Genomic DNA, 144,179 nt, shown 5'->3' on the forward strand with positions numbered 1-144,179 from the left:
AAAAGCAAAGCAAAACAAGAGTTTCCAAAGTTAACTAGCCCCCGGCAGCCCTTAAAGACTGGCAGAGCATTGTTTAGCTCAACTGCTGAATACTAATAAATGGCAGAACTTTTTGTAGCTGAAGCATTTAGCATCCAGGCAAATAATATGCATATTTTGAGCTTTTCATCCACATGCAGAGACTTCCAGTAATACAAGGGCTTTAGTACTTGCAACCCCCCTTCCTTCATTTTAATGCACGTTGCTTTTCCTCATAGGAAAACAGCAGTATGAAACAGACTAGAAGAGTGTGCTTGGAGTAGGGATGGTGGAGAAATTTGAATCAGTTCACATTCAAAGAAAGTTATCTAATTCGCACAGTAGATGAATCGAAACACAACTTATCCTTCAAAATTTGCACTTCTCCAATTTGCAGCCAAGAAATGTGTGCGAAAATATTGGGGTCAAATATACATAAAAATGAGAAGAGAAATTTGCACTTAAGCACTGATGAATTTTTATTGGGGCTTTAAAAAAAATTATCAGACTGATGTAAAAATGTGAAGAATTCAGTAAATGGGAAACTGAGAGTGGAGAGCCTAACAGATCCTTAAGAATGTAAGAAGAACCTGCTGAATCAGGCCAATGGCTCATCTAGTCCATGATCCTATTTTCACTGTGGCCACTCAGATGCAGGATCCAAGCACAAGAGGAATCTCTCCTCCTGTGGTTTCCAGCAACTGAAATTCAGAAGCACGCTGCTGCCTCCAGTTGTAGAGGCAGTACATAGCCATCATGGCTAGTGGAGATCCATACATCCCTAGCTGATATGTTGCTGGCATCTGTCTGTCTTGGGAGACAATGGAGGAGTGCGCCTTTGAAGATGAAGTCAAACTGCTGGAGAGTTACAGTGTCTGCTGTAGCTGTAGAGACCAATGCGAAGAGACATGCTTTGTCACAGCTGGGGCAGATGAAGGCATTCGGTTGGGCTGCTGCAGATGCACCATGACGTTTCTTCTCTCTGCCCTCCTCCCAGTGGTCATTCCTCCTCTGGATTGTCTTTCTCCAGGCCCTTCAGTCATCTGCAAGGGATTCCCACATCCTTCATGCCAGCCTTCATGTCTCGTTCGCAGACATCTTTGTTAAGCAGAGTTGATAGCTACAGCATGGTTGGTAGCCCAATCAAAATATCACAAAATAATCTGAAAGCTCTGGAACACTTCATCAGGCAAGATGAGGTTGACTGGATGGAAAATGAAACCCTAGTGTCTGCATTGGTTTACAGTCTAAAGGTGGAATGGGGGAGGCAATAGTAGACCTTCAAATGAGACTCTTTTTTGGTTACACCAAAACCTGATGTACACAAGAAGCATAACAACACTGGATTCAAAATCTCTGGAAACACAAGAACTCGTAACTCAGGTCTGTCTCCATTCTTTGGTAAAACACACAAGTTCTGTGGCAGAGCAGAAAGATAAGATATCTTTATTGTCATTGTCCCCTTGCGGGAACAACGAAAATTACTCGGTTGCTACATCCACTCAGATAAAGCATTCCGCATAATCCAAAATTACAAAACCTAATTAAAAACAGTAAATATAATACAAATAACAAGTAAAATAAAATGACTTCAAAGTCCAGGCTTTCCATTTAAGGCCCAAATCGCTCTAGAGAAGAAACTGTTCCTGAGACGGCTCATTCTTGCCTGCATTGTTCTATATCTCCGTCCTAATGGCAGGAGCTGAAAGAAATGGTGACCAGGGTGCGTTGGATCTCTTGATATGTCTAGTGCTTTTCTATGGCACCTGGTGGTATAGATTTGTTCTAAGGTGGAGAGTGAGCAGCCAATAATGCTCTCTGCTGTTTTAATAATTCTACACAGCCCTGCTCTGTCCTGAGAAGCTTCCGTACCCAGGGCCGTCTTAAACGTCCCTGCCGCTGTGGTGCGCCGGATCTCTCCGGCGCCCTCCCGCCCCGTTTCCCAGCGCGGTGGGCGCAGCGGCAGGCGGGCAGGCACAGCGCGATCTCTCTGGCGCCCTCCTGCCCCGTTTCCCAGCGCAGCTGCGCGGCGGACCGGCAGATTGGCCGGCCAGCGGGCGGGCGCAGCTCGCGGCGCCTTTCTGGCGGGCCGGCGCCATGGTGCCCTGCGCCACTGGGGGTCTACCTAGAGCCGGGCCTGTCCATACCACACACATAAACCGTACGCGAGCACGCTCTGTATGGCACAGTGATAGAAGACAAGCAGTAGCTTTTGTGGAAGATGGTTTTTCCTTAAAATTCTCAAAAAATACAGTCTCTGCTGCGCCTTCTTCACAAGCCCCCTTGTATTAACACTCCAGGACAGATCCTCCTGTAACTCAATGCCTAGAAATCTAAACATTGTTACCCTCTCCAAATAAATTCCGTCAATCAAAAGTGGCTGGACCTCGTTCTTCTGTCTCCTAAAGTCCACCACAAGCTCCTTTGTTTTCTTTGTATTTATGAGCAAGTTATTAACTCTGCACCACTCTGTCAGAAAATGGGGATCTCTGATGTCGTCATGGATGAATGAAGGTTACACCATTGTCAGGTCTATAATGAATATTATGAGCAGGATTTAGACAAAACTAAAGCAATGCTAAGTTCCATTGATTTCACTAAGAGAGTTTAAAGCATGTGCTTAAATCAATGGGACAGAAAAGTGCCTAGGTTTGACTATGTTGTGCAGATTGTAGAAAAAGTGGAGAGAGGGGTTTGGGGTTTTTACAAGCATGCCGGAAAGAAAGACAGAGAAATAAGGGATGGGTGGGGGAGCAATGTTGCTAGGCAGATAACAGGTAGGTAGCCGTGTTGGTCTGGATCGAAGTAAAATAAAAAAATTCCTTCAGTAGCACCTTAAAGACCAACTAAGTTTTTATTTTGGTATGAGCTTTCGTGTGCATGCACACTTCTTCAGATACAGTGAAATGGAAGTTTCCAGGCACTTATGTAGAGAAGGGGTGCGGAGGGGTGGGGAGGGGGAGGGGGGATCACTCAGAAGGGTGGTGGAAATGGGATCACTCACCCTTCTGAGTGATCCCCCCTCCCCCTCCCCACCCCTCCCCACCCCTTCTCTACATAAGTGCCTGGAAACTTCCATTTCACTGTATCTGAAGAAGTGTGCATGCACACGAAAGCTCATACCAAAATAAAAACTTAGTTGGTCTTTAAGGTGCTACTGAAGGAAATTTTTTTATTTTGCTAGGCAGATAAGTTGAGGAAGGGGCATAACCCAGGGAAAGAGCAGGTGAGTTGGATGCAAAAGGTTCCTGGCATCTCCAGTTAAAGGAACTTCGTGCATCCAGGAAAGCATGTGCATCATTCTCTTCTCTAGAGCAGTTCCTCACTTGAAGAAAACAGAGGAACATCATGTGAGAATCATATGCCCCTTATTTCAAGAAATGGTTCCTAATGTACTTTCTCCATTTATTATTAGTCCTGTACTTAGATTTTATCTTGCTTCGATACTTTAACCATTCTCCATCAGTTAATGAGAAAAGAAACTGCATTCAAAATGATCAAAGGTGGCGTGAATATTTTGGCAAAATTCCCATCGATTCAGCTCAGGTGCACTTACTTTTTTTTTGAGGGTGCTGAGGATTGTTTGTGACTGTCCTTTCTTTCAAAAGAGGGCAAGGAAAATGATACAGGGTGTGTGGAGAGGTGTTATGCCCACAGCATGGGGAAAGCGGGTGGGGAGATCTCGAGGTCATCCAATAGCTAATGGGAGATTCAGGGCAGACAAAATTAAATGCTACTTCACATCACACATAAACTATGGGTTTCACTATTGCAAGATGGCCATGGCTGTCAAGTTAGATGGTTTCAAAAGGGTGTTGGACAAATTGATGGAGAACAATGCTATCAGTTGCTACTTGCCATGGAAGACCACCCCCTTCCCTACATATTCCCTTGGGTGCTAAGATCAGCAGAAGGTGTCATTTTGGTAGTTCCTTCACCCTCAGAGGCTCAGGGGGCTGCCTGCCTGGGAGAGGAAATTCTCTGTGGCAGGCCCTAAGTAGCGGAGCACACTCCCCACAGAAAGTCCACCTGGCACCTTCCTTATGTCTTCAGTGTTCTCCAGAAGATTTCTATCTCTTTACCCACTTGACTGCTTCTTGGGAGAAAAGCAATGACAAACCTAGATAGCATCTTAAAAAGCAGATACATCACCTTGCTGACAAAGGTCCGTATAGTTAAAGCTATGGTTTTCCCAGTAGTGATGTATGGAAGTGAGAGCTGGACCATAAAGAAGGCTGATTGCCAAAGAATTGATGCTTTTGAATTATGGTGCTGGAGGAGACTCTTGGAAGTCCCATGGACTGCAAGAAGATCAAGCCTATCCATTCTGAAGGAAATCAGCCCTGAGTGCGCACTAGAAGGACAGATCGTGAAGCTGAGGCTCCAATACTTTGGCCACCTCATGAGAAGAGAAGATTCCCTGGAAAAGACCCTGATGTTGGGAAAGATGGAGGGCACAAGGAGAAGGGGACGACAGAGAATGAGATAGTTGGACAGTGTTCTCGAAGCTATGAACATGAGTTTGACCAAACTGCGGGAGGCAGTGGAAGACTGGAATGCCTGGCGTGCTCTGGTCCATGGGGTCACAAAGAATCGGACACGACTAAACGACTAAACAACAACAACCCACATGACACTTGAGGTGTATATTTTTAGGACCCACCTTGTTGTTGTTGAAGGACCCACCTTATTTTTGTGATTGTGGCTTGTTTTAAATTGTATTTTTAAATACTGAGTTCTAACGTTGCAACCCTCCATGGGACCTTTGGGAGAAGGGCAGGTAATTAATGGTGGTGGTGGTGGTGATGTTACCTCCAGAACATCCAGTGTGTCTCTGAATATGTCCCCGGGGAGCAACAACAGGAGAGGGCTTTCATGATCAGGTCCTGCTTGTGTGCTTCCCATAGGCATCTAGTTGCAGTGGCGGAGCTTCATACTCCAGCACTGGGGGTGGAGAGCAGGCGGGTGCGGAGCTGGCATGCGTCCCGGGGTGGAGCGCGCTGCCCGCATGGGCGTGGTGCATGTTCTGGGGGCATGGTGCGCTGTGCACACAGGCCTGACGGGCATTCTGGGGGCTTGGTGCGCTGCCTGCAGGGGCGTGGCGCACGTTCTGGGGGCGGGGACAGCCGGAATGGCACCCTACTGGGATCGCACTGCCTGGGGCAGCACACTCCCATCGCCCCCCTCTTCCTATGCCCCTGTCTGATTGGTCACTGCAGGGAACAGAATGCTAGACTCAATAGAACTTAGGTCTGAGTCAGCAGGACTGCTTTTATGTTTTTCTTATTATTATTAATTATTGAATTTATATACTGCCCAATACCTGCAGGTCTCAGGGTGGTTTACATGTTCTTAGCTGGTCCCCGCCCCCATGCAATATTTTAACATGTGCAACTCATGCAGTCAAATGGAGAGTGGTCCACCTGAGGTGAGCTTTGGTTTGCCTATGGCATTTGCATTCCAATAGAATTTTTTTTAAAAGACAATACAACAACGACAATCATATTATTCTTTGCAGGTTCCGGTTTTCATATCTGATAATGCACAGCCTTGACTATATGCCAATGAAATAGTTTCATTGTGTCACCATTGCCTGGTTTCAATGCTGGAAGAAAGCGAGGCAAACAATGAACACTGGGTTCCTTTCTTGCGTCATTTTTCAGAGTGGGTCCTTCAACTCTGCAGTATGTTGGGGATATTTCCCCACCCCACCCCACCCCTCTCTCTCCTGCACAATAGCAACCATTGATATCCATTTTTTATTTGCTAGCAGTTCCAAGATGCTTCCTGTTGACTCCCATTCTGCCTCCTAAGGGAAAGAAATAGTTGTATGTCATGACACACCTTAAATTGTAAGAAAGCAGTTTATGTTCACAACAAGTGGCTTTCTAGGGGAGTTTGAGTCAAGAGAGTGATCTGCTAATTTGCTTTGCTTTAAATATACAGAGAAGCTGTTTTAAATTCATTGGCAAATGAACAGAAAGGAATTTCTATAGCCTGCCTGCTCCCTGTTTCCTTTATGCCTTTTTTGTTTGCAGGGGTCTTTCTGCCAGTGTGTTTGTGTGTGTGTAGATAGAAAAACATGCCAACTGGTTTTACAACTGTTATATTAAAAAAAAAACCTCCCCCTCCTCCTTTTCTAAAGGGCCTCCTGGTGGTCCCGATAACCCAGAGGAAGGAAGAAAAAAAGAAAATTATCGTGACCATAGCTTATGCTGTTTGGGGATGTGGGGAATCCGGATACCATGGAAATAGCAATTGTGCTCAGTGTAGTTTTACATGATTCACATATAAATGAAGAGCATTTCAAATGGGAGGAACTTAATGAGCCACAGAAAATAGTGTGCATGTTGAAATCAGCTTAACTTTGATTAAAGGTGACATATTGCCACAAATGATAGTGATAAAAACAAGGAGGGATATTAGGAAGTGAAAGGCATGGTCCTGGGTGAGGGGAATAACTACTCAGCCCCCTGGTGTGGGGCAAAACCTTTGTGTATCTGCTTGTTTTTCTGTTGGCCAAACCAACATATTGTTACATGTCATCCTAATCTCCGAGTTGGGAGAGATTCCAGGGGTTCCAGGTTTGGCTTCTTTGGAATGAAGGTCAGCGGAGAATGGGGCATGTCTTTAGGATGTGTGGTTTTGTTTACACATACAGTTGTACCTCGGAAGTCGAACGGAATCCATTCCGGAAGTCCATTTGACTTCCAAAATGTTCGGAAACCAAAGTGCGGCTTCTGATTGGCTGCAGGTAGCTCCCGCAGCCAATTGGAAGCCCTGTTAGAAGTTCGGCTTCCAAAAATAGTTTGCAAACCAGAACACTCACTTCCAGGTTTGCGGCGTTTGGGAGCCAAAACGTTCGAGAACTAAGCTGTTCAAAAACCAAAGTACGACTGTATATACAAGCTGAGTATAAGATGTGGGAGCTCACAGCATTTAACACCCTGAAAACATTGCTTCTCCATTAGTTGCAGCTTTGGATCTAGCACAGAACAAGCACGTCTCTAGCTTTCACACACTTCTCTGGCTATAGTTCTCCTACCTAACAGCTAGGTGGGGTGGCGGAAAGGCCCACCCACTTGCTCTATGGCACAGAGCAACTTCTTTGGCTATGCTAATCCTGGTGCTTAACAAATTATGGTGTTCGTCCAAGCCATTTCCTAGCCAACCTTGCTCTTATGCATTATACCCCCCCCCAAACAGGTACAGGATCCCAATAATTGGAAGGGACTCAGGGGATCATCTGGAGTAACCCTCCTGCCGCAACTTGAGCATCATGCGTTCATGGCTCCCCTCCACTTCTTTGTGCGTTAAGAAGTTCCAAGATAATACTATCCATTACTCTTGACCGTAGGGCAGCCACCCGAAAATGGCATCTTCCTGAAAAGTTCTCTGTTCTCTTGATCATCACATTTCCTCACCTTGATCCAAGTGCTGGAGAAGAACTGTAGCTCAATGACAGTGCGGGAAGTCTCAAGGTCAATCCCCAGCAAATAGGGGGATTGTCTGGAGCCCTGGAGAGGTGCACTCCATGCATAAACTGCTGGCTAGGGTAGATAATACTGAACCAGGCGGACTGATCATCTGACTTTTAGAAAACAGCTTCCTAAATCTTACCTTGTCTCCCATTGCCATTCAATATAATGGGCTGGAGAAAAAAATCAAATGCAATGAAGAAGGAATAAATACTATGGGTTCTGAGAGGAAAGAAGGCCTCAGCATATTGCTGTGTGATGTGTCATCCCAACCTGGTGGGGAACTCCCTGGGAGGACAGAGTATCGGAGAACTGTTGTGCTTTGCAGTTTCTGTTTACTTACAAATATGCAAGTGCAGCATTGGGGGGAAGTGGCTGCATAAATACCTAGACTTTTGAAATGCCTCCGTTTCCTCAAGGATAGACTCTATGCCTCTATCACACACGCACATAGCTGCCAAGTTTTCCCTTTTCTCGCGAGGAAGCCTATTCAGCATAAGGGAAAATCCCTTTAAAAAAGGGATAACTTGGCAGCTATGCACACGCACCCTGCAAGCACAACTGTATTTTCCAGCTGCAAAAGCCATCCCTCTTTCTCCTTCACTCATCACATTCAAATAACTATAAGGGTGGTACTCAACTCACTGAAAGTAATCGTCTCACTGAAAGTCATCGGCCGAATTCTGTCATGTTCATCCATTTCAGTGGGTCTACTCCTGAGTAAAACCTAGCTGAATAGCGCCCAAAGTTTTGTGCTTCAGCTTTCATCTTAGCATCTAATTAGCTGCTAGCCACTAGCCATCAATATTCATGTGAGCAAGCACCATAGCTGCCAAGTTTTCCCTTTTCTCGCGAGGAAGCCTATTCAGCATAAGGGAAAATCCCTTTAAAAAAGGGATAACTTGGCAGCTATGGCAAGCACCTTCTAGCCATCAGTGGCTACTCAGGGTACATATTTGGAGGAAATGGTCATTTGCTATCTTTGCATGATGTAAGCATGTGAAGATTTCAAACTTTTAAAGTGTTCAGGTTGTAGTCCTAGCGCCACTTTACCTGGGTGTAAGTCCCACTGAATTCAATAGGGCTTAGTTCTGAGTAAGATTGCAGAAAGATGTCTAATTCCGCTCCCCCACCCAACGGCATAGCATTCCTCATCAATTTGATGAGGAATATGACCCACAATGAAAGCAAAACCTAGAAAATCCTGGAAGATTATTCAATATCTGTATTTATGCCAAACATATTTCAAAATGTATGCTAAAAAGCAAAACATTACATTGCTTCAGATAACTATGTGCATTAAGGCTGAATGCTAATTTTAGGTCTTCAGAACTCTGCTGCGCTTAAAGATTTGAATCTAGTTATCTTAGTAATGCTGCGCCAAAAAAAAAAAAACACCCCGCATTTTTCTTCTTCTATCAAACCATTATCCATCAATGAATGAAAAAAGAAAGAAATTAAATTCTAAAATTTGCAAAGGGAAAAGAAAAATTGGATAACTTCTCTTGGGTGGTGTGTGGTGTTGTTGGTGTTGTTGTTTTTGTTGCACTGGCCTTACTCTTGAGGGGGCAGAGGGGTGTTTGTGAGTGCCCTCATTTTCATTCTAGAAATCATCTCTCTATATCTTTGATGGTCCCACTTAATGAAAAACCCTGTCACTTCCTCAGCTAAAGTTACCTGTAGAGGTTGGAAGGTGCAGAAGTTGCTTGCCACGTACCCAACAACTGTCCATTAGTAAAGTCTTCTTTGCTTTTAAAGAAATCACAGTGGTAACCTTTTTTGTTTTTAAAATGAAGGACTTCACTTTAAAAAAAAAAGTTTCCCTGGCTTCCCATCCCTCAGTTAAAGCTTAGGGAACGATATCATGAGACATAACCTACTGGATAGCTCGGCTGGTAAGAGCATGGTGTTGATAATGCCAAGGTTGCAGGTTCAATCCCCATTATATATACAGTGGTACCTCGGGTTACAAACTCCGCTAGCACAGAAGTAGTTGCTCCGGGTTGTGAACTTTGCCCCAGAATGAGAATGGAAATGGTGCACCAGCGGCAGTGGGAGACCCCATTAGTGACAGCGTGCCTCGGGTTAAGAATGGTTTGGGGTTAAGAACGGACCTCTGGAATGAATTAAGGTCATAAACTGAGGTACCACTATATATTAAGGTTACCAGATTTTTTCAAAGAACCTGGGGACACTTTTTAAAAAAAGAAAAATATATATTTTTTAAAAAGTTAAGAAGATATATCTTCTTTTCTGTGGTCTCCTCTGTCTTCCTCTCAGCCCCAGCCTGCTCCCTTGAGCTCTATCCGCCATGGAGTGGCTCGGGTGGGGCCTGGGCTCGGCCATGTGTCCTTGCAATCCCAGTGCTCTCCTACCTCTCCTCAGTGGCAGCACCGGCAGCAGTGCGGCAAGGTCGGGGCTCCCCTCTTTTTTCTCCTTCCTCTTTCTCTCTCTTCCTTCTCCTCTCTTCCTTTTCCCTATGTCGGCTCCGGAGTTTTCCTGGCCTCAGAGCACCTCTGGGCAGTCAGCCAGGTGGCCAGGCGCTCTCTCTCCCGGCTTGATTTGGGTCATGGGGTTCCCCCAGCTGACGCACCGGGTGTTCCCGGTTCCTCCTCAGCAGTGACGGCGGCTGTCTCAGCAGCCTGGAGCCTTTTGGCTCTGGCTGGCTTCAGAAGCTGCTCGCTGCCATGGTGCCCGCCATTTTGCCTCACGGGAAGTCCCTATATGATAATGTTTTGTGCCGTTGAACCAATCACGCAACATCCATTCCCTACTAATAAATCTACAACACTTTAAATATAAATCTGGGGACATTAAATGAAATCTGGGGACATTCCGGGGGTGCATTTTGTCCAGATACAGATTTGTAAATCCGGGGACTGTCCCCATTGATTCCAGCCCATGAGCTTCCTGGAACCGGCCCACAGCCATTCCGTGGATCGGCGTAGGGATTCCATGCCTATTTTTCGTGGCACCATATTTTTTTCTCGCCGCGGGGACTGACTTTCAGGTCGGAAGAGCGCCGGAAATAGTGTGTGTGCATGCACATGGGCACTCCTGACCTGGACGCGCACGCTCCGGCCCACCAAGAGGTCTGCCAGGGAGTAGACTGGCCCGGCCTCAAAAAAACACTGCCGACCCCTGGACTAGATGATCCTCAAGGTCATTTCCAATGCTATGATTCTAACTCCTCCAGGGAGTTATTTTATCTTAACCTATTTTCTTCCATTTATAGTCAACTTTTTTCCCATCATGGGATCCAATGTAGTGTAGTGGTTAGTTAGAGTGTTGGACTAGGGCTAAGACCTGGGAGACCAATGTTCAAATCCCCATTCTTCCCTGAAGCTCACTGGGTGACTTTGGACCAGTCACTGTCTTTTAGCTGAACCTACCTCACAGGGTTGCTGCGGGGATCAAACGGAGAGGTGGGAAAACAATGCTTGCTGCCACCTTGAGCTCCTTGGAGGAAATCTGATAAATAAAGACCTGCAACTCCCAAGCAGTTTCCCATCTGAGCACCGACCAGACCCAGGGCTGCTTATATCCCTATATCTTCAAATCATACTTCCAACCAGCTGCGGAGGCCGCAGAGAGCTGGTGATGTGCTTAATGGAAAATCACACACACACACACACACACACACACACACACAACCCTTGGCCATCTCATACCGCTAATGAAAGCTGAACCCTGCACCCACCCTTTTTTAAAATAAAAATAAAATCTAAATCACCCTGCAAATGAGGCAGAAAAACAAAGGCCACTTTCTGAGGGGAAGAAAGCTTCTAAAAAATTGAAGGGCAAAGCACAGAGTAGCGCTACTTCTTAATGTGTGGGTAGATGAACTAAGGTCTTCCGAAATCTTTCTACCGGATATAGAGCGAACCTATCTAGCTATCTTCTTAAGTTTAGCGAAGTTTAATTAACACTCCGCTGAGAGTTGAACTTTGATACGATTTAGCAATTGAGGCTCATTTTAGGCTCATTTTAATTAGCTGGCAAGAAGCGGCTTGTTCCACAAAGTGCATAGGTTTGCAGCCAATGATAGTTTTAGATAGTTAAGATTTACTTGCTACTCTATCCTGAGGGCGCGGGCTGGATTACAGCTAAGTGAAAATTAGCGCTGAGCTAAAATGACTCACTCTGCATCATATTCATGATCGCAAGCTGGAAGGATCCTTCAGTTCTCAGCAGTTTAGCATGTTCATTTTTAAAATGTTAGGTGCTACTCAGCACCCTTTTATTGCTCTGCCTGCTGCCACTTCTTGGTGCCCTTTTCTATGCCCTCACTGCCCCTGGGCCTTGCTTGCCTTCCCTGCCAATAATGTCACGATTCTATGTGGTGACATCATGGGTAGCCATAAGTAGAATATCGTGGGTTGTTACAACCTATAAAACAGCAATGAAGGGAAAGAAGAAAGTGACGAGAAAATGTGGTTAGAATGTGTTGGACCGTAACAACAATGTTAGTGTATGGCAAAGTGATTTATATTTATATATATATAATAGTCCAGCTGCATCACATAAACTAATTTTGAAGCAACACTGGAATTTGGAAAATGATTTGATCCCGGAATGTCCCTAGTTCCCCCGCCAGTGCCGCCAGTGCCAAGCTTGGGGAAGAGGATGAGCCAACGCTTGTCCCAAGTGACTACAATGGCAGCTGCAGAGGCTGCGAGGGAGCCTCCACCCTTGGGGGGCAGGGGGAGGAGGAGAGGCTGCCAATGCCAAGGCCCAGGGTGGGGATCAGCAACACCCAGCCCCACATGACACACTGGCTCTAAGGGGCAGGCAAGGCCACCCTGGGTGGGAAGAAAGGGGGAGCAGGGCACAAGGAGTCTTGTTTTTTTATTTTTTAAAAAATGCTTTGTGCATCCACATATAATTTTGCTCCCTTTCTAAAATTTATTTATTGGTGTGGGCTTTTCTTTTTGTCTATCTACCAAAGAATAAAATTGGGATTAAGGAGTTTTCTCAGGGCAGTGGAGGGTATGTGTGCTGGGTTCCATTGGTGTAGCTGTAGTGACACTCAACTTTCTTCTGATAGGAAATTCTCTAGGGGGGCGTGGACACACACACAAAAATGGGGGGTTGAGGAGGGCCAGTTGTGGGGCAGAGTGAGAAATACTCCTATTTTCATCAGAGGAATGTTGTAGAATATGGCAGTGCTGCTTAACAATCCATGTATGAACTCTCACCAGCTCTTCCTAGTAGGAAAATAAAAACAGATTGTTTCAAGTAAATATTGTATTCTAATGGAATGAAAAGTTGAGAATACATAGAATCATAGAGTTGGAAGATACCACAAGGGCCAAGCAGGAAACACCATCAAAGCGTTCTTGACATATGCCTGTCAAGTCTCTGCTTAAAGACCTCCACCACACTCCTTGGTAGCAAATTCCACTGCCGAACAGCTCTTACTGTCAGGAAGTTCTTCCTAATGTTTAGGTGGAATCTTCTTTCTTGTAGTTTGAATCCATTGCTCCGTGTCCGCTTCTCTGGAGCAGCAGAAAACAACCTTTCTCCCTCCTCTATATGACATCCTTTTATATATTTGAACATGGCTATCATGATAGGTGATAGGCTAGACAGAATAGTATCATTGGATTCCATCAAACTATAAACCTACCACTTTCTCAATACCTTTTATTTCTTTAAAAAAAAAACCTCTCTCAAGCTTGCCTGATACTACTGTATTTTGGAAATGTTCTGTAAACTTCTCCAAAACGTAGGACTCAGTCAGTCCACAGTATATATCAAAGAGGTTCATGACAGCTACACATAAAACCACACAATAAAAACCATGTAAGAAAGTCAAAATTGGAAACCAGATATTATGGAAAGATGCATTCTAAATTACCTGACAGAATAGACAATTTTTCAGAAGGGGTTTAAAAGTTGAAACAGAAGGCACCTGCCGAATTTCTGTGTTCTGGTTTTTTTTGAGGGTAATATGAAGATTGCAGTCTCCTTTTCCAAGCATCCCAATAGGCACCAAATCAATGAGGTGCTATCTTGCATGAACATCTAAGGGTTAGCAGCTGCCTCATTGTTCAGCTGAGGTTCATTCTTCCTATTTCAGGAGCAGAGTAGAAGAACAACATTTCTCAGTTATCCTTTCCCAGTCCCTATAAATACCACATGTAACACCCTTTTCCACTCACATGATAAAAATAATTTTCTCTGTTCATTTGCAAGTCCTATGCCCCCTCCCCCTGATCTCACAGGCAATTTGCCGTCCTTCCATTTATTATGTGATTATTAAAACCAACACTCAAACCGGCAAATATTTTGGGGAAGTGCAATTTCTTTAGAGAGGCAAGTTAGCTGTAAAATGCATTGTGACAATTCTGTGAAACTAATTACTTTTGTAACTTTTGCTTCTGTTCCTAACATTTTGCCCCTTCCATCAACACAAAACTAGTTTATTGAATCACTCCAACAGTGAACTACGCTAAAACTGGTATTAGCTTCTCTTTTGAATTAAAAAGGTTAGGGCAATATCAAGCAATTGGAACAGACAATGAAACATTGCAATGTATCTTTAATTTCAAGGTGCTCCTCTTCAAGGTTTCTTCCTTCCAACCAGCCATGCCCTCCTCCAGATACTTACTCTTAAATGGAAGCCCAGTATGGGCACTCCACTCCAAGCTTTTTTTTTCTGTTTCAACCTGGATCCGTTACATGCGACACTGTGGCTGTTCTGCTGCAATTCGTCTTCCACCCAAAACTATGCTATTCATCACGTTGCCCACTGGTTTGAAATTTTGTAACCTACATGATTAAGTGCATAAGCGACCTTGTCGTTGCATTTCTCCACTCCATTCATTTCAGTGCAAAGAAAACACAGTGCCAATGGACAAAGGTAATCAGTTACATACTGTTTGCAGACAGAAAGCAACAGCAACCAATCACATTCACTGGATTGATTTCCATTCCAGGCATGGGACAACTAAGCAAACAACAAACCTGAAATGCAATGCCATAGTTTGGAATTCACTGTGTATGTATTTGTGAATTTGACGTTGACCTGATATGAGAAATGTATTGCACATCTATCACACATTTACTGCTGCTGTATGTTGGCAGTCAAATGCTGATGGTTGCAAGTGAGATTTGATGACGTCTTGAGCCCTAGACCTGGACTTGAGTGTTAATAGTGCAGCAAATTCAGCAAAACAGGAGCAAGGAGCTTGGTTATGCTGTAAAGACCCACCTTGATGTCAAGGCTGGAGCCAGGAGCTGGTCAGCAATAACCCACATGTCAGTGAAGTGAACTCTTTATTCCAAGAAACAAAAGAGCTCAGGCTTAGTGAGCACAACAACTCTTCCCAGTAGGCTTTGCCACAAAATCTTCCTCCTCACCAGGACTATGTTTCTCCACCCCTGACCTAGGATGCTGGGCTTGGGGGTGGAACTCAACAGCTGAAACAACCGTAATTCAAGCAATTTTTCTTCATTTGAAAAGATGACAATACTTACTTCCATGATCAGCATTGCAGCATTGCTTATTTTTATTATGAGTACATTTTAAAACAACAGTTGCCCATTCAGTGGAATCAGCTTGCATTGAAGTGATCTGTGTGCTTGTGGTCAGGGATAGGATGATGGGGACAAGCCATGAATGCAGTCAGAAAAAAGGTATTCAATAGAGGGCCACTGAGGATGCTCCTCACCTGGGGCACTCTTTGGTCTAGGGCCAGCACTGAGGGCACCTGTACACCTGGATGCTGTTTTCTCTAGTTCAAGATCCCTGAGGTCAGTAGAAAGCACTGCTCTGTTCACATTAGAGAAAGTGGTAAATCATATATAGTCCATGGTCTTTCACAAAGTTAGGAAGTTCCTGGCTTACATTCAGAGACTGGTTCAGGCCTGAGAACAAATCAACTGTCCTGTTTTCCTTATTTCACCTCTAGCTGGAAGAACTATTGTAGATCCAGTTTGGGCCTTCCTGGCAGCAGAGGTTTTTTCAGCACAGGGTCTGCAATGTCATTAAGAAAGTTATATTCAAGCAGAAATTCATTGATGTACAAATGACTAAAACAATAACCACACAAATCATCTGATTTCCGCTGACACCCTCAAGGCAACACTGTTCAGTTTTGCCGATTCAGTTACTGCACTCATGGTATAATCTCGGCTGAGACTCTTCTGAAATCACTGATAAAAGCTGAGATCCAGGCAAAAAGCTCTTCTGAGTCTCGATCTTCTGCTTCCCCAAATTTCATCTGCAAGATAATAACAATAATAATGACTAGCTGTTTAATGTTATTCGCATACAGTACGAGCCATTGTAAAGATTATTGTGGATTGGAAAGATCAGGCAAGAGTGACGAGTTGAAATATAGCCTGCTTGCTCTATGTGAATGTAGGATTTGTCACAATGAAAGCCCAGGAAGCAAAATGGCACTTAAACTGTGTTGGAAGGTTCTGTTACAGAAAGGCCAAACCCAGGTGGTTTCCAAGCATGATTTATTGCTGTAAGCATCTTGAATACCAATGGTGTAAGGATGGCAACTGATGGCAGGAAGGTCAAGAAAAGCAGATCCGCCATACTGCAGAAATGCTATGCCACCCTCTTATGTTCTCTGCGGCATTTCCCACATGTCTCTTAAAGTGAGAATCAGGCCTCTTTGTGATCAAAATATGCAGGGCCCAACCCACTTAAGCATGGAGAACTGCCTCTACATTTCTAAGATGCCATGCACTAATTCATTATTGATATGCACTGTTGCATGCCACCCCAATATCCAAGCAAGTGTGAGATTCCAGGGGTCCCAAGCATTCACCCAGGGTTGGTGTTTCCTTTTGGAAATGAGGCAAAGTGGTGACTGTGGTGTCTATATGATATGATTTATTTACACATATATACAACCTGAGCCTATGTGGTGAAATTTTTCATAGCAGAACAGTTAGGGCCTGAGGCACCAGCTTGTGAGGATGATTGTGGGAGGATGTGTGCATGATGTCACAAAGCTGTACATGTGAGCATCGCACCTCCTTCCCAAGCTGGGCAGAAGCTTCCGAGGCTTTGGGAACGAGGCGCCAGGGAAACATTTAGGGCACTGACCTAGTCTTCCTGGTTCACTGACCACACACCATTGTATAGGTCATTTTGGTGACTGTTTCACAATGATGGAACACCCTTCTCCTGAGAGGCACCCTAATTTGAGCCCAGGCATCATTTGAAAGAATACTAGATTTTAAAAATTATTTCCACCACTATTTGGGATTAAGTGTTAAATACAGTAATGGGCAGTTAGCTTATTTCACTTGCACAACAAAAATTAAAAGCAAGGATTTATTCTTGAATTACACCTGTAATATATAATCTTTGAAACAAAATAAAAAAATTCCTTCCAGTAACACCTTAGAGACCAACTAAGTTTGTCATAGGTATGAGCTTTCGTGTGCATGCACACTTCTTCAGATACACTGAAACAGAAGTCACCAGACCCTTATATATAGTGAGAGGGTGGGGAGGGGTATTACTCAGAAGGGTGGTGAGAATGGGTGATTGGCTGATAGGAGTGGTAAACCTGTTGATGACTGTTAACGACTGTTAACAACTGCAATTTCTGTTTCAGTGTATCTGAAGAAGTGTGCATGCACACAAAAGCTCATACCTATGACAAACTTAGTTGGTCTCTAAGGTGCTAATGGAAGGATTTTTTTTTGATTTTTTTTTACTGCATCAGACCAACATGGTTACCTACCTGTATATAATCTTTGAGAAATTCTAAATCACATCAAATTCCTTTTCAATTATTATTCCAGTAATTCAGAAAGGGGGTACTATTATTGAATACATAAGCACACCTGTACCCTCAATGCATTCCCTAATTAAAATTAGGATAGTTAACTTGTCAAGTTCATCTGTTTCTCATAGTTTGCTCAACCAATCCACTGCCCTAAGTGAGAAAATCACATTAACATTTTTAAGCTATTTGGATAAATAACAATTTGGCCAGAGTTAACAAGATAGCCATTAAATCCATATTTGGAATTTGCCCAGTTCTTGGATGCAGCATAAGGAAAAACTATCTCTGTCTGTAGTTGGTTACATCTACATCATTTTATATGTCTTAATCTGCAATTTCTGCCCCAAGCATTTAGGATAAGAAAAGGGAGGTGGAAAGAAATATTGCCATTTTTTCCTGGTGGAGATTCTGTGCTTCTCACAATTGCACTGTACAAGTGGGATGATGAGAATTGAGGTACAACTCTTTGGGGTCCAGAACAGCCTTTCTCAACCTAGTGCTCTCCAGATGTTTTGAACTACAATTCTCATACGCCCCAGTTGGCATTATCATCCAAACCAGCTGAAGGGTGCCAGTTTGGTGAAGGCTTGTCCAGAGTCTATCTCAAGATAAAATGATAGAACCTATGGGCAGCTCAAAGGAGGGCAACAAATATTTATTCATTTAGCCAATGTACATGCCATTTGTTCAAAGGAATTTTTCCTAAAAATGGTGACCATTAAAAGAAGTTACGGTACATAAAACAATATAATTATATAATTCCAAACATCCAAACTGTTCCATACAGTCAAATAACTACTAATGCAAAAGATGGTGAGGGACCTGGAGTCCAATCCCTATAAGGAAAGGTTGGATATATTTTGCCTGGAGAAAAAATGATGGAGAAGCATTGCAAAAGCATTTTTCAGATATACGGGCTGTGGTGGCATGCCCATGCTAGAATCAGAGAAACTGGAAGTCAGGGTGGAAGGATCTGTCACTTTTGGTTCTCCCAGTTCCTTAATTTTTTCTGATCTTAAATTCAGTTCTCCACATTCTGCAGCAAAAAAATCCTTAGGAAAATCCATCAGTGTTTTAGTGCAAATTTCTCCTAATAAACACATCTTTATATGAAGTTTTAACTAATGTACACATATATTTTTTTCAAACAATTTGGCCTAATATAATGTATTTCTTTGTTATGTTCTCACCAATCTATTTATTTCTTGTATTTATATACACCATTGCCCTTAATATTTGCATTTTTTTTTAAAAAAAAAACATTGCTTGGCGAACTGCATAACAAAATTCAGATGAGTGCAAATTTTGAAAGGTTCACATTTGTTTGTTTGTTTTTGGAAAGTGAGAATTTGATAGATTCTGCTTCAGATGAAATCAAATTTCTCCTCCATACTGAGTTGGAACCTCACTACTGATCCCTGATCAAAAAAACATACAGCATTGCTTAAAAAGCAAACCCACACTGTGGGATTTGTTCCTACTTCTAAGCAAAGTAGGGACTGAGAAGTTGCATTATGGCTCATCATCAATTGCACAGAATGGTTTCAGCAAAATCTCCTTATCCCTGTACTGATGGTCAATTGATTATTCATTTGCTCTGTTTCTCTTTATTTTGGCATATCAATAAAACACATAATCTGACAACAGGCTCTTACAGGGACCCAAAGCAAAGAGTCACAAATCATTCCAAATCTAATTCACTCACCAATCAACTAAACTTCCTCTATCAGTGACTAATCAATAGCTCTCACAATGAGCTCCTAATTGCACCTCTGGGGTGATGATAACACAGCCCACGAAAGGCTTGCCAATAATTAAGCAGTAGTGAAGAAAAGATACTATTTCTACAGCTAACGACCAAACATATAGAAAGTGTTGATCTCCAGCAGGGTGAATTGAATACAATCCTACGCAAATCAAATGTTAATCCCATCATATCTCCTTATGATGAAGCACACACACATACCCCAAAATTGGGGAGTAACAAGTGCAGCAACCAATAGATTTATCTACACTGTTGATAATGCAGCTGCTACCAATAGCTGAGAGGTACTCTTAGGAGTATTTACAGGCTTGGAAACTCTGTTTGCTATAGATGTTCAGTGGAAAGAGTAGCACATCCAACCAATGCATGTGTTTGTTTGTTTGTTTGTTTGGCTGCTTGTTTTATAAACAGTTCCCTTATGAGCATACTATCAATAATAATCAATAATCAATAATTTTGTTATTTATGCCCCGCCCTTCTGGCTGTGTTTCCCCAGCCACTCAGAATAAAATGTTCGAATCCAAGAAGCAAAATAAACCAAAAAAATCTGAGCATTTAAAAATTGAAGGGAGGCGGAGAAAAATTGTGCAAGACAATTTAGAGAGAAATCTCAACAAGATTTTGTTTAGAATGCTAGTTGCTTAAAAGGTGAATTTAAAAAAATAAATAAATAAGTAGTCATTAGTCACCAAAATGACCACCAGGTAATTCTGTTCTGGGAAGGCTGTTCCGTAGCCAGAAGAGTACAACCTCTAAGTCTGTAGTTGCACAGTTTAATTCAAAAGCTATAGTAATGATATGGCTTGAAGCGTCTGAACAGCTGCTGTGTCAATGTTCTGCAACAGATTTTTAAGCACCCATTTGAAATGGGTGGAAAATCACAGCCTGCAGGTACAATCCAACAAAGATTAGTCACAACTTATAGTGCAGACTTAGGCACACCTACCCAGAAGTAAACCTCTGTGAGACTCAAGGGAAATACAATCCACTAGTGATGCAAAGGGGTTGGATCAGCCTGACTGATACTTCCTGAACCAATAAACAAACTGAAACACATCTACCATTTGAAATTCACAGTTCTCCGAATTTTGTGAAGGTCTCCATGATTTGAGTGAAAACAATGTGATAATTCAGGAACATTGCTTGCAAATATGCACATACTAAGAGAAATGCACGTATAAAGCAAATAATTTGTGTGTGAGAGAATTTTTTAAAATAAACTGATGCACAAATGAAAGAGAGAGAAACTGAAAACAACAGATCCATCCATCCTTGCATTCTGCTGACTTTCATAGCATTTGCTGCCTATCGAGCATGCGCTGGATTGCAACCTTAAGGTGCAGAGCAGAAAGAGCTTGCTGGGTGAGGCAGAGACCCTGCACTAGCTTCCTGGCAGGTGAATTATTGATACTTACTATGAGGAGGATGGGTGAGGCATCAGGGAGTCTGGCGTGGTGCAAATGCACCAGCCGCACCAATCCAACACTCCTGCCAGGGCACTGTCCTGATGTCCACACCACGGTCCCCTTTTCCTCTCAGTAAACAACAGTGACCCACCCTCCAGAAAGCTAGCAAAACAGCTCCACTCCCTCTAGGAAGCCACTTCTGGTGCAGAGCTTATTCAATGTTATTTGCAGATGAGAATGTGTATGTAGAGAGGTGATTGCTTCTCAGTTTTACATAAAACATTACAGAAAGGGATGGTGAGGCCCCTCAAGCATTTGGGAGCATCATCTGAACAGGAGCAGAAGATTAAAGCAATGCTGGACCCAGAAAAATGCAATTAGTGAGGTTTTGCTGAAAATAACCTTTTCATAAGAATATGTCAAGGTCTTTTTCAGTGTCTCTCTTGTCTTTTATTTTAAAAAGTGTAGCTACACAGTGGCATAGCAAATTAGATTTGAGAGTTATCATTTGTGATCCAAGGCTGCATCCTCAGGACATGTGATGTGGGGAAAAGGCATGGAGATACATGGACTGTAGAAAAAGCTTTACTGTAAGCAGTTGCCTTTCACATCACCAGAGAACCCACACAGGGGAGGAAACATTTAAATGCATGCAGTGTGGAAAGAGCTTCAGTGTAAGCAGTCAACTTACTTTACATCGAAGAACCCATGCAGCGGGAAAACCATATAAATGCATAGAGTTTCAGGAGAGCTTTAGTGGGAGCGGAAACCTTACCCAACATTAAAAACCACAGATGGGAGAATTCACCTAAACACGAGGAATTGCTGTGGTCCAAGAGGTGGCTTTGGGTCATAGTCCCAGGAGGTAACCACCTCTCAGGAAAACTCTTGCCCCATTGGGCTCCCCAGAGCAAAACATTTTGAACCAGGATAGTCTTGTCTTGGCAGGACTCCCAGGGAAGGAGGAGGAGTTTGCAGGTACTAGGGAGAGACTGGGGGAGGGGGAAATGAGATCCACCTACTCTCCCACCTTTCATAACCTTTGTTCCCATACTGAGAAAAGCAATCCCAACCAGACAAGTCTCTGAAGGACATGGAGCATAGCCTCTGATGGGGACATTTTCCAGTCTGAGGGCCACAGGGCCTTATGGGAAGGTTTCCAGGGGCCACATGACAGTGGTGGGCAGAGCCAGAGGCAAAAGTGGGCAGGGCAACAAATGTGAATCTTACAGTAGGCTAGTTATTACAAATACTCTCACAGCCCTCTCTGTCCTCCATCCAAACAAGCAAGACACATCATTGGAGCTCAAGGAGATGTTCAGGCAACAGCACTCAAGGATAACTCCTACCTAGAGAGGCCTAGAAAGCTATGTTTGATCTCCAAGCCCAAAGGATAAATGATGGTCTTTCCAATAGCCATAGTCCAAGCCATTTAGGGCTTTATATGTAACCACCAACACCTTGACTTGTTCTTGGGAACTTTGGCTCACAGTCTAAACAGTCAAGCACCATGGAGGTTATCAAGGGCCTGGTGAAATCTATCCATCTCAGGCTGGCTCAGATGTGTACAGCAGAAAGTAAGAACCATGAACATCCATGATGGGTGTGATCTGAGGTGGGGATCACTGGAACCTAGTCTTGGAACCGCTTCTCAACAACATCAGAGTTCATCCTTGGGCTGCATGGAGCGGTAATAAAGAAGAGAGCATATGTTGAGCACCTTTTCTTCTTACTGAATAACTTAGCATCCACCCTGCAAACTCGTCATCCAGACTTCCTCCACTGACAAACAGAGCAGAACGGAGCTTTGCTGCAGCAGCTCTCACATTGCTAAAGGCAACATCCAAAGTGGCCTAACCCAGCAGTCATTGCCACTGTGAGAACATGAACTTGAAACACAAAGTAGGTACAGCATGTTCAGTCAAGATGTGCAGAGAGAGTGCAATGCGCTGAGATTTACCGCAGCTGGAAAATTATGGAAAATTGTCGGGCATCCTTCTTCTTGCATACTACTTTGCATTAGCCATGCATTCATCATATTTTTTTTTTTAATTGGAGTCATCACCCGTGAAAGGAAATTCAAAGATAACAAGTGTTGATGCAAAGAGTCACTTCATTCAGGAAATGCATTAGGAATCTCCATACAATAAAGATTTTGTTTTTGTCACTTAGTGTTATTTCCTAGAAGTCCCTGTTACTTTAATTGAGATTTATTTATTTATTTAAACACCAAGGCACTTTAAGGTAAACTGTGCAAGTTGATTAAATGAACAGCAGCAATCTGATTTAAAACTTAGCTGGTCCATTCCTAAGCATAGTTACTGGAACAGAAGAAACGCCTCCTATATGCAATGAGATTTACTCCCATGTAATACATGTATGCAGGACTGCTGCCTTTAATAATCACCTAATCCAATGCACGTTTACTCAGAAGTGCACTGTGCTCAAGAGCTCGCTCCCTAGAATGGGTGTTTGAGAATGCAACCTAAACACTGTACTAGGAATCGTATTTGTCAAAGGTGATATTCCCCTGCATTTCTAGAGGTCACTGTTGATAAGAAAACAGCTTATTTTACACTTATATTTTAAAACAAAACGTACCAGTAGGTTGTGATAGGCCTTTTTCATTTCTTGACAGCTTCTATATAACTGAGAAAGGTCGCCTTCATATGCCTGAATCAAATCCTGAAACATAAAGCACAATCCGGAATGAGTGTCGCTTACACACATCAATAAAAAAAAGATCACAAACATTGGGTTGGAGGGAGTCAAACTTGAAGGTTCAGATTCCACACACACACACACACATGCAGGCATCCTCCACTCATTTAACTTCTCCATCATAGTGGTGGGGTGAGAGGAAGGCTTAAGCAAGGAGTGGAGAACCTCAGGCCATCCTGCAGACCTTCCCTGTCAGGATTCTTCTCAGGCCATGCCTTTCTCCAAGCCACACCCCTCACCAGGTGTGCTCTGCAGCCTCCTTCAATGCTTTCGCCTGGCTTGAAGGTGCCCATGAGCTGGGAGAATGCTTCTTGCTTGCCTGAATGGAGAAATTTGACTGTGGCCTCCGTGTGGAAGGAATGTAGCCTACCATAAAAGATGCAGCTTTCCATTTTTGCCACTGGCCCCAGCTCCTGGAAGGTTGCCCACAAGGGAATGTAGTCTTCACACTGTAAAGGGTCCCCCGCTCAGGTTTAAACAAACTATCCATCACACAGCACCATGTTGAGAGCAGAAGTTCAAATATCTCTTCACTATGAAAGGGCACAACCCCACTATGTTATCTGCTAACATTCCTAACCAGAGGTCCAGCTCTGAGGACCTTCTGGCTGTTCCCTCACTGAAAAAAGTGAAGTTACAGGGAACCAGGCGGAGGGCCTTCTCGGTAGTGACGCCCGCCCTGCATAGCTGCCAAGTTATCCCTTTTTTAAAGGGATTTCCCCTTATGCTGAATAGGCTTCCTCGCGAGAAAAGGGAAAACTTGGCAGCTATGCCGCCCTGTGGAACGCCCTCCCATCAAGGAAATAAACAACTACCTAACTTTTAGAAGTCATCTGAAGGCAGCCCTCTTTAGGGATGTTTCTAATGTTTGATATTTTATTATGTTTTTAATATTCTGTTGGGAGCCACCCAGAGTGGCTGGGGAAACCCAGCCAGATGGGCAGGGTATAAATAATTTATTATTATTATTATTATTATTATTATTATTATTATTATTATTATCATCATCATCATCATCATCACAACAACCACATATGCTTGGAAGTAAGTTCTATTCTATTCAATGAGGCTTGCTCCCAGGTAAGTGGTTCTAGGATTGCAGCCATAGTATTTTATTTTTTAAAAAAACAACAACATTGTTATGCTGCGTATCTTCTCTGTATTCATTTGATGATGATGATGATGATATTTATTTTAGCAAATTGACACATGCTAGCCAGCTGCTTATCTCACCATGGTATAAGTGTGGACTGGGCTGTAAATAGATAATAAATTCAATTCCAGTAATAACCCTCTGAGAAGCTATTCCTGAAGGTCAGAGAACCCTCTGGTGTGGCATTCAAAAAGATGCATACAGCTACAACTGGAGGAGAAATTGGCAACACACAACCACATAGACATGAGTCTGTGGCATATGCTGAGGATTATTGATCAACACTGACAATTGGCTTGGCTATACCAAATTATGGGGACCCAGGTGGCTCTGTGGGTTAAACCACTGAGCCTAGGGCTTGCTGATCAGAAGGTCGGTGGTTCGAATCCCTGTGACGGGGTGAGCTCCCGTTGCTTGGTCCCAGCTCCTGCCAACCTAGCAGTTCGAAAGCACGTCAAAATGCAAGTAGATAAATAGGAACCGCTACAGCGGGAAGGTAAACGGCGTTTCCGTGTGCTGCTCTGGTTTGCCAGAAGCGGCTTTGTCATGCTGGCCACATGACCTGGAAGCTATACGCCGGCTCCCTCGGCCAATAATGCGAGATGAGCGCGCAACCCCAGAGTCGGTCACGACTGGACCTAATGGTCAGGGGTCCCTTTACCTTTATACCAAATTACATGACAGGTCATCTTCAGATCCTGGACAAAGAAGGAAAATGCTCCACTGCAGTGATGTCTTGGATGGTGGGCTTAGAGGGACATAAACTTTGAGCAATAGCAGTAACATGCTCTCCTGGAGCAGTAGGGTAATTGACAGCATCTCCTTGCTCTGGTGAGACTTTCAAGCTTTCCTCTTATGTGTGAAAATTTGAACCTAGTCATAGGATGAGGAAAATAGCCAAACAGAGATTGGATACTTATTTCCTTCTCTTTAACGTTGTTGCTACTTCATGCTAGGAGTTGTAGCCATGCAACTTTCTAGAATCTACAACATGTAACATGAATGGCGTCAAACTGACATGGATTGTGACCAGTCAGATGACCCCTCTGTGCAGAGCGTCCCAGGCAGGGACAAAATCCAAGAGGTTTACAGTACTGATTGCATGGTGGGCCACCAAATATCACTAGTGGGCATCCCGGAGTCTGTGGTCTAGATCTTGCTTGGTTTTTTCATTATTATTATTTTGTGACTTGCAGACAAATTTCTGTGAACGAGGAGTGGGGCATCCTTTGCATTCCCCCCATGGGAAATTTTCTGGGGGACACAGACCATGGAGGATACAAAGCCAGAGGCAAAAATGGACAGCTCTGTGGATGTGGCCCATACCTACATATAGCAGGACACATTTCAGCCATGCAAATCTGTCCATGCCTCTTTATCCTCCATCTAAGCAAGCAAAATGCATTATCTCAGTTCAGTTATTCATTCATTCCAGAAAGCAAATGTACTGTACTTGGAGAGAGGGTGGGTGGTCCAGGAAGAGTCGCAAGGGGCTGTAGGGCCACATTCAAAATTTCCCCATCCTTGTCATAAACCCTTCTTTCCCTACATCCAAAAACCCCCTTCACATCTGAGCTCTGAAATTCTACACAGTATATACCCATTTAAACATACTCCTGACCACAGTTACCTTCAGCTCTTTGTAGAACTGTGACTCCATAGCTCCTGCCTTGGTAACCTTGGGTTTTATTAGTCTTCTGCACTCAGCAATGCTGTCTAATTCTTTCCGTAAAACTAATCACAAAATAGAGAGGAAGAAAATGAGGCGTTTTGCCTATCACACTGCCCTGACTTTATTCATTCTGTTTGTTTCAGGAGCTGATACTTCTCATGCACTCACCAACAAACAAACAAATAAGAGAAGAATCATCAGCACATGTATCCTGTTCACAATGGAGTCTGGTCCCTGTATGCAGCAAAGCTCATTCATACTGCCAAATCGCAAATATGAAATGATAGCTTAATGCAGGCATCCCCAAACTGCAGCTCTCCAGATGTTTTGGCCTACAACTCCCATGATCCCTAGCTAACAGGACCAGTGGCCGGGGAAGATGGGAATTGTAGTCCAAAACATCTGGAGGGCCGAAGTTTGGGGATGCCTGGCTTAATGCGAACCTTTAAGCGTGTCTTTTAAGCATGTGGTGCTTCTCCCTGCAATATCCTATTCAACACTTGAAGACAGTAGGCATCAAAATGGGAAGAGGGCTGTCCGTAGTGGGCTTCTCATAACATGCATAGTATACCTTCTGTACAACACAATAAAGTAGGCTACTGGCTTTTCGCAAAATCATTGCTTTTTCTTCTTGATCTTTTCCACCCCACCCCAGTTTGAAGTTCTCTGACAGTTTTATGCCTTTGGTTACTTGCAAGCATCTGATCAATATATCACTGCAATCAGTCAACTGGAGTCTTCCCATCAATCCTAATGGTTTTTCAATTTGGTTTGAAATTCTCTTTCATAGCTCTCCCAACTTCTATCTTGCATTTGGCCAGCAGATTTGGTCCCTTTTCAGCTGGGATTGGATATAAGCACTGGGACCAAATACATATTCAAAAATATGAAACACAGAAATCCTTGCACTTCCAAAAATACTTTTTGAAAAGTCAAAGTCCAAAGAAGCTGGAATTAAGAAGGAATTAGTAAGGAAAATCTGGATATGGATGAGGATCATTAAACTAACATTCAGAGACATCCAAACAAGGCAGCTGGAATGTGTGAATGGATTCCAATAAAACAGTATATTACAAAGGAATTGGATATATTGCTGCTACAATAATTGATTATATGATGTTATATGTTATAGGAAATTTATAGTTAAGGTAAAAGCACTGTAACTGTATATTTGATTCTATGCTTTTAAAATTAGTAGAAAAGAGGATTAAGTAGCTAAAATTATATGAATCTGACAGGATGCATTTTTGGAAATGGTAAATTATTTTGTTGGTTGGTTAATTAACTTCTCTTTCTTGAATTCTTTCTGACTGTTCCATCTTCAAAGGTTTGGGGGCTCTGAAACCTAAACTAAAGTTGCTAGTGGATCTTTCCGAGAGTGGAATTTTGAGGACAATCATGAAGTTACATAGGAAAGTGCCTTATGCCAGCTGGTCAGACAGTTTCTCCACCTGTAGAAGAACTATCTACTCTGACGGGCAAAGTATTTTGGCAGCAGTACCCTGGAGATTTGAACCTGGGATATTATGCATGCAAATCAGGTGCTCCAATTACTGAGCAATGGAAAATAAAGACCATGCTTCCTTCAGCTTCCACTATAGGCCTCCTGCAGGGATTGGCACTACTTGGGTGCCTTCTTCAGAATGAGACCAGAGAGATTTTTGGTAAGGACATAAGAGCCCTCTGTTGGAGACACCATCTGGTCCAGCATCCTGTTTTCAACAGCAACCAACAAGATGTCTCAGGAACTTTCCTTGCATCCTTGGCCAACACTAGCATCTCTTCCTTACATGCCTAGCAGAGAGCACTGGAGCCAGGATGGGAACACATTACCTGTTAGTCCAGGGGACAGGAGAGATCTGGGATGATTTGCTGCATATTTCCATTATCTCAATGCCTAACTCAAAGTTTTGATTTAAATTACTTCCCGAGTCTTTGTTTCGCAACCACACTAAGTTTCTTCTGCCTCCCTCCCATACCTCTTCTAAAGGTCAATGGAGCACTGGTTTAAGGCAAAATGAAATTGACTTCTCTATGCGCAATTTGGAAACTTCATGGCCATTACTTAGATATTTCTCCTCAAATTCCCTTGCAGCGACATGAGAGGTAAAAGTATTGCCATGGCAACTACCCCCCTCAGTAGTTTGAATGTGTTTTTATATTATTATTAAAGAAATTAAAAAAACCAAAAAGCTCTTCTCTTTGAGACCTACAAGCTCAACACGACAGGACCCAGTTCCAGGTGACTTCACAATGTGTAAAAATGCTTTCGGTGAATTCTGAAACCATATTTACATACCTTCAACTTCAGCACTGAGACCTTTGATGGAAGCTGTGGCAAAGCAGAAAAGAAGTCAGATGGTGAACCCAGATAAGTACCACACATACCTAATAGGGAAACGGGTGTTTTGAGAAAAGCAATATTTGCAAGAAAGGAGGGAAGGGAAACAGTCCTCTTACCAGCAGAAACAGCTTTAAATTCTGTCAACTCCTGAGAAAATGTAGCCAAATCAGGCTCATGTAAGAAGATCTGTTCCACAAGGGCATGGAGCAAGGTGAAATTCCTCTCCTTCCCTCGTAGCAATGATAACTACAAACAGAAGACAGCAATGTAATTGACAGGCATGCCTAGATTTGGGGTGTATTATTTTCAAAAAGGGAGGCAGTGGGGAAATGTTATAGCTCCAAGGAAAATTTAATAAGAGCAGAAAAAGTGGGGTTAAGGTTTCTTTAAGCTTCTATTCAACCTATCAGGATTCAAAGAGGTCTTTCTGCAAAGGGCTTGTACAACACCTTTATCACAGCATCCTCATGAAGGATGTTGTGAATATCGTGGTACCTCAGGTTACAAAATGTCAAGTTACAAACACTTCAGTTTACAGACTCCGCTAATCTGGAAGTAGTACCTCGGGCTAAGAACTTTGTCCCAGGATCAGAAAAAAAATCATGTGCTGGCGGCGCGGCGGCAGCAAGAGGCCCCGTTAGCTAAAGTGGTACCTCAGGTTAAGAGTGGTTTCAGGATAAGAATGGACCTCCAGGACGAATTAAGTTCATAACCAGAGGTACCACTGTATACCAGCTTGGCTGCAGGATTTGCCAGAAGGAGGTGTACAAGGCGCCATCCAACCGCCTTAGGGACTCCAATCTGGATTTGTGTGTAGGGTTTACTTCTTAGCCTTTTCTTCTCCTGAAGATGTTCCACAAGGCAGCAGAGGTTTAGGATCAGATTTTCCTTCTCCTAGATGGGCTTCCTTCCCAGGTTGGCAAACCCCACCTGTCCCTTGCTTCCCTCTACAGCAGGCATGTCAAACATGCGGCCCTCCAGATGTTTTGGACTACAATTCCCATCTTCCCCAACCACTGGTCCTGCTAGCTAGGGATCATGGGAGTTGTAGGCCAAAACATCTGGAGGGCCGCATGTTTGACATGCCTGCTCTACAGCATGTGCGGAAACCACCATCTTGGGCATTGGTCTTGTCCGCTCAATCTGCCAGAGCCAGTCTTCAGATACAAGGGAAGTCCCTAATTCATAGACGGTTTGAGATCCAATGGCTACCCTTACCTGTTTTCATTGGCCAGCTGAAGCCATTCCCAGGGTATGGCCACTGTTGCGTGCTGAGAGCTGAGTGCAGGATGGGGACCAAAGGTGGGTAAACTAACCCAGAAGGAGCACAATGTGTCCCCCACCAGAGGTGTCCCCCACCACTACCCAACACCTCTAATGTATAGCTCTGTTTTCCCTGGGAAGACATCAGTGAGGCCGAGAGAGGAGTCTTGTCATCTGGGCAGCCCAGGACCTCCATACACCCTGCCCAGGCTTGTGTCCTGGGGAGGTCACTTTGGTGCTGCTAATGCAGTGGTTTGACTTTACCCCTGGAGATGCACTCCATTGTCTCTTGAGACAGACAGGTGTCAACAATGCCACTTAGGAACTAAAGCTGAGAAATACTACCATAGCTAAGAACCAGCCTGGCTATTGCAATGTTCTTCAGAGACCCTTCAGTGTTTTCTCTTGCCTTCAGAAGAGAGGTAGGTGGTGATCTCAGATAGGGCCTTCTCCATTGTGACACCCATGTCTGATATACCTTTCCCAGGGAAGCTTGCCATGAGCAGTATTCTACTAACTCACTCCATCAGCTCAAGACTTTCCACTTTCATAATGGGACTCCCCCTGTCTCCTCACCCAACTTGTGTCCTCCCCAAACCCACTCCAGGAGGTTAGGGAAACCCTTAAATCAAATTTAGGGGGCACAGGAGGAGGGGGGAACATTGCATTGTGAAATGCTTCCACTGACAGAAGCACTACATTGGATTCTATGTCTGGTGTTGACGTTTATGTATTTTTGGTGCCAAATGAAGACCTTTTTATTTGACGTATAAATTTTTGATTTTGGGTTGTGTTTTAACATTGCCTCTGTTTTAAAGTTTATTTTACACTACTCTGCTATTTTGGGCTTTTTTAAGGATGTTCTTATCACTGTTGAGCTGCTCTGAGAAACCTTTTTAAAGGTTGAAGAAAGCCCTCTCCCAGGCTGCCACACACACCAAGCTTCTGAGGGCAGAGGAACTACCAAGAGAGGGTCCTCTCTGCTGAGTAAATATTACTCCTGGGAATAATTCTTCTGAAGGTTTTATATTTTAAATAGATACAATAAACTACACATTTTTCACCTTTTGGTATTTGTCCCTTTCCTCCATTTTTCGGAGGGATGGGGGCTTATACACTAGATACACAGAAGCCCCCTCCAGAAATTATTCCTCCACACCAGTTGGCAACATGGCACCCTCCCAAAATTGAATAACTTCAGCTCTCTGAACCCAACCTTTGGCCATGAGCAGGGTGAAGCTGATGAAAGCTGGAGAACAACAATCTCTGGAGGGCATCAAGTTGACTACTGATGCTCCACAGGTTCTCTGATCTTCCGTAGAAAATGTGAATGTATTAAGGCGTTGTCAGCAGGGATGGAGGTATTGAGGGTGCTACTCTCTCACACATCACATGCTTTAAATCAGGCATCCCCAAACTGCGGCCCTCCAGATGTTTTGGCCTACAACTCCCATGATCCCTAGCTAACAGGACCAGTGGTCGGGGAAGATGGGAATTGTAGTCCAAAACGTCTGGAGGGCCGAAGTTTGGGGATACCCAATACAGAGAGGGAAAATGTCTGAAGGGAGCTTGACTGGCAAGAATAGCTGTAGACCCATGTACAAAAAGGAAAGCAGGTAACGTGGTCCTGGGAGTAACACACTGGCCGATTTTAACATTGAAAACATGATATATATTTTTCCTAGACAGTGACAAAAGGTTTCACACTCCAGTGTAAAACAGTAAGAATAGTTCGTGTAAAACAATGCTTTAAGTCTCCATAGTGGGATCGAGAAAGATGTCGTCTGGCACAGTAAGGTTTTGTAGATATTTTTCATAATGATAAATGTGGTAGTTCAGCAGAAATATAAAAAAAGGCAAACATCCAAATTGGGGCTCTGAATTGTCGCTTGCATCATAAATCATTCACTCAATATACTGAAATCCCTGGGAAGTGCCATGGTGGGGGAAATAACTTCCACTTCTATTTAGAGATGTGGCAGAATTTGATAATATGCTTTAAGGTTCAAGGCTGCCTAGAGAATATGCAGTCAGTAATAGGAGCAGCCAAACACAGAGTTTGAGGCAAAGGAAACTGCTCTTATTGTCAACATTTTCAAAGGCAAATCATCAGTCCTGCAAATGGATCACAGATAACACAACCAAAATGTCACTTTGACATAGGCATATCCTATAGAATCTTAATTCTGGCCTAGAAACTGTTGTTCATTCATCTCTGTTTCGGACAAAATTTTGGTATTTGCAGATGTCCACACATCTTAAATTATATTCCTGCAATGTGGATACTACCAGATGGAAGCCGCCATTCTGGGCAGCTTCCAATATTCCATATTTACTCAAATCTAATACTCACCTTTTTTGGCCAAATTACATTGCAAAAATCAGGGTGTGCATTTGATTTGATGGCACGTTTACATTCACAAGCAAAGACTTTTTTTGGTTTCAAGGTTCTGAAAACTGAGGTGCACATTAGATTCAATGGTGCATTAGACTCAAGTAAATATGGTAAAGGTAAAGGTAAGAGGACCCCTGACCATTAGGTCCAGTCGTGACCGACTCTGGTGTTGCGGCGCTCATCTCGCGTTATTGGCCGAGGGAGCCGGCGTACAGCTTCCAGGTCATGTGGCCAGCATGACTAAGCCACTCCTGGTGAACCAGAGCAGCACACAGAAATGCCGTTTACCTTCCCGCCAGAGTGGTACCTATTTATCTACTTGCACTTTGACATGCTTTAGAACTGCTAGGTTGGCAGGAGCTGGGACTGAGCAACAGGAGCTCACCCCGTCGCGGAGATTCGAAATGTCGACCTTCTGATCGGCAAGCCTGGGCTCAGTGGTTTAACCCACAGCGCCACCCGCATCTAATGATATATGATATATATAGTCATATATATAGTCTAATGCCTAATGATATATATAAACATCATTAGGCATTAAACATTAAAAAAACTTCTCTATACAGGGCTGCCTTCAGATGTCTCCTAAAGGTTGTATAGTTTTCTCTTTGGCTCAGGGGTCACATAATTCCATACCCTCCAACATTTCTCCCATGAAAATAGGAACGTCCTAAGGAAAAGCAGGATATTCCAGGATCAAATCAGAAACAGAGACAACTGTAGATCTGGGACTGTCCCTGGAAAATAGGGACACTTGGAGGGTCTGGACCAGGCATCCCCAAACTGCGGCCCTCCAGATGTTTTGGCCTACAACTCCCATGATCCCTAGCTAACAGGACCAGTGGTCAGTGGTGATGGGAATTGTAGTCTAAAACATCTGGAGGGCCAAAGTTTGGGGGTGCCTGGTCTGGACTTTGCCAGAGTAGTTTGCACTGAGTCTCAGCATTTCTTTGAAGGGGTTGGAGCGTCTAGAAAACATTCATCTGAAGGGAATGACATTGCTGTATTATTTATCTGCACTCAGGAAAAAGAGAGAGATTTAAACACTTTTTTAAAGGAAAATTGTACTCTCCTACAATCCAAGCCTTTCCCCAGCAAAACCACTTACTTTAGCCAGAGAAGACAGCTGAAAGCCTTTGGCCTTCTCTCTCCCAGCATTTTCATTTAAGTAGTTCCCAATGGCTAAGATATATTCCAGCACAGCAACAAATCTTGGGTTGTCCTGCAGCTGTTTGCATGCCCTGATCTTCTGGTTTATGAGCTGGAACACAAGGAGGCATCGTTTGATTAAATTGTCAAGGGTGACTAAATGGGGCTCTACATTGTTTTTGGTCGGTCAGGAATTAATCTAGACCTCGGGAATCTCAAGCCATAAAAGGGGCCTCTGTAGGGATCTGCCATGAAGACTTCATAGTCAAGATTGCTACATTCTCACACACTGTAATGGCAGGGATCTTTGGCATTCGCTTGTGGGCACATTGTGCAACATTGTCATTGATGCAATAATAGTGGATTAGTGGTAGATTTATACTGGGCCGCTTTATTAGTTGTTCCTACAATGGTTCCCCAATATTAATACAGTATGTGTATTGCTATGTGGAGAGGCACTTTTGTGCTATCACACAGGAGCGAGGAAACTGGTGGGCCAAGATTGCCCCGCAGGCCTCCCCATTTGCCCTGCTTTTCTGTAAGTCCTGTGGGCACCATGTTGGCTACACTTGACTTGGAAATTAATTACATACAATAGCAGCTTCAGAAAGGGCAATTTGGAGCAGAAAAGGTGGGTCACTGGGCTCTTTGGGCTGCTTCTGTGTTCCTAATCTTCCCTTCCCCTTCCCTCCTCTGTAGGGTAACAGAGACAGATTGAGGGATCTGTGAAGAAAAAGTCTGCTTTTTGGACCTCACAGGCAGAATAAGAGCTGTGAAAGGGCAACTCTGAGCAGAAAACCAACAGACAAAGCTGCTCTTGCTTAGAAATAGCAGCCTTTGATGGCCCTTGACACGTTATTGGCAGGTAATGTGCCAGTCATTCCATGCTTTGTGTTCTCAAAGAGATACACTGTTAGTTTCAAAAAATCAGCAGGAATATTCAATACAGGCAGTAGCTTGTCTTATCTGCCACTTGTGTGCATAATCATATGTCCCCCTGCACCCAGACCACAGGTGTCTCCCTATGGAGGGTTTGTGCAAATCACTGCTTCTGCAACTACACAGGATGCAAAAACAGGATGCAAAAGGTTACTCTCTCTTGCTCTCCCAGTGCATTCTTGTCAATAATCCCAACTCATTCTTATGTTGACCCCAGTGTGCTCTTTCAAAAGTGATTTACATAATGAAAAAAGGATGTGCAATTTTAACTTGTTCAGATCTTGTTGGGGGTTGGGTATTCTTTTCTCTTTATTTCTTTTGTCTCTCCCAATATGGATGTATATTTTTCACCCTTCCTTATATTGAGCTCATTAATTAAAAAAGGATTGCCTCCCTAGAGCTGCTATTAGCCATAGAGGGAGAAACATGTGGACTTTAAAAATTAATTTTTCATATTTTCCCATCCACAAGTAATAGCAGCTCCAATTAAATAAGGGGGTGGATGTAATCTGGACCAGGGCTACGGTGTGGGGGGAAGTTTCTCTCTCCTCATGCTGTGACCCCAATCAAAACCGGTGCCCCATACCTGCTTTTCCAAAAATAGAATGGCATTGGGAGCACCCAACAGAGAGCTGTTATTTTCAACCAGTATCTGAGAGCAATTGGCTCTAGTTCAGGTTCAAGGCTCCAGAGAGGTTTTAGCATTGATGCTTAGTTGCAATTGACACAATGCAGGGGGTTCTTTGAACCAGGCTTCGGGGTTCAAGTTAAGTTCGGCTCCCTCCCTGCAGCCTCTTCAAACTGGATGATTGGCAGTCTTTTCGAGACTGTTGACACCTTGAGCCCCAAACCAGATTTTCATTATTATGTAAAACAAAACAGTCAATGTTGGATGTATTGCTTGGGCACCTAGACTGTGTTTCCATAGGTAAACAAGAATGACAAATATCTCAAAAATTAAATCTCAAACAATATCTACAAGGTATCAGCTGTGCTGATTGGCACGGACTGTGCCATCGTTCATGAAGTATTACCTTCTGGAGGTGCTATTTCCGCTAATGAACTCTCTCAGGTTTTGACTTGCCCAAGGCTATTTTAGATACCCCAGCAGGTAGCGCATATTGTATTTCAAAATCTAGACGATCTCAAATTTACTTTCATGCTAGTTATGACTCTCTTGGCTATCAAATCCAGGAGCAACACATAGATCATCAAAACCTTTCCCCACATTTCTTTTGAATAATGCAGTGAAATGACAACTTATACATCAGGCTGCCCGCATTATTACAATATGAATGTCAACGACATGATGGGTGAGTTGCTTTTTCCAAGGAAAATCTCCGCTCACACACATACGTAGATAGACACGCCGGCTTTGAAAATTGACATGGAGGGCACCTGGTGCTTTATAGTGCATCCCTAAGCATGTTGACTCAGGAGTAAGGATGGCGCCGGGGGGGGGGGATTCAGTTCAGTTCACATTTAAAGGTGAACCTACCTAATTCTCACTTCCTGGAACAAAACGCAAACCAAAATCCAGCCATCCCTCAAAAATTGTGCTTCTCCAAAGCTTGCAATGGAGTTCTCCAGCCAAGTAACATATACTAAAGAACGTATTGAAATGCTTCTGTTTATTTTATATTTGCCTGTTTATGTTTGGCTATAACATGCATTTGGTTCCCTTAATGATAACTTTGATTTAGCACACCCAAACTGATGTGCTAATGTGGACTTACAACTGGGGGGGGGGGGACAAAAAAAAAGAGAAAACAAGTTTGACAGATTCATCCCAGTCCACTGAGTACAAAGGGGCTTTATCCACTGTAAGTATGGATAGGATTACAGCAAGCTCAATGTTTAAATTTATTTAAGGCACATACACAAACAAATATAATATGCTTACCCACAGAAATCGAGGTATGATACTTACTGGCCCCAGTTCAGCCATGGATTCTGGTAGTTCACGTATGAAATGCAAGAGGTCAAGTTTCTTGCATAAATTAGGTATTTTACACATCTGCACAAAGGAAAAGAGACTCAGAAAAGATTCCTGTTGTCCTACATAAGAAAATTTAAAGCTGTCTTGTGGAATCTGTTCTAGGAGTTCCCACAACCCTCTGGAGCAGCTTTGAAGAGGGTTTGGGGTATGCGTGGAGGAAGGAGATGAAGGGAAGTTCCACTGAGCAAACATAAATCCTTGCTCCTGTGGAATGTTTTCATTTGATGCCACCTCGACAATTCATGAGAAAATTGTGCTCAGAAATGATTAAAATGGAAAGGGAGAGGCACTGGCAGAGGAAGGGGGTGCGGTGGGTGCAGCCCACCCCAGGTGTCATCCCTGAGGGGGTGACATCACCCCCCCGCCCCCCTGGGAAAACTCGCCTTGCCCCCATGGGCGGCTAGCCCCACCCCTGGTCACACAGCATGTGCGCCACTCCAGGTGCCGGAGCAGCTAGCTCCGCCTCTGGGGAGAGGGAAATTGGTGGAATTCCCATGCATGAGCTACAGGGTTGTTGTTGAATTTCTCTCATTTTCAAGGCACCCATTTACAAGGTAGTGAAGCAGCATTTGTGAGTGCTCTTTCATTCAGTCTTCAGTTTAATTCTCCAGTGGTCTGCACTCTGCATCCTTCTGAAAACCCCTGGTGACTGCTCAATGGCCAGCTTACTCAGAGTAAGATGACAGAGCTTTTCCCATAGAGAGCCAAGAGACTGCAAAGTGCTGGAGAAATGGAAAGGGGAAATGCGAATGCCCACTCTACCCACAGACACCATGCAACAATAACGAAAGCTCAATTCCACAGCCACAAAATGTTTTTAACAATTCTAAAGTGTCCTGAGAATGAGGCAGCCTCTTTTGCAGTGGAAGAAAACCTTTGAGAAATTTGGGGACAGGTTTTGGCATAGCACCAGCAAAGTTGTTGGAGGCTGAACCTGGGACCAGACACATCCCTAGGTAAAAGCTCCCACCTTGGGGCATATCAGCTACAGACATGCACCTTCAACAATGCATTGACCTTAAGTCACACAACTGCGGTTGATGAAATATTTTAGAAATGCTTTGCGCGGTCAGGCGGAGTCCCCCAAAGCCCCAGGCAGCCCCCGAGCGGAATGATGACACAAGACCATGTTCTATGGGATTAAAATTGGCCACAACTTTATTAAGAATTCAGATGTAGGGAGACTTTGGCTCAGGCATTGGGCATATATCCTTCCCAGCCCCCAGCCAGGGATCTGGGAAATTTCAGGGTTATCCAGCATGTGTGGGGGTTGGGCTAGCTCTGGAGAACATATGTTCAAGCAGATAGCCTCCCCCCCTCGATTGCAGCCGCTGGAGAGGGAGGGCAATGACAGCCTATTGCGTATGGTCAATGTTATCGTCGCAGCAATGGGGGTGGGGGGTCACCACCCCACGCCCCCCTATTTTTGTAGATGACTAAAGGATTCCGCCCAAGGCCTGCATCCGCCAAAGTTGTGACGAATTGCTACGGGAAAGGTGAAACCTGCCAATGCAGGGGAAATTCCTTTCTGGCCCTTCAACAGCAGCCTTGTCGTAGCAGCGCCTGCGTGCGTGTACGCCTGTGGAAGAAAATAACCTGTAATGCAATCATTAATTTTTTGGGAGTGGAGGGTGGGAAAGCTCTGGAGCCATCGACTGCTTCCCAGGAATGACTCTGCTTCAGCCGTGTTCAAGGTAAAGTTACCTCCTCCTACCTGGCCAATCCCCCCGGCAACGCCTCCCCAAGCTGGATTGGACAGGTAACTGCGTGGGCGGAGACCACCAGTATCCAGCCCAGGAGGGCAGCGCCGGCCTCCGAACTTCCAGGGCTGCCCCAGGGATCCCAGGGGGCTGCGTGCGACCGCGCAAAATGTGCCTCCCCTTTTATGTGGGGAATGGTCATTTTTAACGTTTCAGTTTGAACTTAATTCTAATAATCTAACACTGTCATTTGCACAGTCTTCTGTGTTAAGGAGACAGATCAGGATGTTTGAATAAATAAAGCAACCCAACTGTTGCAAAGGATTTCTTTAATCCAAGAAAGTTCGATGGTTTGCATTTTCCGAAGTTTTAAACTCAGCATAAAATCAACAGAGAGCAAGAAGCAGACAATATGGCATGTACAAAACCACGACTTAAACCGGAGATATACTTCTTACTTCTAGCATAAATTGATCCACCAGATGCAGTTCTGAAGGAGACCCTTTGAACGACATGTACATTTCCATATCTTTTGCGGTGGGCTGGTATCTATGGGAAATCAATACAAATTAGCATTCCTGGTTCCAAGACATCCATGTCAAATACGGGCTTTTTGTAGACAATGGTAACAATTTCAACAGAATACTTAAAAACATGAGTTCATTTGTGTGCTAAACCAGAGTAAATTGATAACAACACAAACAACTTAACAGGGTATACGGTATGTAACTATATAATTTTTTAAAAAATGAGATTCAACATATATAAAAATATATGGTTCTATAGACCAACTTATGTTGAATTGCATTTTTTTTTTAAAAAAAGTTACATACAGCGTGTTACGTCATTTGTGTTGTTATCAGTTTTATATTTATGTGACAAAGGGTTTGGTAGTGTTTTAAACCAGAGTAAACAACAATGAACGTTTGCCCATTTTAATTAATTGGGGGAAAATATAGCATTTTTGTATCGGCTTGTTTCAAATCCATTAACCACTGCCATCTTGAATAATTAACTACATTCCATATGCCTATTTTTCCTCTTCTGCCCAGCCCACATTCATACTGGGAAAACAACAACAGCTAGAACTAAAATCCTGTTTCATTGGGCCTTCCCACAGGTGGAACAAATTCTAGCAGTGTCCATTTGTTTGTTTGATGTAATACATTTCTATGCTGCCTCATATTCAAATTGCCTGCACTGTTTACAAAACTTAAAAGCCACAATACCCACTGTAATGCAATACAAACATAAACGTGGCAGATAAAAGCACAGTTAAATGTCAGAGTTTAAAACACTGTCTTGCTGAATAAATAGTCCTTTGCTTGGCATTGAGAAGACAGAGAGTTGGCACCAATCAAACCTCCCTATTTATTTAGACCAAGCAACACAAACTTGTTCTGACATGCAGAGGGTTCTTTCAGCAGTCTCTGCATTCTCCCTTCCCCTTGTGACTGCTAGAGTAGGTACCAGCATGGTGCTCTTGAGATGCTGCTGTTTTTCAACTCCCATCATCCCTGACCTCTGGCTATGCTGGCAGGAGTTGTGGTCTAGCATCACCCAGAAGGCACCACTGTAAATCCACATGCCCCTTTCACCTGCCTCGGATAGTCTGCAAAGCAGCGCCATGGAATCTTCCAAGTCCCAAGCACACAAAGCAAGTGGAGAGAGGTGAACCACATTACAGGGAAGGGCCATAGCTGAGTGCTAGAGCAGCTGCTTCGCATACAGAAACCCCAGGTTCAATCCCCAGCATCTCCAGGTAGAAATGCCCTCTACCCGGAACCCTGGAGAGCTGTTGCCAATCAGTGTGGGCAATTCTGAGTTAGATGGACCCAATGGTCTAACTCAGGAGAAGACGTCTTCCTATGTTCCTAAGGCATTGTGGAAAGTTATTTCAAGCTGTCTCTGGATGGGTTGGGGAAAATAATGCAAAAGGGTGGCCCATAATCATGTCAAGCATGGGATTAATTTATTTTAAATCCAAGCCATTTGGCTCAACTGGATTGAATTGTTTTGTTGCTCACTTTGCTTAAAGCTCAGCATTACAAGCAGCAAGGTGGCTTACGGTTCCTCCAGAGAACAATGAGTAATAGAGCATATGTATTTTTTAAAGTTACATCCCTAATTTCCAATGCAAGGAGCTAGGAACATCAGGTGCTTCAGTAAACACATCCTTTCGCTTCTCCTTTCATTTGCCCAAAATGATGCTGTTTTCAAAAAGTAATATCTATCATAAATAAAGAATTCTATCCAAAAGGTTACCTTCTTAGTGCTGTAATCTGCTCAATGCTAAGTCCACCACTGTCTTCATGTATAATGTATAATTTTTCTTTCAGCTGGCTTGGCTTTATGCGGAAACTTTTAAGAAAAATGTCTGGAGGGGGAGAATGGTTCTTTGATTACTTGTAGATAAATGCACAGGGGAGCAGGGAGGGAAGAAACAGAGAAAGAACACTGGGACATTCATACTGTTGTTCAGCCCACAGAATTAGCTTGTGCTTGTGCCCACTAAAAGCTAAGATGAGTCAGTGCTCTAATACCTTGTACAAATAGTATCCTAGCGTTCTAGTACGAATGGCATCGATGTATCCATATGGATGTATTTGATTGAAGTGCAGTCAATCCATTAGTCAGAAGAATAAATCAAGAGAGTGTATCCTGATGGCACTCAAAACCTTACTTTGAAAATTATTTTAGTTAAGAATACAAAAATTGTGCTGCTGATTCCGGTATTGAGTTTACAGAGCCCACTGTTCTGTTCTCCAGAGTGACCACTCAACTCCCCCTGGGAGCTCACAAACAAGGTGAAAAGGTGACAATTGCTCTCACTGTCATGTGATCAAAGCATCAAGTAAACAGGGGTGCACTACCTCTGAATGAAAAGTGAAACCCTTATTGAACTACCCACACCTGAATTTGTCCCGTTTTCCCCTAAAGCCATCTATAAGAATTTAACCCAAGCATGTTTTGAGTCGTAGGTTTGCCAATAAAGAAGGTGTACATCTATAGGGCTATCTTTGACTTTCCTTCCGATAGTAGTCAGAAGAAGCTGGTATAGAGCACTTGATTGTAGTGTTTTGGCAATCAGTGATCATTACCTTTCTATTTACTTTGCTCACTGTTCAAGAAAACCACCAAATGTTTAAAAATTCAAGTATTAGAATCATACCAGATCATCTTTCTACAAAGGGAAGCCCCACATACTTCTGTCATGAGAACCACTGCTTCTCTCATTACAGATCAGGGGTGAAGAACTGGATCTGGTCAGCAGGCAAGATCAGTATCTCACCCACCCTCTGTGGGCCAAATCTGACAGTGGTGGGGATCTTTCAAAGGGCTTCAGAAGCCCTTTGCATAACTATCCAGAAACCTGGCAATCAGCTGTTCCATGGGTCTTCCAAAGTCCAATGCAGCTGACTTAGCAAACTGCATGGATCAGCTGATTGTCAGAGCTTGTGAAACCATCTGGGTTTGGCAGGCACTGCCTATCAGCTGATCAATGGTTCCTGCAAACCCCCTTTTGGCTCAGCTCATATATGACATCAAATATGGGGCAGGTAGGTGTCTCCAGCTTCCATTCAAAGGTAGAAAAGAGTTGGCACTTGAACAGCAGGCTGTGCAGGCACAAATGTCGCCAAGTCACAGTGTGGCCAACTATGTGGGGATGTGCTGCCTCTCCATTTATATTATGGCAAATATTTTGAATTTTACATCCATCTGTATGAATTTGCATAGGCACATTTCATGGAGATCTGTGATCTCATTTTTGGTGATGCCTGAGCAGCTATCCTAGTGTGACACAATTCATCCCCAACATTCCTCAGGGTCTATATGGTCCCTGGCACAAGATCAAGGGAACATAGGTAGTGGGGGGGGGCAATCTATTCTTGCAACTTAAAACAAATGCCCATGTAGTCACAGATCTTCCCATCCATTTATCATGTGCACCCTCCTTCCCCTGTTGTGGCAAAAAGGACCTTACATGTATTCTGCAGGTGAGGATGACAGAATCATGAAGGCAGCTGGAGGACCCATGGCTTAGGGAAAGATTTAAAGGATTAAATCATTGCTCTGGTCCCAGCATGTGTCATCAAAATAATCAACTTTCCCCTTGAGCCTTAAGTTCCCAGATGTTGTTGGACTACAAGCCCCATCTTCCCCAGCCAGCTTAGTCAACAGCCAGGGATGTCGAGAATTGTAGTCCAATAACAACTTTGAAGACCATTGGCGTCGGAGGACCAGGAATATATGAGCCAAGGGAAATAGTGCAATGCCTCAATGCCAGAAACTCAGACAGAAATAGCTAAAAGCAGGGGCTTGCCCAATTTACATAGTAGAAAAGAGTGATTTCCTGGAAGAAGCAAGACTAATTTGGAGGATTAAAAAGTACTGTTTACACATATTTTTGTAACTCAAGAAAAATTTTATTTTTTTAAAAAAGTACTGTTTAAAGATGTCTTTATCCTCACTAACAACATCTTAACATGTATTTCCCCACCACCACTTTCAAGTGTCAGTCAGTGGATGCAATATTCCATATATATATATATATATATATATATATATATATATATATATATATCCCAGCCCAGGTGTCCCAATTAACATAATGATTACACCCTTCCAATTTTAGTTCATGCAAATCCTTCACAGGTTTATACTTCACACCCAAGGATTTCCAACTTTGCTTGCTGAAGGCCCCTTGCACAGCTGCCTCGAGTGTTACAAAGGATCCTGGGAAACACTATAATGCACACATACACATAGTGTTGTGCCAAAATATTATCCCCCATTTCTTCCTGACCATGTTCCATTACTGAGGGGGGAAATGTATTCAAAAATTATCAAAGTGAAAAGGAAAATTTGGAGTAATTATAAAGGGCAGGGTGAACTAATTTTTGCTGCGTTTAGCTTACTTTTGAGTAGGCATGGGGAGAAATTTGGTTTTGTTTGTATTTGAATGAGAAACTACCTAAGGGACACGGGTGGCACTGTGGGTTAAACCACAGAGCTTAGGGCTTGCCTATCAGAAGGTTGGCGGTTCGAATCCCCGCGGCGGGATGAGCTCCCGTTGCTCGGTCCCAGGTCCTGCCAACCTAGTAGTTTGAAAGCACATCAAAGTGCAAGTAGATAAATAGATACCACTCTGGTGGGAAGGTAAACGGTGTTTCCGTGTGCTGCTCTAGTTTGCCAGAAGTGGCTTTGTCATGCTGGCCACATGACCTGGAAGCTGTACGCCAGCTCCCTCAGCCAATAACACGAGATGAGCGCCGCAACCCCAGAGTCGGTCACAACTGGACCTAATGGTCAGGGGTCCATTTACCTTTAGCTAAGGTGCCGTTTTAAAGCTGACACACAAACTATCCTTTGAAATTTGTATTTCTCTGAATTTTGCACTTCTCTGAATTTTACAGTACAGTCCACTAACCAGAAAACGGCAAGAGATTCAGGACCAAAAAAAAAATCACTCATTGACACAGCACACAGCTAAACTACATAAGATGCTACCACTAAATGTAGTTATGGCCACCAACTTGGATGGCTTAAATTGGGAATTAGAAATGGAGGATAAGGCCATCAATGACTACTTGTCACGATGGTTGTGTACTGCCTCAGGATCAAGGACAGTACAGTATTCTTTTAAATATCTGTTGCTGGGGATCAGGCAAGAGCTATTGCACTCATGAACTGCTTGTGGGCTTCCCACAGACATCTGTTTGATCACCAGGAGAACAGAATGCTAGACTGGGTAGACCAGGCATCCCCAAACTGCGGCCCTCCAGATGTTTTGGCCTACAACTCCCATGATCCCTAGCTAAGAGGACCAGTGGTCAGGGATTATGGGAACTGTAGTCCAAAACATCTGGAGGGCCGAAGTTTGGGGATGCCTGGGGTAGACCTTTGGCCTGATAAAGAGGTCTCTCCTTATGTTCTTATGTCAATGATTCTGCGATCCAAGGATAACATTTGATGAACTGCTCTTCTTATAACTATTGAAATTCAATTGAAATTCCACAGCATTTCCTTCGGAGCCTCTTAAAAATCTTAGGAATCATGAGTAAGGGGCTACTCCTAGTATGCAAAGTAACATTTTCACACTTACTGAAGTTATGCACAACTTTTGGGTTCAACATAATTTGTTGTGTCAGGAGAGGCTCATTGCCGTGAGTTCCCACCACTTCTTGAATACGAAACTGGTTGTGAAGCCGAGCCACATCTATGGTTTTCTGGCCCAGGTGGCAGGATGTCCAGATTGATTTCTCTATCTAAAAATATTAAAAAGCCATAAGTAAATATATCATGGCATCTCTATAATTAGGATGGGCAAGTTCCCAAGGCTTGATTTGGAATGAGCTTACCTAATGCGAGCTACTTTACATGCAGTTCAGCTCATGTCCAAAATTAGTTCATTTTAAGCTCATTCCAAGCTCCAGGTTTTGTCTTATTTTGAGTGATGCTTTTATAAACACACAAAGCAATTAGAAGTGTCCCCACTCCCAACACATCCTCCAACCACTAGGGAATACAGACCCTTCATAATCCTCTCTGACACATTCCCCCATGCCTGAGAAAATAATACCTGCAGTGGTGAAATGTAACCTTGATGCAACAAAAGCATCAGGAACCCTGGGAATTATAGATACCCTTCATCTTATAGGACGTCCAAGTAGGATCCCATGTTCCTGACTGGGTATTATAACACCTAACTGAGCACATAGGAGGAGTCCTAGGAACTGCAAGAACCTTCTTCCTGAGGTCACCCTGTAATGTGCAAATGATAGTCATGACATTCTTTATGGCAACCATAAAAAGACAATAGATTCCCATGGGGCTAAGAGCTTGGGGATTCTTCTTGAGGAATCCATGTAGAACTTGAATTCCATCATAGCGTTTTTCACTGTATTCCTCCAACTGAATGATTGCTAGGGGACTGTATGTGGGCAGGGTGGAGATTCCATCTAAACAGGCGATAAAAGAGCATGACTCATGAAATAGGATCATGACCTCTCTGTGGCTTGGTGCTACCACATCCCTCAATGGGGTAGAGGGTCATTATGAATCATGAGTCATTACATCTTGGACAGTGGTGGGGAACCTCTGGCCTATGGTCCTAATTAGGCCCACAAGTTATTCCCATTTGGCCCAAGGGCCATGTCAGCCAAGCCACAGCCACTTGTCCAGCACCCAGCACCAGATGACTTGAGCTATGGGACAGGTAAAAGCATGACTTGGAAAAGCACCACATTCAAAAGGGAGAAGCAGAAGTTCACTCTAAATGGACTCCTGGTTCTTCTTTTGCAGACCTGGCTTGAATTCAAATGAATATTCCATTGCAATTCAAGCCATAGTTGCAGGGGTAGAATTTTTGCAGCTGCGGTTTGACTTCTTCTCGAATTCAGGCCGTGTTTCTTCAGTTCAAGCTGTGACTGCAAAGGAAGAATCTTGCAGCTGCATATTGAAGTTGCCATTTCCTGGCACCCGATGCCATCAGCTGATTAGCAGGTAGCCAGATCCACCCATCTGTCATGTGATCTATGGAATGCTGGCTGCTTCTGCTCAGCCCTGTTCTACCGTGTTTCCCCTTTTTTAAGACGTAGTCATTATATAAGCCATAGCAGGATTTCTAAGCAATTGCGCGATACAAGCCATACCCCGAAAATAAGACATACTGATAGACCCTTCACCCACTAGCAATAACCCCCCTCCTGCCAGCCAACTCCCCCCTTAAAAATCTCTCCCCATTTTGCTGTCGCTCCACAGACACGTATTTCCTTTAAAAGCTTGTAAAAATGCACCGAACAGCCGTAGCTGCTGGCTGCCGAAGCCTTGTGATTTCTCTTCCCCGTTTCTGAGAGCATTTTTTTAAATAAAAAGATCCAAAAATAATTTTTTTAGCCAAGCTGTGTAAGCTCTACTTGGTGAAGGGGAGAAAAGTGGGGTGGGGAGGAGATGAAGGCACGAGGAAGAAAAGAGGGGCGATTGAAGAATGCAAAGGCTGTTTTCCCTTTTAGGGAGAGACCTCCGTGCGCGCGTCTGTCTCTCTCTCCCCCCCCCTGCGTCTCTCTCTCTCTCTCTCTCTCTCTCTCTCTCTCTCACACACACACACACACACACACACACACACACACACACACACACAGCCCACCTCTCGCTTCCCCCCACCTTTCCCTAAATTCCCTTCCATTCAATGCACGTTGATTTCCTCTTAACGGGAATCTCCCGTGTCTGATTGTTGTCTCATTGCTTTTACCGGGCATAAAGCAGCCTTTTAAAAATCCTGCTGCAGTTTTCTTTCTACCTTATGCTGCTTGGTTGTCTGTGGAGCTGCCCCTTTAAGGATTTGTAAGTAGTCTGGATCGCAGTCCTTGCCTTGGGGACTTTTATTTATTTATTAAGGACTTTTTCCTTCGCTGTTTGCGAGCTGCTAAAAGGAGCTGCTAAACGCTGCTTTACACAAAAGTTAAACTGCCGGTCCTAACAACACGTGCTTCCTCACCTCGCTGGCTCAATTGCTTCTCAATTGCTACCATTTACCAAGTCAGCAATCTTAATTGCTGCTTAGCTGGCTTCTTTGTTCTCAGCAGGTAGCTTCTTTGCTATCAGTGATAGCACTGCAAAGTGCTATGTTGTTGGAACTTCAGACAGTCTTGCAGTCTTGGGCAGCTGGCTGGTAGAGATCCTTACTTGCTTTAGGTATAGGCTACTGCTAGGACTGTATCACACAGATAGATTCCATTATACTGGTTTAGATTTAAGAAGCTCCAGTGTAGCAGATTGCTATTAAGTGAGTCCCCACCTTGGAGGAGAGAGAGAGCAGCCCTTCGCGAACATCCCAGGGCCGGGGAGAGAGGGCTGCACCAGGGACGCACACACCTCCCTTCCCTCAGACTCGTAATAAAAATACGAGTAAGACATCCCACCAAAAATAAGCCACCCTGTGGTTTTTTGAGAAAAAAAAGTAATAAGACGGTGTCTTAAAAAGGGGGAAACACGGTAAGAGGTTGGGACTGTGGTATAGATTATTCCCAACATTTATTTATTAACTAATAGTGTTCATCTCTTGCCCATTTTACCTCCTAAGGCAGTGTTTCCCAACCAGTGTGCCTCCAGATGTTTTGGGACTACAACTCCCATCATTCCTGACCACTGGTCTTGCTAGCTAGGGATGATGGGAGTTGTAGTCCCAAAACATCTGGAGGCACACTGGTTGGGAAACACTGTCCTAAGGAACTCAAGACAGAAATAATAGGTTCCCCACCCACAGATTTAATTCCATTAAATGCCTACCATGATCACAATACTCTCCTTTACAAGGAGGCTTACATCACGTGGGTTGTCAGGATTATCTGAATGGGCAGGTGAGGGGGACATGGTGTATGTACTTCAAGGCTAGCCAACGTGGTGCCCTCCAAATGTGGATGCTTTCTCCTATACTCCGATACTGACAAACAATGGGAGTGTTGGTCCAAAACATCTGGAAAGAACCTCAGTGGTCACCCTGGTGTACTGCTTGCTTTCTCTGTTTCGTTGCTAAATTCCTACATGGACAGCATTTCTATTCTGTAGAAGGATGAACAATCTCATGTTAAACCACATTATGATTATGATGATGACAGCTTGCAATAGAGAACCAAGCACTCATGGATTTTATGTGCCCTGTTCTATGCAACATATAATTTCAGACCTTTTCCTGAGGAACTACTTCCCAGTGGAACACTTTTGTTCTTGTTGATGTTGGAGGCTGGCTGGACAACTTGGGGAAAAGAGGTGGGGCTTTCCCATCTACCATTCTTCCAGGAAGCTGACCCAATGCTGAAACCAAAGGACGGTTCTCCTGGAGAGTGTGGGCTAAAGTCACAGCCTCTGGAGCTGTAGGAGATTCCAAACCGAAACAGATGGGCTGTTCCATCTTCCCTTCATTTAAACAGTGAGCTTCCTCACACACGGCTTCTGAAGCATTCCCCTGATTCAGGGATTCTGCCTTTGGCAACGAGCAGTATCTGTCTATGAGCAGCATCCACTCGTTTCGGAGCTTGATAATGTCCTCTAGTTTGTTGTTCTGGACAGTAAAGGGTATTTGGAATCTACAATTCAAAAACGGTGAGTCTGTGAACCCAAAATAGTGCACATGAAATGCCAATAAGCACAACCACAACCATTTCTGTTTCATGCCCATTGATGTTACAGACAGTTTTACTTGTCAAGAAGCCCAGCACTGCTGACTCTGACCTTTTCAGGCTGACTTAATTGCTAAGACTTTGAAGGAAACAAGAGTGCTGAGATATAAAGATATATATATTGCAACATATTGACTCAGGTGAACAATTTTCGCATAATTTTGTGGCCTCTGGGGTCAAGTGGAACATTTCTACATTCTGAGAAGACACAGCTACAGCCAGACACTGTCTCCAGCATTTAGATTTTTCACGTGATCCAATTTACTAATTAATCCTTCTTTGGCTTGTGAGCAAGGAACAGAATGTTTTTGACACTGAGATACATCGACTTGGCTAGCCACTAGGAACTGGAACTGAAATATGTCCAGCATATTAACATGCTTTTGAGCATGTGCAGAGTGTCCTTCCCACATCAGTAAGTGATGAAAACTTAGCACCTCTTATTTTAGAAATGAAACGTACACATCCAATCATATATTCAATGTAGAAATTGTGTATCTGGATTCAAGTGACTAATCTGACATGCCTGGCTTTACTTTTAGGGAAACCAAAAAAAGCAAAACTTCTAACAATTCATTTATTCCCAAGCCTTCAGCTCATTCACACAATCTCCAGGGTAATATTAGAGCCTATTGAATTTGGGTGTACATGTATATGGATGTCACAATGTTACATCTAATGTGTGGCAACTGATGTGTGTGCAGACTACAGCTGGCAAGGAACAGTGATCAAACATATGTGAAACTGATGCAGCAATTCAAGGAGAAATGGCTTCATGAATTACTCCCCACAGCTTTGTTTCATTGACTCCTATTCCCCCTTAAAGGTTGCGGCGCTCATCTCGCGTTATTGGCCGAGGGAGCCAGCATACAGCTTCCAGGTTATGTGGCCAGCATGACAAAGCCGCTTCTGGTGAACCAGAGCAGCACACGGAAACGCCGTTTACCTTCCTGCTGCAGCGGTACCTATTTATCTACTTGCACTTTGATGTGCTTTTGAACTGCTACCGGTAGGTTGGCAGGAGCTGGGACCGTGCAACGGGAGCTCACCCCGTCGCGGGGATTCGAACCGCGGACCTTCTGATCAGCAAGCCCTAAGCTCTGTGGTTTAACCCACAGCGCCACCTGCGTCCCTTACAGAGCCATAATTTCTAGACTGGTTTAACAATCAATCTCTCTTCCCATGAATATCTTCATATTGTAGTGCTGTGAGTTCCTAACAACTCCCTTAACAAACTACAGATCCCAGAATTCTATAGCGGAAGCCATGGCTGTTTAAAGTGGTATCGTAGTATTTAGAATGTATGGTGCAAATGTGGCTAGAGTAATTTTTTCGTTTTTGTTATTCGGCAATCTTGGGGTGTGTGTGTGTGTGTGTGGTTTCTCTTCCTCCCTACACAGCATCCAGAACAGAGCATTACGCAAAGCTCACTAGCATCATTTAGCATGGTTGGTGCCACTTGTGCAACCTTGACTTAGACCCTCTGGGCTTCCGTTTGTTTCCGCTGTATTAGGTACACTTACAAGTACTTGGCTTCCTTTGTTTGAAGCAAGAAGGTGCCAGAACCATCCTCCTCACCGACAACTGCATCTCCACTTGACAAGTTAATTGTTTTTGCTACAGGAGCCGCCGTCTCCATCTGCCGTTGGTCGATGCAATGTAAGCTCAGCTCCCGTTCGCTCAGCTGCACAAAGTGTCTAGAGGACAAAAAAAAAAGGAAAGAAAAGGTTCTGGCACACCCAGGGAGTTAGATGCATGTGCCCACTCTCATAGATCCTTTAATTCAATGCAAAAATACACATTTCATACTGGTGAAAATAATTTCTTTAAAAAGGATTTGTGAAGGACCTTTTTGTTTTATGGTTTGCTTAGGAGGTTAAAAGATTTCTCATTAATGGAGCCTAAAACATTTACAGTGTTTTGCTGTATCTTGGTGCTCTATGCTTTGTATTTATTAGGCTAAAAGGGTTTGTGAATTGCAAGTCTGTCTTAATGGGACCCGAAACATTTGAAGTGTTCGGTGTTTCACTAATATGGGGCTTTAACGCTCTGTGTTTCCTCAATTAACTTTATTAAGTGAACTATGTTTTTCTAATTGAAATGAACACTGTAATTAATAAGAGGTTGTTGTTGTTTTTTTAAAGAACTTCAGGATAGAAATTCAGGGATAGGCATCGGACTGAAAACGAAGAAGAGATATTGCAAGACATTGTCTTTGTTGCACAAACCCGCGGATGAAGAACCTGCAGCCCACCAGCAGACATTGTAACTCTCCGATGGTTTGACTTTACCTCCAAAGATGCACTCTTTCATAGTCTCCCAAGACAGACAGGTGCCAACAGCAACAGCTCCAGCCAGCCTAGCTTATGGTCAGGGATGACAAAAGTTGTAGCCCAGCAACATCTAAATAGCTATAGGTTCCCTAGCCCTAAAATAGAGTAACTGCCTATGGTCAGTTTTCTCCAAATCTGTCTTTCTTGAAATGGTTAAGTGTACTCTTATTCTGGCTATTAACGGTGGGGAGGGGTCTTTTCAATGACAGCTCCCTGGTTGTTATGGTATAACCCAGGGATGGGGAGCCTCTAGTTATCCAGATGTTGTTGTACTACAACTCCCATCATCCCTCACCCTTGGCTATACTGGCTAGTGTTGGTGGAAGCTGCAGTCCAACAATATACAGAGTGGCACAGGCTCCCCATCCCTACATTAAAAGATAACACGTTGCGAGAAGCCAAGTTGCAGGGAACCAGGCAGAGGGCCTTCTCGGTGGTGGCGCCTGCCCTGTGGAACGCCCTCCCATCAGATGTCAAAGAGAAAAACAGCTACCAGATTTTTAGAAGACATCTGAAGGCAGCCCTGTTTAGGGAGGCTTTTAATGTTTAATAGATTATTTTATTTCATTTTTCTGTTGTAAGCCGCCCAGAGTGGCTGGGGAAACCCAGCCAGATGGGCGGGGTATAAATAATAAATTATTATTATTAATTATTATTATTATTATTATTATTACACTCAAGATAGCTCCCATCTGCCCTACTCTGCCCTTCTTTGCTTTAAGTGGCTGCATTGTTTATTATTATTATTATTATTATTATTATTATTATTATTATTATTTTGCTTTAAACCTCTCTTAATTGTTATATTTTGTACTGTTTTTAAAACTCTTTTCAGTTGTTTTTATATAACTCACCTCATGGGGAAGGTGAGTCATAAATTAATGAATAATGGATGGTAGCAAACTAACTTGTCCCATCAAATTACTGGACTTTCCCTGCTTCTCCTCACCCCCACCCCCACACCCTCCTCAGATCTGCTCCGAAGGGTTGAGGGAACCCCAAGAACAGATTGTGGGGGAATACAGGGAAGAGGGGGGAATTTGACTGCAGAAGCAGAAATCATTTCTTTTCATTAAGACCCGTGTTTGTCACATGCAGTGCTGCTTCCATTCCACTGCAGTCTGGCTTCCGACAAAAACAAAACAAAGAGTTATTCATCTTGCTGTCCACTGTGGCAGAATTTTACATGGACAGATCCTGAAGCTGAGGCTCCAATACTTTGGCCACCTCATGAGAAGAGAAGACTCCCTGGAAAAGACCCTGATGTTGGGAAAGATGGAGGGCACTAGGAGAAGGGGACAACAGAGGATGAGATGGTTGGACAGTGTTCTTGAAGCTACGAACATGAGTCTGACCAAACTGCGGGAGGCAGTGGAAGACAGGAGTGCCTGGCATGCTCTGGTCCATGGGGTCACGAGGAGTCGGGACATGACTAAATGACTAAACAACAACAACAAATAAATTATGTTATTCCACACAATTCATTTCAGTGCAAAGGAAACTCAGTGCAAAGGGAAGGGGGCAGGAATCATCAATTAAGCACCATTTGCAGACTGGAAGGGGAAAAAACCATGGATACTGATTGTATTTCTGTATTTCCATTCTGGAGATGAAACACATAAGTGAAGATCTCTGACATCCCTGCACATAATTCAGACTCACAGTCATTCAGAGTTCTGGATTACATGGGGTGCTTTGCATGTACAGGTTCATGTAGGAAGGCCCTGTCACTACAGATGGATATGAAGTCTAGGTCTCAAGGGTGGATTGGCAAGCCCCCACTCCAATGTGGGGCAAACACTGGAGCATCAAGAGGACTCTAATTGACTATTGTGTGGGTTCTATCCAGCTAAGCATTACTCAGAGTAAGCCCACTAAAATTAAAAGTTAGTCATGGTCATTATTTTCAATGGGTCTCGTCTGAATACAATTAGCATTAGATACAACCCTTTGTGTTTAGTTCTGATTTATTTAGTGTCTCTCCTGAAAGCTTGGCTGAAAGATAAAGTATTCAAGTCATTTTGGCTACCATTCCTAACTGAAAGCATCCATTATTTCCACATCTGTGTGCAGAGTCAGAGTTCTCAGTATTGTTGAACAGAGCTAGCCGTCTTATTGTATTCGAATTCCTTTCACACAGAACTTGCAGCTTAATTGTTCACTGTATACCAAACAGATGCTTTGATTAAGGAAGCAACTTGGGCTTTGCTCGACAAGGTGAACAACAAAAATCCATTGTGTTCCCATGGCCATCCATGTGTGGGGAGAGAAGTGTGGTGCAGTGGTTAGAGCATTGGACTAGGACCTGGAGGACCAGAGTTCAAGCCTCCACTCAAGTCATGAAGACCAGTCACTGTCTCCCAACTTAATCTACCTCACGGGATTGCTGTAAGAATCAGAATCGTGCTTGCCACTCTGAGCTCCTTAGAGAAAATCTGGGATATAAATACAATACATAAATGAAGAGCCTGTTCTATATATGTAGGATTTGTGTAAATGTAGAACCCTGTGCAACCAGGGTGCTACATCACACAGGGAGCTACATAACCCCCTTCTTCTCAAACACATGGAGGGCAGCTGGGCTGGGAAAAAGGGATGTGATGGAGAAAGAGAGACCAGAAAATATAGACTCCCTCTCCCACTCATGTGAGAAACTGAACACCTCAATAGGTCTATTACAGGCATCCCCAAACTGCGGCCCTCCAGATGTTTTGGCCTACAACTCCCATGATCCCTAGCTAACAGGACCAGTGGTCAGGGATGATGGGAATTGTAGTCCAAAACATCTGGAGGGCCGAAGTTTGGGGATGCCTGGTCTATTGTGTCCTCTGCTTTTCAAACAATATATGATTATTCATCGTCGTTAATCACACAAAGCGTGCTTCTAGATGGGGCCTTAATATCGTTAACCAAGGTGAGATATTGCAGATGGATCGCTTCCAATGGGTGATGTGTTGTTGTTTATCGTTATTATATATTCAACCAGAAAGGGTAAATCCACATTAAGGGGAGTGGGCATTTTGATCCACTGCATGGATGCTGTGGGGGGGGGGGGAATGCATGCATGAGAAGCGCTCATCCCACAATTAAGAAACATTTGGAAGCACCCCAGGTCACTGTTTCGCTGCGCAATGACTTTGTTATAAAAAGCCAAATGGGACTATGGGCCAGATTGAGCTAGAAAGTCCTGCTAGCGGAAGCCCCCGTACAAGGACCTTCAATAACACAATTGGGTTCCCCACACTCCCCTCCCCCCAATTCTCCTCTGTGTAGCTCAAGTGGGTCCAGAGCACAGCATGTTGGGGAAGGAGGCTGGCAGGCCCGGCTCTAGGTAGACCCCCGGTGGCGCAGGGCACCATGGCGCCGGCCCGCCAGAAAGGCGCCGCGAGCTGCGCCCGCCCGCTGGCCGGCCGGTCCGCCGGTCCGCCGCGCAGCTGCGCCTGTGGGAGCCGCGCTGCGCGCGGCGCCCACCCGCCCACCCCGCTGGGAAACGGGGCGGGAGGGCGCCAGAGAGATCACGCTGTGCCTGCCCGCCCGCCCGCCGCTGCGCCCACCCGCCCACCGCGCTGGGAAACGGGGCGGGAGGGCGCCGGAGAGATCCAGCGCACCACAGCGGCAGGGGCGTTTAAGACGGCCCTGGAGGCTGGGGTCATTTGGTCTGGCAGGCTGTAACTCTGGTGCCAACAGAACAATTGCCATAGGGTTATACTGAATTATTCCTTGTGTATGACAAATGCACTTTCTATTAGGGAAGGCGGTAGTCCTCAAAGTGAGGGAGGGAAGCCCTTTTGTTTTTTTGTTTTTTTTTTGTTTGTTTTCTTACAATTTATGTTGATGGCATTGCTATATTTACGGGACGACCTCTCCTGGTATGCCCCGCAGAGGACCTTAAGGTCCATGAATAACCATAGTTTAGAGGTCTCGGGCCCTAAGGAAGTCAGACTATCCTCCACCAGGGCCAGGGCCTTTTCAGTGATGGCTTCGACCTGGTGGAATGCTCTGTCCCCTGAGACTAGGGCCCTACAGGATTTAACCTCCTTCCACATGGCCTTTAAGACAGAGCTATTCCACCTGGCCTTCAATTTAAATTTAGCCTGATCTTTTATTCCCCTTCTCTTCTCTTCCCTCCCCCTCCCCTTTTTATGAAGATTACCCACTCTAGGATCCCACAGCTAACTCTCCCCTGGCGTCTTCGCTGGCCCAAGTAGGACTAATTTAGCCAGCTAGTCCTGGTGACCATCTAATGTTTATTAGATGGGTTTTTCCCCAAATTGATTTTTGAACTTTGAATTTTATTGTTATTCATGCTTTTATGCTGTATTTTATGCTGTTTTTATGTTGTATCATAATTAAGTGTTTTAAATTTGTTGTTAGCTGCCCTGAGCCCGGTTTCTGAACCAGGAAGGGCAGGGTATAAATAAAAATTATTATTATTATTATTATTATTATTATTATTATTATTATTATTATATTTTAAAAAGTAACCTCACCAACTGCTCCTTTTATGTTATTAAAGAAATATAAATGTACACCCAGACAAGGAAAAGAGGGAAAACATAAAATAATAATAAATTACAACTACTGCCATATGTTCATGATGTTCAACTTTATGAAGGGCTTTACTCAAAGCAGGGCCATTGAAATGAATGGGCATGAATATGTTAGGCCCATTGATTCCAGCTGCTCTGCTCTGAGTTGAATGCCACCCAAGATTTCTTATTCTCATCTCTCAAGGAAATTATGCTTAGCCATTTATCTATGTCCCCCCACCCCCAAGCTTATTTTTCATTTCAACAATGAAAATGCATCAAACTACATTGAGTTGTATTTACTTTTCATATAACTGATGGATCATGGACTTTCAGACTGCTCCGGCTTATGGCGTCCTCTCAGTCTTACTATCTCAGTAATCTTTGACACGCTCACAACATGCCAAGCTTTATTCCGCCGTTCTCATTCTCTGCTTAGTGGCCAACTGTATTTCGGCAGATCTTATTAAATTCCCAATCAATAGTGTATAATGCTGCTTAATACTGGCTCGAGCCAAAGGTCCATCTAGTCTCACATCCTGTTCTTGGCAGTGGCTTACAAAGTGCCTATGGAAAACCCACAAGTAGGACATGAATGAAACATCCCTCTCCCCACTTGTGCTCCCCACAGTTCCTAGAAACTTGCATTCAGACATGCACATTGTCTCTGATACCAGAGGAAATGCACAGCCATCATAACTAGCAGCCCTTGGTTAGCAATAATAATAATAATAATAATAATAATAATAATAATAATTTATTATTTATACCCCACCCATCTGGCTGGGTTTCCCCAGCCACTGGTTGGCTCCCAACCGAATGTTAAAAACACAATACAGCATTAAACATTGAAAACTTCCCTAAGCAGGGCTGCCTTCAGGTGTCTTTTAAAAGTAAGATAGTTGCTTATTTCATTAAAATCTGCTGGGAGGGCATTCCACAGGGCGGGTGCCACTACCAAGAAGGTCCTCTGCTTGGTTCCTTGTAACTTCACTTCTCGTAGTGAGGGAACCGCCAGAAAGCCCTCGGCGCTGGACCTCAGTGTCTGGGCTAAATGATTATCCTCCATTGATTTGTCTAGACTACATCCTGCAGCCACTACTGTTTTTGTTTAGATTATGGGGTTTGTCTCTTTTTCACCATTCAGCCTTGAAAGTTTCCAAGAGCAGGCCTTTCACTAAGAATCTTGCCCTCTCCACTGAAATCTCTTCCATTTAGTGTTACAAAAAAGTGGCATCCTTGTCAATTCTCTTGACAGTTTCACGTTTCTGGTTTTACTGTTACCCAAAACTGGCATCAGAGGGATACCTGTTCCAATCTAGGCATGCAAATTCAGGTGTTTTATCTCCAAAGAAATAGTTTTAAGCTTCAAGAGAGGGTTAGATATTAGCTTCAAGAGAGGTATTAGTACAAGAAGGGTTTACAATGAAGTTCAGGAAATGACGGGGACAGTGAATCGAAACAAAATAAAAAAACAAATCCTTCCAGTAGCACCTTAGAGACCAACTAAGTTTGTTATTGGTATGAGTTTTCGTGTGCATGCACACTTCTTCAGATACACTGAAACAGAAGTCACCAGATCCTTATAGTGAGAGGGTGGGGAGGGGTACGGTATTACTCTGAAGGGTGGTGGGAATGGGTGATTGGCTGATAGGTGTGGTAAACCTGACTGTTTACGACTGCAATTGGCCTTACAGGAAAATGTTTGGGAAAAGGTGAGGAGATGGACTGGCCATAGGAACAATTCATCTGGTTCTTTTGTCTGGTTTTTTTGGGGGGGGATCAGTCTGGTGGTACCTCACCTAAGGGGGTAAAGGGGACCCCTGACCATTAGGTCCAGTCATGACCGACTCTGGGGTTGCGGCGCTCATCTCGCGTTATTGGCCGAGGGAGCCAGCGTATAGGTTCCAGGTCATGTGGCCAGCATGACGAAGCCGCTTCTGGAGAACCAGAGCAGCACACAGAAATACTGTTTACCTTCCCGCCGGAGCGGTACCTATTTATCTACTTGCACTTTGACGTGCTTTCGAACTGCTAGGTTGGCAGGAGCTGGGACCGAGCAACGGGAGCTCACCCCTCCACAGGGTTTCAAACCGCTGACCTTCTGATCAGCAAGCCCTAGACTCTGTGGTTTAACCCACAGCACCACCTGCGTCCCCTGGTACCTCGCCTAGGCCCCTTCCAATTATTGGGATTCTGTATCTGTTGGAGTAGAATATACAGGAGCAAGCTTACTAAACCAGTTCCTTTGTCAAGGTTACGGCTTTGGCTGGTGGGTTAAGTACCAGGATTTACAAATCCAAGGATGCTGTCATAGAAAGAAATGGGCGGGCTTTTCCCAACACCCTCACTGGGTTTAGCCAGAGTTGTGTGTGTGAAAGAGAGATTTTTATATATATATATAAAAACCTGGATACTGAAAACTGGAGACAGGGAGGCATGTTTGCTCTGTACAGTATTGGATTTTGAGAGTCCCTAAAGGGGAAGCAAAATCTATGCGAGTGTTAATGCTGGGAGCCCTTCCATCCTATGCCAACCATATATGCTAAAGACACCACAGTTTCTGCTGACCTTCATTCCAAGGAAAACAAACCCTGAGTAAAGCTCAGCCCCACCTGGTGTCTCCTGGAGATTGGGTTAGTGCATAAAAATATTTCAGTGAAAGATTCACTACTGCTTGAGTTGGAATATATAATGTCCAGGAATAGTCTGTAGAAAAGTCAGGGAGGTAAAGAGGAGTTTAGGGCTCTAGGAATTCAAATCATATTCCTCGTCTTTCTTCTAAAGCAGGCATCTGCAAACTGCGGTCCTCCAGATGTTTTGGCCTACAACTCCCATGACTCCTAGCTAAGAGGACCAGTGGTCAGGGATGATGGGAATTGTAGTCCAAAACATCTGGAGGGCCGAAGTCTGGGGATGCCTGTTCTAAAGGTTGTTCTTTTTCCAGGTTTACTCCACACCTCCCACAAGGCAACAAGCTGCAAAGGGAGCTGGTGGAGACAGCAAAGAATACACCCTGGGTTTGTGGGGCAATGGAGTGAAATCAAGAAGGCTAGTTCTGAGTTTTGGGTGGCCTTGGGAGGGTTTGTTATATAAGCAGCTATGTAGAAGAACCGAGAGGGACAGGGAGCGTTTTCTCCCCAAGCATGTGTTTGAAGACATGCCTGGCTCAATTAACCTTCATTTGGTATTTCAGCAAAGCACACAAATAACTAAAGTCTCCCATTGCTCCCATGAGATACCGCTTTGCTTGAGTCACTCTTTTCTTAACAGTTGGCTTCAGTGCATGAAACCACTGCATTTTGAATCAGATCTGCAGAAAAAGACCAGAGACTCAAGGCCAAGCTACAGGAATGGAGGACCTGTTGCCCTTTGGACGCTGTTGGACTCCAACTCTCATCAGCCTGGCCAAAGATCAGGGATGGTGAGAGCGGGAACCCAGCAACACCTAGCATGCCAAATGTCGCTCATCCTTGCTACACATGTTGAATGCATCTCTAAATCTAGCATGAAGGATTTTTAAAAATGGAATTGTGTCAGCTGGTGGGGGGCTGATATTGAGTGGGACCACAGCAAGCAGGGAAGGGGGAATTTAAACCTTCCTTCTCCTGCCACAGTCCTGAAGAAAATCCATCTTCTGCAGCTCCATGCCTGCTCAGATCCCATTTATGTGTGTGTGTGTCTCTCTCTCTCTGTCTGTCTGCCTGTCTGCCTGTCTGCCTGTCTGTCTGCCTGTCTGTCTGCCTGCCTCTCTCTCTCTCTCTCTCTCTCTCTCTCTCTCTCTCTCTCTCTCTCTCTCTCTCTCTCTCTCTCACACACACACACACACACACACACACACCATAGCTGTCAATCCCCCCGTTTTTCGCAGGAAACTCCCTTATTTCAATCCGTTTCCCAATGCTATCCTGGATTGTAGATATCCTGTAAATTTCCCAGATTTCAAAGCAGCTCCTCTCCCTCCCTGCTGGCCAGGGAGGCTCCACTTGGCGCCCCACCACCCACCACCCCGCAAGCGAGCGAGCGAGCAGCCAGCCGCCGGCCAGTAAAATGCCTCGTTTGGTGGCTGGCCGCTCGCTCACTTGCCTAGTGCTGCCGGAAATCGCCTCTGCGATTTCCGGTGCCATGCCGCTGGGTGAGGCTGCTGATCCCTTATTTTCCAATCCGTAAATTGACAGCTATGACACACACACACACACACACACACACAACCAATACAAATTACATTTGTTAAAACCTGCACATGAGATGCAAAGACCATTGAGAAGGGAGTGACAGAGGCAGGCAGAGACATAACCAGAGAACCAAGAAATTACATAGTTAAAAGGAATCCAAGCAGTCATCTAGTCCAACCCTCTGCAATGCAGGCACTGCACCACTCATACTGTTCCCTCCCCCTACAGCATTGATGGCCAAACTTGGCCCTCCAGCTGTTTTTGGACTACAACTCCCATCATCCCTAGCTAACAGGACCAGTCATCAGGGATGGTGGGAATTGTAGTCCCAAAATAGCTGGGGGGGGGCAAGTTTGGCACTGCCCTACAGGGCTAGAGGGACATAATTTGCCCTTTGAGAAGGGAGAAGGAAGGCTGGGAGAAGGGGTTGGTTTGTGTTTTATTTTTACCTGCTGGTGAACGATGGGAGAATTGTAAAATTGGGCAAAAGGGTGATATATAAATGCAGTAAGTAATTTAACATCTAGGAGGCCATATGCCCTGCTATCTGGTTCAAGTCCAAGGGCTATCTGGTTCAAGTCCAATTTAAAGATGAAACTACTCTAAGAAAGGAGAATGGGGGTCCCTCCAGATGGGAGCTTTACTGTGGGTGTATTTTGCAAAATGCTCTTTACACAATGCAGTCATACCTCGGTTTAAGTCCGCTGTGGTTTGAGTACTCTTGGTTTGAGTACTCCGCGGACCCAGAAGTGTTTACTTCTGGGTTCCGTGACACGCGGGTGCGCAGAAGCGATTTGCACAGCACGGACATGCACAGGAGAGCTCTATCGGCGCTTCGCACATGCGCGGAAGAGGCGCTCTGTTTAAGTACTGCTCGGGGAGCGAACGGCTCTCTGGAACAAATTGCATCCTTAAACTGAGGTACCACTGTAATAGTGCATTGTTGTTGTTTAGTCGTTTGGTTGTGTCCGACTCTTCGTGACCCCATGGATCATAGCACGCCAGGCACTCCTGTCTTCCACTGCCTCCCGCAGTTTGGTCAAACTCATGTTCATAGCTTCACTAATAGTGCATTAGTGATGGGTTTTTTCTGCTTCAATTTGCTCTGTGATGCTTCCCCACTGCTACCACATTACTGCTGCTCAGAGGGCCTGTGGACCCAGGGGCGTAGGAAGCCGCTCGGGCACCCGGAGCAGCAAATATGACGCACACCTGGGGTGGGGTGTCGCTACATAGCACGCACGTGCAGCGTCGCTACATACGACGCATGCATCGCTGTGTAGCAACGCTGCACATGCACGCTACATAGTGGGGTGCCAGCGGTGCTGCTCATGCTGCCCCCCCAAAAGACGGAGCTAGGAGCGGGCCGCCCTCTCCGCTCCCCCCTTGCTACACCCCTGTGCAGACCACAACAAAAGCAGGACAAAAACAAAAGAAAACCCCAGAACATTTGCGGTATAAAAGGATACAGGATTTCAGCAGGAAGTTACAGGTTATGCACAAATTGGAAATGAAGCAGTGTGACCACCCAAAAACCTTTGCAGCTGCAAACAGCAATGGAAGAAGGAGACCCCCCTCCCCCAGTAGCATAGCTGCCAAGTTTTCCCTTTTCTCGCGAGGAAGCCTATTTCCCTTAAAAAAAGGGAGAACTTGGCAGCTATGCCCAGTAGCCTCATGAGCATAAACCATCATGGTGCACAATAAAAAGGGTGTTTGGGGAGCCCTAAGATACCCATCAGTGTTTAGCAGTTGGACCACAGACTGAGCAGGCACTCATGTCACTTAGTCACAGTCTTCCCTATAACAAAAACATATTCACTAATTAATATTGGCATTTTATCCCAGTTTATCAATGTGACTTATTCTTTTTTATGCTCTCATTATTATTTTAATGCTGTTGTTTAAAAGGAATGTTTTAATGTTACAGTGGTACCTCTACTTACGAATAACTCTACTTACGAATGTTTCTACTTACGAATGGAGCTCCGTCCGCCATCTTGGATGCGGTTTAGATAGGATTTTTTCTACTTACGAATTTTTAGATAGGGTTGCTTCGACTTACAATTTTTTTCTCCCAATGCATTCCTATGGGATTCGGTTTTTTTCAACTTACGAATGTGCGTTCAGAACACATTAAATTCGTAAGTAGAGGTACCACTGTATTTGACTTTGATTTTTTTAAAAAAAAAATGCAAACCACTTTGGGAGTTTTATTAATTTAAATGGGGTTTGAAAACATTCTCAGTAAATTAATTAACTGAGGCCGGAGTCCTAAAGAAACTTAGGGATTATCCACACCTTCATTTGCCCCACTGCTTTCCCCCAGGGAAGCCCACAGCGCTGAATCGGGTTTTCCAAAGATCGGTGTTTGTTCTGATTTAGCGCTAGAGAGCAGGTTTTCCAGGGGGAAACAGCAGGGCAAAGACAAAACTGCTAAGACCCATGCCTTGAAAGCATGCGATAAGCAGAAAACTGCTTGGGCCCATGCTTTCTAGGGAGAGGGCAAGCAGAAATGTGAATGAGCCCTTTCTTGAGTGTTCAATGGGACTCACCTGCAAGCAAACATGCATAAGTAAAGGTAAAAGGACCCCTGACCATTAGGTCCAGTCGCAGACGACTCTGGGGTTGCGGCACTCATCTTGCTTTACTAGCCGAGGGAGCCAGCGTACAGCTTCCGGGTCATGTGGCCAGCATGACTAAGCCGCTTCTGGAGAAGCAGAGCAGCACACGGAAATGCCGTTTACCTTCCCGCCAGAGGGATACCTATTTATCTACTTGCACTTTGACACGCTTTCGAAGTGCTAGGTTGGCAGGAGCAGGTAGCGAGCAATGGGAGCTCACCCCGTCACGGGGATTTGAACCGCCAACCTTCTGATCAGCAAGCCCTAGGCTCTGTGGTTTAACCCACAGTGCCAGCTGCGTCCCTTAACATGCATAGGAGTGCACTGTAAATAAGGCATTGTCGTTACTTCAGTTATCTCTAAGTTTCGTACTTCACCCATTTAATGGACTTTGGCGTCTCTAGCTGTAGATCCAAAATTCCTTCGTGGATCACATCACATTTTTCAGGCTCACCACAGCAAGGTCCTGCCAGCCCTCTGCAGGCGTTACTCTGTATAATCTTACTCACGAGGTGTATTATCTGCAAAGCAAACATTGGAAGAAGCAGAGTTTGTAGAATCATGGAACTGTAGAGTTGGAAGAGACCCCAAGGGTCATCTAGTCCAATGCCCTGCAATGCATGAATCCTGCCCACAACCACCCCCTGGGTGGGCTTGAACCATCAACCTTCTGGTTAGCAGCCAGACTAAATGGAATTGCTGGGAGCATTTCAACATCACTTACCTTATTTTTATCATCCACCGATGCTGCTTCCAGGATATAGTCCTGGCGTCCATGGAAGTTAATTCTGAAACGACTTCCTTCACCGTATGCACAGGATTTGACTTGGGGAAACGGGAACTGTTTTTTGATAATCCCCTTCTCTATGTTAAAAATTGTCTTGGTGCTCAGATCAATCTGCAGGGGAAACAGTGATTTTTCTTGGTGAGGTATTTTTCACGGCCAGACTTTTTTCCCTAGCGAAGAGCCAACAGCCTCTCCTCAAATTAAGATGCGCAGCCATTTGGGTTTCTTTTAAAAAAAAAAAGACTGAGAAAATGTATCTTTTTATTGATGATAATAATCAAGACAAATATTCTCTTCATCACTTAGTCACCATAACATATTTATTTAAGTTAGTGACCGAATAGAGATTGATTCTGTCTGCTGCTTCCTTATCCCATTTTTTTGTGATAAATATGCATCGATTTATCATTCTGAAGTGTTATTTCCTTTGAAATTTTCCAGCCTCTTGCTCTACCTAAGGCAAGAACCTCAGCTTGTATGGAAGGATATTAGCCAGATGCAAATGCTTGATTCGGTCTAGTACTTGCGCCATCAGGGAAGGATTTGGGGGCAGATGTCCAGGGGCCCTTTAACAGAAAGGACTCCAAATGCAGCTAGGCTGGCTTGCCTCATTTTGAAGTGAAGCAATATGCATTGCAAGTTAAAAGAGGGACACCATTAAGTCTAGACTCAGAATACCCTGCTTCACAAAGAGCGGCATGGACACAGGGCTGTCTTAAGCATATGCAGCACCAGGGTGCAAAGATCCACCCAGCGTCCCCGTCCCCCCCGGTTGTCCAGTCCCAGGTGTGCAGGAGGGCTCCGCCTCAGCGTCTTGCTGGCTCAGTTGCCCCCGAACTCGCAGCGCATAAGAGCCCGCCGTGGCGCTCCGACCAACGAGCAGGCTCTTCCCCAGACTCAACTCTTGGGCCCTGGACTCTCGGCCTGGCACCCCTGAGAACCCAGCACCCAGGTGCCCCGTACCCCTAGAGCCTATGGGTAAGATGGCCCTGCATGGACATACTTGAAGATGTGGGGAGCAGTTGGTGGCAAAGAACACACAATTCCCTCTGCCCTCTGTGTTCTCTCTCTCTCTCTCTCTCTCTCTTTCTCGCTACAGTTTTTTTGTAGGCTGGGCAATGCATATGGAGGTCCTAGGTTTCCCAGATGACAAGACACAACACAAACCCCTCGGCCTCGCTAATGTGGTCCCAAGTTTGGCAGAGCAATAAGTTTGGCAAAAGCACCTGATGCACATGGACACCCTATCTACATCTCCTCTTTGTCTCATTTCCCCCAAAGCTGAACACACATTCAGCTCATTCTTGGAGAAAAATGAAATCTGAAGAATCACTCTAGTATCCCATGCTAGCACATTTTCTAAAAAGCATCCTTCACCAAGGAATATCCTTCACATATTCACCATGGGGCTTATATTACTATACTGCTTCTATTACGAGGACATCCATTCCTTATGTATCACACCCATTTTACAAATTCCCATGAAGATAACTTTTACAACTCCCTCCTTTTGTCGCTTTGAAATCACTAACCAAGTGGCACCTTTCTGTGCATCAGCCCCGGGGATGGTTAAATCTCTTTATCCACCAAAGCAACACTCAGCGATGCATTCTAAGAGTGACAACGCACACACATTACTTAGTCCTTTTTTATGGTGTGCTGCTAATTCCTAACACTCTTTTGCTGCTCTGTAAACTGCAAGCCGCAAATTGCATTTGTTTAATTGTAACTTAGTTGCTGATCTGTGGCCATAATAATAATAAAGATTGAAAGATGTGCCAAGGTGCAGAAAACAGGGATCATTGGAGGGTTGGGTGGGGGTTGTTATCTCAGGTTAATAACTTACAAAAATAAACTCAAGTTTGTTTGTTTTTAATTGAACTGAAGTGAGCTGCATTAGGCTGCAATCTTACACAAGCCTTATTGAAAGCACTGAAACTTTACTCCCTCCACCTTACATAGGATCGGGCCCCCTGCCTGCCTGTTTCAGCAAGAAGGCAAAATGTGCTATGCTCCACCCGCTTAGAAACTACAGCTCAGCAGGCAGCTTCCAAGCTAACCCCTATCAGCTGAAATCCAGGTGGTTCAGATCTTGGGTGTCTGTCTTCTGCCAAGCCCAGTGGGCTTGTACACCACCAGCCATGCTAAAGGGCAACCTTTTGCTGCTTTGCTTTTGCTTTGATGTTGAAAGCTGAGCCTCCCCACTGAGCTTCCCTGCTGAGCTCAGTCTGGAACTAAATTAACTAAATTAACCCTGTATTTGCTAGTGCTTACTAAAAAGGGACGCGGGTGGCGCTGTGGTCTAAACCACTGAGCCTAGGACTTGCCGATTTGAAAGTCGGCAGTTCGAATCCCCGCAACAGAGTGAGCTCCCGTTGCTCAGTCCCAACTCCTACCAACCTAGCAGTTCGAAAGCACGTCAAAGTGCAAGTAGATAAATAGGTACCACTCCGGCGGGAAGGTAAACGGTGTTTCCGTGCGCTGCTCTGGTTTCACCAGAAGCGGCTTAGTCATGCTGGCCACATGACCCAGAAAAACTGTCTGCGGATAAACGCCGGCTCCCTCAGCCAGTAAAGCGAGATGAGCGCTACAACCCCAGAGTCGTCTGTGACTGGACCTAATGGTCAGGGGTCCCTTTACCTTTACTATTAGCAAATCAATTATCCATTTGCCATCCGGCTGTGAATCCTTGAAGACCTATTCAGGGGCATAGCAAGGGGTTGCAGTAAGTGCAGCTCGCCCCGGGTGTCCCCACTGAGGGGGGGTGACAAAATAGCACTCACCGTGGGTCCTGCAGCATGGCTGAGCCACGCGTCTCTCCTGGGAGTGACGCTGTGGCTTGAGTGCCCGCAGGCTCCATGCTACCCCAAAGAGTCCGCCCATTGCCTCCCCCTCAGCTGTAGGGCGGCTGAGTGGGAAGAGGTAGGCAGACTCCTTGGAGGCCCCATGGTGCCCCTGTGGGCGGCTGACCCCGCCCCCGGGCACAGGGCACACACGCTGCCCCAGGTACCCAATCAGCTTGTGGGACCTACTCCCTGCCTTGCAGACCATTTCCCACCTGGCCTGGAAGGGAGGCACCCCGACCGACTGACTGACTACAAAAGCTGAGGTTGCAAAACAGACTCTTGGGCTGGGGTGTTGTGGGTATTGGGGTTTTATTGCATCTTTATTTTAGATTTTGTTGTGATTTATGTGGAAAGGGTTCAGTTTGGTTTTGTATTTTTTTTAAAGTTTAATTTATTGCTTATGACTGCTTTTGCTACGCTGTAGCTATGTATTTTTTTTTATGTTGTAAACTGCCTTGAGAGGTAGACACCTGAAACTTTTCCTGCTATGGGAATTTGACCGGGGGGGGGCAGGGAGGTGGAAAGTTACCCTTGAATTTGTACTCTGTAATTTGGCTGGGCAGCTGTTTAAAAATCCAAAACCACTTCCAGAGAGGGAGGAGATTGCCAACTCTGCTCCACTCCAGAATGGCTTCCTTCCATTTTTGTTGTTATTATGGCAAATGAATTTATTGTGACTGAGTTTTCTACATGCACTGGGTACCGACTGACAAGCCATTCTGACTCTAGTTGCTATGCAGAACCTGTTGTTATTATGGCAAATGAATTTATTGTGACTGAGTTTTCTACATGCACTGGGTACCGACTGACAAGCCATTCTGACTCTAGTTGCTATGCAGAACCTGAAAAGAGGTTAAGGAGTTGATTATGACTGTACTTCCCAGGACAGCAGGATTTGCAAGCTGTTGCTTATAGCTAGACAAGCCATTATAACACCAGTCGGTTGCTATACTTTCGCACAGTTTGACTTCTGCTTTCCAATATAGAAAGCATACAGAAGCAATCTGATTATCTGAAGGCAACTGACTGGAATACATCCATGATGCATTGCTTACAAAGGGCCAGAATATCTTGTTTCTGTGTTGAATAAAAGTGATGACTTCGTGCCTTGCCCTAAGGTACTTTCCACACCTCCACCAGGGTAATTCTGCTAGGAAATGACCAGTGAACAACACGCTAAGGAGGTATCTTCAAACAAAGAATTCCCCTGCGCCCACGAGTTGTTTGCACAGCAGGATACAGTCAGAGATGAAAATCACAGTCAGGAGTATTGACTGTCTCACTCCAGTACATAGCATTGATTTCTAATCATGTGTGAAAATGTAGTAAGTGGCTGAAAGAGAGAACACACTCCAGGCTGGACCCGGCTAAGCAGTACCACTAAAACCTACACACTGTGATTTCCTGCCGACTAATTATTAAATACTTCCAAGTTTCAGCAGCAAGGGAGGCAGAGCTTCTAATGAACCTGATGGCAAACAAAGGTTTGGTTGGTAAGCCATTGACTGGAAATTGATTAGGGGTCAAAGTATGAATGATGAGAAAGGTTCTTTTTTTTTTTGCTGTTTCTGAACATTCAAACTGTGCTGAATGCCAACTTTTACAAAACAATCCTGAATTAATTTTGCAGCTGCCTGATTCTGTCCAAAGATGGATGTGGAAGATGCCTGATTATTACAGTATGATTGCATCTTAAATGGGTTTTCAGTTCCAAGGGTTCTGTATATACAAGAAAATCACATATCCAAACCCTTGGAGCTGCCCCGGTGCTAGCAGATGAGGGGGGAAGAGGAGGGGAAAGTTAGGGATGCTCTCAAGAGAACTCTGAGCCCCCTTAAGATCTTGCAAAAGCATCACAGAACCAGCATGCTGAGCAAGCCTTGACCCCCTCCGCTGCTGCCCAAAGCAAGGCAGAGAGCTTAAAAGCTCTTTCTGCACCAGTAAACCCAAGCAGGCCCAGTGCAAATAGAGCTTTCAAGGTCTCCGCCTTCCTTGGATTTAACTTGTGCAATTGTATGAAATTGTACAAGTTAAATGCGAGTAAGATGCAATTGTGTGTCGAGGCTTACCAGAAATTACCTTAAATAACTCACAACTGACAACAGAATTACGGTTTGGTTTTTGGCAAATAATTTAGGGCCACAACTTTATTAAATACACAAATTTTAATCCGAGTGTTGGCTTAGGCTTTTGGTTATTCACTCATCCTTCCTTAAGAAGGACTATCCCCATCTGTCCATTTTAGGACAGGACTCAATCAGCTGTCCCCTTTGGACAGGACTCACCTCATCTGCCCAGTTGGGGGCAGGACTCACATCAGCTGTCACCATGGGACAGGACTCACCACTGTCCGCTTGGACAGTTCCTGCTCCGACTTCCTGAAGGGAAGTCAAGTAAACATAACTGGGAGAGAGGAGGTGGCTGAGCCCAGTCATTCCCTCCTCTCTTTACCCAAGAATGTTCCCCAAGGCTCTTACTCTTATAATTGGGCCCACCATCCCCGCCAATGGCGGGATGGTAAGGACAAGAGCGTAAGCCCCAAGATTGCTTTAACGGAATACTTCTATATGTGCCACACCCCTCTACCAACTGATTAACCAACCAAAAGCCTAACCGCCAACCTAACAAGTTGTGACAATTTGCTAGCGCAGTAGGCGAAAACCAAGAGGCAAAGCCAATCAGCCAATTGGAAAAATTCCTACTGGCCCCTGAATACAGGCGGCCCCGAAGGCAATAGCAATGTCGTGCTAACCTGCAAGAAAAAAGGGCGGGTGGGAGGGGATTCAAACGCCAAAGGCAAAAGTGATTCTAAAATGGAGGGCAAGCTCTTTAAAAGGGGGCCCCACCAACCAATTAAAACCCAGGGATTAGCATACGCATGCCCCCATTACTCAGCATGACCTGTGGCCTAACACTAACCAAACCCTGAACTAAATTTCCTATCAGCCCTACCACAATCCGCTTTATATTGTATGATATAAAGCGCTTTGTACTGTGCTTGAATTTGTTGCAAAGATCCAGGTCACTTTCTCTTACTCCTTGGGAAATGGTGTGAGGTTTGCTGCTTTAGCTCATGTTCCATGTCTTGAAACGCACACAGTGTTTTTGGATCAACACTTTGGCCTGCATGCATGAATGATACCCTATGAAAAAATAAAATCCCTGCATAGAAAAACAGCAAATCAGGAAGAAACGTTTTCATTGGCATGCCTGTTCTGTAGGTGCTGAAATGTTTTAGATGGGAAATTCCACAGACAAACAAACCACCTGCAACTTGAAGTCCAGGAAGAGATTTATGTTAGTAAAGTCACTTAAATAACACAGATGGAGTCAAGAGAGAAAATAAATCCTGGTGACACTATACTGTGGTAACACAGGAAATCTGGACAAAAAAGTATGATTCGAGGAGACAAGCAAAGAGGTTTTATCTTTCTTACATTGCAGGCAGCCATTCAACCAAACATACAGAAGAAAAACTCCCTCAAGGTGCATACTACCTCAGTGAAGATCGCACCGTGCTGCCTCGTTGCTAAACACCACCACTTCCACCCTCTTGGGTAGTTGACTAATACTGTGAAGGCAATTAACCCTTAAGTTACACCCTGAATGATCCCTTCTGTTGCACCTCCATCGCTTTACCACTTATAATTCGGTGGAAAGGAATAGCCTGGCCCTTTGACTTTGGCAAGACTCATCATGAATATCCATCACCTAACCTGCAAGTTAGAACACGTGAATCATGGGGAGTTTCACTCATAAACTGTTGTGTTTGGAAAAGGGGGGAAGTTACATTTGTAGAGTTACCTGCAAAATCCTTTTCTGCCACCGGTAGCGGTTATATTTGTAGACAATGAAGTTGAATTGCGAGTTGTTTGGCAAGTCCAGGGAATCCTGCAAGAGATTAGCGTACTTGAATAAGTCATTGCTCTCCTTCTGTTCATCTTACTGCACTGCTCCCTTTTGTGTCTCCATGATTTGCGGCACATCTGCCCTGGGATGAATTGTAGCACCTTAATGGATTGATTTTTGGAAGTGTTCAGCATCCACAAATCCTAATGATTTGTGAGCAGTGGGAACTTGGTGCATAAAAGGGAGAGGAAGGGATCTATAAGCAAACCAGCCAAGACAGATAAAGGGCAGGCCGATAGTTCAGAGTAATGCAGAAACAAGGTGTTCCATATTCAAAGTTGCCTATTTAATCCTATTTATGTTTGCAATCTGAGTAACTTGGCAAATTGTAAACACTTTCAATAGCTCTCCTAAGAGCTATTGAAAGCGCTCCTGATTCCATGGGCTGCTGTAGGAGCCAATTACTGTGGCTGCTGTATCAATGCAGTGGCGCAATTTTATGTACTGTGCTGGCAACTCAAGCTGACCCGGAGCTGCCACACACAAGCAATAACTTTCATCGTCAGGTGTGCTGGGGCGACACCACACAGCATGTGCAGCAAACAATTGGTGGAAGTAGTAGCAACAACAACAACAACAACAACAACAACAACAACAGAAATGAAAGGGAGGAGGAAAAGGAAGAAGCAATGAACAATGATAATCAGTAGCTGCCATGTATGAATTGCAGCCATGTAGCATTTTCCCATGGAATAGAACATTGAAACACAGCAAAATCTCAGCCTGTATGATGGGTTCAGAGCCCCTCTGAGGGATGGATGAGGGGGACCTTGAAAGGGGAGGAATGGCCAAGTTCCAGGGAAGAACGAGATTCTGTGTCAGAGACAGTCTTCCTTCTCTCACCAGGCAAGATCCGGATGGGTTGAATGCAGCCCTGCCATCAACATGTGGAATTTCTTGGGCAGCTGTTTGGGTCCCATTATGTCACAGACTAGTTGGATGCACAGGAATGGTGGGAGGAACCAGCTGGGGAATCCCCAAGGGATGAAGGCTCAGAGGCCGGGGTGGCTGGTGGGATGACAATGAATAATCAGAGGGAGAAGGTTGGAAAGAGCAGGTGTCAGAAGATGAAAGAGGTAACCGGGCTTAGTGAGTTGGGAGAGTCTGTGGCAGAGAGAAGCGGCAGCTTCTGATTATGTCTGATTACTGTATAAAATTGATTCTATGATTCTTCAGGAATGCTTTGATGGTGTTTCCTGCTTGGCAGGGGGTTGGACTGGATGGCCCTTGTGGTCTCTTCCAACTCTATGATTCTATGAAAATCACACATAAATATAAATAAATAAAATATGTTTTGTTAGTAAACATATTGCACATGGAAGAAAAGTGGGGTACCTTACCACCCACGATGCCATCTGCTTTTCTTCTTTTTCTTCTGCATTTCTCTCTCTTTCTGCTAAATCCAGGGCTTCTTCGACGCTCAGTTCTTTGTTTTTCACCATGTTCATAATTTTCAAGATTTTTCCTTGGCTTAGCTAGAGAGAGAGAGAGAGAGAGAGAGAGAGAGAGAGAGAGAGAGAGAGAGAGAGAAATGTTTTTGAACAATAAAAAATCATTGAGGGGGAGAAAGATGTTCGTCCTACCCACCTGGCAAGTCCAGCCACAGCAAGGCTTGTGACAACTGTATTGGCAGTGTATCGGACATAAAATTACTATTTCATTCATATTTTATGTTTTATCGACAACTTGCCCGGTGAATATAATCTCCCTTTGAAGCCAAGCAGGAGCCTACAAGATATCAAATATATAGGGCTTTGTATGTTTTTGAAAGACAGGGTGGTAGTATTTGGTGCTCAGATTGCTCCGAGGAAATCTCCCTGGCTTGGCTGAGCCTAGCAAGAAGGAAGGATATCAATTCTGAATGCTTTGCGCCGGGGTCTCTCTCTGCTTGCACAAAGCACTGCATAACAAATAGCAAGAAGCTAAACTAGTAACATCAGATATTTAGAGGGAACACAGCTAGTTTTGTGTATGGAAATGCATTCGCTCCGGGTTTTAGCTGTCTCTGAAACTTGTCGGGAAATGTTACACTTTGCCTGTTGAACGTAAACAAAAACAAACAGGGGAAGCTGTTAATAATATTACTCAACAGGGATATTATTTATTGCTCTTAAATCAACTAACACAATCCTATGGCCCCTGGGAGAGCATCCTGGGGGCAATAGGATTTTGCAGACAATGGAAATCTTTTTTTAAAGGAACAGCTTGGTTAACTCACACACCACCTAACCTTCTGGTCTACCCTGGCAAGACCAGCAGTGCTTTGGATTTTGGGGGTCATCTGCCTTCAAGTTCCCCTTTCCTGGCCAGGTAGGATTACACGAAACAAGTTAAAGGTTATTCAATAGTCCTTGATGAACTTACGGTAGTCTTTGCCAATTCCTGTGCAAAATGACCTCTAATCTGCACATCTTGAAACTAATAGGCAAATCAATATCCACTGGGTTTCACACTTCTCAAGTTTTATTGAGACAAATATTCCTGCCTGTTCAGATGTAGCAGAACACTGTTATGTGGTTCCCCAATCCTCCGACTGGCAAGAGGTTTCAGGGACACAACACTACTTGGGTTGGGTGCCCATTGCAAGGTGGCCATTGGAGGGCTACTGGCATCTTGTAATATTTGTGTTTGCTTACAAATATGCAGGCTGAGCACAAGTGGAGATGCTGCAATAAGCAACCCAGCACATCCCTCCAAAGGTTTGGCTTAGCATGTCATCTGAACCCAAGGTCATAGTTAAAGTCTCTCCGTAACCACAGGATAATCCTTGACTACAGATAGTGACTAAGGGGAGACCTTAACCATGCTCTGAGGTTCAGACGTGGCTTAACTTTTCTGTGAGCTGACCTAAAAAGCTCAGGAAGGGACAAAGCAGTTGCAATCTCCTCGAAAGCCTGAACATTTGCACATTCACGCTCAGCCATGGTTTGGCTTACCGTGATGTGGAAAATGCAGCCTTTGTCTTCTTGAAGCTTCCAGCCTAGTCTTTTTGTTTCCTACTTACAGACATGATTTGCCACATTCCTTAGCTGGGAGATGGGGAGAAGAGGCATCCATCTTTCCCGAAAAAAATCTATCCACCCATTCCCTAGTCATTGTGGAAATGAGCTATAGAAAGCCAACAGCTAACCTCTGTACTACAGCCAGCACCATTAACTAGTCCAAGCAACTGATAGAAAATCCATTTGCAGGAACATAGCATCAAGAACCACTGAGTGGGAAGGGGCCCAGAGAGGCCATCCAGGCCAACCCCCAGTCCCATATTGATATTCACTTGAATACACACTGAACACATGGATATACATATTTCAACATGTGCTGTGAAATAATTGGGGTTCCTCCCCCCCCTCTGAATCAGATTAATGCTGAAGCAGAATGGATTAGAAAAAAACACATATTTCAAAACATTTTTTTAAAAGCCCAGAAGCATATTGGAGCAGAATAATGGGTAAGAAACATGCAAAAATTATCCTGATCATAACTAGATATATCCATCCTAAAGGTAAAGGGACCCCTGACCATTAGGTCCAGTCGCGGATGACTCTGGGGTTGCGACACTCATCTCGCATTATTGGCCGAGGGAGCTGGTATACAGCTTCCAGGTTATGTGGCCAGCATGACAAAGCCACTTCTGGCGAACCAGAGCAGCACACGGAAACGCCGTTTACCTTCCCGCTATTTATGATATCCATCCTACAGCTTATTTTTAAAAATAGGATGGAACTAGATGTTATCTTGGCAGAGATGTGATGCCAGCGCAGGGGCTCAGAGGAGGCTATTTAGGGAAGGATAGAGAGGCAGAAAAGTCTCATTTTGGAGCATGCATGGGGGGGGGGGTATGAAAACGCATGGGGCAACATTTCCATGGCAGAATTGAAAAGGAAAGAAGTATCCCTTCTTCCTGCTCCTCCTTCAATTCTTCTCTCAAAGGGAAATCCTTTTGTTTAGGTTTGGTAAGACCTCAGTATCGATCTGATAATCAGTGAAAGCTTCAACCTTTGAAAGGGGAGCTCAAGACTATGGCTGCAGGCTAATTCTTCATGGTGCGCACAGCCACACAGGCTGCCACTATTGGTGGGGGGGGGCAGGATTTAATCACATACCGTCAAATTCAGGTTGTGCAAAAACATACTTTTTGCAGTAAGTTAAGTGACAGGAAAACGCACTGGGAAGTGTGGGATAGCACTTTTTTGAGGCAACATCATCTACCTTCCCCACAAGCAAATCAGAAATAGATGCTCATTAAATAGGCAATACCATCTAATCTCCCTGCAAACAGATGAGGATGAATGCTCAAGAAACCACAGCATTCTTTTAAATTTTTTTTTTAAAAAAAACATTTTATGGTATTTTCATTAAACACTACCAACAAAAAATAAAAAACCACACGGAATCGTTTCAGTTGCAAGCGCGTACAAAGCAAAACACAGCAAAGAAGCAGGGAAAGTATCTACCAGTGTAACATTGGTAAGCACTCTGCTCTCATGCATGCTATGATTCATTCTGTTGAAAGAATCCTGTGCCTCATGCATTACCCTACTTTCAGTCAACCCCCATACGGCCTCTCCATGGAGGGGCTTGACAGGCCGGAAGATATAGAGTACCCTGTCCCTTCTTTATGAAGCAAAAGAACAGAAATCAAAGTTGTCCCATTCTGAGACAACCTTTAAAGCCCTCCTCCTCTGTGTAAGGTGATCCATGTCTGTGTTCCAGACAGGATTAATCCAGGTGTCCATCAGGGGCTCCAACTTGGCTTTCCAAGGAGGAGCAATAGTCAGTTGCGCTGTACCAACAATGGCAAAAAAACAGGAGGTTCTTTTTCTAATTGCGTGTTCAGACCCAGAAACCTCCCCCCTAAATAAATTCACACTTGACTCAAATTTTAGTTTGGTTTTTGGCAGAATTTAGGCCACAACTTTTTTGATTACAGAAAGTGAGTGGTTCCATAGGCTCTGGTTCGACTAGCTCCCTGCACCCTTGCAGGTAGTGCTGACCCAGGGCACCAGCATAGGTCAGCCAAGGGTGAACATCTGGATAGGCGGAAAGCCGGGAACAGGCTATGTCCACCACCCAGGTGTCCCTCTGGAGTCCTCAGGCATGGGCACAACCCCCCTCACAGGGGTTGACCAAACCATTTGAGTCCCTGGATTCCTTTAATGGAATACCCTTCACATAGGGATGGCGAGAGCGTTCTCCCATCCCTGTCACCTGTTGTGATGATTTGCTATGCGGCTGGCGAAACCCAAATGGCACCAGCCAATCAGCCAAGTGGGGAAAATTCCTGCCGTGCCCCGGTCCCAACGACAGACGACACACGACGGCATAGCAAGGTCAAGTGCAACAAAGCCCTAAAAGTATGGAGAGGTGGGCAGGGGTTCCGAATGCACGCACCAAAAGAGGAAGCTCTGGGTCATGTGCATGGGTATATATAGGTCCCTCGATCCATTTGGACTGCTCCCCATTGGCCAGATTGAACCCAACATCGAGGAACCTACCAATTGGGTGTTGTGGCTGACCAGTCTTGCCCATCCACAACACAGGTGGTTGGTCTCCAGGTCTCACCTGATTTGCCACTTATATTTGCCTTATATTCTCCTCCCTGGGGAGGGATCAGAGCCCATGCTTAGAATGCAAAAAGTGATGGGGGGTGTTATGTATTCAGTGGTCTGTGTTTGCCTGCGCTTGAGTCTGGACTAAGGATTCTGAGCCCCTGCATTCTGATTCGATATGTGATATCCAATCACAGAACATTTCAGGATTTGGGACTCTGACTTATGATTTGCAGCTTGGAAGTTTGGACAGCCAATCACTTTGGGAGTGGGAGTGTCCGAGGCCTTCAGAAATGTATATAAGCAGTTGCTTTGCCCCTGTTGTCCTGTTCTGTTTGTTCTTGCTGTTATCACTGTGTCTTGTCTTGTGGGAACCCACCTACATTTCAGGGGGAACTTCTACCCGTGATCCACAGCAAGTTGGAGTAGAGAATGCTGAGCTAGCTCTGGTGTAAAGCAGACAAGAACAGATGAATTGAGCCAAAGGCCCATCTACCCCAACTTCTGTATGCAAATGAGGTGCCGCGGAGGATTGTGGGGCAGCACTTTCTGTGCTGTGCTCGCTGTGACTTGAAGGAGTGTGGGCTGAAGTTAGCCCAGGTCCAGGTCCAGGTTTTTTTTCAACGGAGGCAGCTTCGCTGTCGCTGCCGTTTCGCTTCAGCCAAGCAGGCTCAGGCGGAGCACAGCAGGCAGCACCCCTGCCTGTCCTCTCCAGCTGCCCTGCTTCTAGGGGAGGGCAGCTGCCCCCCCTGCCCCATGCTGGGTACGCCCATGGCCAATCGGATGCTCATGAGAAGCCCGCAAGCAGTTCGTTTGGACTAGAAGATTGCCATGGTCCCTTCCAGTTCTATGATTTTATGAAATGGGCCCAGCTTTGATTCCCAGCGACTGATGTCCTTTTTTTTTCTTAGTCGGAGATCCGCATATGCTTAATTGAAACAGTTCTGTTTTTCTGCAGTGTGACTGCAACATGGAGTGGCCTTAATTCTCTTCATAATGTATGAAGGCAAAACATTTTCGGGAAGGAAACCTCTTTTGTAGATCCCCCCCCCCTTTCAAAGATTAGTTATGAAATTTGCTTACTGCTGTTCGAGGCATTCCCCAGAGACAGAGGAAAGGAAAACAATGCAGGGGGGAGTTCTCTTAAAAGATGTCGCTTTTTGTTCACAATCTCAGTGCACATCTGTAAGCAGATGCTGGAGGGATAAGAGAGTCTTTTGCTGTGTGTGTGTGTGTGTGTGTGTGTGTGTGTGTGTGTGTGTGTGTGTTTTTAACAAAGTAAGAGAAGGAAATGACACTTCTGTCTGAGAGATTTTTCAGAATTATTTGCCTGAAGACTTCTGATTTAACTGATCTTTCTGACAGCAATAAATTAATTCAGTATTTCTTTTTAAAACTTGAAAACAAGTACTTGAAAGGAAGAAGTACACCCTGACATTTTTCATTTAGCAACTAGATGGTGTGTTTTTCTTCTCCGCTCTCCTCTCTGTTGTGCTCAGAACATTCCTTTTCCTCCCCCCAACTGCCCCGTTCTTCAATGGATAACAGGTTTCTTCCAGTGAAATGTCACAAAGACAGATGATTGTTCAGAGGTCTAACAAAATGTGACTGGTGAAACCAGATGTAATGAACCAGACACAGGGCCGTGAACTGAACTCAGTGGCAACTTGTTTTGAATTGAGCAAGCCTTGAACTGTAGCGCCGGGAGGCCCCTGAAGGTCTTCTAGCTCAACCCCTGGAACAGAGGCTGGCTGACGCACACTCAAACTTCATTAACTGACAGGCGATTTAAAGCATCTTCCATGTTGCAGTACAATCTGTCACTTCTGCAGCTCCCAGCCGCATGCATTTCCCATCCCTGCCTATTCTTTCTCCCACTTTTCCTTGCAAATACTTATTTCTGTTAGGCTGGTGCCAAAAAGAAAAAGACAAAAAGAGGGGGAGAGACATCAAGGCACACTTTCCCATAAGCTTTGCTCATTTATAAGTACAGGTGCAAATTTAGTAATAATTTGTTGTTGTTGTTGTTTAGTCGTTGAGTCGTGTCTGATTCTTCGTGACCCCATGGACCAGAGCACGCCAGGCACTCCTGTCTTCCACTGCCTCCCGCAGTTTGGTCAAACTCATGTTGGTAGCTTCGAGAACACTGCCCAACCATCTCGTCCTCTGTCGTCCCCTTCTCCTAGTGCCCTCCATCTTTCCAAACATCAGGGTCTTTTCCAGGGAGTCTGCTGTAGGAGCTGGGACAGGATCTGTCCATGTAAAATTCTGCCACGGTGGACAGCAAGATGAATAACTTTTTTTTGTTTTTGTTGGAAGCCAGACTGCAGTGGAATGGAAGCAGCACTGCATGTGACAAATACGGGTCTTAATGAAAAGAAATGATTTCTGCTTCTGCAGTCGAATTCCCCCCTCTTCCCCGTATGCCCCCACAATCTGTTGTTGGGGTGGCCAAAGTATTGGAGCCTCAGCTTCACGATCTGTCCTTCCAGTGAGCACTCAGGGCTGATTGCCTTCAGAATGGATAGGTTTGATCTTCTTGCAGTCCATGGGACTCTCAAGAGTCTCCTCCAGCACGATAATTCAAAAGCATCAGTTCTTCGGCGATCAGCCTTCTTTATGGTCCAGCTCTCACTTCCATACATCACTACTGGGAAAACCAAAGCTTTAACTATATGGACCTTTGTAGGCAAGGTGATGTCTCTGCTTTTTAAGATGCTGTCTAGGTTTGTCATAGCTTTTCTCCCAAGAAGCAGGCGTCTTTTAATTTCGTGACTGCTGTCACCATCTGCAGTGATCATGGGACCCAAGAAAGTAAAATCTCTCACTGCCTCCATTTCTTCCCCTTCTATTTGCCAGGAGGTGAAGGGACCAGTGGCCATGATCTTGGTTTTTTTTGATGTTGAGCTTCAGACCATATTTTGCACTCTCCTCTTTTACCCTCATTAAAAGGTTCTTTAATTCCTCCTCACTTTCTGCCATCAAGGTTGTGTCATCAGCATATCTGAGGTTGTTGATATTTCTTCCGGCAATCTTAATTCCAGCTTGGGATTCATCCAGTCCAGCCTTTTGCATGATGAATTCTGCATATAAGTTAAATAAGCAGGGAGACAATATACAACCTTATCGTACTCCTTTCCCAATTTTGAACCAATCAGTTATTCCATATGCAGTTCTAACTATTATTAGTAATAATTGCTGCCCTTCAAATAGAAATACAGTACATAGAAGGCAATGGCCTGTGGGTCAGCTGTTGATTTAAAAGACATCTGAAGACAGCAGTGGTCTTATGGATCATTGACCTGGCATTGCACAGCAGCACCTTCAGGTCATGTGGGGTTTCCCTTGCTGATTCCAGTATCCGTCCAGTCAAGACTAGACCCTGAGGCAGGGATAGTCCTCAAACAACTACTAAGCGTGCGTCCTCGGTAATGACGTGGTCTGGTCTTAGCGTAACTCCTTCTCCTACCCGTGATCACTGAGATTGGTTGTCCCAGTGCATCCCCCCCCCCCGGTGGAACCTGGCCCTGCCATTTTGTTGGCTGGGACCCACTCCCTGGCAGCCCTGACCCCTCCCCTTAAAATCAAATTAAAACCTATACAAAAAAACAAACAAACACACAGTAAAACAATAAAAACCAAAAACAGTAAAAGTTACAAACACACCAAAATTAAACAACTTCCCACACCCGACTAAACATCCATACCACCCCACACACCCAAAGCCTCCTTGGAGCCTTATAAGCTGTGGTGGCGTACGGGGCCCGCCCCCAGGCCCAAGAAAGAAAAAGAGCTTCAAAGGGGAGCAGTCCTCCCCAGAAGATACAATACAGAGTATTGTATAATAATAATAATTATATTATTATTATTATTATTATTATTACTTCAAGGTGCTCTCCCTTCTAAGGTTCTTTACCTTTATACCAGACTCAAACCCCACAACCCTTCAAAAAGAGGGCTAACCTTTGCAAAGTAGGACACGTGATCCTCCTCCCTTTCTCTCTCTGCCTAATTTCTTTGGCAATCACTTGTAGCTGAATAAGATTGTCTTCCATAAGCACGGTTTTAACAATGGGTCCGTAAGTGACTGTGGAAGCCAATTCTGGATCCACACGTCCCACAGTGGGGACATAGCTTTCCAGGCAGGAGTTGATCACGGTGAGGGTTTGCCAAGCGTGCCTTCCTCTTAGCACGTTTCTCCCTTTCGTCCTGTGCATCGTCAAAGTCTTTGAAGAGGCCTTTTGTAGAGGCTGTTCTCCAATTGGAGCGCTCGCAGGCCAGTGTTTCCCAGTTGTCAATGTTTATTCAACATTTTTTTTAGATTTACCTCTTTTGTTGACCGTTTGTTGACCATTTGGTGCATTACGCTTTCCGTTTTTTAGTTTGGAATAGTTGCTTTGGAAGACAATAATCAGGAATCCACACAGCACGATCAGTCCAATGAAGATGAAGTTGAAGAATCATTGCTTCAACACTGGTGATCTTTGTTTTTCCCAGTACATTGCCATTAGTTTGCCTACCTTCCCAAGTGATGTGTAAATGTTTTCGGTGACACTGTTGATGGAATCTTTTGAAGAGTTAGATATTATAAGTGGTCCATGTTTCTCCATGCCTTATTTACAACCCTCTAATCTTTGGCACTTTGTCCCTTGGTCTGGTGCCTGGTGTTGTCTTCTATAGCATCTCCTTCTATTCTGCCATGCCTGACCCACTGTGAGAATCAGGCAACTCAGCCAATCACTGCCATGGGCTTTTTCACCACAGTCAACATCACCACTAAGGCCACGAAATTAGTTGGGATTCCTGCATGGCAGGGGGTTGCTTTAGAATTAGATGACCCCTGGGTCCCTTCCTACTCTATGATTCTATGATATCCATTATAGCAGTGGCAGCTAATCCCCAGCCAAGGAGCTGGATGGCCACCCATCTCCCTCTCAAAGTATATGTAGTATTGAGTTGGGATGAGAGGTTTAAATCTGTCCTGATAGGGATGCAGATTGTCCCCTTCTCAGTCGTCGGATGCCACATTTGAGAACTATTTGCTGCATTTGAGGTGTCTCCAGCTCAGTCCCCTGAGGGTGGACCTGGGCTTCTGCCCTGAATTTCTGCTCTGGCAGCACCACTGCGCACCTTCCTTCTTAGCCAGATTGCCTCCATGAAGCATACAAGCAGACCAGGAAAATTGAAGTGTTTGTCCTTGGCATCTGCTATATCAGGGTATACTGCCATGGATCAAGGAGGTTCTACTTTAGATGCAAATGAGCAAATGCCTTTTGTTGCTGTCCTTTTGTAACTCTGGAGAAGTAATGAGTCTAGAAACAACGGTGCAGACAATGAAAAGAGAACAAATGTGGAATTGCCTGGCAAATAAACATCATTAATATCAACCAGCTTTTTAAGCAAGCAGATGAAGCCAGCAGACATGTATATAAACAGTGCCAGAAATGTTAATAAATGTTGCTTTTCATATCCCAAGACTATAACATGTAAAATATTCATGCCAAATGTGTGACTCATGTAGATATAACAATATCTTCCGTTCAGTGATCATCAAGCCAGTTTAGTCCATTAAAACCATTTAGAGTACAGAGCTATCACTGAAATTGTTTGTAGATTTGATCAGCATGTCAGCTGAGTAAGGAATTAAATGTGCAAAGTTTATTTTACCCTTTTTTAATATTCAAAGCACAACCTAACATGTCACTGAAATAAGAGGCAAAAACATGCCATTAGTTTTTTAATGGAATGGGAGAGCACCTACAATAGACCAATATGTGTGTTCCTTGTTCCAGAAGTTGCCGGTTCCCGTGGTGGCAAAAGCCCACAGTGAGCCCTCCAAAATTAAAAGCCCTCCTGGGTCTGCTCTTCTATTTCATAATCCATATCTGAGTGGGCCTTGGGGCAAAGGACCTGGGGATCAGCACTCCCTCTTATTTTGAGGGACACCCCCCCCTTCAGATTTAGCTGCAAGTGATGGTGGCCCCAGTGGCTGGTGGCTGCCATCTTAATTTCCCACATTGCTCAGAGTGCTCAGCACAGTGTCACTCCAAGGCATTGTGGGAAATTTAAATGGAGCCTGCGTACTGTAATGGGCTCAAGGCACACATCAGAACTGGGGGGACTCTGCTAGGGCACTGGTATCTGGGCAGCTGCCATAAGCTTCCAGGTGCTGCTGGCAGGCCTGGGAAACTGCAGAGCTGGATTTAGGATGGTGCAAGTTGTAGTCACACCATGTAGTCACACCAGGCGCACAGCCGAGGATGCCACCTTCTCAAATCCCAGTAAGCACCTACTTGCAGGGGCGTACCCAGGATCAAAACGGGGGGGGGGGGCAAGCCATGGTTGTTAGGTTGTAACATTTCAGCACGGAAAAGGCGAATGAAACCAAAATTTTATTATAAATAAGGAAAAACGGGAGGGGAAACAAAAATTAAAACACAACCACCAATGCAGCAGAAAAGAAAGATAGGAAGAAGAGGGGTGGGGATGTAGATATTTGCTTAGATGTCAAAACTAAATTAAAATGAAGCACCAGGGGAAACAGGGCCATCTTAAGCATATCCGGCGCTGTGGTGCAAAGTTCCCTTTCCCATAGTTGTCGACCTTTTTTGGGGGGGGAACCCCAAGGTTCCCCAGAGTTGCTGACTTTTTTAGGGAGCTGACACCACACTTACACTTCATCGCTGCTTGGGAAAAGAAAACAGGAAACATAAACAAACCTCAGTCAGTAAAGCATGAGACTCTTAATCTCAGGGTTGTGGTTTCAAGCCCCATGTTGGGCAAAAGATTCCTGCATTGCAGGGGGTTGGACTAGATGACCCTGGTGGTTCCCTTCCAACTCTGTGAATGGTTCTGTTGTATCTGAAGGGTTGTTCACAGGGAAGATGGAACAAACTTGTTTTGTGAGAGATGCTTGTGCTGTGATTCCTGCACTGGAGGGGGTTGGTCTAGAGGACCCTCGGGGGTCCCTTCCAACCGTCCAGTTCTCAAGAGAGTGGCTTGCAAAAGGCACCTTTTGTTTATTTGAAACCAAAGAATGTTACGGATTTGCAAGATGCAAATTTAATCCCTGCCCCCAGGCAAATCTACTGTACTTGGGGTGCAAATTGGATTTGAGCTCACAGCTCCTTCTTTTATGTGGCTGGGCACAGGAGGAGGTGCTGCTAAAAAGATATATTAAAAAGCAAAACTTTTGAGGCCATTTATCGTAATAATTTTAACAACTTGCCAGACGGAAGTGAACTAAAGAGTGTCACAAGAGGAAGAGGGGGTTAGGATTAAATGCTCCTGGAGATAAAAGACAGAGGGGGTGGAGAGAGGGAGAGAGAGAGCTTGCAGCAGATCCCTCACCTTAATGGGGCAACAGCAAGGATCACTCATATTTTTTACATGCAGGAGCATTGCCGGCCAGCCGCTGGGGGAGGTGGTGTGTGTGAGAGAGAGAGGCAGAGAGAGGCAGAGAGAGGCAGAGAGAGAGAGAGGCAGAGAGAGAGAGGCAGAGAGAGGCAGAGAGAGGCAGAGAGGGAGAGAGAGGCAGAAAGGCAGAAAGTGAGAGACACAGAGAGAGGCAGAGAAACAGAAAGTGTGTGTGCCCATGAGGGAAGCGCCGCGCATCCTCCTGCAAGTTCTTTCCAGCCTGAGGACTCCCCGCACCCCCAGTGGCAGCTTCGGGAACTGCAGCCCCCTTCCCTGGTCTGGAGCTGGGCGAGTCGGAGCGAGAGCCGAACCCTTTCCCTTCTGGGCGGCTGTGTCACCGGCGGGATGCCTGCCTTCCTCGCTCGGCTGCTGCCTTAACCATTTAATTTTTTGCTTCTGGGGGGCAGCTGCCCCCGTCTGCCCCCTGGCTACGCCTATGCTTACTTGGCTTCAGGAAGGAGGAGTGAGGGCTCTGACAGGGTTCTAGAGTCTTCCTTCCTCCATCCCCAAGCTGGGCAAGTGCTTACTAGGCATTGGGGAGGAGATGGGAGGACTCTAGGACCCTGTCAGAGCCTCACGCCTCCTTTCCAAACCCCAATGCAGCAAGAGCCCATGGCCTTGCATAAGGGGGCATATTAATTACCAAGGTCCACACCTGCTTACAGCAAAAAACAACAACAACAACTCCCTGCATATAGAAAACTAGCAAGGAAGCAGTGTACCTTCAGATCACCTGAAGGTGGTGCCTCAAAAGGCCTCAGTCCAATCCTTTTTGGAGCAAGTTGTTCACGAGGTGCTTTGCTCCTCATCCTCTTCTTGCCCCTCTGAACTCCCTTTTACCATCAATTTGGGTTTGCCCCAATGTCTTCCCCTCCCTCTGTCTTGGGCAGAGCATTTCACTCTAGCTCTGGCTCTAACTTCTCTTGCCACCTTTCAATCCCAGAAAGTTTTTTTCTCCCCTTCCCCTGTGCATGAAGGAGTCTTTTACCTACATATAGAGGCATGCATCTCACGCAAGGATGGCGACAAGGAATCCAGGCTGGGGGCACCATGTTTAGGAGAGTTTTAAGGTGATGCACCCTTCACTTTGTGCATTTATTGTATTTACATTTCTCAAATGGTTTTGGCAGGTTTTTGAAGTTCTGCCGAAAAAAAGCCTGTAAATATGAAATAAAGATTCACCTCATGAACACTGGTGCTTCTCCATGGACAATGGGGCTTCTATCCTATCACCTTTGGTTTGCACATTGCAGTCTGTCTCCTGCCATGGAGAATCTGCCAGCCAGCAGCAACCACCCTCGACAGCATGAATCGACACCATGAGATCAACAGGCAGCTCATTCAGCAACCTACATTGCAACATTCTCTGCATATGAATTCAGTCCCAGAGCGTACTAGGATATGGGCATGGGTTCCCCCCACCCCCAAGCAAAGCTTCGGAAAGAATCTCCCTGGCAGATCGCCATTTATTAAACCAGTGCACATTCTCTGTGCTGTCAGAATGGGATGCAAGGGATGGTGTGCTTTGCCACAATAACGACAAGGAGAAAGAGGTAGGAAAACAGTTTTGTTACAATTGGAGCTCCAGAATACTTCATCAGAGCTGACAGTGCATGGCTGGGTTTTACGCAGCCTCAGCATTACTGGCATGATAAAGTAGCAAAGAACAAGCCCATTGGAGAAGCCCTTTGCAGCAAAGTGACCCATCACGAGAAATATGCCGAGGTTCCCCCCACTCTCATTCCACATGGACCCAGATCCCATTTCAACATGGCATGAAATATAGCCTGGGCAATAGGGAGCAAGGGAGGAAAAAATGGGGGGGGGACCTCTTTGAAAAATTGCATTTTGATGCACAAGCTCCCAAGACAATGCTAGTTTGTGCTGCACAATTTATATATAGGTGATCTATTTAAAAACAATCTCCCCATAGGCAGGCAGAAGGATGGGGAGGAGGGTTGCAAAGGAGAATGTGGTGGCTTGTAAATTGTCTCCATCTTTCTTTTGCCCTTTCAAGGAATCGTGTTAAAAATGACAAAATACGACCCAGTTGGACTCCTTGCTGCAAGGCATAGGAAGCTGCCCAAAAAAAATGCATCCAACTATCTGTCCATCCAGTTCAAGGAATGCGGGTGGCGCTGTGGTCTAAACCATTGAGCCTCTAGGGCTTGCTGATTGGAAGGTTGGCGGTTTGAATCCCCGTGATGGAGTGAGCTGCTGTTGCTCTGTCCCAGCTCCTGCCAACCTAGCAGTTCGAAAGCACACCAGTGTAAATAGATAAATAGGTACCACTGCAACGGGAAGGTAAACACTCTTTCCATGCGCTCTGGCACTCGTCACGGTCCTCTGTGCACCAGTAGCTGGCCACTTGACCTGAAAAACTGTCTGTGAATAAATGCTGGCTCCCTTGGCCTGAAAGCAAGATGAGCGCCGCAAGCCCATAGTCGCCTTTGACTGGACTTAACCGTCCAGGGGTCCTTTACCTTTTTTACCTTTTGCCATCCAGTTCAGTACTTTGTGTGCTCCAAACTACAGCACCTCTCCAGAGCTACCTGGTCCTTTAAAACTGAAGGTGCCAGGGATCAAAGCACACACTCTGCCACTGAGCTATGGCCCCTTCCCTAGTACTGCTCACTCTTCAACAGACAGAGCTACCCAATCCAAACTGCAGTGTGCCACGAGCAAGCCCTCATCAGAAAAAGTGCTTGCAGAGCAAATTGCTTCAGGCATAACACAGCAGTCAAGGCAAAGTCAAAATATAAATGAATGGAGATCAGACATTATTAACACAATGCTCGGTTCCTGGTTGGCCATTTCTGTGTTAGGTGGGTCAGAGTTTGGGAGGTGGCAACCTAGGGATAGCAGAATCAACATTTGCTTTTAAGCACTGCAATAGAGAATGACGTTCACTCACGCGTAGGAAGAGGGGAGCAATGGGAGCGCGCCGCCCCGGTAGGGTGCCATCGCGGCTATCCCCACCCCCAGAACGCGCGCCACACCCCTGTGGGCATTGCGCCATGCCCCCAGAACGTGCGCCATGCCTCTGCGGGCGGCGCACCATGCCCCCAGAACGCGCACCACGCCCATGCGGGTGGCGCGCCATGCCCCCAGAACGCACGCCACACCCCTGCAGCCGGTGCGCTCCGCCACGGGACGCATGCCAGCCCCGTCCCCACCTGCTCTCCTGCCCCCGGTGCCAGAGCATGAAGCTCTGCCACTGGTGCAGCCTCCCCCAGCACAGATTCCGTGGATGTTCATAGAGTGCACAAATTGTAATCGCCTCCACAGCTCCACATACATCCAGCCCATGATAACTATGAGCATTTTGCTAGCGATCAAATAATAAACAGGCAACTGAGCATTCAATTAACAAAATATTGACTGGTCAGCATGACTGGCTTCCTAACACTCGATTACTATATTTTTCTTTCTTGCCAGCAGACCACAAACTGCATTGATTTTGATGGAACAGCCACAATACCTCTATAACACCCCTTACGTGTTTTTATTTTTGTTTTCATTTTTTGTAAATTTTAACCCCGCCTCCGAGGCAGAAAGCGACATTCTGTAATTGTTTGCAAACTGCCAAACCTTCTGCTGCTGGCTCCTCAAGCCATCACAGAGTTCCCCTGTGCAGTTTCAAATGTTTATTACTTAATGAACTATGCATAAAATAATATAGAAAGCTGTTGACATATCACTGCATCTGTTCATTACCTAGGTAATAATGCCCTGTGCCTTTTAATGAGTGATTAAAATTATCCAAAGTAATAAGAACCGTATTATCATACTGCTTATTAACATGATAATCCAATTAGCCTTGTGTTGAAACAATGATTATCAGGTTGTTAAACAGTGGCACCTAATTATTTTTAGAGACAGTTTGCTGCACTCTCGGCTCACAGGTCTGTATACTTGACCTGCCTTGTTCAGTGGAAAAGAACCAGTCTGTTAAGCACTAAAACAGATATGTGAAACTGCAGTTCTCTGGATGTTATTGGACTATGGCTCCCATGTTCCCTGACTGTTGGCTATGTTGGCTGAGGCTGTGAGACTTGGACTTCTGGAGGGACAGAGGGGCTGCTTAGAAATTCACTCAAGGCATTAAACAGAAGTTTCAGACCCAAAATCAGGAAGCCACAAGGAAACATTGTGCTGACCTTCCTCCAACTTAACATAGTGGTTAGAGTGATGGACTATGACCAGGATTAAAATCCCCACTCAACCATGAAACTCACTGGGTGACCTTGGGCCAGTCTCTGTCTCTCAGCCTAACCTACTTCACAGGGTTGTTGCGAGAATAAAATAGAGAGAACTCCTTGGAGGAAATAAGGAGGTGTAAATGTATAGCTTACTTGGGCAAGTGTCGGAGGACCTGTGTAACTTAAAAGAAAAAGGACAAGATCCAGCCTAACTAGGTCTCAGCAATCCAGTTTTCATTTGGTCACTCACAGTTTATCCACTGCAAGATGATCAACTGGAGATCACCTTTTCAACTGTCTTGTTGAAGTGTTCAAATCAACACATATGGCTAACATTATCTATAAAGAAACTGGTCCCAGGCTGTTAAGTGTTTTATGTATCAATAATAGCACCTTGAATTCAGCCCAGTAGTTCACTGGCAGGCAGTGAATATATCTGAGCACAAATGTCAGTGTGGCATACAGGTTAGAGTGCTGGACTATGACCTAGGAGGCCAGGGTTCGAATGCCCACTCAGTTATGAAGCTCACTGGGTGACCTTGGGCCAGACACCATCTCTTAGCCTAACCTACCTCATAGGGTTGCTGTGAGGATGAAATGGGAAGGAGGAGAACCATGTCCACCACCTTGAGCTCTTTTTAAGGTAAATGTAATAAACAAACAAACAATTGCGATGCAGCATTTTGCACTAACTGCAGTTAACAGGCCAAAAGAACTTCAATTTCTGTTCTTGGTGATCCTGCCGGTTCCGGATTTCCCAAACCTATCTGTGCGTGAGTCCTGTTCTACAGTCTCATCACTTATGAAACCCTGCTCAGGTTCTTAACCAAGGCAATTCGTTGTTTTGTTTCTTAAATGGTCAGAATACCATACCATTCCCACCACCCATTCAAGCAAGCAGCAGCAGAAAAAGCTCAACGACTTTGGGAAAAACTTTTTAAAAAAGAGCTCAACAACTTTTTCTGTCTGGATTTTCACTGTTGGAAATATGACAACCCTAACTCTGGGCAACCAGTGTTTGCAGTATTCTTTGTAACTGCATTTTCCAGGTCCCAATCTGACAACAAAGCACAGTAGAAAGCAGAGATTAGTGTGTTTGGAATTGGGCAGGGCACTTACCCAATAAGGGGCTCGGCTACTAGGAGTCATTGCAAGCATATTTATTCTCACCCTTAGACCACTATGAAGCCTGTCTAGGTCCAAGAATCACCCAAAGCTGGAGCCAGTCCTGGTTTAACGCCAGAGTTGAGAGAAAAACGGTTGTTTGCTATGCCTGACATCCACCCATCTCCACAAAACCAGCTATTGCTCACTGATCAAAGTGAATGGTAAGATTAGCAGTTCAGAGTCTACTAATCACAAGAGGTTGAGGAAGGATCTCCTTGAAGTTACTGAGCATTCACCAAACGATGCTCCCTCCAATATTTCATTCATTGAATCATAGAATTTTAGAGTTCAAAGGAGCCCAAATGAACTCCCTGCAATGGGGAATGACAGCTAAATAATCCCCGGCAGTTGCCTCCCTGTATCCCATCACCTGAACTGGGCAAACCTTTGGAAAAGACCCAACAGCAACCAGCCTAGCACATTCAAGAACCCGTGATTCTTCCCAGTATCTAATACTCAAAGGTGTGCTGAATATGTTTTATTAGTCTTATCAGGAGTCAATGGCACTGTCAACATAATGGGTGCTTCCAGGCAAGCTGTTTATGGAGCATTCCTTCTGGTTTGCTTGTGCAAAATTTTCAGAAAGGTTGTATTAAGTTAGCTGCTTATGGCACAGTCATTCTGATTTGTTTGGCGGGGAAGGCTAAAGTGATGTCACATCAAGCACTGGCCGTCCCACACTCTGCAGGGGACTTTCCCCCTCACTTTCCTTACTGCAAAAATCCATTTTCCCTTTCTTTTATTGGAAGCAGGTTTGTAGCACAAGAGTGCCAGATCCACACTAATTGTGCACCTCGAATCTGGGCTTGAATCCAAACCCATGAAGCAAGGACAGTCTGGAAGTGTGCAGTGCTTAAGCGTGTGTAAAGCAGTCAGGGAAATTTGCACTCCTAAAGGGAGGGGAGGGGTTTTGCAATCCCGCTGCATCCTCTTTGAATTCTTAAGCAGTCAGTCAACACTACATCCGATCTGGCTCTATGAGCAAAGTAATAATGACAAAGGACCTGCAGGTCTCCCCTCTCTTTTCTTTGTTGATAAAGGCTTGGGATAATCTAGTCAGGCGTAATAAAACCAGAAGGTGTATCACATCTGCTGGAATATAGCCCCAACACACTCACAACACCCTGTTTGCCGCTACTCGCTGCTTGCCTTTCTGACACTAGTGGCAAGCAATTTCCTTGGAGATGTTTGATCATTATTGCTCGCTCAGTTTGGCCGAGCACTTTAGCTGCCAAATGTTTTGACGAAGTGTAGCTGCCGACTAGATCAGCAGCATAACTCCACTCATGGAACGACCCTGTTGCAAAAGGTCTTGTGACACCTAACCAAGATTCGCAGTCCATCTGGCTTATGAGCATTGTAGAAATGTGAGTAAAGAGACAGGGAGGAATTAACAGCCAGCCCAGCGCTTGAGTTTAGCCGAGTCATTTTCGAGGGGTATTAAATGCTTGTCTCATTAGACATCTTGTCCAATTTCGACCTCGTTGCCAGAATCGGAGTTTGGTATAAAGATATAGATTGCAGTGGAGTGCAGAAATAAATAGCATGGGAAGAATAAAGAAGGTTTAATACTCCTGGCAAAAAAAAAGCCATTCTGAGTACAAGCTTAACTATGGCCATCATCGAGTGATGAGGTTAATAAAAGGAAGGCTCAACACTCACAGGCTGAAGAAGAAGCAGAAAACTAGTAAATAAAAAATAATCTGTAAGAAGTTAGGAAAGAATCAGCGAGGGAAGAATAGCTACTCGGCTACATTAGTAAAGAAACAGCGAATTGGATGCACTATAAACATGCAACACCAGATGGCACCAGCGAGCAGGTAATTTTAAATGCAGTTTTCCAAATATATATATTTTTTTCCTTTTGTTAAAACGATCTAATTTCTTACTTATTGAAAGCGGGTTTTTCCTGTGTTTAGATCCACCCAAGACGGGGACTTCCGAGCAGCTCCTGACGCCAACCAGAGACAACTGCTCCGGGCTGCTGAGACTAGCGCTGCTGCATTTCCCGGGGATATTAGATGAAATCTGGGGACATTCCAGGGATGGACTATGTCCGGGGACTTATTCGCAAATCTGGGGACTGTCCCCGGGAAACAGGGATGTCTGATAACCTTACCCTAGTTACAGGTAGGTAGCCGTGTTGGTCTGAGTCGAAGCAAAATAAAAAAAATTCCTTCAGTAGCACCTTAAAGACCAACTAAGTTTATATTTTGGTATGAGCTTTCGTGTGCATGCACACTTCTTCAGATACACTAGAAACAGAAGTGTCAGACCCTATATATATACAGAGGGTGGTGGGGGTGGGTGGGAATGGGAGATGGGCTGATGGGAGTGGTAAACCTGTAGATGGGTGTTAATGGCTGCTGATGGCTGCAATTAGTCCTGGGCTGAGGTGCTAAAGAAAGCTTGATCATGCATAATGAGATAAGAATCCGATATCTCTATTCATCCCAGGTGCTTCCATGGTTTTAAGCTTGGTTTTTAACCTTACCCTAGACTGCCTTTTCTATCAGTCCCCTACTGGTTCATGTAACTTACTGCAAGCGCTGCTGTTTTACTTCCAACAATCAGAAGGATTGTAGCTTTAAATGCAGATGGTTCCAGGTTCAATCCCTGGCATCTCCAGGGAAGGTTGGGAGACCCCTGTCTGAATCCCTGCAAAGCTATTGCCAGACAGTCGGTGTGGGCAATACTGGGCTAGATGGAACAATGGTCTGACTCTGTATAAGACAGCTTTCTGTGTGCTCTAGCAAGTGATATCTCTGCACGCACATGCATATGGATGCAGATTTGCATTGCCATTCATATCCAGCCCCTACAGAACTTAATGGATGTGTCTCTTGCAGATGGAGGATGCTGTCATCCACTCTATTAGTGCATGTGCACATGTGAACCAATATCTTACAGATACATTCAAAGAAATATCGGTCTGAGGATCTTTTCTGGAGATGATTGAACTCTGCGGACCTAGTTGCAATGCACATTTTTAGTTTAGAAACTAAACTATATTGCCTTGCTTATTTCTCTTATAAGCAGGAAGCAACAAGGATCAACCTAAAGAAATATAAGTGTTTATTGATACAAAATGTCTGCATGTGAAACTGCTTTATCAGCTTGAAGCACCAATACTGGAAGTGAAAATAGCAAAATGGATAATGGATGTAATTCACACAGGCTACCTATTCCCACATGACATGGACCATAAACTTCTAAAGTTCATATCTCATCAACCATGCACACTAGTTTATGGTGGGAAAATTCCCCAACTTTTATGGATTGGCTATTTTGTAGGAACTAGAGCTTTTCTGGGTGGGAGTTTACTTAGCTTGAACTTTCACATGGTTCCCTTCAATGGTGCCATGCTCATTGCTCAGAGTAAAGCCAAAGTAAGCACATTATATGAGAACATGAGCAGAGCTCCAGTTGAACTGAGTTTCTTAATAGCAACTAGCCCATCCATGGCTACTGGTCACACATTCAACCTGCACATTCAGATTCAGCATGGCACTGAATACCAACTGCTGGGACCAAGAACAGCAAAGATCTGCTGCCTTTGTGACCTGTTTATAGGCTTCCCAGAAACATCTGGTTGAGGAAGATGAAGCACTGATCTGAACCAACACGGCTCTTGTGTTCTTCTATCCCTATCTGGAGCTGCTAGCTAAGTACCACAAAAGATAACTAGAGTTGGATAAAGACCTTCAATGCATTGCATAAACATTATTTCATCAATCATTCTAATGCTATAAGGCTGGTCAGTATTATTGCAATGTAAAGGGGGAAGGTGGCACTGTGGGTTAAACCACAGAGCCTAGGGCTTGCTGATCAGAAGGTCGGCAGTTCGAATCCCTGCGACGGGGTGAGCTCCCGTTGCTCGGTCCTAGCTCCTGCCCACCTAGCAGTTCGAAAGCATGTCAAAGTGCAAGTAGATAAATAGGGACCGCTACAGCGGGAAGGTAAACGGCGTTTCCGTGTGCTGCTCTGGTTCACCAGAAGCAGCTTTGTCATGCTGGCCACATGACCTGGAAGCTGTACGCCGGCTCCCTCGGCCAATAATGCGAGATGAGTGTGCAACCCCAGAGTCGGTCATGACTGGACCTAATGGTCAGGGGTCCCTTTACCTTTACCTTTAAGGGGGGAAGGTAAAAGTGGCACCTTCTATCATATGTGGTGGACATGTAAGGAAGTAAAAGAATTTTGGGAAATGATATATAATGAATTGAGGGGAAAATGTTTAAAATAAATTTTTGGTAAAAAATTAAAATCAGAACAAAAAAACCCTGAAGCCTTTTTTTTAAGGAATTCTAGGTGCCGAAATCCCAATGGAGCAGAAAAGACTATTTATGTATGTGACCACAGCTGTGCGGATGTTATTGGCCCAGAGATGGAAAGAGGACAAAGTCCCGACCAGAGAAGAATGACAGATTAAGATGATGGATTATGCTGAAATGGTAAAAATGACTGGAAGAATCATAAACCAGGAAGACCAAAATCTTAATAAGGAATGGGGGAAATGTATAATTTGCCTTTAAAAACCATTGTAAACAGTTAAAATAGATAGTAGTAGGGTTGGAATAACACTTGTAGTTTAATGGTGGGTTTTGGATGTAATGAAGATGTAAAAGATTTGGATTATTATAAAAGATGCAGGAGGAAATGATTACTACAGTGGTACCTCGGTTTATGAACACAATTGGTTCCGGAAGTCTGTTCATAATACTGAAGCGTTCATAAACTGAAGTGAACTTTCCCATTGAAAAGTGAACTTTCCCATTGACTGTATCTGAAGAAGTGTGCATGCACACGAAAGCTCATACCAAAATAAAAACTTAGTTGGTCTTTAAGGTGCTACTGAAGGAATTTTTTTATTTTACTTCGACCCAGACCAACACGGCTACCTACCTGTTTCCCATTGAAAGTAATGGAAAGTGAATTAATCCGTTCCAGATGGGTCCGCGGCGTTTGTAAACCGAAAATTCGTAAACCAAGGTGTTCATAAACCGAGGTTCCACTGTAATAGGACCCAGAAAGAGAAGGAGGGAAGTCCAGGAGATTCTTTGAAATCTTGTTTTTACGTTCTATGTTGGATATGTGATTGTAAAATTCTAATTTGAAAAAGCACATAAATAAATTTATATAAACAAAAAGTGGCTTTTTTAAAAAAGCTAACAAGTCCATGACTGTAGTGAAATTTGGACTCCCCGGCTTACACTCTGAGCCATCAGTCATTTACAACAGCTCCCTTAACTCTCCCCAATGTAGGCTCCGCTGCCACAGTCAGCTGCGGACTCTGGTTTCCAGCATCCTGTTATAGCACACCAGACCTGACTCTTTAGCGCAGTCCAGCCTTGGCTGCTTCTCTGAGTTAATAAGTTCGTTTGGCGTCAGCACCAGTTCCCTCAAGGGGTTTAATAAATTGAAAGCCTCCATGTGAAATGCAAGTTACGCCCATTATGTCAGGGGAATGTACTTCCAAGTGTATTTAGGATTATATCTCCAGCAGTTAAATCAAACATGGGCAGACTTTCTGGAAATAGGTGTAATGCTTCAAACCAACTTTGGAGCCACAATTATCTAAATGGCTTTTAACCAGCAGTCTGCCAAAATTGCATCAACACAGAAGCACTTTCATCAGAGGGGATTATGCGTTGAATGATCTACTTGTCACATGGGGGCTTTTCTGCCAGCGATACAACCCCAAAATAGCCCCCTGCAATTTTCTCGGAGAATTATCTATCGGAAAAGAAATGTCTCCACTTTATCCTAAAGTTTGCAGCTTGGGATGCAGGAGAAATTTGGTTTAGTTTGGATTTTAATGCAAACCTACCAAATGCTAGGACAATATGCAAACTGAAACACGGCTATCTTGCAAAATTTCGTGCTGCTCCAAATATTACGACACAGTTCTCCAACCAAATAATGCGTACAACGATGTGCATATTGGAGGGGGGGGGAATATAAAAATGCATACATTCGTGAAAGTAGCATATAAGAATGCCATTATATTACAGGAAATTGCATGCAAAAAAATGTGTAGCAAGCAAAATGACAAACAAAAATGTGTATATTGGGAGAAATTTGCACTACGGTGCTTACAAGTTTTCATGAGGACTTTAAAAGAAATATTGCAAAGCCATGCAGAAATGTAGAGAACTTAAGACTGGGGAAAAATGAGAAAGTGCAAGAAACCAAAAGCTGACATATCCATCCCTCCCTGATTACAACACAGTGATATTGCTCATTTTGTAATGCTAGACCAGCCTTCCACCAAGCTTGTGGCCTTCAGATGTTTAGGGCTACAGCTCCCATAATCCTTGACTATTGACCACCTTACCTGAGACTGTAAATCCAAAAGAACCGGAGGGCACAAGGTTGGGAAAGGCTGCACCGGACATTACTCTAGGAGGGAGTCCCGTGCTTTCAGCATCTTCCAGCATGCCTAGCTTTGACCTCACTGTTGTGTGAAGGTTAATTTTGTGGGTGCCCCTACATTGCTCAAGTCATAGGCAAAGCTTCCACCCGCATGATCACAACAGATTGCCTGGTTATGAACCACAGATTATTTGGATATTTCATGGCCTCATTTGTAGATCTCTTCCCTTAACCCTAGTGCTTTGTATCTTGCGAATGCTGAGAAGACCACAGCTCTTGGTATCAGGGCTGTAAGCCAAATGACCTCTTCCTCCTCCCTTTATAGTTCACTTAGTTTTAATCAACCACTTTGCAGCACCATATTCCCCAGGCTTCTTATCAATTTTGTTAGACTTTTAGTTAAAGGCCACCTCTCCTACGCAATTGATTTCCCCCCACCGGTCCTTGGCAAGGTTGTTTGGGGTTGATTTTTCACTGTATATATACAGCAAGTGATCGATTGCATTTAAATAAGGCAAAATTAATCTATATCTCTTGGTATGTATATTCATGGACTCCAAAGAGATCTTTCGCAGCTCGATTCATAGACTCTCTTTTTCCCCATAAACGTTACATTTCGATGTAATTTTGTTCAGGGACTGGAGGAATTGTTAAATAAGACCTTCCAGAAAAGCTCAGTTAGTAGGGAGGTCTTGTAGTGAACTTAAATGGATGCTCACCACTCCAGATTCACATGAAGAAGCCAGTTTACGTCTGGTTTACCATGGGTCAATCAGGTATCACTGCTAACATTGATTGGTGCCTTCTGTGCATGAATAACATGGAGGCTCAACAGTGGTCAGTCCATGGTAGATATGCTGTCCATGTTTCTCTAATAATATTTGCTTCCATGGCTATTGTTTGGGTGTTGACTTTGCTGCTGGCTGCATATGTGATTGCAACTGCTTTATATCACTGTTGGCCGTGGTAGAGTGACCACCAAGAAATCCAGGATCTTTGGATAGACATGCCCAGGTGCCAATCATTGTTACAAGGAAAGACCATCTTCCATATTTTTTTGTCTTTTCAATTTATTATGACAGTAGAACACCGGAAGCAAAATAGCATCAAAGCATAAACCAGAGGACCTCTAATTCCCAGCCCCACCGATTAATATTTGTCTTCGCCAACTAAATCGAGTTTACATTTTTCTAGATAAATCATGGCAGATCAGAAGTTAAGGATGCTATGGGTTTACTAAGTGGATAAGCCAGTAATGCAAAAACAAATCACAGACTGTTAGCAAAATGGTAGCCTTGGCCAACTGGACAGGATCTTGAACCAGGATGAACCAGAGATTCACCAGCTCTCTACCATCCAGCAAAGAAAAAAAGGGGGGGACACTTCAGAGACATGGGTACTCTGTAAAATAAATAAATAAAAGTTAAACTGCAACCCTGGTTTAAATTAAGCTGGTTAAAAGCTATTGGCACCTAGTGCTTTTTTGGGGGGCAGGGGTACACATACCCCTAAATTTTGTGAATCTAAGTTTGGCCTCATTGTGGGGCAGTATTTCAATATGAGTAGGAAAATGAGAGTACCCCTAAATATTTGGGGGGGAGCACCCGTGATGGGGTGAGCTCCCGTTGCTTGGTCCCAGCTCCTGCCAACCTAGCAGTTCGAAAGCATGTCAAAGTGCAAGTAGATAAATAGGTACCGTTACAGCAGGAAGGTAAACGGCGTTTCCGTGTGCTGCTCTGGTTCGCCATGACCTGGAAGCTGTACGCCGGCTCCTTCGGCCAATAGAGCAAGATGAGCGCCGCAACCCCAGAGTCGGTCACGACTGGACCTAGTGGTCAGGGGTCCCTTTACCTTTACCTTTTACTGTTGGCACCAATAGGATTTAAGCAGCCAGTGTACATATTGGCAGCTGAAAGCTTGATTAATCTACTACTGTATAAACTGGGGAAATTCACCATCCCTGATTTCAGCTATAATTGGAATGTACGTGGGGATCAAGATAGTGTGGGGCATTTGCTTTGGTGGATAAGGGAACTGCAGAATGACAATTGGAAAGGCGGCACAAAATAGAAAATTTAAATGTTTGCATTACTATACAGATTAGCTGCGGTATTTTGAATTAGTGCATTTTCTTATCCAATCAGCTGATCTGCACAAATACCAGTATGTTTTCCATCATACCAGTTTGATGTTACCCATCTAGAGGTTTTCTAACCATCAAGCGTGTGTGTGTGTGATAAATAAGATAAATAAATAAATAACAGAGTACAAAACCCAATCTTACTAGTTAATTGGAAAACCATTTAAAATGCATCACCTAAGGCAACAGCCAAAGAACCAGAACTAGCCCTGCGCAAAGAGGGTTTGGAGTGCTCTGCAAGCAAACATTCTGTTTTAGTGACACTGACTCCAACATGAAATACTATCTCGTGGGGAAGCATTTCTGATTAAAAACCAATTTTAAAGCTCTCATTTTTAATCCGTGGTTAATGAAATCACCGGCCCGCCGCCACAATTAATCAAATAATAGTAATCTGCGTTATGGATCATATTTCAAGTAGCCCTCAGGGAAACTTTGCATCAGCACAAGGATTCCTCTTTGCACAAGGGAATGTTCTCCCTCCCCTTTCCCCTCACATGCCCCCTACAGCTGCTCTGTGGGAGGGTGCTGCGCATGTGCAGTGGCAGAGCTTCATTAACCGGCACCAGGGGCAGAGAGCAGGCGGGGGCGGGGCTGGCGCACGTTCTGGGGGCGTGGCGCGCCGCCCATATGGGCGTGGTGTGCGTTCTGGGGACGGGGACTGCCACCTGTGGGGCGGGGGTGGGGTGCCCAGCACGGGCGGGGGCAGCCGCGATGGCGCCCTCGGGATCGCGCTGCTCGGGGCGGAGCACCCCTATCACCCCTCCCTTCCTACGCCTCTGCACATGTGTGGGGTGGGGAGTAGGGAAAGTCCCATTGTGCAAGCAGAACTCGGTCCATTTCAAACATAGGTCCATCTAGCGCAGTATTGTCTACATTGACCGGAATTGGCTCACCTGGGCTTCAGACAGAGGTCTCTCCTAGCCTTACTCAGAGATGGTGGAAACTAACCTGGCACCTTCCGCATTCAAATCAGATGCTCTCCCTACTGAGCTAAGACCCTAAGTACCAAATATTACAGATTAAAAAAATTCAGTACCTTAGAGACCAACTAAGTTTGTTCTAGGTATAAGCTTTCATGTGCATGCACACTTCTTCAGATACACTAAAACAGATACACTTCTTCAGATACCGGTACTCTGAAACAATTAGTCCTACAGGAAAAAGCAAGGGATAGTATGCAGATGACCAAAAAAAACTTTAGCCTGTGTAATGAGGCAAGAATCCAATATCTCTATTCAGACCAGGTCTCTCCATAGTTTTCAGTTTAGTAATAAGTTGTAATTCAACAACTTCTCTTTCAAGTCTATTTCTGAAATTCTTTTGTAATAAGACAGCTGCTTTGAGATCTTGTATTGAATGTTATGGGAGATTGAAGTGCTCCTACTGGTTTCTCTGTCTTTTGATTCCTGGTGTCAGATTTATGTCCATTTATCCTTTGGCGTAGGGTTTGGCCTGTTTGTCCAATATAGAGAGCTGAAGGGCACTACTGGCATTTGATGGCATACACCATGTTAGAAGATGAGCAATTAAATAGGCCTGAGATGGTATGTTTGATGTTGTTGGGGCCAGTAATGGTGTTGTCTGGGTGTATATGGTAGCAAAATTAGCATCTGGGTTTATTGCAGGCTCTGGTACCAGTGTCCATGTTAAATCTGCCAACTTAGTTCCTGGATCTGCACACTGGAAGATGTAGGCACTAATGGTGTTCTTAGGGCGAAATTAGATGTGAGGATTCAGCCATATCCATATATCTGTTCAGCAGAAAGTGGTACCTTGCAAGATGAATGCCCTGCAAGACGAATTTTTCGCAAGACGAATGCGTCTTGCGATCTGATGGTGACTCGCAAGACGAATTCGTTTTGTGAAAAATTCATCTTGCAAATTGCGGTTTCCCATAGGAATGCATTGAAATTTAATTAATGCGTTCCTATGGGCAAAAAAAGAAATTTCAATGCATTCCTATAGGAAATCGTGATTTGCAAGACGAATTTTTCGCAGAACGAATTAAATTCGTCTTGCGAGGCACCGCTGTATTTCATTTTTAAACATGTAATGGAACATGTAGGTCCATTGCTCCAAACATTTAATTATTTATTTTTTTGTATATGTGTGTGTGTGTAATATATATATTTAAAAATGAAATACATATATATATATATAAGGATTTTTTTGTGTTACAAAACAGATGGACAGGGAAAGGTACATCTATCATCTCCACTTTCAATTCATAGTTTCCCCCTATCTTTCCCCCCTCTCTTTGCCCCCAACCACAAGATGTCTATGATAAAAGCGTCTCTCGCTAAATGTAGATGTTCCAAGCATTTTAACCTCCCCACTCCCACCCCAACTCAGCTCACTTTAGTAAGAGAAACCAACCAAACATTAGGAAGAACTTTCTGACAGTCAGAGCTGTTCTACAGTGGAGTGGGACTACCTTGGAAGGTGGTGGACTCTCAACTGGAGGTCTTTAAAGAGAAGTTAGATGACCATCTGTCAGGGATTCTTTAGCTATGATTCCTGCATGGCAGGGGATTGGACTCCATGACCCTTGGCAGGGGCAGACTTTGGCAATTTTTCTTAGTGTGGCATCCTGTTTGAGGCCAAAATTTGACACCCCAAAAGGAACTTCTCAATTATGGATCTTCTCAACTTTGGGCTCCCTCAGCTCAGTGCCCTATGCGGGGGAAACTGCCTGCACTGCCCTAAATCTGACAAGGGATCCTTGGGATCCCTTCCAGCTCTACGATTCAATGATTCAATGAGTAGAGTGGTACCTTGGTTTACGAACTTAATCCATTCTGGAAGTCCGTTCTTAAACCAAAACCGTTCTTAAACCGAGGTGCGCTTTCCCTAATGAGGCCTCCCGCCGCCTCTACCCTTCCACCATTTGGTTCTTAGACCGAGGTAAAGTTCTCAAACCAAGACACTATTTCTGGTTTTGCGGAGTTTATAAACCAAATAGTTCTTAAACCGGACTGTTCTTAAACCGAGGTACAGTGGTACCTTGGGTTAAGAATTTAATTCGTTCCGGAGGTCCATTCTTAACCTGAAACTGTTCTTAACTTGAGGTACCACTTTAGCTAATGGGGCCTCCTGCTGCTGCTGTGCCACTGGAGCACGATTTCTGTTCTCATCCTGAAGCAAAGTTCTTAACCCGAGGTACTATTTCTGGGTTAATGGAGTCTGTAACCTGAAATGTCTGTAACCTGAAGCGTCTGTAATCTGAGGTACCACTGTACCACTGTATTGAAGCAAGGCAAGGAAAGTACAAAGCAACAGCGAGCAGTGAGGGAAGAAAGCAGAGGGGGGTCTCACTTGCCTTGCCTGCAGGATCCACTTAATGTAAAGCATAGGCAGGCACAGGCACACACACACACACACACACACACACACACACACACCAACTCTCACTTGATACATGAATGAAGCAGATACAGGAATAAATGCACATGTGCCCATCACATCTACTTTGGTCCCTAACAGTTACTTAATGATTATCTAGGCTCTTAGGCTGCTATCTCCAAATCACTTAAGCTTGCTTAAGCTTGACAATGGGACAAAAGTGGATCCTGTGAAGTATACTGCATTAAGAAGTCTGTATGATCGCTCTATAAGGAGCTAACTCAGACTGATACTTCTTATCCACCAACAGCCATGTAAGTGAGGTGCACAGGATTGCAGTCTTAATTCTTAATTCATGGACTCCTCTTCCTATGTTAGACAATCTAGAATATCCCATGAGTGTGGGGCTTCCATATAACAAAATCCCAGACAATGCTATTTACAAGTTGCTTGCAAGCAGGCTCATATTAGTTGTGCCTAGAGAATGCCATTGGCAGCTAAAGGGAGAAAAAATGCTTTCCTTTACCTGTGGAACGACATCCAGTGCTTTTGCGTTCTCCATCGCTTCTCCTTATTTCAGCAGTTTCCCACAAGAGTCCATTCTGTTGTTTATTTATGAAGAACACTTGCTTTCCCACAGTACAGCTTTTCCCTTTTCCCAGTCCGCTTCTCAGAAGTTCTCGACCAGAACAATTATTAATTAATTGACCATTTCTTCCTCGTATGTGCTCATATCTCAACGAGAAAGGGAAGTTACCCAGAGGGCTTCTGGTAAATAGCTATGAAGGGAGGGGAGGACGAAGCTTGTTTGCTTTATTTCTGGTTTCCCTTTTTGTTACTTCCTTTTAGTGGATATATCGGAGACATCATCTATTAATACACCCAGTTTTATTTGAAAGCAGTGCCTGTTGGTTGCTGGAGCAACATCTGAGTAGGGAGAGCTGTAATCTATGGGTTTGCTCAGCTCTCCAAGCACAGGTACAGGTCTAGGAGTGATCAGTTTCATAAGAAAGTTAGCACAGCATTTAAGCAGCAAAGATTTCACAGCTGTAGCACTCTGGGGTGGTATCCAACTAACTTATTTCATCAGTGCAATGATATTTTATCCAGGATTTTGAAAGATATGCAAGGAGTAAGAAATTGTAACAACAATACACAATGAACACCCCACAATTCCCACCCGTCGTGGGTGGTACCACTGTATTCAAATCTTACAGAAATGTTACAGTTGTTTTCCAGCTGTGGAGAAGCCATGTAGCCGAAATCACCAGGGGAAGGCATGCGTCTATTGTGGGTGGCTATCTTGCTCCATCTCCCACGTGGCAGCTCTTTAGATATTGGAAGATGGCTATTGTATCTTCCAGGGAGTCCTTTAAGGCAGTTCACCACTACCACCTGAGGTCAAAAAAACACAGTACTCCTAGTTACCAGCTCAGTCTCGTAGGGTTGTTGTGAGTCTAAAATGAATGGTGCAGAGGGAACATTGAAAGGGAAACATAAAAAAAAAATTTCTGTTCATCAGGATACTCTACTCTGGGAATGCAGTGTGTGGAACACAATGCTTTGATTTTTCCAGAGCAGCGAAAAAAAGCTTGAGCTGGGTTTCCCCAAAGGGCAGTCTTGGATTTTTTTTTCCTAAGGGCTTTATGTGTGTGCTTCTCCTGCTCAACCTGTATTTGCTGTACCTAAAAACAGCATTACGTGTTGGCTGCTGAGGATCTTCATTTACTTCCTCATTCCTAACCTGAACTTCATCTGTTGCCATAGGCAGTGCCTTCTGTTTTGATCAAAGGGGAAGGCACCCTCTGTCATGGGTGCTCCCCAGCCAAAGGAATGCAGATAGTTAACTCTTTATTGTCAAAAGCAGACAGCTACAGTAGTTTCTACAGCTCCGAACACCCATGCACACCGGTCTAGCATCCAGGAGCTAGTTCCTGGTCTGCCCTCTATGGAGCAGTTGCAGCAACAGGGGGCTGCTCTCCTTCCACCAGTTTATGTACCTCCCCCTGATGGACTGCTCACACACATGTGCGGAAGCTGACTCTGTTCTTCCCTCTTCAATCCCCTCCTGGTTCTGGAAGACAGGGATGCAGGAGGGGGTAGGGAAGCACCTGGCCCCTCACTTGCACGGCCTGCCTCTTCCTCCTCTTCTTCCGACCCATCCTCTGCTCCACACTCCAGCTCTGAAGCTTCCCCTGCCTCTGTTTCTTGCCTCCTGGCTGGTACAGGTCTCCACAAATCACTGGCCCCCTCTCCTGGGTCAGACTCCAACCCCCCTGCCCCCACTTGTCAGTGTCCTTCCAGTCCCTGACACTCATGCACAGCTAAGGCTGAAGAAGGGAAGACATTCAAGAGGGGGTTATATTTGACATCTTTTCTATAACAGTCAAGGTTTAATGTCTTGCAGCACAAGCCAAACCCAAGATCCGTTCAAGTCAATGTAGAATCATAGAATCATAGAGTTGGAAGAGACCACAAGGGCCATCCAGTCCAACCCCCCTGCCGAGCAGGAAACACCATCAAAGCATTCTTGACATATGCCTGTCAAGCCTCTGCTTAAAGACCTCCAAAGAAGGAGACTCCACTACACTCTTTGGCAGCAAATTCCACTGCCAAACAGCTCTTACTGTCAGGAAGTTCTTCCTAATGTTTAGGTGGAATCTTCTTTCTTGTAGCTTGAATCCATTGCTCCGTGTCCGCTTCTCTGGAGCACCAGAAAACAATCTTTCTCCCTCCTCCATATGACATCCTTTCATATATTTGAACATGGCTATCATATCACCCCTTAACCTTCTCTTCTCCAGGCTAAACATACCCAGCTCCCTAAGCCATTCCTCATAAGGCATCGTTTCCAGGCCTTTGACCATTTTGGTTGCCCTCTTCTGGACACGTTCCAGCTTGTCAGTATCCTTCTTGAACTGTGGTGCCCAGAACTGGACACAGTACTCCAGGTGAGGTCTGACCAGAGCAGAATACAGTGGTACTATTACTTCCCTTGATCTAGATGTTATACTCCTATTGATGCAGCCCAGAATTGCATTGGCTTTTTTAGCTGCTGCATCACACTGTTGACTCATGTCAAGTTTGTGGTCTACCAAGACTCCTCGATCCTTTTCACATGTACTGCTCTCAAGCCAGGTGTCACCCATCCTGTATTTGTGCCTTTCATTTTTTTTGCCCAAGTGTAGTACCTTACATTTCTCCTTGTTAAAATTCATCTTGTTTGCTTTGGCCCAGTTGTCTAATCTGTTAAGGTCATTTTGAAGTGTGATGTAGATTCTGGCAGATGTAGATTCTGCCAGCTTCCTAAACTTACTGTAGTATTGCAACGTTCACCTGTAGATTGCATCGTTCATATATTTATCAATTATATTTTGTTGTTCTCCAGTAGGGCAAATTGTTCCACCAGCAGCCATCACCTGCCTTGTCTCTTTCTTTACAACCAGTCCATTGGGTGATACTGGTGGTCAGACGTCCCCTCCTTCATGTCAGTCTTGCTCTTGCAGACCTCAACAGGGAGAATGGGGACAAAACCAGGAATAGCTGGCTCCGCTACTTCTGAGTTCCCTGCCTTCTGCCCTACCATTCCCAATGGCCATCACCCCCACTGCTTGTTCTCCATGTAAAAAGAGGACTCTTTCTTTCTATGCTTCCGTAGAACTGGTGGTTACTGTTGATTACAAAATGCTTGCTTGAAATAGCATTGATAGCTGGTGGCTACTAACTTTAGTATGCACCCAGTTTGCTTGGGTGAGTGCTGGAAAAGAAGAGATGAACTGTCGCCAGACTTCAGTCCAAGCAAATACACCTGGGAGGTGGTTGTTATGAGAGACACCCCACAGCAGAAATGAGCTGAAGGGTTATGTGTGGAGTTGCCCTACTAGAAAGAGCAATCCTAATTTCAGAGGCATGTCATGTGACTCTTTCCCACACTACCACCTCCTCTAGGCCAGTGTTTCTCAACCTTTTTTGGGCCACGGCACACTTGTTCCGTGAAAAAAATCACGAGGCACACCACCATTAAAAAAGTTAAAAAATTTAACTCTGTGCCGCCCTATATTATAATTATGACTGTAAGAAACACTTGCCAAATATTGCTTTCCGGCGGGTCAGTGTTGCATATTGGCGGCCGCCAGGCTCGTTTGCACTGAGCTTTGGGAAAGAGGAGGAGAAATATTGCTTTCTGGCGGGTCAGTGTTGTGTATTGGCGGCCTCCAGGCTCGTTTGCATTGAGCTTTGGGAAAGAGGAGGAGAAATATTGCTTTCTGGCGGGTCAGTGTTGTGTATTGGCGGCCTCCAGGCTCGTTTGCATTGAGCTTTGGGAAAGAGGAGGAGAAATATTGCTTTCCGGCGGGTCAGCGTTGTTTATTGGCGGCCGCCAGGCACGTGACAATGCAAATCGCCCTTCTCGTCGCCGCACGTCGCGGCACACCAGCCAGCGTCTCGCGGCACACTAGTGTGCCGCGGAACAGTGGTTGAGAAACGCTGCTCTAGGCATCATTTATGCAAACAGCCAAAAAAGGGGGGTGGGGGGAAGGTTTGGAGGAGAGAGAGGTGCCTGGTCTGTTTTATTTTTTGTTTCCTGGTTCCAGTGAGGAAAAACAAAGCTCAGCTAACAAGGATCAGATGGGGAGCCTACATGTACTGAAGCAAATACATATTGCACTTGGAGGGGGGGAGAGAGAAAATCCATCAGTCAGTCCTGGCTAATAGGTACTTGCTGCGATGCAGGATACCAGTTCAGTGACACTGTGGGTCTCCAAGGACAGCAATATCACAAGGAAGGCTGGCAATGGACCACGCACCAAATAAAGCAGAGATTTTGCATTGAACTGCAGCACACAAAGAAGTGGAAAGCAATACATTTAGCAGTTATGGATCTCCAGGGCAGGATAAAGAGGCAGGTCAAGAAACATTTACAGGAGGAGAGAGTGTGAAGGGCGGCGGGAACATCCTCCCACTCTTTGGGTTTGCTGTACTTAAATGCCACAGTTCAGCAGCCTAGCTCCAAACGGGGTAATCATTGGCCCAGATCTCTTCACTCAGATCTCGGCTTTACCACTTCAGAATGCAGGTTGGGGGTCACACTATTGGATTTCATCTCTATACAAAAGTAAATAGGAAGCTGACATGTCAGGAAGAACCTTTGTTCTCCTTTTTTATTTTTTTAGGGGCGAGGTTTTGACTTTAGTGGAGGAGCAAGCATTCAATCACTTTGCCACCAAAGTCACAAAGTAGGGTGGCCACTTATGCATTGCTTTTAAAAAAGAAAAGTATGCAGATTTGCATAAAATATGCATCTCACCATTTATATGTCTAGCTGCAAATTTAGAAACAAATGGAAATGCAGTCTCTCTTATCATAATGGGAAAGACTGTACAGTAGTTGGCTTGTTCTCCAGCTGCAGCTACAAATATCCATGGCATCTCTTCTTATTGTTTTTTGTCTTTAAACCAGCCCTGGACCAGGTGGCCCTTCTGAGAGAATAGTCTTTGAAACATACAACTGCCCTCTGTCAGCCCTTCGAGTAGAGGACAGCCCTCTGTAAAGAAGAGCATATGGACAACCTACAGATGGGCTATATTCAGATTAGCAAGCCACAAGTTGTGAAGGTCTACTGGAGTGGGGTAGGGCATGGAGAAGCACTTTCCACCCAATGGCTGGATTTGAATCCAGCCAACCTTTTGAGGGCCGCATTCCAAGATTGGGAAGGGCAGGGGGGGGGAATGAATCATTCTCCCATCTATCAGTTCCATTCATTCATTCATCCATACATGCAACATTCCAGGCAAATCAAAGCAGCAATCAGAACATAGACCATGTTCTACATTAGACGTGGCAGCTCTAGCCAGTATGGCCATTGGTCATGAATGATGGGAACCGCAGTCTCACAACATCAGGAGGCCCACAGGCTCCCCATTTCTGCCCTAGAAAGTGTATGCACATTTATCTGGAAACGCATTAATTGAATTTCAATGCATTCCTATGGGAAACCGCGATTCGCTAGACGAATTTTTCGTAAAACGCATTCGTCCAGCGAGGCAAGCTCTGCTCGAAAAATCCTTTCGTTAAGCAGAAATTTTGTTAAGCAGGGCATTCGTTAAGCGAGGCACCACTGTAATGGAAATATATGCTACTGCTAAACAGGGTGACAAAAGGATGAATGAATGGTGTGTGTGTGTTTGTGTGTGTGACCGTATTTTGCATTACAGCTTGAGGATGAATTAGAGGGATTTTATTGTGCATCATGTTTAAATAAAGGGGGGGGAGAACCTGGCATTTAATTATTTAAGTTACAGTTAGGTAGCCGTGTTGGTCTGCCGTAGTCAAAACAAAATTAAAAAATTGCTTCCAGTAGCACCTTAGAGACCAACTAAGTTTGTCATTGGTACGAAAGCTCATACCAATGACAAATTTGGTTGGTCTCTTAGGTGCTACTGAAAGCAATTTTTTTATTTTGTTTTCACTACAGCAGACCAACACGGCTACCTATTTTGTTAATTATTTAAATTATTGTGTGTTGTTTAAATGTAGAATAAACTTTTGGCAGAGCTCGTGAGAATGAATATGGAAAGCCAATAGAGACATCTAGTGGACAAGGCATTCCATACCATTTAAGATAATAAAAAAATTCACTCAGGATGGCCACTTTTTAAATAATAAAAAATAGGAATCCTGTTACTTTAAGGTTGCAGTGCTAAAGATAATCACCAGTGCTTCACAGCATAACCCTAACCATGAATAAAGTTGCACTGGCTTCAGTGGGAATTACTCCCAGGCATGTGTTCATCAATATTTTTGCAAGTTCAGATTTTTTTTTCTCCCCTTTTAACACTGTGGCATGGCAAGGTGCAGTTTCTGAAATTCCCTCCAGTATAGAGCTGGGGAGCCTGTGGACTCCAATGCCCAGCAGTCCCCAGACAACATGGCTCAGTGGTCAGGGACCCAGGCTTTTTAAAGGCTCTCTCTCAGCTCTCCTTGGAGGGAGTGACCTCAGGCTTTTTCTAACCAATGAGAGCCAGAATTAGTTTGCCATGCAGGCCAAGTATCCCAGGTGGGCATTCTAAGTACCCCTTTGTATTTGGATAGAACTGGAAGGAGACACCCTGGCTTAGAGAAGCGTTAGGGTCAGGAGACCAGGGTCCAGTGTGACAAGCAGTACTTTATCACCGGAGGCAATGCAACCCAATTCTTTCAGCAAAATCAGATTTCCGTTTTCCTACTGCAGGTAAGTCTGCCATTTCCCCTTCTGTCTGTTCATTCAAGAAGCCCAAGATGTCACCAAGTTGAATTGTAGAGTTGGAAGGGATACAAAGAGCCATGTAGTCCAACCCCCTTGAGTGCAGGAATCATAGCTACCCCCAAATTATTTTTTCCCCTTTCATTCATTTTTTGCTTTCAAACCTAAGCCTATATTTTTATCTACTTAGTTGGTCTGTACCATTATTATTATTATTATTGTTGCTGTTGTTATTATTATTATTATTATTATTATTATTATTATTTCATTTGTTGAGACATTAGTGTTACATTAGGAAGATAATAATTAGGAATAATTAGGAAGCAGAATTTCTAAGCATTTGCGCAATATAAGCCTTACCCCGAAAATAAGACATAGTGATAGGCGCAGTTCTGGAGGGCGCCAAGAAAGAGACGAGACTGGATGCATAATAAAAAATAAGACATCCCCTGAAAATAAGCCATAGTGTGTCTTCTTGAGGAAAAATAAATATAAGACAGTGTCTTATTTTTGGGGAAACACGGTATGTGCAATGTCTCTTTTTTCAAGTTACATTTTCTACAGATCAGTTTCATTTGTCGAGACGTTAGTGTTACATTAGGAAGAAAAGAGGGGAAGAGGTGGAGGGGGGAATTGTGAGTGGGGTGGAGTCAGGTGGCAATGTTTCTATTTTACTTAATGTATGTGTGGGGTTTTGTGTCAGCGTCGCTTGTGTGGGTTCTCTTTACTATTCGCTTGTGTTCCTTTGGTGGTGAGAGAGGTTGGGTTTGGCCTAGGATGTGGTTGGTCATCTTTGATTGACTGTAGTGAACTTTGTTTTCTTGTGTGAGTGGGGTGGGTGGTGTCACGGTCCGGTTGGCGGGCGGTTGAAGCCCTGACTGAGGACGTCAGGACCAGAGGCAAGATGGTGATGTAGAAGCAGGAACAGGTGCAGGGCTGAGGGTCCAGCAGCAGGCAGTCGCAGGGTCAAGGAGCAAGGCAGAGGCGAAGGTCTGGGAGTCAAGGAGCAAGGCGTCGGCAAGGCAAAGGTCCAAGGAGCAAGGAGCAAGGCGTAGGCAAGGCAAGGGTCGAGGATCAAGACATCGGCAAGGCAAGGGTCCAAGGAGCGAGAGGTCAGAGGCAACCAGGGAAGGATAGCATTGATGTGGCAAAGAGCTGAAGGGAAATGCTGAGCTTTTATCCCTCCCAGCTCCTGCCACCAGGCTCTCCAGCACAAGCTGAGGTCTTCACCTGAGTGGCCACTCCTTGCTTCTCCAGCACAAGCTGAGGCAGGCCCCAGTCCTGCAAAGCACTACAGGCCCCAGAGCCTGACTCCTGCCCATACTCCTGACAGGTGGGTGTTTTTTAATCAGGTTAGCCATATTGATTCGTATGCTGTTGGTGGATTCTTGTCATTGTCTTGTTGGGCTATGTATGTGACAAAGGGGAACCATGCCGGGGTGAAGTCATCTTCTTCTATTTGTCACCATGTCAGTTTCAGTTTATTGGTTAGTTTTTCTAATAAGGTTGTTTCCCATACAGTGGTCCCTCGACTTACGATTTTAATCTGTTCTGAAGGCACATTCATATGTTGAAACGTTTGTAAGTAGAAACAATGTTTCCCATAGGAATGCATTGGAAACGGATTAATTCATTCCGGGGCCTTTAAAAAGGCACTTTAAAGGCAGGCAGGAGGCCCGCGAGGGGCAGCGAGCACGGGGCTGCAGAAGGCTGGCTGAGCAGCGGCGGCAGCGAGGGCCCGATCCAGCCATAGGGCCGATGTGCAGGTAGTGCAGGCGGGAGGCTGGCGGAGGCGGAGGCGGCGAGGTAGCGCGGGCGGCGGGAGGCCGGCAGGAGGCTTGCGCCAGAGGCGGCGAGGTAGCATGGGCGGCGGGAGGCTGGAGGAGGAGAAGCTGGCAAGGGCCCGATCCCACGGGAGGCTGGCAGCGGAGGCAGCGAGGTAGCATGGGCGGTGGGAAGCCGGCGGCGGCAGTGGAGCCGGCGAGGGCCCAATCCCAAGCGAGGCCAGCAGATGCAGCGGCCGGGGCAGCGAGGCTGGCAGAAGGCCGGCAGAGCGGCGGCGGTGGTGAGGGCCCAATTGTAAGTCAAAGAAATTCGTAAGCGCACACCCATTTTTCCTCTTCATAACTGGAAAATTTGTATGTCAAGTCATTCGTATGTCAAGGTACCACTGTACTATTGGCTACCATTGGTCCATGCTTACTCCTGACAGGTCTCTCCAGTGTCTGGCTATGATGCTTCTGGCTGCTGAGAGTAGCTGTGTTATGAGCACTTTATGATGTGAGTGGGCATTATTATCTTAGAAGATATTTAGTTGGGCCAGTTCTGGGGTGACTTCTAATACTTGCTTAGTTATTTTGCATATTGCTTTTATGATTGCTGTCCAGAAGAGTTGGATTTGGGGGCATTCCCACCACATGTGGAAGTATGTGCCTGTGGAGGTGTACACTCTCCAGCATTTTGGTGAGGTTCCTGGGCATATTGGTGCTAGTTTCCATTGTGTTAGGTATCATCTGTGAGTTTCAGAGTGAGTTCTTTTCTTTTCACTGATATGGATTTAAAAGGAGATTTAGACCACATTCTGGTTCATTGGATGGGCTTAATCTCATAGCCTATGTTGTTTTTTTATCACGTCTAGGGGGTCTGTGGGATTTTGGAGTAGTATTTTATATATTGTGGATACCATCCCTTTGCCATGTCCCTTTGTTGTTAGGAGGAGGTTTTCGAAGGTTGTCAAGGGCCTAGTTGCTGCTGATTTTACTACTGGATTGTTTAAGAGGGCATGTAATTGATGATGTGTTAGCCAGGGGATTTGGGTGTCTCCTAGTTCATCTTGTATTTCTTGTGTTGATAAGGGTTTGTTGTTTTTGTAGAAGTCTGCTAGGCGGTATAAGCCTTTGGCCTGCCAGGTTTTTATCTGGAGGTTTTGTGCTGTGTGGTGGCATAGTGGGTGGTGTGCCAGGGGTATTAGTGGGGATGGGGCTGGGGACAGTTTACCTTCTTTTTCTTTCCATACTTTAAGCACGGGCTGTGTGTAATCCTGTTTGTTGTTGTAGGGATTTTCCTTAGTTTCTTTGTGAGGAAGGGGTATGCTGTGATGGGGGAGTTAGCTGGTCTGTAGAAATCCTTGCCTTCTCTGCCCCCTGTGTTTCTACTCTTGTGGATCTAATGCAGTGACTGTATTCTCCGTTCCCAGGACGTTGTCCTTTAAAATAACTGTGAAAGCCAGAAGATGGCACCAAACCCTTCTTTACTGTCATTAGAAGTGGTGTTAAAACTGATCTGACAGAGTAGGAGGGCAGAGTCTGAGATTTATACATTTAAAAGCACGGTGTCTTCAGATGATTGCAGACATTTAGGGATGGTGCCAAAGCTCCTTGGCAGAGTTCTTGCTTTGCATGAAGAAATGAACCCTCTGTAACAATAATTTCCATCAGCAAAGCATTCTAGACTATTAGCCAGCAGTTTGCCTAAAAATGAACTCATCAGCCAGAAGGAAACTATAAGTACATAAAAGGAGCCTTGCTGGCTCCAAGGAAGCATTAAAGGTAAAGCTCATAGAATCATAGAGTTGGAAGAGACCACAAAGGCCATCCAGCCCAACCCCCTGCCAAGCAGGAAACACCATCAAAGCATTCTTGACATATGGCTGTCAAGCCTCTGCTTAAAGACCTCCAAAGAAGGAGACTCCACCACACTCCCTGGCAACGAATTCCACTGCTGAACAGCTCTTACTGTCAGGAAGTTCCTCCTAATGTTTAGGTGGAATCTACTTTCTTGTAGCTTGAATCCATTGCTCCGTGTCCGCTTCTCTGGAGCAGCAGAAAACAACCTTTCTCCCTCCTCTATATGACATCCTTTTATATATTTGAACATGGCTGTCATAAAGGACAAATGTGGTAAGGACCTAACAGAAGCAGAAGACATCAAGAAGAGGTGGCAAGAATACACAGAGGAATTATACCAGAAAGATACGGAGGTCTCGTACACCCCAGGTAGTGTGGTTGCTGACCTTGAGCCAGACATCTTGGAGAGTGAAGTCAAATGGGCCTTAGAAAGCACTGCTAATAACAAGGCCAGTGGAAGTGATGGTATTCCAGCTGAACTATTTAAAATTTTAAAAGATGATGCTGTTAAGGTGCTACACCCAATATGCCAGCAAGTTTGGAAAACTCAGCAATGGCCAGAGGATTGGAGAAGATCAGTCTACATCCCAATTCCAAAGAAGGGCAGTGCCAAAGAATGCTGCAACTACCGCACAATTGCGCTCATTTCACACGCTAGCAAGGTTATGCTTAAAATTCTACAAGGCAGGCTTAGGCAGTATGTGGACCGAGAACTCCCAGAAGTGCAAGCTGGATTTCGAAAGGGCAGAGGAACCAGAGACCAAATAGCAAACATGCGCTGGATTATGGAGAAAGCTAGAGAGTTCCAGAAAAACGTCTACTTCTGCTTCATTGACTATGCAAAAGCCTTTGACTGTGTCGACCACAGCAAACTATGGCAAGTTCTTAAAGAAATGGGAGTGCCTGATCACCTCATCTGTCTCCTGAGAAATCTCTATGTGGGACAAGAAGCTACAGTTAGAACTGGATATAGAACAACTGATTGGTTCAAAATTGGGAAAGGAGTACGACAAGGTTGTATATTGTCTCCCTGCTTATTTAACTTATATGCAGAATTCATCATGCGAAAGGCTGGACTAGATGAATCCCAAGCCGGAATTAAGATTGCCGGAAGAAATATCAACAACCTCAGATATGCAGATGACACAACCTTGATGGCAGAAAGTGAGGAGGAATTAAAGAACCTTTTAATGAGGGTGAAAGAGGAGAGCGCAAAATATGGTCTGAAGCTCAACATCAAAAAATCCCAAGATCATGGCCACTGGTCCCATCACCTCCTGGCAAATAGAAGGGGAAGAAATGGAGGCAGTGAGAGATTTTGCTTTCTTGGGCTCCTTGATCACTGCAGATGGTGATAGGAGTCACGAAATTAAAAGACACCTGCTTCTTGGGAGAAAAGCAATGACAAACCTAGACAGCATCTTAAAAAGCAGAGACATCACCTTGCCGACAAAGGTCCATATAGTTAAAGCTATGGTTTTCCCAGTAGTGATGTATGGAAGTGAGAGCTGGACCATAAAGAAGGCTGATCGCCGAAGAATTGATGCTTTTGAATTACGGTGCTGGAGGAGACTCTTGAGAGTCCCATGGACTGCAAGAAGATCAAACCTATCCATTCTGAAGGAAATCAGCCCTGAGTGCTCACTGGAAGGACAGATTGTGAAGCTGAGGCTCCAATACTTTGGCCACCTCATGAGAAGAGAAGATTCCCTGGAAAAGACCCTGATGTTGGAAAAGATGGAGGGCACAAGGAGAAGAGGACGACAGAGGACGAGATGGTTGGACAGTGTTCTTGAAGCTACGAACATGAGTTTGACCAAACTGCGGGAGGCAGTGGAAGACAGGAGTGCCTGGCGTGCTATGGTCCATGGGGTCATGAAGAGTCGGACACGACTAAACGACTAAATAACAAATCATATCACCCCTTAACCTTCTCTTCTCCAGTCTAAACATACCCAGCTCCCTAAGCCATTCCTCATAAGACACAGTTTCCAGGCCTTTGACCGTTTTGGTTGCCCTCCTCTGGACACTTTCCAGCTTTTCAGTATCCTTCTTGAACTGTGGTGCCCAGAACTGGACACAGTACTCCAGGTAAGGTCTGACCAGAGCAGAATACAGTGGTACTATTACTTCCCTTGATCTAGATGCTATACTCCTATTGATGCAGCCCAGAATTGCATTGGCTTTTTTAGTTGCTGCATCACACTGTTGACTCATGTCAAGTTTGTGGTCTACCAAGACTCCTAGATCCTTTTCACTTGTATAGCTCTCAAGCCAGGTGTCACTCATCCTGTTATTTGTGCCTTTCATATTTTTTTTGCCCAAGTGTAGTACTTTACATTTCTCCCTGTTAAAATTCATCTTGTTTGCTTTAGCCCAGTTGTCTAATCTGTTAAGGTCATTTTGAAGTGTTATTCTGTCCTCTGGGGTACCGGTATTAGCCACCCCTTCCAATTTGGTGTCATCTGCAAACTTGTTCAGGATGCCCTCAAGCCCATCATCCAAGTCATTGATAAAGATGTTGAACAAGACTGGGCCCAAGACAGAACCCTGTGGCACCTCACTAGTCACTACTCTCCAGGATGAGGAGGAGCCATTGATGAGCACCCTTTGGGTTTGGTCAGCCAGCCAGTTACAAATCCATTGAATGGTAGCATTGTCTAGCCCACATTTTACCAGCTTCCTCAGTAGAATATCATGGGGCACCTTGTCAAAGGCCTTGCTGAAATCAAGATCTGCTACATCCACAGCATTCCCTTCATCTACCAGGCTTGTGACTCTGTCAAAAAATGAGATCAGATTAGTCTGACATGACCTATTTTTCAGAAACCCATGCTGACTTTTAGTGATCACAGTGTTTCTTTCTAGGTGCTCACAGACCATTTGCTTAATGATCTGCTCTAGAATCTTTCCTGGTATTGATGTCAGGCTGGCTGGGCGGTAATTGTTTGGGTCCTCCCTTTTTGAATATAGGGACATCATTTGCCCTCCTCCAGTCTGCTGGGACTTCGCCTGTTTTCCAGGAATTCTCAAAGATAACTGCCAGTGGTTCTGAAATCACCTCTGCCATTTCTTTTAATATTCTTGGATGTAGTTCATCTGGCCCTGGAGACTTGAATACATCTAAACTAGCCAAGTATTCTTGTACTACCTCCTTACTTATTCTGGGCTGTGTTTCCCCTGCTGAATCATCTGCTCCATATTCTTCAGGTCGGGCATTGTTTTCTTTTTTGGAGAAGACTGAGGCAAAGAAGGCATTGAGGAATTCTGCTCTTTCTCTGTCCCCTGTTCGCATTTCACCATCTTCTCCTCTAAGTGACCCCACTGTTTCCTTGTTCTTCCTTTTGCTACGGACATACCCATAGAAGCCCTTTTTGTTGCTTTTAACCTCTCTAGCAAGCTTGAGTTCATTCTGTGCTTTAGCTTTTCTGACTTTGTCTCTACACGTGCTGGCTATTTGTTTGAATTCCTGGTGGTTTCCCCCTTTTTCCATTTTTTGTACATATCCCTTTTAAATCTTAACTCAGTTAAAAGTTCTTTAGATAGCCACCCTGGCTTCTTTAGGCACCTTCCATGTTTCCGTCTCATTGGTATTGCCTCAAGTTGTACTTTTAATATCTCCCTTTTAACAAACTCCCAACCATCATGAACTCCCTTCCCTTTTAGTATTTCTGTCCATGGGATTTCACCTAGCATTTCCCTAAGTTTTCTGAAGTCGGCTTTCTTAAAATCTAGAATTTGAGTCTTAGTATGCTTGGTTGCTCCTTTCCACTGTATAATAAACTCCAGAAGAGCATGGTCACTCCCACCTAATGATCCTGCCACCATAGCTGCCAAGTTTTCCCTTTTCTCGCGAGGAAGCCTATTCAGCATAAGGGAAAATCCCTTTAAAAAACGGATAACTTGGCAGCTATGCCTGCCACTTCTACCCCACTAACCAGGTCATCACTATTGGTTAGGACCAGATCTAAAATGGCTGATCCTCTTGTTGCTTCTCCCACTTTCTGGACAATGAAGTTGTCTGCAAGGCCAGTGAGGAATCTGTTCGACCTTATGCTCTTGGCTGAGTTGGACATCCAACAAATATCAGGATAGTTGAAATCCCCCATTACTTCTATCTCACTTCCTTTTGAATTATTCCTCCTTATTATTCCTCCTGGAAATCTGGCAACCACTCACAGCCTTTTGGAATGAAAAAACAACAGTGAGGAGTGAATGTTGTCATAAATGTACTTTAAATGTAGATTAATTATACACCCAGAACCAGTAATTTTTCTTCTCAGCTATATTTGAATATTTTTCTCGGTTGTCATGTAATAGACTAATGACAGGCTTTTTAAAAAAAAAAGTGTACAGATTATCTTTCTGATCTGCAGAGGGCACCAAATAGTTTTGCAACAGAGACTTGGAGAAATGGGAATTGTAACTGTCAGTCAAAGAGGTACATGCTCTCCAATGGTCATTGTGAGGCACAGAAGATTAAGTAGGAGTGTTTTCCCCCCATTCATGAACGTATAAAACCCAATGCTCTTTTACTGTTTCTGCCCTCCTTCTCTCAGATGAATCAGGAAGAGATGCTGTGAAGTGCTTTTTAAATCTCCGCTCCAACCGCAGTCCCAGGACATGGGAGCATATCACAAGGACAGTCACTTTAAATACAACAGGTGAATCATAAAGGGGACTATTGTTGCCATGATTTCAACTTCCTTTCGTAAATTTCTGTACCATTTGCTGTTTCATCTGATTTCACTGAAAGAGGGGGCTTTTCTTCCCCCAGCAATGGCTTCGGCGGATTGAATGAAGAGGACTTTTCCCCAATCAAGTATTCCTTGATCTCATTCGATAAAGAGCACTAGAGCAATTCTGAATGATTCTCTCTTTTTACAGATGCTGTTTCCATAACCGCTTGCAAAGCTGAACGCCGTCTCTTAACGATGAACACGACGGTACGCTGGGCTCTAACTTTTCAGCCTGTGTTGGTTAATGCCACTGAAGAGCTCAATGATTCGGTCCTTCTCGGCAGCAGGAGCGACAATGGATTCTGCGAAAAGGTGTTCATTAAAGCTGAGGTCTTCTTGACCCTGGGGATCATCAGCCTTCTGGAGAACATCCTCGTCATCCTTGCCGTGATCAAAAACGGCAACCTGCATTCCCCCATGTACTTTTTCCTCTGTAGCCTGGCTGCAGCAGACATACTGGTGAGTATGTCCAATGCCCTGGAAACTATCATGATTGCCATCCTGAGCAATGGCTATCTCATCATGGAGGACCGCTTCATCCAACACATGGACAATGTCTTTGACTCAATGATCTGCATCTCTTTGGTTGCCTCCATATGCAACCTTTTGGTCATAGCCATCGACAGGTACATTACCATTTTCTATGCGCTCCGCTACCACAGCATCATGACCGTGAAGAAAGCCCTGGCTCTCATCGGGCTCATCTGGGTCGCCTGCATCTTTTGCGGCATCATGTTCATTGTCTACTACGAGAGCAAAACTGTCATTGTCTGCCTCATCACCATGTTCTTCACCATGCTTTTCCTCATGGCCTCGCTGTACGTCCACATGTTTCTGTTTGCGCGCCTGCACGTCAAGCGCATCGCAGCCCTCCCGGTGGATGGAGCCCCCCACCAGCGCACTTGTATGAAAGGGGCGGTCACAATCACTATTCTCCTCGGGGTCTTTGTCGTCTGCTGGGCTCCTTTCTTCCTCCATCTCATTCTGATCATCTCCTGCCCTACCAACCCACACTGTGTTTGCTACACCTCACATTTCAACACATACCTGGTCCTTATCATGTGCAACTCGGTCATCGATCCTCTCATTTATGCCTTCCGGAGCTTGGAGATGCGAAAGACCTTCAAGGAAATAGTTTGCTGCTGTTATGGCATGAGCTCAGGACACTGCATGCTCTGAGGTGGTGTCTATGAAGGCATTAGGTGGCTGGCTTTGAGGCAAAAATCCTAAACACTGTCTGAAAGTGTCATTGCTAAGAATGATAAAGGGGGAAGGCTTAAGGACTGAGGGTAACAGGGGAGAGCTATGATTTGCTTGCTGCTTGCCAACTTTCAGTTTTTAAAAAATGGCAAAAGAGTACATTAATGCTTACACTTATGCAGTAATCACAGAAGCAAAATTAGACCGTTCTGGAGAAGGGAGGGGAATCCCTTTGTTGCAGCACTTGAGAGGAACTGGTGTGAATTTCAGTATCCCGGCTCCTGTGCTTCTCACTGTTGCATATAATAAAATTCCAGCAGATATACTTTCTCATGTTGTGTGACACTGCATGCACTTGGCAAACTGCACCTGGCAAACGACCTCCCATCTATGAAACCTCTAACATTGGCTGAAAGTTTGGCTATCCTAGCTACACATACGGCGGGGATGGGGGGAGAGAGAGAGCTCCTTTGAACACAGTAAGACTTGGTTTTTAAAGGATGTACAGAACTGTGTGACATGGCTGCAGTCCCATGAACATTACATAAGGGTAAATATTACTCTTTATGCAAAAGAGTAAACCTGATTAGGATTACACTGTAAATAATATCCATCTTACTATGTGCTAGCAAATCATAGCTGCTGCTGCTGCTGCTGCTTTTTCAGTGCATGCCATCAGCACTGTGCTAAAGGTCTTATCTGAAGCAGGCTGTATGATGAATGCCACACTTTTTTTGCCGGACAGACGAAAAGCTAGCAAGTCACAGAACTGCTGTTGAAAAATCCTTTAGATTACTCATCCTTGTGTTTTCAGAACAAACACGAGAAAGATACAGTAAGGTGACAACTTTCATTGCCTGCAAACATTCTAATTCCTTAAAGGATACCAGCAAAACTCAGATCACATGTGTTTCCTAAGAGTGTATTCTATTGCTGTTCCGTGTGTGTGTGTGTGTGTGTGTGTGTGTGTGAGAGAGAGAGAGAGAGAGAGAGTTTTCTTTTCTAGCTTCTTAGATGGTGTGATCGCTAAGCTTTCCCTGACAGTATACTTGTTCAAAGAGTGAACACCTGTTTATTTGTACAGCTCAACTGTTTTATTGCATACATATTCTTGTACACAGGCCTGCTATTTTATGGCATGGTGGTATGTAAATAATATAATTTAATAAATAAATTACAGGTACACGGACTGTCCACTCATTGAAGGTTACATGTGAATAACTGTAGGATCATGCAGCTTATCTATTTGTGTACACAGAAGGCTTGTACACAATGAACACAGGCACAAGCTGTCTCTACATGTACAACGTCTGTGTAACAGAGTGCACGCTTGTTCATCTCAGCTATTTTGTACACAGGTACGCAAATTGTACACTGATTGGATGCAATGTGTGAACACCCCTACTTAAACAAAATGCACACTTGTTGAATGTAATATAGTTGTCTTTTAAAGGATATGAGTAAAGGTGTAAAAGGTAAAGGAGCCCTGGATGGTTAAGTCCAGTCAAAGATGACTATGGGATGTGGCACTCATCTCACTTTTCAGGCCAAGGGAGCCTGCGTTTGTCCACAGACAGCTTTCTGGGTCATGTGGCCAGCATGACTAAACTGCTTTTGGTGCAACGGGACACTGTGACGGAAACCAGAGCTCACGGAAACACTGCTAGGTTGGCATAAGCTGGGACAGAGCAACAGGAGCCCACCACCATCGTGCAGCTTCAAACCACCAACCTTCCGATCAGCAAACCTAAGAGGCTCAGTAGTTCAGACCACAGTGCCACCCGCATCCCAAAGGATATGAGTAGCAACCCCCAGTAAGGATTGAAAATGCTGTCCCTTTAGCTGCTTGTTCTCTGTAACAAAGTGCAGGAACAAATCCATGCTACCACGAAGGAGCATTGCCACCCCCATCGTTCAGTTCACTGAGGTCCAGCTTCTGGCAGCTCCCTCACTGCGAGAAGCGAGGTTACAAGGAACCAGGCAGAAGAGGGCCTTCTTGGTAGGGTGACCGCCCTGTGGAATGCCCTTCCATCAGATGTCAAGGAAATAAACAACTATCTGACTTTTAGAAGACATCTGAAGGCAGCCCTGTTTAGGGAAGTTTTTAATGTTTGATGTTTTGTCATGTTTTTTAATATTCTGTTGGGAGCCACCCAGAATGGCTGGGGAAACCCAGCCAGATGGGTGGGGTATTATTATTATTATTATTATTATTATTATTATTATTACCGAATACTCTCTGCCCCCACAAGTATGTGATAAGTGTAGCATAGGGACAAAGGAATCTACCTTATACTGAGTCAGATCCAGTGGTCCATCTACCTCTATATTATCTACATGGATTGAAAGAGAGGAGATGTCCTAGCCCTGCCTTGGAGATGCCAGGGATGAAACCTGGAACCTTCTATGTGCAAGACAAATGCTCTACCACTGAGCTATGGCCCTTCTCTAAAGGTCTTTTTTTTTTTTTACCTCTTCTGGACAACCTGTTCCATGTTCCCCATCTTTATATAAAACACAATTGTAATGTTTAAGACAATGCATTCTCGGGACACCAACTGCATAGAGTTGCTCCTAGAGATAACTGGTGCACAGCTGATTCTATAATCAGCCCCACCTTCCTACCTCCTGGGGGAAAAAATAATTTTCTGTTTTCAAATTAGAAGAAAACCCTAAGAACACTGTGATGGAAGCCAGAGCGCACAGAAATGCCGTTTACCTTCCCGCCGGAGTGGTACCTATTTATCTACTTGCACTGGCGTGCTTTCGAACTGTTAGGTTGGCAGGAGCTAAGACAGAGCAACAGGAGCTCACCCCGTCATGGGGATTCGAACCACCGACCTTCTGATCAGCAAGCCCAAGAGGCTCGGTGATTTAGACCACTGCATCACCCGCATCCCATATTGTGGGTTGTATTCAATGTTAGTTAGGGAAGCTTTTAATATTTGATGAATTATTGTATGGTATTTTAATATTTTGTTGGAAGCCGCCCAGAGTAGCTGGGGAAACCCAGCCAGATGGACAGGGTATAAATAATATATTATTATTATTATTATTATTATTATTATTATTATTATTATTCAAATTAGACCCACTGAAATTAATAGGCATGACAAACTTACCTTTATTAATTGCAATGGGTCTCCTCTGAGTCAAACTTAGTTGGAATCAACTGCATTAATTTAACATGTTTATAAACCATTTCACAGCCAGAAACATAGGAGCCAACTCCTAGGGGCTGAGGTCCCTTTGCCACCCCCACCCCCCACTAAAATATTTAAAGGGGCTGCCCTCCCAAACTTAATGAACATTGCCACTCAACTGGTCATGTCATGTGATCGATTATGTGGGGCATTATTATTTTCATAAATTGAATACTGTACTTCAGAGGGAAAGCCCTCTCGAACAAACATCTACAGCAGCTACTTAAATTATAAGAGGCTAGAATGATACTTGTCTAAATACCTGGTAATTGATTCCAGAGGGCTGCAGCTGCAACACTAAAAAGCCTGTTGCTAGTGTAAATTAAGCACACCTCTGGAGCATGCAGTGGTACTCTCAGCAGTGCTTCTTTATTTAACAGAATTTATATGCCGCGTAATCATAGATAACCTCTGAAGAGCACATTTGTGAGGCAGAGATATATGGGGCAAGGTGGTCCCTTGGATAGCAGTTTGATTGATTGATTGATTGATTGATTGATTACGGTTCTTGACCAGCACACATAAATATGCAATACATAAAACAATAAAAGAAAAACAGTAATAATCTAAAAATAGGCAATAAATATAGGTTTTAACAATTGTTTAAAAGAAAACTGATTAAAAGGAGTGTTACTACTTAGGGAGGTAGACTACAGCAATTAATAACACTGGGTCCTCTTTAGCTAGTCCTGAAGATGTTCTGAAGATATTTGGACACTGCTAATTAGATTAGACCGAATTTTTATGACTCTAGCACAGAATTTGGCTACCTTCGCTGACACATTAGCGTTATCGTCGGAAAGAAGCCACTCTATATAGAAATTATCCGAGCGTCCAGGTAGCTCTGCCAGTGTAGTGTGGATAAGCTCGCCTTGCACCTCCTCGTAGAAGCAGCATCGCAGAAGTATATGGCTGATAGATTCCATTTCTCCTGATCCACACAAGCAGCATCTCTCACATAAAGGGATCCGTTTGTACTTCCCTTGGAGAACTGGATAGCAGTTTCTTCTGTGGCATCAGCCTGATACCACCGAGTACATATCAGGTTCCACAAATGCTGCAGGGCACCAATATCATGGTTTGGAGAAGGGCTACAATTCTGTGGTAGACCACATGCTTTGATTGCAAACTGTCCTGGGTTCAATCATCAGCATCTCCAGGTAGGGGTGGAAAAGGCCTGTCTGAAACTCTGGAGAGTGGCTCATGGGGGGTAAACAAGGCTTGTTTGACAATCCTAGCTCTGTATGTTCTTAAAATTCTTTATTGCGATCCTGCAGTCCTGCTTGCTATATGCTCTGCTGGAACCCAATTGCATTGGGGGGAGTTGTCATTTTAATAACATATTTGTAACATTCATTTCACTTGTACTTGATGTTCTCTGAAGCTCCTCTGCTGGAAAAAAGAAGAAGCAATGAACTCTCAAATAAAACTGCTCTGAAATTACCTGCCAACGGTTCTGTGCTTCATATACGACATTAATGGGCATGAGCTCAATAATTGACGAGTCATTCTAGTGTGCAGAAACAGGGAAAGTTTCCAGCAAGGGGTATCTACTAGAGCAAAGTCAATTACAGTTATATTGGCTCTTGAGAGATCCTTACCTGGTTTGCATTTCTTAAAAACCTTTCACCACATTCCTTTGGCAATTGCTCTTACTCTCTGAAAATGTTCTTCATGATATGGTGTGGTGGAAATTACAAATTCCTCAGGAATGGAGGCTGCTTATAACTCAAAAACCTGTGTAATGACTCTTAAGACTAAACTACATGTTGCATTAAATGTGATCATGTAATTTATTTACAGTGGTACCTCGACTTACTAATTTAATGCATTCCGAACGCACATTCGTAAGTTGAAAGAATTTGTAAGTCGAATCCCATAAGAATGCATTGGGAGAAAAAATTCGTAAGTCAAAGCAATCCTATCTAAACCGCATCCAAGATGGCGGATGGAGCTCCGTTCGTAAGTAGAAACATTCGTAAGTAGGATTATTCGTAAGTCGAGGTACCACTGTATATGGGAGTTTTAGCAGTCATGTGGGAGGGGAAATGATCTTCGGATCACAGCACATAAGGAAGAGGGTTAACCCTTTCCTTCATGAGGCAGTCCTGGGTGGAATCTACACACATATTTAAAGCGCTGTGAAACTGCTTTTTTTAAAAAAAGACGTTTTGAAAAATACATTGGATTTTGCATAGCTTACTGTCACCATCTAGTTTCACATTTATGTATTGCACTTTACAACACATTTAAAACATTTTATTTGCAGCTGTGTAACTGAGTCCCTGGTGAAAAAATCACACATGCACAGAAGATGCTCCTCATTCGAGAAGAAAAACTGTCCTTACCAAGGCAAATAGCAGTTAGCAAGGGCAATTTTCATTGCAACCATGCCTCTGGGGAAGAAAAAAGTAATCATCCTTTCCTGCCCACCACAGTCCCAGTGCTTAACTAATCCGCTTCCACTCCCACCCCCCGCTCCTCAGCATGGCTGCTAGTGGAGGGGAGCAGGGACCCACACAATCAGATCCTCTGGAACTGCAGGGGAACAAACTTAGCTGTGATTCCTGCATTGCAAGGCTAGATGAAACTTTGGGTTGCTTTTCAGCTCTACAATTCTGTGATTCTAAGATTCAGTGCATGGGTGTGGAACCTCAGGGCCAGTCGTCAAATGTGCCCCTCCAGGCCCTTCCAAGTGGCCCTTGGGACTCTGCCCAGGCTATGACCCCTGTCAAGGCTACACTACTTGCTAGCCCTGCTCCCCACCCTCTTCACGTGCTTTTCTTTGTTCTTGAAATACATTATACTGTTATGGGCAGTGCTATTTTTCTAGAAAAAGAGGTGCCAGAACTCACTGTGATAAGCTCCCTTGTTCTTTTAGAATGGCAATGGATCCTACATGTGAGTTCTGGTGAGTTCTGGCTGGCCGGGGGGGGGGGGAGCCCTGGTTATGGGTTAGTTGGGGAACAGAGATTCTCTAGGTCCCTGGGTGCCAGATTTCCCCCTCTAGATTCTTGGGTGCCGGGGTTTAATCGGAGCTGAAAGTCTGGGCTTGTTTTTCTGAGGGGCAGAGGAAGATGATGCCATTAAGCCATCTACAAGACAAAAAACTCTACAGGTAAGTGAAGGGAAGCTTGCTAGGGCAGGAATCTCCAAACTGCAGCTCTCCAGATGTTTTGGCCTACAACTCCTGTTGGGATTCTAGACACTCCTGCCGATATTATCCGGGCATTTTCTCCTTTGTTCTCACTGTCTGTTCTGTCTCAGTCTGTCTGAGTATGTAGGACTATGAGTCTGAGAGAGTTAGTTTCGTTTCTGTAAGAGAGATAAGAGCTGCAGACATGCAGCTAGCTTCAGTTGGCTTTTCTGTTACTTTATGCTTCTAAATAAAGACTTATTAGAATAGAAGCATTGGTGTCAGTTGTTATTTGAGACACCACAACTGAGACACAGACAACTGCCATCGTCCTGGCTGTGCTGGAACTCTGCTACGTTTGAAGAGAATTGAAGTGTGGCTGAGCGCATTTGGAAGAGTGCTGGGCAGCCATAAACATCAGGCAAGGTTGTAAATCGAGCTGATTATCCTGCCAGCAGTAAACTCCATGGGTCAAAAGGTTTTTATGACCCACAACCTTAAAATACCACAACAACTCCCACGATCCCTAGCTAACAAGACCAATGGTCTGGGAAGATGGGAATTGTAGTCCAAAACATCTGGAGGGCTGAAGTTTGGGAGTGCCTGTGCTAGGGAAATGAGGGCATGGTGTCACACAGAGGTTTTTTGGCAAGGTGTTCTGGGAACAAGAAGGAGGAAGCAAAGAGAATTCCATGCAGAGGAGTTCTGCACCAAGAGTCCGGGAGCCATGACTGACTGCTGCTATGGGCCTAAACTTGCTGTAGGTATGAGCGGAACAATGAGGGACTCTCTTGGGATATAATGTTCTGCACCGCCTCCACTGAAGGCTGTAGGTGTAAATATGTGTAAAAAAACAAACCTACCATATTTATTAAAGACACTAGTGTCAGCTGTGCTTCGATTTCCCAACGGTAAGCGCCTAGAACCCCCCTAGAATCTTGTTATGGAATATTGGGGTTGGCATGTACAATACCATTGGAGTAACACATACAAAACGGCTGCAATCATTAATACTGTATATTTACAACCCCCCTCCATAATAGCCTCAGGAAGCTTTGGCACCACACTAACAGCAAAACATCATCTCATTTCTGAGTGGTTGGTGAAAGGTAAGTCTTTACCTAGTGCTGAAAAAATGTCAGTGAAAGCACCAGGTGGACCTCCTTGGGGAGAGTTGTCCACAGGTGGGGAGCACATCCTCTGAGATTCCCTCAGAGTGAGGACTTGGAGAAAAGTATCAGAAGAAGATTTAAGGTTCAGGGTACATTAAAACTGGAGAGATGTTCCAGCAGTTATTGAGGTCTTCAGCTGTCAAAATTAACGCTTAGGTCAAAATCTTGGCATTTCCACCAAGTACCATTTTGGGTACGTAGGAATCCACGCTCTGACAATGAGTTTTCTATTAGTTTAACAGCAATCATAGAGCTTAATAGCCTGAAGGAAAACACTGTGTGCTGCACACATACAGGAACTGAATGTAAAAACAAAACAAAACAAAACAAAAACCCTATCTAACTGAAAACTGGCTACAATTTGAAAATAAACCCCTGAGCTTTAATTGAAGTACAGGAGGTCAGGAAGGCTGGCTATTGAGCTGCTGAGATCGATGAAATCGCTGGTGTTGATTTTAAGGGAAGTGCTTTCTTTTTCTTTTAAAAAATCTTTCTTTGTTGATTTCTTTAAAAGTAAATTAACTTCATTTTTTTAAAAAAAATTAACAGATGCTAGGAACCCACTTTCCCATTATTTCAGGAAAGCCCAGCTCAGTAATCATGAAATTCTCAGTAAACACAGTCACCCAGGAGGGCTACAGAATGCAGAACACTTGAGAGATCATTTGGAGAGTGAAAGAGCACTCGGAAACACCTTTTGAAATTAAGGAAATGTAGCAAATGCCCTCCACCCTATCCAGGAAAATTTCACTGATACTTTCTATGATAATTTTCAAATGCACTTGTTAATTGATAGAGATTTGTTTTGAAAAAACAACAACAGGTTTTGGCACAGGATTCATTTTAATCTGTATGCATAATGAAAGGGCAGCCCAAAGCTGCTAAACTTTGTTAAAAAGCATAATTTGTGACTGTCACTTCAGAAATGAAGCAGCTCAGTCGCATTGTATTACTCACAGATGCTCAATTGCTCATTCTCTGACTTGTAACTATAGTGAGGGATTTTTGCATTTATTTACTTGCTGGTGTTTGTTTAGTTTTAAGTGTATCTCCAAGGAAACAGGGGTGCCCGATACAGGTATGGGGAAGAAATTCAGAGTCCGTGCATACCCTCCAACTTTTCTCTGGTGAAAATAGGGACACCCTAAGGAAAAGTGGGACATTCCAGGATCAATTCAGATTCTCTAAATCGGGGACGATGCTGGAAAATAGGGTCTGTCTGTGTGATGTAGAGGTTAGTGTGTTAGATTGGGACCTGGGAAAACGGGGTTCAAATTTTTATTTAGTCAGTTAATAAAATTTATACACTGCTTGATTATTTAAAAAAACAACCCTCAAAGTGGTTTACAAAAGAGAAAAGAAGAGAATCAGGAAAAATTTTCAACCCTATTTTAAAACATACAGGCCTGCTGCCCTGGGGCAATCACCTCACCATACCTCACGGGGAGGCCAGTCCTAGACCCAGACTAGCTTTCCCCCCTTGATGCAGACACAGCAACCCAGTGGTCGTCCATCTCCTGATGGAAGCCAGAGCATGCTGCTTTCCCTTCCCGGGGTAACTCCGGTATCCCAATATAATGACTTTGTAAAAATGTGAATTGCCAGTCTGGTTTTGGGAGTGTTTTTCTTTTAAGAGAACCAACACGAGCTCTTGCTGAGGAGAAAAGAGAAAGTAGCATGATTGCCAGAAGATGTCAAAACAGGAAAAATCAGAGCTGCTGATGTCAAGATGACAGCGAGCTCCTGCTGCGTTAGAGCTGAAGAGTGTGTGGGCTTTACAGTGTCGTATGAAATCCCTGGCACTGAGCCCTGTGGGAGACTCAGCATTAAAGGTCTACTTGTTCCGGCATGCTAAGTCCTACATTTCTGTGAGCAAAGAATGCAAGGTGTTTGTCGAGAACCACACTCACTTTGGCATGTTGAATCTTTCAGCTTTCACATTCAAAAAAACGATGGGTGCTAAAAAATTTGTAATGTGACTTGGGAATGTGAAAGGTATTTTAGTTAGATTGATATAATTTAGCTTTGCTTGGCAAGTAAGAGGTGTGCCCTGAACCCCTGGCGCCTACCTGGCAGCAAGTCAGTATGCTGAGCCCAAGGTTAAAAGTGTCAAACCACACAAACAAAGCCCAAAGGTCAGGAAATGCAGTCCAGGGTCAATCCGAGTAGCCAAGTCTGAAGTCCAGCAGTCAGGATACAGTCCAGAGTCAAACCAAAAACACCATCCCATTGAGGTGCCGGAACATCCAAGGCAAGGTCCATCAGCATGCGCAGTTGAGCAGACACAGCACCTTAGCTCTGCATCCCTTTTGTACTTTCCCTTCGTATTGAAGCATCTGGGCTTGAGGAGGCAGGTGGTCCTCACCTGTTCCAAGCCTACTCCATCTGAGGAATCACACACCTTCTCCCAGAGGTAGCAAGCTCCATCTGGTCAGTTAGGGAGCTGAGCTGTGGGCCCTTGCCTGCTTTATGTGAAACTAGTATCTTGAAGCCCGTTAAAATAACGGGTGCTAGAACATATGTGGTGAAACATGTAGGTAGGTATGACTGAACCGGGGAAGTGGGTAGCCTTGAGGCACCACAAAAAAAGCCCTTTTGGCATGATGGCTTCACAGCAGGGAAACACAGGAGCAGTGAAAAGTATGACAAGTTTTTTTTTTGCAAGGGAGGAGAGTCATGGGGGGCGGGGGCTGATGCAGCCTGCCCGCTAGCTATCTTTGAGCTAGACGCCCTAAACAGGAATGCCTGGGGTTAGGGACCCACAGCCATCCCTTGAAGGTAGGGGTGGGGAACCTGACAAAGACATTCTCTGGGGGCAAAGGTTTGGGGAGCCCGTTCAGGTGGTGGGCAGAGCCAAACCATACCCCCTTCTTACGCACGCGCGCACACACACCTCTCTCTCTCTCTCTCTCTCTCTCTCTCTCTCTTAGCCATGAGCTCCATAGGTAGAACATGAGACTCTTCCTCTTAGGGTTGTGGGTTCGATCCCCATGTTGGACAAAAGATTCCTGCACTGCAGAGAAGGGGACTACAGGGCTCTCCAGGTCCCTTCCAGCTCTATAATTCTGATTCTCTCTCTCTCTCTCTCTCTCTCTCTCTCTCTCTCTCTCTCTCTCTCTCTCTTTCTCACTCACACACACACCAATCTCACACAGTCTAAAGCCTGAGCCAGAGTGCCAGAATATGCTGGGGATGAAATGGGGGAAATAGAGAGGTGCTTAAGAGCTGTAGATTCTTATCCCTTGGGGCTGAGTGCAGGAAGGGTCGAGTTCATGCCCCAGAGAGTTATGGGTAAGGGCTGGTGTTAGCGCAGGGGAAATGCCGTGGGTAGCATGGAGACAGGATTCAAAGAGCGCTGCAGGCAAGAGCTGGAGGGGGTGCTTGCTGGGAGAGCCACCTCGGGCACCGTATTTGCGCCTCAAGCAATGCCTACCTATAGTGTGGTGGGAAGGGGGGGCATTGAGGCAAAGCAGGCGAGGCGAGAGAGGGAGAGGAAAGCACCCCTTTCTGCGCAAGGTGGTAGGGGCTTGTGGAAACGCAGGCTTTCTGGAGGAGCTTGTTTCTGCGAAGGGAAGCTGGCGCGTGCAGGAAAGCTCTCCAGGGGAGGCTGCAAGGCAAAAAGCAGTGAGCGCCTAGAGCTCTCTCTCTCATTCTCCAGGGGAGGCTGGGCTGGGGGGCAGGAGTGGGTAGAAAGCGGAAAAGCCTTTCCATGAGCTACCTGGTGCAGCCAGGCTGCTGCCGCCGCTGCCGCTCCTCCTGACAGTTCACCTAAGTCTGGAGAGCGGAGGGGGGCGAGAGGGAGAGAGACAGAGAGAGAGAGCAAGAGAGAGAGAGAGCTCTGCGTTCCAAGTCCCAACGGCTGTCGTGGGGCACATGCGCAGTAGCACGGACAACGGGACACACAGAATCTGGACGCAGAGACACTTGCACTTTATTATATAGGATGAGCCTAGTTTAGGGATGGAGAATGGTTCCGTTCACATTTTAATGCAAACCTACCTCATTTGTATTTCCTGAAACAAATTGCAAACTGAAGTTATCCTTCAAAATTTGCAGTTCTCCAAATTTTGTGTTGTGGTTCTCCGACAAGAACAACCAACACAAAAGTGTGCCTGTAAATATATATTAAGGCAAAGGGTGCATTAAAATGTATATATTTATGGAAATAACATACACAAATGCATTACACGAAGGAAAATTGCTTGGAGAAAAGTGTGCATTGCATACAGCAATTTGTATTAATAGGTGAAAGGATCATTGAAATGCTGGTGAATGTTCCAGAGGGCTTTCTCGCTCTCCCTCTCTCTCTCTCTCTCTCTCTATATATATATTGCAAACTGAATCTAGGATTCAGATTAGGAATATAGGAAAAACTGAAACTGGCCAGTTTGTTCACCCCTGGCATAGCTGTAGCTTTGCCAGAGCCCACCAAATAGATCCAATTCTAATGAAATGCTTCCCTGCCAACCTCTTTTGAAGGAAATGGAGCATTTGAAAAGGGAGAAAATGAATTATGAAACAGTCCTCAAAGCCCTCCATGGAGGTGGGTTTAGTTAAAAAGCAGAATGGATGAAAGACAGAGTACAACTAGAACACTTTGTGAGAATGGGATTGGCACAGAGAACCTCTGGATTCAGAGCTGTTTTGAAATGCTTCTCTCTCCTCACAATTTGTCGCTAATGGCTATTGTAGATTGGCCTGCACATTTCTGAGACTACAGTAATCCCATGCAAATAGCTCTTATTTCAAATTTAGGCTGGAAATGCTTATTGTCCCTGGTAGTAAAATAAAAAAATTCCTTCAGTAGCACCTTAAAGACCAACTAAGTTTTTATTTTGGTATGAGCTTTCGTGTGCATGCACACTTCTTCAGATACCAAAGATATCTGAAAATAAAAAGATATCTTTTTATTTTACTTCGATCCAGACCAACACGGCTACCTACCTGTCCCTGGTAGAGGAGCGAATCACTCTCAGCACCTTTGTGCCCTCTTCCTCAGTCAGTGGCTCCTCAATTGCAGTATTTAGCTATCAAATTGAACAGCACACATTCAGCTAAAGAGCCCAACCAAAGGCAGCCATTGACTGGTGAAGGACACCAATAAAAGAATATTTTAATTCATTCAGAAGAAGCACAAAGCCTATATCAGGAGTACCATTCAGGGCTCAAAACCCACTATGGTCATATACTGTAATGTCCTCAAAGGAACCTGTTTACACATGCAGATTGGATTCATTTGTTTTCAATTAAGTTTTTTTTATTGCCTTTCATATTACATCTTTTTTTTTTCAAGGAGCTCAAAATGACATACACGGCTCTTTCCCTCCTCATTTAATTCCCATAACAACTCTGTGTGGGAGGTGAAACTGAGAGGAAGTGACTGGCCCAAGGTCACCCAGTGAGTTTCATGGGCAGGTGGGCATTTGAAACCTAGTCTTCCGGGTCCTAGTATGGCATTGTAGCCATGGGTTCCCTCAGGAGTGGAGCATGACGAAAAGGGAGCGTCCTCTTGCCTGTGACACATGGCAGGTTCATGGGGAACCCAGAGCTAAATCATTTGTACCGTAGATTACCTGATTCTGGGTCAGGGTTTCATACAAGCCAGAGCAGTTCTCTCACTGCAATCTATTGAGAGCCAGCCCTTGTTGACACATGGCAAATATCCCTTACTAGCAAGAAATGAGATCTATCCCAGAGCATAATGGAAAGTGTGTTCTTTCAAAGAAGGTGGGTAGGGAAAGGCTGATCTGTCCATTTCTGTTCTCTCCAGTTCTCATTTTTATTATTATTTTAAATGTTGTTGTTTTTTTTTAAAAAAAACCTTATGAAAATTCATCAATATTTTAGTAGGAATTTCTCCTAATAAACACATTTTTGCATGCATTATTCACCAGGGTACATATTTTTGCAAGCAGTTTCCCAGACTTTTTGGTATATATTTTTGCTAATATGTTCATCTTTATATACAATCTCTTTTCACAGATGCATCTTTGTAAGCATCGTTTGGTTACAGAACCGCATTGCAAAATTCAGAGAAGTGTGAATTTCACAGGATGGTTGTGTGTGTGTCCTCATGTTGTACAATTAAGCAGTTTTGCCTCTAAAGGAAAATGGAATGGAATTTCTCCTCTACCCCTCCTGGTGGGTGCTTCATTCTATCTTAGATGTCTTGTTGGACAAAGTGGCCTTTGTTTGTGTCTACTTCTGTGGTGTTTTTTTAACAACAATTGGCATGTAGCACAAATCAGCTGCTTTTCATTCATCATCTCAAACTGTACAACAGTCTGTTTAGGAATGACCAGATTGTTAAGAAGGCCCAGAAGGCCCTGATAGATTATTTTGGTCAAAATATGACGGCTTAGGGGGAGGGTGCTCTGGTGCCACTTTCTCAATTAACGCTCTCCCGGTGTTTTGGTGTGGAAAGGCTTTCCCCCCCGCTATTTATTACAGATAAAAACACACAGAGTTTCTACTTAGCAAGATCTCTCCACGATGTTCCAAACGATCCTTCGACCTTCCTTCCCGGTTTGCGTCTCACTTCTTTGATCTTTACTCCAGATTTGGATTCCTTTCAAACCGGTCTCTTTACTTCTTCATGGGTCGAAGAGCCTTGGGTGCTAGCTAAGTGGGTTCTAGGGCACTCAGTTGGTTAGTAACTTGTTTTCGTTCCACGCTTGGCTCCTCTCCGCTACCTCCACCACAAAGAAACAGGTCCCGGTGCAGAGTTCTGCCTTTCCATGCTGCTCTTTCCGTTCCCAGCAAAGCCCCGTGCTTTGCTGTTCTTTTGGGGGGGTAAAATAGAGTGCCTATCCCCCCCCCCCCGCTTTTTACCACCGACTCTTGGACTCCTCCACCAAAGCGGAGCGCCAATTTTCAACCCGCTCGCTAGCACACCCAGACCGGAACTCTGTGGTGTTTCTCCAAGCACTTCACTTCCGTGGTGTTTTTTTTAACAACAACAATTGGCATGACCAGATTGTTAAGAAGGCCCCCGAGACCCTGATGGATTATTTTGATCTAAATATGAATATCGACAGACTACTAATTGGGTCTCCTGGGTTTCAGAGCTTGGCTCGCCAAGCCGTTTTTTGTTTGTTTGTTTGTTTGTTTGTTTGTTTGTTTGTTTGTTTGCAAACCACGTCCATTCCACACACACCGGTTTGACATCATATAAGATGCCAGAAAGTTCAAAGGAAGAAAAGGAAGAAAAATCAGGAGCATATCCTCTGTTTGTAGCCAAAATCTGGGGCTTTTTGAATTCAGTGCCTTTATCAGTTGCTCTGTATGGCATCGAATTCAACAAGGGTTGACTTTTAGTTGCAAAGGAAGACTTTAGAATGTACAAAAGAGTGTGCTCCTGATTAAGAACAGAATAAGAGCCTGCTGGATGAGGCCAGTGGTACATCTATGGCAGCATCCTGTTCTCACAGTGGCCAACCAGATGCATGCAGGAAATCCTTAAGCAGGACCTGAGCACAAGAGCCCTCTCCCCTCCTGTGGTTTCCATCAACTGGCATCCAGAAGCATTGCTTCCTCTGACCATTGAGGCAGAGCACTGCTATCATAGCACCAATAGCCTTATCCCCCTTGAATTTGTCTAATCCTGTTTTGAAGTCATCCAACTTGATAGTTATCACTGCATCCTTTGGGAGTGATGTGGTCTAAACAACAGAGCCTAGGGCTTGCCGATCGGAAGGTCGGCGGTTCGAATCCCCACGACGGGGTGAGTTCCCATTGCTCGGTCCCAGCTCCTGCCAACCTAGCAGTTTGAAAGCACGTCAAAGTGCAAGTAGATAAATAGGTACCGCTACAGCGGGAAGGTAAACGGCGTTTCCATGCACTGCTCTGGTTCGCCAGAAGTGGCTTAGTCATGCTGGCCACATGACCCGGAAGCTGTACACTGGCTCCCTCAGCCAGTAAAGCGAGATGAGTGCCGCAACCCCAGAGTCATCTGTGACTGGACCTAACGGTCAGGTGTCCCTTTACATTTACTTTATTTTATCTGTCCTGAATCTTCCAGTGTTCAGTTTCATTGGATGTCTGTGAGTTCCAGCATTGTACAAGAGGGAGAAAAACTTATCTCTGTCCACTTTCCCCATGTTATGTATAATTCTACATACTTTTATCATGCCATATCTTACTAAAGTTATAAGTTTGAATGTGCATAAAATGCTGTGTTTTAACGCATTTCATTTAAGGTGCTGCAAAAAGGAAGTTTACTTTGGACAAGAGTTTTCCACTCTGGTAAAAGCATCAGAGAAGGCTGGTATTTTTCCATAAGAGTGAAATAAGCTACCTGATGACTTATCTCTGCAAACAGGAGCTGCAGAGCTGCCACAGCAGGAAGCTGAAATTTGAGAAGTCCGTGTGTGCTTGTTTGGAGATGGCTAGCAGCTGCAGTTCCAAAGGCGCTCTGAAATGATGAACAAGTTTAGGACCTCCCTCTGGGACCAGAGAAAGAAAGGTTTACTGAACTGTATAAAAGACTGAACCCCACTGCTCATTTACAATGTCTTACTTTGTTATTTTGCAACTTTTATCTTATTGTAAGGTAAAGGTAAAGGACCCCTGAATGGTTAAGTCCAGTCAAAGGCAATTATGGGGTGTGGCGCTCATCTCACTTTCAGACCGAGGAACCCAGTGGTTGTTGACAGGAAACTTTCCAGGTCATGACTAAACCACATTTGCCGCAACAGGACACTGTGATTGAAGCCAGAAAGCATGGAACCGTTGTTTACCTTCCCACCACAGCTGTACCCATTTATCTACTTGCACTGGTGTGATTTCGAACTTCTAGGTAGCAACAGGAGCTCACCCCATTGTGCGGATTTGAACTGCTAACCTTCTGATCAGCAAGCCCAAAAGGCTCAGTGGTTTAGAGCACAGTGCCACACACATCCCCTATCTTATTGTAACTAGTATTTAAGAATGTTCCTCAGTAAAGCTTTGAGGCTTGTTCTTGTGGTGGGGAAAATTCATTTCCACATAAGGTGCAGATCACAGACTCCACTGAACAACTCTGACATTACTCATCTTTTCTCTAAATAAAAAGGAAAACTTCCTTTGCATCCTTCACTTGAATTCAAGCTGCACCAGAAGAGAAACATTTGTTCCTTTGCAGGCACAACTTGAAATCTTTCTTTTGCAGTTGCCAGGGGGATGTCCCCATGACCCCAAGGTGATACAACTGCAAAAGAGAGATTTCAGGTTGTGCCTGTGAGGGGGAGAGGCGATTCAGAATCTAGCCAGTTCCCCTCCGCTGCTGTAGGTTAAACCACCAGTGCAGTATAATACAGAAGGAAACTGAGAGATGGGAACTTACTTAACACTAGGGCGGGTAGGGAAATGAATGGATCCCCAAGTGCTGTTGGCAGTCAGAATAGACATGGGGTTGCCAGCATGGAGCCATCCAGGAGCTGATGAACTACAACTCCCATCATCCACAGGCAGATTGGTCAGACATGATGGGAGTTGTAGTCCAGCAACATCCAAAAGGCCACAGATTAGCCATCCTAGAACTATGGACATTCCAGTAAACACCTCGTGCTCTGATCATGCAATCCCATATACAGTTCATTGGGAATAGGTCTTAGCAAACCCAGTGGGGCTGACTTCTGAGTAAATATGCATAAGACTAGCCCAGTGTTTCTCAAGGCTGGGCCCCCAGCTGTTGTAGGACTACAACGCCTATCATCCATTGGTCCTGCTAGCTAGGGATGATGGGTGTTGTAGTCTAACAACAACTGGAGACCCACTCCGCAACCTGTTAGCCACAACATCAGGTTCCACACCCCTGCTGGTGTTTTTAGGCATATAGGCAAGTTATAGCTAGAGGACACTTTATTCCATCAGCTAAGGGTGGGTTTCTGTGGCAACAGACGTTTGCTTGTAGTAGAGGCAGCTTGACCTTGAGCAGCAGGGTGCCAAACCAAACAGGCAATCATTAGCTCAGTAAGTTATCAAAGGAATTCATGCAAAATGTGAAATCCATAAAATAATAAATTACATTGCTCAAGGCAAGCAGTGTGTGCTTTAAGAATTCACATTTCCTTGACAAACAGAGACTCAGAAGTGTTTATTAAGTTCTCCTTGGGTCTCATGCAAAGAATTATTTTGGTATGGAAGTTGCAGCAGCACAATGCTATATCAAGGAAAGGAATGATGCTGTTGATTCCCGGTTTGGGAACAAAAAGAATTAGGTTCAAACCCCCTTCTCGGCTGCAAACATCAGGATGTTTAGATGGCCATGGCTAGGGATGATTGAACTTTCCTGGCCTGGATTGGGCTTGCCTAGAATGTGCTAATTCGGACTCCATCCCAGGGGGGTAGTGCCATAGAGCGATCCTCCAGATAGTGATGTCACTGTCACTTAATGGAGCAAAGTGGTGGCGAGACCAGGGCAGCACTGGCAGACCAGGAGAATCAATTCAGTGCTCCCAGCAGTCCACCCAACCTGCATTGCCATCCTGCCCCCCTCCCAAACCCCACAGCTTGGTCATCATCTGCAATGCCCCACCCACTATACTTGCCACACCATATAAATGCCATCTCCAACTCCTCAAAAGATTCCATCAACAGTGTCTCTGAAAAGATTTACACATCACCTGGGAAGACAGGCAAACTAATGCCAGTGTACTGGAAGAAGCAAAGATCACCAGTGTAGAAGCAATGATTCTTCAACATCACCTTCGTTGGACTGTTCATGTTGTGTGCGGGTGCCTAATTATCATCTTCCAAAGCCACTACTTTATTCCAAACTTAAAAATGGTAAGCATAATGCTGGTGGTCAACAAGAGAGGTTCAAAGACTCTCTCAAGGCAAATCTAGAAGAAATGTAGTATAAACACCGACAACTGGGAAACACTGGCCTGCAAGTGTTCCAATTGGAGAACAGGCTTTACCAAAGGTGTCATGGGTTTTGAAGACACTCGAACTCAGGACGAAAGGGAGAAATGTGCTAAGAGGAAGGCATGCTTGGCAAACCCTCATCGTGATCAACTCCCGCCTGGAAACCAATGTCTCCACTGTGGAAGAACGTGTGGATCCAGAATTGGCCCCCGCAGTCACGGACTCACTGTTAAAACCGTGTTCATGGAAGAAAATCTTACTTGGCCACGAGGGATCGCCAAAGAAGAAGACTTGCCACAACTGATAAACTCAGAATGGATGTGAATTAGCTCATTTTAAGCTCATGCGCACTCCCAAACTCCAGGTCCCATTGCTGTGGAATGCAAGGCCAGGAATGTTGGACTAGGACCGGAGCCACCCGGGTTCAAAACTTAGTGCAGTCATGAACCTCACTTTAGGCCAGACTCGCTCTTGCAACCTGACCTCCCAGGATAAAAGAGCTCCATTGGGTGCCCATGAGTTCCCGTGTTATGAGAGAGGGAGAAAAACTTTATCCTCTCTCTGCATGCCATGCTTAACTCTATACACTTCTATCACGTTGCATCTTACTTGCCTTTCCTCTGAAATGAAAAGCCACAAATGCTGAAATCCTTCCCAACAGGGGAATAGCTTCCCTTTCCCCAGGAAAACCTGCTGCTTACTACTGAATCAGAACAAATAGCAATCGAGTTTTCTGCAGTGGTAAAGAGCAAGTTTTCCCTGGGAAAATGGCAGCACAATACTGTCCAGACACGAACTGCAACATGTGGACCAGTGCCTGGAAAAAGGGGTGCAAAAGGTGAGCCCTTACCGGTAGATTAACAAACCGGAAAGCCCTCCCTATACAGTCAAAGCACGTAACAAGTCAAACCACTCAGTGTTAGTTGTTTGCATGCTGTTTATGCCCCAAACAACAAAAGGCCCCTATTGCAATTTCAGAATAGAGGCCAAACATCTTTAGTCTATAAGCATATGGTAATATATGACTAATGGATCTCACAGGCGTTACAGGGCAACTACACACTCACCCACTTGATAATACATTGCAAGACCTTTATGAATATAATTGCAAGCCTTGTTATAGCTGTTGAGAAAAGCAAAAAGCCAGATGTTATCCTAAGAGGCGCCTGATTAGAATTTTGATAGCAGGCTTTATTTGCACTACAGCTGTGAAGAGGTCCTAGATGACAGTTCTCCAGCATAGCATGCTTCCGTTTATCCATCAAGCAAAAGACTGCATATTTGCAAGTTAATCTAAGACAGGCACCCCCCAAACTGCGGCCCTCCAGATGTTTTGGCCTACAATTCCCATGATCTCTAGCTAAGAGGACCAGTGGTCAGGGAAGATGGGAATTGTAGTCCAAAACATCTGGAGGGTCAGAGTTTGGGGATGCCTGATCTAAGATCAGCTTAAAATCAATGTGGCACAGTAGTTATGCTCTGGCACAATGTCAGAGTAGGACTGGGGCCATCCAGCTTCAAAACATCATGCAGTCATGAAGCTCATCTTGAGCCGCTCACTCTCTTGCAGCCTAACCTTGATTTTATTTACAGGTAGGTAGCCGTGTTGGTCTGAGTCGAAGCAAAATAAAAAAATTCCTTCAGTAGCACCTTAAAGACCAACTAAGTTTTTATTTTGGTATGAGCTTTCGTGTGCATGCACACTTCGTCAGATACAACTTAGTTCAGTGATGGCGAACCTATGACACGCGTGTCAGACGTGACACGCAGAGCCCTCACTGCTGGCACGTGCCCCATCGGTCCATTCGTGCTGTTGTCCCCCCGTCCCCCCCGTTTCTTCTCCTGCTCCTCCTCACGCTACAGCTTGTCTCCGCTGTTAAAACCCAGATCCTTTTTTGTTGTTGTTGTTGCTGGTAGCCAGAGATTGGTTTTTTAACCCTTTCTGTGCTGTTTTTTCTGGCACTTTGGCAGACTATGATTGGGTGTAACAGCGTTCATTTTAACCCTTTCTGTGCTGGTTTTTTTGGCGCTTTAGCAGACTATATCAGTGCTGCTTGTTAGTTCCAGCGAAGGTATTATTCGTCATTTATTTCTGTTCTCTTCCCCCCCCCCCAAAGCGCAGCAGCTTTGGGGCATCCCCCCCAAAAAAAAGCAAAGCAACTTTTGCACCCCCAAAAAAACCTCCAAAACTTTGGTCAGCAGCTCCCCTCAAAAAGCTCAACAACTCTGGGCACTTTGTGATAAATAAGGGGTTTTTGGTTTAGTTTGGTTAAATAATTAATTTTTGGTTTATTAAATACAGTTATGTATTACAATTATACATTTTTGTTATTTAAACTATAAATATCGTGAAAATATTGCTTTTTTCTCGAAGTGACACACCACCCGAGTTATACTCGGTTTTTTGGCGAATTTTGACACACCAAGCTCAAAAGGTTGCCCATCACTGACTTAGTTGGTCTTTAATGTGCTACTGAAGGAATTTTTTTATTTTGCTTGATTTTATTGTTTCATCTTTTTATAAGCTGTGTTGAGGTGTTTGGGTTTTGTTTGTTCTTTTACAATCAAGCAGTGTATGAATTTTATGAACTAAGTAAAATAACCTCCCACAGGACTGTATAATGTTGTGAGAATAGCAGAGCAGGAGGTGGGGGACCATGCATGCCACATGGATCTCCTTGGAGAAGGGGCAGGGTATTGACATAATAAATAAAGTCAGCAAGGAGTTAGAATCATAGTATTGTCACAAAAGCCAGGTGCCTGCCTCTCTCTCTGACAAGCGGTGGCAAAAGTCCATGTGGTCCCAGGCACACACAGGGTCTGTGTCTCTTCAGAAAATAGAATAAATATGGTTTATTCATCTATTTACACCTTCCATCTGCATGGAGTGAGTCCATATTTTATGGCATACACATTTCCAGAGGCAGCAGTGCAGGCAACCTTCAGGCCAGTCCCCTCCAAGATGGGTCTCCCCTTCTTCATGCCAGAAAACCTTTTGCCCTCTCCCAGAGCAGTTACCCTGGCAACCGGGGCCGGCCCTACGGCCAGGCTGGGTGGCGCAAGGTGCCAGCGGCATCCACGCTGCACACTGCGCCCGCCAGACAGCCGCGCTGAGAAACAGGGCGGGGGCGGCGGAGGGATCGTCGCACCAGGGCGCCTGGGCGCCAGATATGCTTAAGACGGCCCTGCTGGCAACCTCAGAAATCCCCAGCCTTTGTTCACACCTGGGGGAATAAGTTAATGGCCCTCAGTTGCACTCTTGATAGCCATAGCTGGACCAGGTTGGTTTGCATATGCCAGCCCAGGAATTCCCTGTCTGCCACAACTCTGCAATTTATGTTTTAATCCATATCCCAATTTATCAAAATCCTAGCATTCACTCATTCCTAGGGTGCAGGGGGACACCCCGCCCGATCTATAACAGTATTTAAAAGGGAACTTAGGTATCATCTTCCACCACCTCATTCCAAGGCAGGAAATCCACTATTGCTGCAAATAGGTTGCAGTTGATTTAGAAGCAAAACCTGGAGGACAAATTCTCTTTCCATTTACCTGCTCCCAAGTGGAGGGCATTTGCTTTAAAAATTATCACAGTTGGGTCAATACCAATTTCCCTCCCATTCCTCTGATATTTCATTCAACTGTTCACTTTAACTCATAGAGGTGTCCCTCCATCAGACTCAGCTGAGCTCTGCTGGGCTCTGCCATCAGCGGTCCTCCACCACCATTGATGTCCTCATTAGGCTTGCGAAAAGCATGGACAAGCAGGTGCTGACTGTTATATACTGAGCTGAATTCTAGAACAATAAGATCCAGAATGCAGCAGTCTGATTGGTCCGCAGGAGCCACCCAATCCAGCTCCAGGTGGAAGTGCTTCAGTAAGTAAAACCTTTATTGGCATCAAACAAACTCGCATACAAAATAATAACAGATTAAAACTGTCACTGTGGCAAACGCTGTGCCAAGAGAGGGAAGGGAATAATCCGCCATCCGCTTTCACGACAATGGGGCTTCCGGCGACTCAGACGACTGCAGAGTACAACGCCGAGAAAATAGCACATATACTAAAATTAGGTGGAAGTGAATCAGCAACCTGATTGGCCTCCAGGAGCAGCCAATCAGGCTGCTGGCAGAAGTGAATCACAACCTGATTGGCCTGCAGGAGCAGCCAATCAGGCTGCTGGTAGAAGTGAATCTGCAGCCTGATTGGCCTGCAGGAGCAGCCCTGGAGTAGCCAATCATGCAAGGCCCATTGTGTAAATAATGTATATAAGCAGACGTTTTGGGGAAAGAGCCATTCTTCTCTTCTTCTATTGCTACTACAAGCCGAATAAAGAGCATGAAATTCACTGTCGACTCTTGAGTATATTTCACTGGCAATGAAGGTGGGATCCTGCTGAGCTGAGCTGCACTGCACCGCAGCACCGGCACGTATATTTCACTGACAGTGGCCAGCAGGGGCAAGAAGAATCCTAAGCTAGTCTAGCTTGCAGCAATTTGTCTGATCTGTCTTTTGCAGAAGCTGGCACAGTAGAAAACCACATTTCACTACCCACCCCAGTCCACCCTGAGTGGCAGAGGACTTCTCCTGGCCAGGAATTAGGATTCCTCCATGTGTTAGGAAGAAACTCAGGTGCTAATAATAATAATAATAATAATAATAATAATAATAATAATAATAATAATTTATTATTTATACCCCGCCCATCTGGCTGGGTTTCCCCAGCCACTCTGGGCGGCTTCCAACAGAAAAATAAAATACAATAATGGTGCTTTAGCCACAGTGCCTGATGCCCAGGTTTCTGAGAAGGAAGAGGGAAGAGCAAATGCTGTACTTGAGAGAGAGACAGGAAGATGAGCAGGGAAAACATATGAGGAGGGGCTGCTTTGTTCATGGTGCTGTGTCCCATTAACAGGGAGCGATGAAAGCACACACACAGCAGCCCCTCACAACAAATGTCCAATATGAAAGCGGTCCAAGTGGTACTGCACTCACAAACAGAATTCTTCTTGTGCTTGCCGGGCTAGTATGACAAATCCACATTTGATCTTTCGCTGCGTGAGTCATCAGCATTAAGCTCCAGCTAGAGAGCAAAGGGCCATAACATCGCATACTGAAAATACACAAAAGCCTGTCAGCTAAGGTCATGAAGGCAGAGGGAAGGATAGAAACCTGTGGGTGGATCTGTCAGTTTCAGTTTGCTCATTTTTCCAATCTTAAATTCAGTTCTCCACATTGTACCTTTAATATCGTCAGCCCTGTCCTGTGGAACACCCTGCCAATAGAGATTCAGTGGATGCATCCCATGCCAACTTTTTAATGCCTGCTGGAAATTTTCTAATTCTGCCAGCCCTGTGCAGGCCATTAAGAGTACACAATGCTCTATCGGTGTTTCATAGAATCATATAGTTGGAAGGGACATGAGGGTCATCTAGTCCAACCCCCTGCAATGCAGGAATTTCGGCTAAAACATTTTAAACTTCTTTTTTGCTTTTAAATTCTCTTTAACTTTTTATGATGTTTTTGTTTGCTTTTATGTTATTTACATTTTTTTGTAAACCGCTGTGATATGCTTTTTATGATACAGTGGTCTAGAAAAACTTTTATAAATAAAAAAGAATGCAAATCGTTCCTGCAGCCATTTGCTCACTTTTTTAAAAAAAAAAACTCATGAAAATACATCAGCATTCTGATGTGACTATCTCCTAATAAACACATTATTTTGAATGCAATTTAACCTAATAGACACATTTTTTGGACAAAGCAATCTTCCATCATGTAATGTAATTTTGCATGTTGTTTTGCAGATAGCTGAATTCTTATGCATATTACTTGGCTGGACAGCAAAGTTTGGAAAAGTGTGAATTTCAAAGGATGGCTGTTTTGGTTCATGTATTCTTTCAGGAAGTGTGAATTTGGTTGGTGCGCCTTTAAATGCAAACTTTGTTGAATTTCTCCCCCACCCCACCCACATATAAAAATAATCCACTTCCCACCCTGTATTCCACAAGACATCCTGCCCAAAGCCTCTCAGTACACCAATTAGTTGACAAGTGTTTGTTCCTCATGCACTGAGAGGGCTCTGAAGAGCAAAAATTGCCATTAACTGTCTACTTCTGAATGCAGACTGATGAGGGTGTTTATATGATGAAGCTAATTACTAATGGTCAGGGCTAACAGACACACAAAACACAGAGGAAAGAAGGAGAACAAAAGATGTATAAAACAGCAGCTAGGAATACCGAAGTTTATCTTCCTACCATTCCAATAATGCACATTTATCCTCTGTATGCTTTTGCTAATAAGCTCCCTTTGTACAAGCTCTATTAACAGAACAAAACCAGCTGCAACCTTGATTTATTTAATTCTCTAATTTCCAGCACGGCGAGATAATTAACAGACAGCACACGGCTGCACATGGATCACTTTATGATTAAGTTCCTTTAATTGTCTTCTAATCTTCAGCTAAGTCACCGGTTCTGAGATTTTACAGCTTCAGACAACCCCTTCTGCATTGACGTGTCTTCAGTAGAACATACACACGCAACCCTGGACCTATGTTCCCCCACATGTGCAGATGCCTCCTCCTTGTTTCTCAGAGGCCCTGTTTGGACTACGCGGGCATCTACGCACTCATTATCTAGATCAGCACATCATAAGGTCACACTTATCCATGACTTGATCATGAAAGGGGTGCCGATCTGGCATTTTATTACCGAGACCTGGGTGGGTGAGCTAGGAGTTGATCTATCCCAACTGTGCCCACCTGGATACTCAGTGCAGAGGAGGAGTTGCAGTGGTCCACAGAACTTCCATTTCCATCACCAGGAAACCCCTCTGTCTTCTCAAGTTGGGCCAAGGAGACAGTAACCTAGGACAACTGGTGGTGTACTTTCCACTCAGCAGCTTCTCTCACCAAGCTGGAAGAGGCCATCTCAGATTTTGTGTTGGAGCAACCCAGAATAGTTCTGGGTGATTTCAATATCCATGCTGAGGCTGCCTCTAGTGGTCCAACTTGGGGCTTCATGGCCACCCTTATCACCAACACTAGAAATGCAATAGTATCCTCCACTGCATCTGAGGGAAACTGGCTAATTTAGGAGGTCGTGTGGCATATACAGCTCTGTCTTCCACACAGGCCACCACTGCCCCCAGCATCTACCACCTGATACAGTTGCCCCATTCTGCCCAGTGATAGGACTGGGCTGGTTGTGGCATGCAACAGATTCTGGGAGTGGCTGGGAGTGGCTGCCAAGACCATATAACACTGGTCATGAAAGACCTTCATTGGCTCCCAGTACATTTCTGAGTACATTTCTCATGGAAGTGAGAGCTGGACCATAAAGAAGGCTGATCGCCGAAGAATTGATGCTTTTGAATTATGGTGCTGGAGGAGACTCTTGAGAGTCCCATGGACTGCTAGAAGATCAAACCTATCCATTCTGAAGGAAACCAGCCCTGAGTGCTCACTGGAAGGACAGATCGTGAAGCTGAGGCTCCAATACTTTGGCCACCTCATGAGAAGAGAAGAATCCTTGGAAAAGACCCTGATGTTGGGAAAGATGGAGGGCACAAGGAGAAGGGGACGACAGAGGACAAGATGGTTGGACAGTGTTCTCGAAGCTACGAACATGAGTTTGACCAAACTACGGGAGGCAGTGCAAGACAGGAGTGCCTGGCGTGCTATGGTCCATGGGGTCACGAAGAGTCGGACACGACTAAACGACTAAACAACAACAACAACATTTCTGAGCACAATTCCAAGTGTTGGTGGTGACATTTAAAGCCCTCAACAGCCTCGGCCCAGTATACTTGAAGGAGTGTCTCCACCACCGTTATTCTGCCTGGACACTGAGGCCCAGCTCCAAGGGCTTTCTGGTGGTTCCCTCACTGCAAGAAGTGAGCTTACAGGGAACCAGGCAGAGGGCCTTTTCGGTGGTGGCACCCGCCCTGTGGAATGCCCTCCCATCAGATGTCAAGGAAATAAACAACTACCAGACTTTCAGGAGAAATCTGAAGGCAGCCCTCTTTAGGGAAGTTTTTAATGTTTGATGTTTTATCGCATTTTTAATATTCTGTTAGGAGCCGCCCAGAGTGGCTGGGGAAACCCAGCCAGATGGGCAGGGTATAAATAATAAGTTGTTGTTGTTTTGTTTGTTTCCTTGAGCAATTTGGGTTGGATGGCGTTGCTCATTCCACACACACTTTATTAAGGATATTTCACAGATTCCTTGGGACTTCTATACTGATCTCCCCTATCCCTTTCGTATCCAGAACCAAAATTTCTCATGTCATGGCCAAGTTTTAAAAAGAATAAAAGAAGTGGGCAGGGTCATGAAAGAATGCAGCACAATATCCGGGAGGGTTTTCAGGTCCTTCTCAAAAGCTACAGCATTCAATCATACAATATGCCACAGAAACAACAGAAACGAACTTTTAAAACAGCACATGGGTCCAGCTGGATTCAACCGACACTATCCTGCTTTTGCCATTGACAGCCTGGAATATGGCATCAAATACTAAGCACAATACTGTCACTTTTACAACAGTAAAATCTGAAGATTTTTATGTTTGTTTTTGTTTTGCCCCACAACAAACAAACAGTGGTACCTTGGTTCTCGAACTTAATCCATTCTGGGAGTCTGTTCGACTCCTGAAACCATTCAAAAAACAAGGCACTGCTTCCAATTGGCTGCAGGAGATTCCTGCACTCAAGTGGAAGCTGCGTCGGACATTCGGCTTCTGAAAAACATTCGCCAACCAGAACACTTACTTCCGGGTTTGCGGCATTCGGGAGCTAATTTGTTCGACAACTAAGCCGTTTGAGAACCAAGGTACCATTGTATTAAGTCCTCACTGAGCTCTTTTGATTGGGGGCAGGTTTTTCCCCAAAATATATTTTTGTACTTCTGCAAATCTTGGGGTTCTCCCAGAGACCTGCTGTTCATTCTCTCTTGCACATGGGAGGTAGCATTTTGGCAACAGCCTTACCCACACCTGGAGAATTTGAGTTTGCTATTTACTATACAGTATATGGGATTTTGCACTGGGGTGTTAAAAGACTCTGAGAAGACGGTTAGATGTTTTGGCAAGTAGAAGAGAAACTTTGCCTAAGGCTGCCAGATGTTTGTTCCCCCATCGCCCCCAGAAAAGGCTCTTTAAAAGTGGTGCATATGCCAAAAACTCAACTGGGAAGACATACTTTCTTCTTGATTCACTGTACTGGGGCAAGTGCACCCTTTGAGTTTCCACCTGCCAATACAATGTTAAAGACACATATCCTGGCAGAAGGTAGGGGGGGGGGACGACAGTCAGCTAAGTACCCTATTTCCCATATGCTTTCAGGAGGAACTTTAAATTTCAACTATACAAGTTTCTGAATGCATATTGTGCAAAGGTAGAACATACTGTAACATCATTGTGCAATTACGCAGATCTAGCACAGTGCACTACAATTGCCACCACAAGCAGAAAAATCATTAAGTAGAATGCCAGGAGTCTTAGAAATTATTAAGTAGTCTGTGGGGTAGGATGGAGTGGGGTTGGGAACCACTACACTAAAATACAGTCCATGTTGCTTTCTACAATCTCACTCAGTGTTAGTGCTTTTTTTACCTTGCCCAGTAAAATTGGCTGCTTACCAAGTTAACAGCTAAGATTTTCTCCCTATAACTAT

The 144,179-nt window shown here is 44.6% G+C and overlaps 2 protein-coding genes across 4 annotated transcripts; one reads left to right on the forward strand and one right to left on the reverse strand.

Annotated features, from left to right (window-relative positions):
- Positions 1-14,814: 14,814 nt before the first annotated feature.
- Positions 14,815-100,020, reverse strand: LOC118089204 (uncharacterized). Of its 3 annotated transcripts, XR_004693082.2 has the most exons (18): positions 99,865-100,020; positions 70,485-70,619; positions 69,040-69,126; positions 62,327-62,500; positions 61,975-62,123; positions 49,468-49,641; positions 47,452-47,851; positions 43,870-44,032; positions 40,029-40,140; positions 38,222-38,312; positions 35,995-36,081; positions 33,085-33,237; positions 28,435-28,564; positions 28,274-28,306; positions 25,933-26,036; positions 23,030-23,113; positions 15,173-15,724; positions 14,815-14,921 (listed from the first exon to the last, which is right to left on the reverse strand). XR_004693082.2 is itself a non-coding variant. In XM_035123679.2 (17 exons), exons 1-17 carry the CDS (start codon positions 99,898-99,900, stop codon positions 15,620-15,622), a joined length of 2,217 nt encoding a protein of 738 aa, XP_034979570.2. In that variant the 5' UTR covers positions 99,901-100,020; the 3' UTR covers positions 15,120-15,619. The 3 variants fall into 3 exon arrangements, 1 of the variants encoding a protein (XP_034979570.2); XM_035123679.2 differs by lacking the exon at positions 14,815-14,921 and having other exon boundaries at positions 15,120-15,724; XR_004693083.2 differs by lacking the exons at positions 14,815-14,921; positions 25,933-26,036 and having other exon boundaries at positions 15,120-15,724.
- A 15,118-nt stretch (positions 100,021-115,138) lies between these two features.
- Positions 115,139-116,122, forward strand: MC3R (melanocortin 3 receptor). The gene has a single exon (XM_035123203.1). It carries the CDS (start codon positions 115,139-115,141, stop codon positions 116,120-116,122), a length of 984 nt encoding a protein of 327 aa, XP_034979094.1.
- Positions 116,123-144,179: the final 28,057 nt, after the last annotated feature.

The sequence above is a fragment of the Zootoca vivipara genome, chromosome 7 (assembly GCF_963506605.1).
Source record: "Zootoca vivipara chromosome 7, rZooViv1.1, whole genome shotgun sequence".
Classification (NCBI taxonomy): Eukaryota; Metazoa; Chordata; class Lepidosauria; order Squamata; family Lacertidae; genus Zootoca; species Zootoca vivipara.

What these genes read in the sequence shown, in the direction of transcription:
- LOC118089204 (XM_035123679.2), bottom strand. Translation starts at nt 99,900, where the DNA reads ATGGAGAACGCAAAAGCACTGGATGTCGTTCCACAG. An exon ending in CGGTGGATGATAAAAATAAG is followed by an intron (nt 62,124 to 62,326) that starts GTAAGTGATGTT and finishes TTTGCTTTGCAG; the next exon opens with ATAATACACCTCGTGAGTAA. An exon ending in TCTCAGTGCTGAAGTTGAAG is followed by an intron (nt 26,037 to 28,273) that starts GTATGTAAATAT and finishes TTTTGTGATTAG; the next exon opens with TTTTACGGAAAGAATTAGAC.
- MC3R (XM_035123203.1), top strand. Translation starts at nt 115,139, where the DNA reads ATGAACACGACGGTACGCTGGGCTCTAACTTTTCAGCCTGTGTTGGTT.